This window comes from Bufo gargarizans, chromosome 6 (assembly GCF_014858855.1).
Source record: "Bufo gargarizans isolate SCDJY-AF-19 chromosome 6, ASM1485885v1, whole genome shotgun sequence".
Classification (NCBI taxonomy): Eukaryota; Metazoa; Chordata; class Amphibia; order Anura; family Bufonidae; genus Bufo; species Bufo gargarizans.
Genome location: NC_058085.1, coordinates 12443000 through 12587178, shown reverse-complemented (window position 1 = coordinate 12587178; position 144179 = coordinate 12443000). Strand labels below are relative to the sequence as shown.

At 44.7% G+C, this 144179-nt stretch overlaps 1 protein-coding gene across 1 annotated transcript; it reads left to right on the top strand.

Moving 5' to 3' along the window:
- The first annotated feature begins 52608 nt into the window (after positions 1-52608).
- Positions 52609-115517, top strand: LOC122941761 (cytochrome P450 2A10-like). Its single transcript, XM_044299172.1, has 10 exons — positions 52609-52631; positions 63801-63971; positions 66121-66283; positions 84195-84344; positions 85200-85360; positions 95096-95272; positions 97970-98111; positions 109362-109549; positions 114458-114599; positions 114874-115517. The coding sequence occupies exons 2-10, from the start codon at positions 63804-63806 to the stop codon at positions 115056-115058; spliced, it is 1476 nt and encodes a 491-aa protein (XP_044155107.1). The 5' UTR covers positions 52609-52631; positions 63801-63803; the 3' UTR covers positions 115059-115517.
- Positions 115518-144179: the final 28662 nt, after the last annotated feature.

Here is a 144179-nt window from a genome sequence, read left to right as displayed (position 1 = left end):
TAGGCATTTGTTTCTAGAACGGATTGGCGCCTGTGGCACCGCGCGAACTAGTCGCGCGGGCTTCCCCCAACGGCTCGTTAGCACCCGTCTTGCAAGGGGGCAGAGGGCCGCACTGTGTAACGAAGAACTGCTCGCGGTGAAATGGAGAGACAAGCGTGACGTTTACATGCTCTCCTCCATTCACGCAGACACGACAATACAAATTGAGCAAGCAACCCATGTCATTGAAAAGCCCCTCTCAGTCCACGACTATAACCTTCACATGGGAGGGGTGGACTTCAATGACCAGATGTTGTCTCCGTATTTAGTTTCCCGCAGAACCAGACGCTGGTATAAGAAGGTGTCTGTATATTTAATTCAATTGGCTCTGTATAATAGTTTTGTTCTCTACAGTAAGGCTGGGAGAACTGGATCCTTCCTCAAATTTCAGGAAGAGATCATCGAGAACCCCCTGTACCCAGGAGGTTCCGTGGCCCCATCCACCAGTGTAGTTAGCCGTCTACACAAGCGACATTTCCCCAGTGTCGTTCCTGGTACCTCAACCCAACCGTCACCCCGAAAAAGATGTCGTGTCTGTAGCAGGAGTGGAATAAGGCGTGACACCCGCTATTTCTGTGCTGACCACCCTGCCCTATGCTTTGGAGAGTGTTTCCGGAAGTACAACACACAGGTACACCTAGCATAGGGATCATCTCACCAGGACAGGCACACAGGGCTATTAGGGCCCATTCACTCACCGCTGCTGCAAACCTCTCCTTTCACCTGGGACAAAGTGCATAACGCACTTCGCCACATCTTTGGGCGATTTGCGCTTTGCACATTGACCCATGGGGAAGGAGAGGTTTGTTCTATAAAAGGTAAGAAAAAAAAAAAACACCAGTAAGCAAAAGGTTAATGTTTAGTTCAAAAAGTTAAAGTTTATATGTTCTGTTCCAAAGTTAATAAAATTATTGCATTGCGGCCTGTTTTTTTTTTTTTTACCTTCCAGGCGGACCAACCGATCGACTAGCTGCAGCACTGATGTGCATTCTGACAGAAGCATTGCGCTGCTGTCAGATTACACGCAAGTCGGTGTATGCGGCGCTGCAAGACGAGATTTCTACTCTGCAGTAACAGATAGGTTTGCCAAGGCATACGAGCTGAGGAGGAGGCGGTGTTCCTATGCTTTGGCAAACACTTTGTATATAAAAAAAAATTATAAAAAAATCCCGCCAATGATTTATTCATCCACATCGATTGATGTGAATGGAGAAATCTGGTTTGCCATGGCATACGATCTAAGTGGGTATGGATGTTGGGCGGAGCTTCTATGTCCTGGCAGACGCCTTTCCCCCTCCTTTTTTTTTTTTGGGCAGAGATTTTTTCATCCACATTAATCGATGCGAATGAAGAAATCTGTGCCATTCATTTTTTTTCTTTCAGCCCAGAGGCTGAACGGAAAAAAAAAATCTCATTACCTGTATGCTCAATATAAGGAGAATAGCAGAAACTCCTAATGCTGGCCATACATGTAATGATTGCGGAGACCCTCAAATGCCAGGGCAGTACAAACACCCCACAACTGACCCCATTTTGGAAAGAAGACACCCCAAGGTATTTGCTGAGGGGCATATTAAGTCCATGAAAGATTTAAATTTTTGTCCTAAGTTAGCGGAAAGTGAGACTTTGTGAGAAAAAAAATAAAATAAAAAATCAATTTCCGCTAACTTATGCCCCAAAAATAAATTTCTATGAATTTGCCAGGCCCCTCATTGAATACCTTGGGGTGTCTTCTTTCCAAAGTCGGGTCACATGTGGGGTATTTATACTGACCTGGCTTTTTAGGGGCCCTAAAGCGTGAGAAGAAGTCTGGGATCCAAATGTCTAAAAATGCCCTCCTAAAAGGAATTTGCGCATCTAGGCTACAAAAAAAGTGTCACACATGTGGTATCGCCGTACTCAGGAGAAGTTGATGAATGTGTTTTGGGGTGTCATTTTACATATACCCATGCTGGGTGAGATAAATGTCTTGGTCAAATGCCAACTTTGTATAAAAAAATTGGAAAAGGTGTCTTTTGCCAAGATATTTCTCTCACCCAGCATGGGTATATGTAAAATGACACCCCAAAACACATTCCCCAACTTCTCCTGAGTACGGCGATACCAGATGTGTCACACTTTTTTGCAGCCTAGGTGGCCAAAGGGGCACATTCCAAAGTGCACCTTTCGGGTTTTCACCGGTCATTTTTTACAGATTTTTATTGCAAACTACTTCTCACACATTTGGGCCCCTAAATTGCCAGGGCAGTATAACTACGCCACAAGTGACCCCATTTTGGAAAGAAGACACCCCAAGGTATTCCATGAGGGGCATGGCGAGTTCCTAGAATTTTTTATTTTTTGTCGCAAGTTAGTGGAATATGAGACTTTGTAAGGAAAAAAAATAAAATAAAAAAATCATCATTTTCCGCTAACTTGTGACAAAAAATAAAAAATTCTAGGAACTCGCCTTGCCCCTCACGGAATACCTTGGGGTGTCTTCTTTCCAAAATGGGGTCACTTGTGGGGTAGTTATACTGCCCCGGCAATTTAGGGGCCCAAATGTGTGAGAAGTACTTTGCAATCAAAATGTGTAAAAAATAGCCTGCGAATTCCGAAAGGTGCACTTTGGAATATGTGCCCCTTTGCCCACCTTGGCTGCAGAAAAGTGTCACACATCTGGTATCGCCGTACTCAGGAGAAGTTGGGGAATGTGTTTTGGGGTGTCATTTTACATATACCCATGCTGGGTGAGAAAAATATCTTGGTCAAATGCCAACTTTGTATAAAAAAAAAAATGGGAAAAGTTGTCTTTTGCCAAGCTATTTCTCTCACCCAGCATTCCCAAAACACATTCCCCAACTTCTCCTGAGTACGGCGACACCAGATGTGTGACACTTTTTTGCAGCCTAGGTGGGCAAAGGGACCCACATTCCAAAGTGCACCTTTCGGATTTCACCGGTAATTTTTTACAGATTTTGATTGCAAAGTACTTCTCACACATATGGGCCCCTAAATTGCCAGGGCAGTATAACTACGCCACAAGGGACCCCATTTTGTAAAGAAGACACCCCAAGGTATTCCGTGAGGGGCATGGCAAGTTCCCAGAATTTTTTTTTTTTTGTCGCAAGTTAGTGGAATATGAGACTTTGTAAGAAAAAAAAAAAAAAACATTTTCCGCTAACTTGTGACATAAAATAAAAAGTTCTATGAACTCACTATGCCCATCAGCGAATACCTTAGGGTGTCTACTTTCCGAAATGGGGTCATTTGTGGGGGTTTTCTACTGTCTGGGCATTGTAGAACCTCAGGAAACATGACAGGTGCTCAGAAAGTCAGAGCTGCTTCAAAAAGCGGAAATTCACATTTTTGTACCATAGTTTGTAAACGCTATAACTTTTACCCAAACCATTTTTTTTTTTGCCCAAACATTTTTTTTTTTATCAAAGACATGTAGAACAATAAATTTAGCGAAAAATTTATATATGGATGTCGGTTTTTTTGCAAAATTTTACCGCTGAAAGTGAAAAATTTAATTTTTTTTGCAAAAAAATCGTTAAATTTCGATTAATAACAAAAAAAGTTAAAATGTCAGCAGCAATGAAATACCACCAAATGAAAGCTCTATTAGTGAGAAGAAAAGGAGGTAAAATTCATTTGGGTGGTAAGTTGCATGACCGAGCGATAAACGGTGAAAGTAGTGTAGTGCAGAAGTGTAAAAAGTGGCCTGGTCATTAAGGGGGTTTTAGCTAGCGGGGTTGAAGTGGTTAATGCAAAATATCGGCCTACTACAGCAACTGAGTTTCCACCAGACTGAAGTTGGATGCAATCAGAAAAGATGGTTGGCAACAATTTTTGCAACGTTGAGGAAGAATTTCTGATCACTGTAAGTAATTTGACATTAAAGCGGTGTATTTGATTACATTTCACATGCATGTTATAACAATCGCTGTATATGCAGATCGAGTGTTTAAAAAAAGCGCCATTGCAAAAATCCCTAATTATGCGATAAATTTTTTCGCGGTACACACAACTTCACATTTTATGTCTCATGAGATATTAGTGATTGGTGCACTAAGTATTGTTGTGAGAACTTGCCACCCCAGTACAGGCCCCAAAAATTAGCCAATAGGCATTTACCTGACAGCACACAACTTTGTAGGATTCTGTGGCTGGAGGTACATTAGGCGGTCACAGGATAAATATGTAACTGTCGGCCAGTACAGGCCTCAAAAATTAGGCATTCAACGGACATAAAAGGCCTCTTATGCCGCTGTATTTACTTAAGACAGGGACAATAATTTGTTCTAGGTGGTGGCGGATATTTGTGGGCAGAATTACAATCAAACATGGTTGACTCATCACATGTGTTGAATTCCTCAGAGATCCATGCCTCATTCATTTTTAGAAATGTGAGGTAGTCCAGTGTGCTTATCGGTCACAATCCACCCCGCTGCGCTGAACGTCCTTTCGGACAGGACACTGGACGAGGGGCGAGCCAACAGTTCCATGGCAAATTAGGCCAGCTCTGGCCACAGGTAAAGCCTGAGCACCCAGTAATCCAGGGGTTCCTCACTTCTCAGAGTGTCCACATCGGCCGTTAACCCGATTGTAGTCGGACACCTGTCAGTCTAGGCTTTCCCTGAGGCTGGATCCGAAGGACGGCTGTCGATGGGTTGGCTGCAAGAGTAATCTCATATCCGAAGTGACCAACACATCTTCAAACCGCCCTCTTCTTGCATGCGCTGTTGGATTTGTACCCACAACTGTTTCTCTGTAAGTGGAAATTCCTCTGCCAGTGCCCGCAAAAGCAGAATGCAGCATTTCTTGAAGCAAGGCCTGGAAGTGCTGCATTTTGACAGCCCTTTGTGATGGTGGTAACATTTCTGCCATTTAGTGTTTGTACCGGGGCTCCAAATACATTGCCACCCAGTATTGGTCCTTGCCCTTTATGCTTTTTAAATGGGGGGTCCCTCTTAAAACACTGGAGCATAAGGCCCCCATTTGCACTAAACTGGAAGCGGTGGAGTGGCCTGGCTCCTGCTCATCATCCAGGATAATGTCCTCATTCTCCTCCCCCCATCCACGGACAACACCAGGGATCCCAGAAACGTTTAAAGCATGCTCTTCTTGCTTCTCATCTGCCCTGGCACCATGCTCCTCTGATTCCTCTTCAGACTCCTGTTGTTGACTTGTCTCAGATGGAGTAGCCCCACCGGGAATTCATCCAGCATTGCAACTTCCTCATCTTCCAGCTCCTGCTCCTTGACTGCTTGATCAATGACAACGCAATGCACGCTCCAGAAAGAAGGCGTAAGGTACGATGTCACTGATGGCACCCTGGCTGCGACTGACCAGTTTGGTGATCTCATCAAATGGCCGCAGAAGTCTGCATGTGTCGCGCATGATCAGCCACTGGCGCGGTGAAAAAACCCAAGCTCCCCAGAACCTGTCCTGCTGAGTTCATACAGGTAGTCGTTAACTGCACGTTTCTGCTGGAGCAGCCTATCAAGCATATACAAGGTGGAGTTACATCGCGTTGGGCAGTCACAAATCAGACGTCTGACCGGCAGGTTGTGTCACCGCTGAATGCCAGCAAGGCGATCAATGGCAGTGTAAGATCTTCTGAAATGGCCAGATTTTCATGGCCTGCCACAAGACGTCCTGGATCCCAGGGTATTTGTGTTACCGCCAGCTCTGTGAGAAGATCTGGCAGACGTTCTTCTCTACCTGTTGTATGATGTTCTTTGTTTGGGTTCCACTTTCTCATCTCTCTTTTCCTTCTCCCAGCTGTCACCTCTTTGCACTGATTGTCTCCCTTTTATATTCCCTCCCATACTGTCTCACTTTGCGGTTTATACTTGTTGCTGGATTGTGTTCACTGCTGGAGGCTGCTTCTCCTGATTCCTCGGATAAGTCTGTTTCCTTTATTTGTGTTTCTTTCCTGGCTTGATTGTAGGTGACCATGACTCCGTCCGTATTAAGTGCAGGGAGCCGGTGGTTGTGTCCCCTCACTATTATAGGGTTTTCAGGTGTCACATAGTAAAAGGTACGAGGGCATGCAATCGTCTAGTATTAAGACCTTTGCATGGGCATAGCAGTCAGGGAGAGCTCTAGGGGTTTTATAGGGCTCACCCATATGCTCCTTAGTTTGGGATCAAGCCAGTCGGATGTTTATTTATAAGTTCCAGCTTTCTGCAACACCATCCGGAACATAATAAACCGCCATAACCGTCTTAAGCATGGATCCGGTTTCAGCCTTGATAGACGGCATGCAAGGTCTTACACTGGAGGTAGCAGTGTCTCAGTTTCAGGTGACCAGTTCTGCTTGTGTTCATGGAGTTTGTTCCGAGCCTAAGATCTCGCTTCCGGATACGTTCTCCAGGGGTAGTGAGAATTTTGTTCGCTTTAGAGAGGCTTGCAAACTCCATTTTCACCTACTTCCCCATTCCTCTGGTGATGAGGAGCAGAGGGTGGGGATCATCATCTCGCTGCTCAGGGATAACGCTCAGTCTTGGGCATTTCGCTGCCGGTCAGGGCACGTCCCCTCCGATCGGTGGATTAATTGTTTGTAGCCCTGGGACAGATATATGATGACCCGGATCGTATTGCTCTGGCTGAATCTAAACTGTGTCTTTTATGCCAGGGCAAACAGTCCGCAGAGATATATTGTTCAGAATTTCGGAGATGGGCAGCTGATACTGGTTGGAATGATGCTGCACTCCGAAGTCAATTTTGCCATGGTCTTTTGGAAAGATTGAAAGATGCATTTGCTTTTCATGAGAGACCAGCCTCGTTAGAATCTGCCATGTCTCTAGCTGTTCGTATTGACAGGCGTCTTGGTGAGAGAGAGGAGACCTACTCCTTCCTGTCATATTCAGTCCAAGGACAGTGGGGCTGTCTCATTCAGTGCGCAGGGGTCTCAGTCTGTCTCAATCCCCTCTGAGGAGGAGGCCATGCAGCTGGATTTGCTTGCCTCTGATCCTCTCAGTAGAGGATTCAGCTCTCAGAGTGGGGTTTGTTTCTGTTGTGGGGGTATAAATCATTTGGCTAATGTTTGCCCCTCTAGGAGATTCATGGAGTTTTCTGAGGGTAATAAAAGAAACAAAAAGAATAAAACCCTCTAAAAACTTTCCATTTGCTACTATTGGCAAGGTTGATGCGGAAATTGTAGGTTTGCCATTTACTTGTAGTTCCCGTTTTCTCCTACCTGCCAGGGTGGCACTAGACAGCAAGAACATTGTTTGTGAGATTTTTGTAGATAGTGGAGCAGCTGCCAATCTCATTGATAATCAATTTGCAATAACAAATGGTTTCCAGGTATGCACTTTGGAAAAGGATATGCCTGTTTTTGCTATCGATTCCGCTCCACTTTCTCAAAGACCATTAAAGGGCATAGTTCACAATATCCGTTTGACTGTGGGTGATGCTCATGTTGAGGATATGTCATGTTTCGTCTTAAGCGGATTACCTACTCCTCTAGTGTTGGGGCTACCCTGGCTCACTAAACATAACCCCACCATTGATTGGCAAGCAAGGCAAATAAATGGTTGGAGTGAGTTTTGCTGAGAGAATTGCCTCACGGAATCTTTTAGAGATTTCTACCAAGACTGTGCAATCTTTTCTCTCTGAATTTTCGGATGTGTTTTCCGAGAGTGATGTCCAGGAGTTGCCCCCGCATCGGGAGTACGACTGCCCTATTAATCTCATCCCAGGCGCCAAACTGCCAAAATCACGTTTATACAATCTCTCCTAACCTGAGAGAGTCGCTATGTGTACTTATATCTCTGAGAGCCTGAGAAAGGGACACATCCGACCCTTGAAGTTACCTGTTGCCGCTGTTTTTTTTTTGTTTGTTTTTTTGTTAAGAAAAAAGATGGTTCTTTAACCCCTTAAGGACACAGCCCTATTTCACCTTAAGGACCAGGCCATTTTTAGCAAATCTGACCACTGTCACTTTAAGTGCTGATAACTTTAAAACGCTTTGACTTACCCAGGCCGTTCTGAGATTGTTTTTTCGTCGCATATTGTACTTCATGACACTGCTAAAATTGGGTCAAAAAAGTTAATTTTTTTGCATAAAAAAATACCATATTTACCAAAAATTTTGAAAAATTAGCAAATTTCAAAGTTTCAGTTTCTCTACTTCTGTAATACATAGTAATACCCCCAAAAAGTGTGATGACTTTACATTCCCCATATGTCTACTTCATGTTTGTAGCATTTTGGGAATGATATTTTATTTTTTGGGGATGTTACAAGGCTTAGAAGTTTAGAAGCAAATTTTGAAATTTTCAGAAATCTTCAAAATCCCACTTTTTATGGACCAGTTCAGGTTTGAAGTCACTTTGTGAGGCTTACATAATAGAAACCACCCAAAAATGACCCCATTCTAGAAACTACACCCCTCAAGGTATTCAAAACTGTTTTTACAAACTTTGTTAACCCTTTAGGTCTTCCACAACACTTCATGGCAAATGGACATACATTTTTAGAATTTAGATTTTTTGGAAAATTTTCCAATATAATACATTTTTTCCAGGAAAAAAACAAGGGTTAACTGCCAAACAAAACTCAAAATGGGTTGCCCTGATTCTGTAGTTTGCAGAAACACCCCATATGTGGTCGTAAACTACTGTTTGGCCAAACGGGAGCACGTAGAAAGAGGGGAACGCCATATGGGTTTTGGAAGGCAGATTTTGCAGGACTGGTTTTGTTTATACCATGTCCCATTTGAAGCCCCCTGTTGCACCCCTAGAATAGAAATTTCAAAAAAGTGACTCCATCTAAGAAAGTACACCCCTCAAGGTATTCAAAACTGGGTTTACAAACTTTGTTAACCCTTTAGGTGTTCCACAAGAGTTATTGGCAGATGGAGAAACAATTTAGAAATTTCTATTTTTTGGAAAATTTTCCAATATAATCAATTTTTTCCAGGAGTAAAACAAGGGTTAACTGCCAAACAAAACTCAAAATGGGTTGCCCTGATTCTGTAGTTTGCAAAAACACCCCATATCTGGTCGTAAACTACTGTTTGGCCGAACGGGAGGACATAGAAGGAGGGGAACACCATATGGGTTTTGGAAGGCAGATTTGGCACGACTGGTTTTGTTTATACCATGTCCCATTTGAAGCCCCCTGTTGTACCCCTAGAATAAAAATTTCAAAAAAGTGACTCCATCTAAGAAAGTACACCCCTCAAGGTATTCAAAACTGGGTTTACAAACTTTGTTAAACCTTTAGGTGTTCCACAAGAGTTAATGCCAGATGGAGAAACAATTTCGAAATTTCTATTTTTTGGAAAATTTTCCATTTTAACCCTTACTTTATTACTGAAAAAAATGGGTTAACAGCCAAACAAAACTCAAAATGGGTTGCCCTGATTCTGTAGTTTGCAGAAACACCCCAAATGTGGTCGTAAACTACTATTTGGCTAAACGGCAGGACATAGAAGAAGGGGAACGCCATACGGTTTTTGGAAGGCAGATTTTGCTGGACTGGTTTATTTACACCATGTACCCTTTTCAAGCCCCCTGATGCTCCCCTAGAGTAGAAACTCCATAAAAGTGACCCCATCTAGGAAACTATGGGATAAGGTGGTTGTTGTTTTGGTACTATTTTAGGGGTAAATATGATTTTTGGTTGCTCTATATTACACTTTTTTGAGTCAAGGTAACAAAAAAATAAAATTCTAAAATTTTTCTACATTTGCTATTTAGTTTTGTGGAACACCTAAAGGGTTAACAAAGTTTATAAAGTAACTTTTGAATACCTTGAGGGGTGTAGTTTCTTAGATGGGGTCACTTTTTTGGAGTTTCTAGTCTAGGCTACATCAGGGGGGGCTTCTAATGGGACATGGTGTAAAAAAAAAAAACTGTCCATCAAAATCTGCCTTCCAGAAACCATATGGAGTTCCCTTCGTTCTATGCCCTGCCGCGCGGCTATATAGCCATTTACGACCACATATGGGGTGTTTCTGCAAACTACAGAATCAGGGCCATAAATATTGAGTTTTTTTTGGCTGTTAACCCTTGCTTTATTACTGGAAAAAAAGGATTCAAATGGAAATTTTGCCCAAAAATGGGTGTTTTGGCACCGTTTTTATTTTATATTTTTAACACCGTTCATCCGACGGGTTTGGTCAAATGTTATTTTTATAGCGATGACTTTTACGCACGCGACGATGCCCAATATGTATGGCTCTCAGACTTTGGAGACACTAAGCAGGCATCCTAAAACTGCGGCCCTCCAGATGTTGTAAAACTACAATTCCCACCATGCCCTGCTGATGGCTGTAGGTTGTCTGGGCATGCTGGGAGTTATAGTTTTACAACATCTGGAGGGCCGCAGTTTGAGGAAGCCTGCACTAAAACTAATATTTTTTTGGGGAAAAAAAAATTGTTTGTGTCTCCAAAGTCTGAGAGACAGTGTTTTATGTTCTCTAGGGGACTGTTGGAGATTATAAAAATTTAGTACTCCATGGAAGTGTGATACACCCTGAAGCAATCGATAACGCAGAGGCCCGGATGATCGGGGCAAGTGTCACACTGAGTAGTGGTGTCCTTCCGTATCCCCCTCTTGTGACACACTCTGCATCTTTTTTGGGTTCGTCCCTTCTTTCCAGTATGGGGGACCACACCTGGAAAGTGTTGGCCAGGGACGATCCGGGCGCCTCCAGTTCCCGAGGTACTCCGGCCTGCTCTTTCCCGGTCCGAAAAGATCAGGTCTTTGAGGACTGCCTCATAGAATTGGAGGAATGTCCCTGTGCTGCCAGCGCTTCGGGATAGTACAAAAGAGTTGTACATGGCAACCTGCACCATGTAGACCGCAACTTTTTTGTACCATGCCCGGGTTTTGCGCATGGCATTATATGGCTTGAGGACTTGATCAGAGAGATCAACTCCTCCCATATACCGATTGTAGTCGACGATACAATCGGGCTTGAGGACCGTTGCCGTGGTACCTCGCACAGAGACTGGGGTGGTGCTGTTACCGTGGATTGTGGACAGCATAAGGACATCCCTCTTGTCCTTATACCTGACCAGCAACAGGCTTCCACTGGTAAGGGCACGGGTCTCACCCCTGGGGATAGGTACCTGGAGGGGGTGGGCAGGGAGGCCGCGTTGATTTTTCCGCACCGTCCCACAAGCGAACGTGGATCTGGCGGCAAGGGACCTGAACAAGGGAATGCTGGTATAAAAGTTGTCCACGTACAAGTGGTAACCCTTATCCAGCAGTGGGTACATAAGGTCCCACACGAGTTTCCCGGTAACACCCAGAGTGGGGGGACATTCTGGTGGTTGAATCCGGGAATCTCGCCCCTCGTACACACGAAATTTGTAAGTGTACCCTGAGGTACTCTCACAAATTTTGTATAGCTTCACGCCATACCTCGCCCGCTTTGTGGGAATGTATTGGCGGAAACTGAGTCTCCCCTTGAACGCAACGAGAGACTCATCAACCGCGACCTCCCTTCCAGGTACGTAGGCCTGCTGAAATGTGGCCCCAAAGTGATCGATGACCGGCCGTATCTTGTACAGCCGGTCATAGGCAGGATCACTTCGGGGGGGACATGCTGCATTATCGGAATAATGCAGACATTTCCGGATGGCCTCAAACCGGGAGCGTGTCATGACCATACTGTACAGTGGGGTCTGGTATAGGACGTCCCCACTCCAGTATTGCCTGACACTGGGTTTTTGCACTAGACCCATATGCAGCACGAGGCCCCAAAATGTCCTCATCTCGGCTGCACTGACCGGCGTCCAGCCACCGGGTCTAGCCAAAAATGAGCCCGGGTTTTGAGCGACGAACTGTTGGGCGTACAGATTCGTCTGCTCCACCATCAGATTCACCAGTGGGTTACTGAAAAAAAAACTAAAAAAGTCTATTTCAGTAAACCCCACTGTGGGAATCTGGATTCCAGGATTGCCAGCGAAATCCGGAATCTCAGGCTCAAAGTCCACTGGGGGACACCAGCTAAGTTCATCGGCAGGGGGCTCCGGTGAACTTATTTGGTGGGCCGGGAAACCAGTACGAACCCCAGGGCGGCTCGTACTAGGGTGGGCCACAGGATCCCTAGCATGTGTGGCCCCTGGCTCCGCCTGGCGGCGTCTCCGCTGCCTTGGTGGCTCATCGTCATCCGATGATGATGAGGAGGATGCGGATGACAAAAGGAACGTGGGGTCATCCTCATCCTCACTGGGGCTCTCAGAGTCGGAGGCAATGTGGGCATATGCCTCCTCGGCCGAGAACACCCGGCGGGCCATGGGTGTGTGTGTGTGCGTGTGTGTGTATGTGCGTGCGTGTAAACCTTTATTCTATGTGCGTGTGTGTGGGGGCACGGGTGTTCACGTACTAAAAAGTCCAGGCAAAAAAAATGGGCAAGTGTTAGAAAAAAAAAAAAAAAAAAAAAAGTTCAAACTTGCTGATCAGCGGTTCAACGCTGATCAGCGGTCGGTGGGGTGGTGGGGCGGGCGATGCGCTAACAGTGGACGGACGCTAAAAAGTGCCGGCCAGTCAGCGCACGCAGAAAAAAAAAAAGTGGTGGTGGGGGAAGGGTCTGGTGGGGGGGGGGGCTGGTGGTGGGGGGGATGCGGGGGGGGGGCAAGTGGCAGGGGGGGTCTGGGGTCTGGTAGCTGAAACAAAAAAGTTTGGAATAAATGTGCTTTTTTTTTTTTTTTTCCTTCTAACTTTTCCCTTCTATCCCTGCCTAAAGGTGCCTCTCCCTCACTGACCCTAACCTACCTGGGTGGCGATGGGTGCAGGAGGGTGATGGATGCCGATTAGGGGGACACAGGAGCTGGTGCTGGACGATGCTGCACGGTCAGGGTGCTGGACAGGAAGAGGAGGGGAGAGAGGAGCGCAGGAAGTTTGAATCTCGCGCCTCTCTCCCCTGCACCAATCAGCACCCTGGACAGCGGCATTCAGCACCAGGGCCAGCTCCGCCTCTGCAAATCCTCGGACTGCGATTGGTGGTGTAAAATTACACCACCGATCGCAGTCTTTTTCCGGTTCATCGGGTCACAGGACACCCGAATGGACCGGAAACGCAGAAAACCGCAGGTCTGAATTGACCTGCGGTTTTCTGCGATCGTCGATGCGGGGGGGTCAAATGACCCCCCCCTGCATTGTTACAGGATGCCGGCTGAATGATTTCAGCCGGCATCCCGTTCCGATTAACCCCCGCGGCGCCGGCATCGCTATTTAAAGCCATGACGTACCGGTACGTCATGTGTCCTTAAGGACTCGGGAAACATGCCGTACCGGTACGTCATGTGTCCTTAAGGGGTTAAGACCTTGTCTGGATTTCAGGGAGCTGTACCGTATCACGGTTCGTGACCCATATCCTCTTCCTCTGATCCCGGACCTGTTTAACCAGATTGTTGGGGCTAATTTTTTTCTTAGTTGGATTTAAGAGTGTCATACAACCTAGTCAGGGAAGGGGACGAATGGAAGACTGCCTTCAATACTCCTGAGGGTCATTTCGAGAATTTAGTTATGCCCTTTGGTTTGATGAATGCTCCGGCCGTCTTCCAAAATTTTGTGAACAGCATTTTTCATCATTTAATGGGGAAATTTGTACTGGTGTATCTGGATGACATTTTGATTTTTTTTTCTCCTGATTTTAGGACTCATCGGGACCACCTACTGATTCTGCGGGATAATAAATTGTACGTTAAACTGGAAAAATGTGTTTGCAGCTCCAGAGATTCAACTTCTTGGTTTTATTCTCTCCGCTTCTGGTTATCGCATGGACCCCGAGAAGCTCTGCGCTGTGCTTGATTGGGAGCTTCCTGAGAATCGGAAGGCGCTGATACGGTTTTTGGGTTTTGCCAATTATTACCGAAAGTAAATTTTGAATTATTCCTCTGTTAAGCCACTCACTGATATGACTAAAGGGGGTAGATTTTTTGTGGTCGGTAGATGCACTTAACACCTTAAGGACTCAGCCCTATTTCACCTTAAGGACTTTTTTGCAAATCTGACCAGTGTCACTTTAAGTGCTGATACTTTAAAACGCTTTGACTTACCCAGGCCGTTCTGAGAATGTTTTTTCGTCACATATTGTACTTCATGACACTGCTAAAATTGGGTCAAAAAAGTTTTTTTTTTGCATAATAAAATACCATATTTACCACAAATTTAGAAAAATTAGCAAATTTCAAAGTTTCAGTTTCTCTACTTCTGTAATACATATTAATACCCCCAAAAATTGTGATGACTTTACATTCCCTATATGTCTACTTCATGTTTGTAGCATTATGGGTATGATATTTTATTTTTTGGGGATGTTACAAGGCTTAGAAGTTTAGAAGCAAATTTTTAAATTTTTCAGAAATCTGGACCAGTTCAGGTTTGAAGTCATATTGTGAGGCTTAGATAATAGAAACCTCCCAAAAATGACCCCATTCTAGAAACTACACCCCTCAAGGTATTCAAAACAGTTTTTTCAAACTTTATTAACCCTTTAGGTCTTCCACAAGAGTTAATGGCAGATGGAGAAACAATTTCGAAATTTCTATTTTTATAATAGAATACATTTTTCCCATGAATATAACAAGGGTTAACTGCCAAACAAAACTCAATATGGGTTGCCCTGATTCTGTAGTTTGCAGAAACACCCCATATGTGGTCGTAAACTACTGTTAGGCCAAACGGGAGGACATAGGAGGGGAACACCATATGGGTTTTGCAAGGCAGATTTTGCAGACTGGTTTTGTTTATACCATGTCCCATTTGAAGCCCCCTGTTGCACCCCTAGAATAGAAATTTCAAAAAAGTGACTCCATCTAAGAAAGTACACCCCTCAAGGTATTCAAAACTGGGTTTACAAACTTTGTTAAACCTTTAGGTGTTCCACAAGAGTTAATGCCAGATGGAGAAACAATTTCGAAATTTCTATTTTTTGGAAAATTTTCCATTTTAACCCTTACTTTATTACTGGAAAAAATGGGTTAACAGCCAAACAAAACTCAAAATGGGTTGCCCTGATTCTGTAGTTTGCAGAAACACCCCATATGTGGTCGTAAACTACTATTTGGCTAAACGGCAGGACATACAAGAAGGGGAACGTCATATGGTTTTTGGAAGGCAGATTTTGCTGGACTGGTTTATTTACACCATGTACCCTTTCAAGCCCCCTGATGCACCCCTAGAGTAGAAACTCCATAAAAGTGACCCCATCTAGGAAACTACCGGATAAGGTGGTTGTTTTTTTTTGGGACTATTTTAGGGGTAAAATATGATTTTTGGTTGCTCTATATTACTCTTTTTTGAGGCAAGGTAACACAAAATTTAAATTCTAAAATTGTTTCTACATCCGCTATTTAGTTTTGTGGAACACCTAAAGGGTTAACCTAGTTTGTAAAGTAACTTTTGAATACCTTGAGGGGTGTAGTTTCTTAGATGGGGTCACTTTTTGGGAGTTTCTAGTCTAGGCTACATCAGGGGGGGCTTCTAATGGGACATGGCACCGTTTTTATTTTATATTTTTAACACCGTTCATCCGATGGGTTTGGTCAAAAGTTATTTTTATAGCGACGACTTTTACGCATGCAACGATGCCCAATATGTATGGCTCTCAGACTTTGGAGACACTAAGCAGGCATCCTAAAACTGCGGCCCTCAAGATGTTGTAAAACTACAATTCCCACCATGCCCTGCCGATGGCTGTAGGTTGTCTGGGCATGCTGGGAGTTATAGTTTTACAACATCTGGAGGGCCGCAGTTTGAGGATGCCTGCACTAAAACTAATATTTTTTTGGGGGAAAAAATTGTTTCTGTTTCTCCAAAGTCTGAGAGCCATAGTTTTTTATGTTCTCTAGTGGACTGTTGGGGATTATAAAAATGTAGTACTCCATGGAAGTGTGATACTCCCCTGAAGTAATCAAAAACGCAGAGGCCCGGATGATCGGGGCACGTGTCACATTGATTAGTGGTGTCCTTCCGTATCCCCCTCTTGTGACACACTCTGCACTTTTTTTGGGTTCGTTCCTTCTTTCCAGTATGGGGGACCACACCTGGAAAGTGTTGGCCAGGGATGATCCGGGCGCCTCCAGTTCCCGAGGTACTCTGGCCTGCTCTTTCCCGGTCCGAAAAGATCAGGGCCTTGAGGACTGCCTCATAGAACTGGAGGAATGTCCCTGTGCTGCCAGCGCTTCGGGATAGTACAAAAGAGTTGTACATGGCAACCTGTACCAAGTAGACCGCAACTTTTTTGTGCCATGCCCGGGTTTTGCGCATGGCGTTATATGGCTTAAGGACTTGATCAGAGAGATCAACTCCTCCCATATACCGATTGTAGTCGACGATACAATCGGGCTTGAGGACCGTTGCCGCGGTACCTCGCACAGAGACGGGGGTGATGCTGTTACCGTGGATTGTGGACAGCATAAGGACATCCCTCTTGTCCTTATACCTGACCAGCAACAGATTTCCACTGGTAAGGGCACGAGTCTCACCCCTGGGGATAGGTACCTGGAGGGGGTAGGCAGGGAGGCCGCGTTGATTTTTCCGCATGGTCCCACAAGCGAACGTGGATCTGGCGGCAAGGGACCTGAGCAAGGGGATACTGGTATAAAAGTTATCCACGTACAAGTGGTAACCCTTATCTAGCAGTGGGTACATAAGGTCCCACACGAGTTTCCCGCTAACACCCAGAGTGGGGGACATTCTGGGGGTTAAATACGGGAATCTCACCCCTCGTACACACAAAATTTGTAAGTGTACCCTGAGGTACTCTCACAAGTAGCAGGGGGGGTCTGGGGTCTGAGAGATGGAACACAGAACGTTTTTAGATATTTTTTTTATTTTTTTCCCCTAACTAACTTTCCCCTCCTTTCCCTGCCTAACGGTGCCTCTCCCTCACTGACCCTAACCTACCTGGATGCAATGGGTGCAGGAGGGTGATGGATGCCAATTTAGGGGGACGCAGGAGCTGATGCTGGACGGTGCTGCACGGTGAGGGTGCTGGACAGGAAGAGGAAGGGAGAGAGGAGCGCAGGAAGTTTGAATCTCGCGCCTCTCTCCCCTGCACCAATCAGCACCCTGGACAGCGGCGTTCAGCACCAGGGCCAACACCGCCTCTCCAAATCTTCATACTGCAATTGGTGGTGTATAATCGCGGCACCAATCGCAGTCTTTTTCTGGTTCATCGGGTCACCGGAGACCCGGAAACGCAGAAAACCGCGGGTCTGAATTGACCTGCGGTTTTCTGCAATCGCCGATACGGGGGGTCAAATGACCCCCTGCGTTGTTACAGGATGCCGGCTGAATGATTTCAGCCAGCATACCGTTCCGATTAACCCCCGCGGCGTCGGAATCCCGATTTAAAGTTAGGACGTACCAGTACGCCCTGAGTCCTTAAGGGGTTAAAGCCCTTTCTAGTATCAGAGAATTTTGCTTCCGCTCCCATTTTGGTACAACCTGATGTCTCTACCTTTTTATTGTTGAGGTGGACGCTCCTGAGGTGGGTGTGGGTGCGGTCTTATCTCAGGGTCCATCTCCTGCCAAATGGTGACAGTGTGCCTTTTTCTCAAGAAAACTCTCCTCTGCAGAGAGAAATTACAATGTGGGAGATGGGGAGTTGTTGGCCATCAAATTAGCTTTTGAGGAATGGCACCATTGGTTAGAGGGAGCCAGACACCCTATTACCATGTTTACAGACCATAAGAATCTGGCCTACTTGGAATCGGCCAAGCGTCTGAACTGAGACAGGCCAGATGGTCGTTGTTCTTTTCTAGGTTTAATTTTGTTGTTACGTTCCGCCCTGGGGTTAAAGATGTGAAGGCAGATGCCCTGTCACGTTGTTTTCCAGGAGGGGGGAACTTTGAAGACCCGGGTCCCATTTTGACTGAAGGGGTGGTCGTCTCTGCTCTTTATCCTGATTTGGAGGCAGAGGTTCAGCCAGCCCAGGCAGAGTCTCCTGATCTTTGTCCCCCTGGGAGGTTGTTTGTGCCTCTCGCTTTACGACACAAGGTTTTTAAGGAGCACCACGATACTGTCCTTGCTGGGCACCCGGGGAGCAGAGCCACAGTGGATCTCATTGCTCGGAGTTTCTGGTGGCCGGCTCTTCGTAATTCGGTTGTGCTCGTGCTAAGGTCCCTAATTCACGGCCATCGGGTTCCCTCCTCCCGTTACCCATTCCTTCCCGTCCTTGGACACATCTGTCCATGGACTTCATTACGGACCTGCCTCGTACCTCAGGGAAGACTGTGATTCTAGTAGTAGTGGACCGTTTTAGCAAAATGGCGCATTTCATTCTATTACCTTCACATTGTTAAATTGCATGGCATTCCTTCAGACATAGTTTCTGATAGGGGCACGCAATTTGTTTCCAGATTCTGGAAGGCCTTCTGTTCTCGCTTGGGGGTTCAGTTGTCCTCTTCTGCTTTTCACCCGCAGTCGAATGGTCAGACTGAACGCGTCAATCAAAATCTGGAGACATATCTGCGCTGTTTTGTGGCGGAGAATTATGGGATTTTACTAAAGTATGACGTAAAGTCATGATTTTATTAAAGACACGGAGGCGAGTATTGCTTTAACCTTTCTTTACTTCTACCATAGCAGCAAAGAGAGAAAATGGTATACAAAAAAGAAACCATGGTAACAGACTCCTCCCCCTTATCCCAGTATATCCTTCCTTGTCTGTCTGAGCTCTTCCTCTTTCTTTGTGTCTCAAACAGCGCTGGTCAACCGGAACAACAGACGCCGAAACCCCCGGGTAACGAAAAAAAACCTTGAACTCGTCGGCTTGGACCGCCACAACTGGACCTCCGACCGGAACTGTGTAACTCTAAAACATGAAGCCGTAAGCCTCTCAACCTAGGAAAAAAGGAAATAAGAGAAAAACCTTCTAAGAGCATAATCCAGTGCATTAGAAACATAGGATCCACTAGTTGGAAACACAGTAACAACTTTAAAATTCTGACCATACGGTAAATCAACAAAACATACTTACGTCAAAAACCCCAAGGGGTGGGTCCAGGGAGGGCAATACTCGCCTCCGTGTCTTTAATAAAATCATGACTTTACGTCATACTTTAGTAAAATCCCATAATTTTATAACAAGACACGGAGGCTCCTATTGCTTGTTTAAAGCTGAGCCACTATAGAATCAAAAGCATGCGAAGCCGGTCGGAAATAAAACTCCCGGAAAGTGGAAGATCTGGACCAATCCGCCAATCTCATAACATCCTCCAAACGAGCCCCAGATAACGTCATGGACGTAGCTGTCGCACTGCGGACCGAATGTGCCGTGAAGATAGACGTATCAATCCCGGAAAGGGATAGAATCCACTTGACCCAGCGAGATAACGTAACACTGGTAACCGGAGCAAACGGGCTGCGAAACGAAATGAATAAGTGGGGGAGAGAAAGAGACCGCAGTGGACGGGTTCTGTCCTCATACTCGCGTAAGCACGCTACAGGACATAGCTGTGGAGAAGTCGGAAAACGGGGGTAAGAGACCGACCGGATACTGGTTTTCGTGCGACGGGAAATGTTAAAGTGGACCCCCTCCGGGGTGAAGGATCTGGCGTCCCAATCCAAAGCACGCACATCCGAAACTCTCTTACAGGAGATTAAACAGAATAAAGTGACCAATTTGGCCGATAACTGACGTAACGACAATAGCTCATTTGAGGGCCAACTGACTAGAAATTGCAAGACATCCGACACATCCCAGGTAGACGAAAACCGTGGCCGAGGTGGTCGGGCCAAACGTGAACCCTTGAGTAAACGACAGACCAGGGGGTGTTGACCCGCTGGACGGCCGTCGAAACCGTTGTGTCTGGAGGAAATTGCTGACCTAAAGACATTGATGGTGCGGTAAGCCTTCCCTGCCTCAAAAAGTGAGGATAAAAAGGCTAAGATGGAATTGACAGGGGCCGTAACGGGATCCAGAGTCCGGTCGACGCACCAGCGAGACCAAGAACCCCAGGCGGCTCGATAAGCCCGTCTCGTCCCGGGCGCCCAAGCGCAGTCCAATAAGAACCTAGCTGTTCCTGAAAGTCCAGCGCCTCCTCCTGGACTCCCGATATCTTGCAAGCTAGGAGGCGTAGCGACCCGTTCTGCAGGAGTGGGTGAACTTCTCCTGCAGGCCCTTGGAGTAGTGACACCTGAGTGGGAAGGAGAAACGGAAAGTCCACTAGAAGTTCCAGGATCTGAGGGAACCAGGACTGGGTTCTCCAAAACGGAACAATCAGAACCAGGTTCGCCAACTGCTGACGAACCTGAAGGAGCACTCGTGGAATGAGCGCGAAGGGAGGGAATGCGTACATCAACGCTCCTCCCCAATGTTGAAGCAGAGCGTCCACTGCCTCCGCCAAGGGATCCGGCCTCCAGCTGAAAAACCTGGGCAGTTGGGTATTCAAACGGGAAGCGAAGAGGTCGACTGCAAAGGGACCCCACAGAGAAGAAATAGCAGAAAAAACCGTCTCGTCTAACTTCCAGTCGCTGGAGTCCGATATGTAGCGAGAACTCCAGTCCGCCAGAGTGTTGTGAAGGCCTGGAAGGTACTCGGCCACCACAGAGATGTTCCTGTCGAGACAGAATTCCCAAAAATCCTTCGCCAAATGGGTCAGAACCACCGACCGTGTGCCACCCATACAATTGACGTACCTGACCGCAGATATATTGTCCATGCGGAGCCTGATGGCTGAGCTGACCACACCATTGGCAAAACTGCGAATGGCAAACGACCCTGCTAGGAGTTCCAGGGCGTTGATGTGAAGATGGGATTCTTCTGGAGACCATGGACCGCCCGTGGACACACCACTGCAATGTGCGCCCCATCCGTGCAGGCTCGCATCGGATTCTATGATCAGATCCGGTTGGGGACCCACGATCGCTCTGCCATTCCACACTGACAGGTTGTGGATCCACCATCTCATCTCGTCCGTCGTCTCGGCATCTAATGAGACCAAATCTGCGTAAGAGGCCCCCGACCGAAGGTGAGCAATTTTGAGGCACTGCAACGCACGATAATGGAGGGGGGCTGGGAAAATGGCCTGTATTGAGGAGGCCAGAAGTCCGATTATCCTTGCCAAATGCCGCAACGACATCTGAGGTAGGCGTAGAGCATGCTTCAACTCCTTGCGGATAGCCTTGACTTTCGAGAGTGGAAGACTGAGGGATAATTCTTCCGAGTTCACCTGGAAACCCAAGAACTCTATGGATCTGGAGGGGGTCAAACAGGATTTCTCCTGGTTGACAATGAACCCCAAGTCGGAAACGAGCGTCACCGTCAAGTGGAGGTGTCTCAACAAGAGAGCCCGTGATTGGGCCATGATCAAGATATCGTCCAGGTAGACGATCAGACGAACACCTCTGCTGCGAAGCCAAGCCACCACTGGGCGCATGATCTTGGTAAAGCACCAGGGGGCGGAGGACAGGCCGAACGGAAGGCAGGTGAAGCGCCAGGCCTGACCGTTCCACAGGAACCGCAGCAGGTCTCTTGAAGAGGGGGACACTGGGACCGTGAGATAGGCGTCTTGGAGATCTATCTTGGCCAACCAATCGCCTGGAAGGAGCAGATCCCTCAAAAGATGGATGCCCTCCATCTTGAAATGTCGGTATTGTACAAAATTGTTCAGGGCTTTCAAATTGATCACCGGGCGCATCTGGCCCCCTTTCTTTTGCACCAGGAAAATACTGCTGATGACACCCCCACGATTCTCCGGTGCGCGTTAGATCGCGCCTTTCTGCAGAAGATCCGACAATTCCCTCTGAAATTGGGACCGTGCCGCATAGGACAGTGGTACCGTAGGGGGGGCTGGGATGGAGCTCGGATCGGCAATCAGATCTATTGTGAACCCCTGCACAGTAGAAAGGACCCATTGGTCTGAGGTTATGCCTAACCACACATGAGAAAAGAATCGGAGTCTGCCCCCGACTAAATGGTCTAAAAAAGGAGGGGGACGAGGAACATAACTTACCGAATGGTCGACGGGAGCCTGGATTCCCTCGGAAACCTCGTGACCTGAAGGGAGCGCCTCGTGAGGGAAAAAAGGACGGCTGATGTCTCTGATCCTGGAGGGATGCTCTATAATTAAAGGAGCCTCTGCCGGAACCTCTGGCATGAAAGTTGGAACGGCCGGACAGTCGGCCCCTAGCACTGCCGGCCCTGTTGGAAAAACACCCTTGAAAGACTCGACGCATCGAAGTCTGGGCTTTATCAAGAGCCGTAAAAGCTCCTACATATTTCCCTAGCTCTTTAATAAAAGAGTCGCCAAAGAGCAACCCCTGGGCGTCCTTGCCCGCTTCAGTCAATGCCAAGTTCGAGAGCTTTGGCTCGATCTTAATTAGTATTGCCTTCCGCCTTTCAATGGCGAGCGAGGTATTGGTATTACCCGCTACGCATATGGCTCGCTGGGCCCAACCTCTCAATTCTATAGGGTCTACCTGGCTACCTGCCGCGATAGCGGACTCAGCCAAATCGAAAATCTTTGCTAAAGGACCTGTAATGTCCAGTAGCTTGTCTTGGACAGCCTTCAAGGCCGCGTCTAGCCCTTTACGGGGGTTAAACCCCGTCTTCGCCAGAAACTGGACCATCTTTGGATCCACTGATGGCGTCTCGCACACTTTGTGTGGTATTAAAGGACGAGGGCACTCCGCCCGCAACTTATTACGCGATTCCTTACTAAGCGGATTGCGTATGCGAGCCTCCATATACTGCGCCACATGTGTGGCGGGCATCCATTCCGCGGAGCGGGGATGATGCAGCTCCTCGGGGTTAAACAGCGGTTCCCCAGACGGATCCAATAAGAGATCCTCTGCTGATCCCTGTTGTAGTAACGGGGCTTCCGGGTCTAGATTACGAACCGGATCCACAGCAATATCCGCCAAATCGTCCTCCACCTCATCCGTCAATTCATAGACGTTGTCATGAGTCTCCTCCTCTGACTCCCTATCAGAGTCTGACCTAGGCTCAGGTAGAGACCTGGCAGTCTTCCATGCCCGCGTTTTTTCTGCCTGGCGGGTACAAGCTCGTTTACGCGACTGAAGCGCGTTGTCTTGGGATGGGGATGGCCCATCAATCTGAGGTGTTCTGGAGACAATAGGAGGTGGTCCTGGAGGTGGGACCAAAACCTGGGTAGTAGTAGCAGGGCGCGCCATAAGGGCCTGAGATATAGACTGGGTCAATGCAGATGACATCGAACCCATGGCGGTTATAATGGCATTAGATATGGATCTTTGCAGTGCCACCTCATGGTCGTCCGGGTGGATCACCTCGGACCTCCTATCCTGCGCAGGGGAACCCTGATCTACTTGGGGGGCTTCACTAGGGGCCACAGAGGCAACGGAATTCTTTCTGACAGACATGGTGAAGTAGCAAAAGGCAGGGGTTAGTCACCCCGACCGGAGCAGCAAAAATAGCACTAGAGGAGAAAGAGAGAAAAGGGGATAATGAAGCCAGGAATCATAGCCAGCTAGTGGGTAGACGAAATGGAATAAAACAGAACTTACAAGGCTCAAGAGCAGTGGAAAAAGACCGCCAGGAGATGCGCTGTGCAGAGCGGGATGTCCGGTGTGTGCAGAGCGGGGAAACGCACAGGGACGGCGAAATCTCGCGAGATCTCGCCGTCAGTAGCAGCCGGATGCGAAAAAATGCGAAAAAATGCGAAAATATGCGAAAATACGCGCGCGAAATCTCGAACTCGCGAGACTTCGGGCGAGAAGGAGAGGAAGAAGAAGCAGAAAGCGCGCGCAATGGCGGCGCAGTCTGAGGTAACGAGGGACAAGGATGACAGGGCAGAGAAACGGATCACACGGGGGAAAGCGGGGAAGCCGCAAAAACTGTTATAAGGACAAACCCCTAGGCAGAACGGCCACAGAAGTACCTGAACAAAAAAACATATACATATATATACGTACCCTAGATAAATAAATATATATATACACAGGAGAGAAATATGTATCTACGATAAGAGTCTAATCAGAATCTAATAAAGAAACCGAACGAACCGATAATCCAAGCACATAAAAATACAAATATACCAGACCCTGAGCAATGCCACAGAGCTGGAGAGTACTTATCTGCCTGGTAGCAGCAAAGAAAGAGGAAGAGCTCAGACAGACAAGGAAGGATATACTGGGATAAGGGGGAGGAGTCTGTTACCATGGTTTCTTTTTTGTATACCATTTTCTCTCTTTGCTGCTATGGTAGAAGTAAAGAAAGGTTAAAGCAATAGGAGCCTCCGTGTCTTGTTATAAAATCAGGAGGATTGGTATTCTTTTTTGTCCCTTGCTGAGTTTGCTTTAAATAACAGTTGCCAGGAGTCCACTGATAAGTCACCATTTTTTGGTGCATATGGGTTTCATCCGCAGTTTGGGACATTCTCTGGAGAGGGGTCTTCTAGTTTACCTGATGGAGAGATTTTCCTCGTCTTTGTCATTTATTTGGCAAAAGATTCAGGGTAATCTGAAGAGGATGAGTGAGAGATATAAGCGTGTGGCAGATTAGAAACATGTGCCTGGTCCGGACCTGAATGTGGGGGATCTGGTGTGGTTGTCTACAAAGAATATCAAACTGAAGGTTCCCTCCTGGAAGTTGGGTCCTAGGTTTATCGGGCCTTACAAGATCTTGTCTGTCATCAATCCCGTTGCCTTCCATCTTGATCTTCCTCAGACTTGGAAGATCCATAATGTTTTTCACAGGTCCCTATTAAAACCTTATGTCCAACCCACTGTAACCTCGTCTTTGCCTCCTCCAATTGTTGTTGATGGTAATCTTGAATTTCAGGTCTCTAGGATTGTGGATCCTCACATTTTCTGCGGTTCTCTCCAGTACCTCGTTCATTAGGAGGGTTATGGTCCTGAGGAGAGGATGTGGGTTCCGGTCCACCTGTAGAGTGGTGGGTACTGTCACCTCCAGCTCTGTGAGAAGATATGGCAGACATTCTTCTCTACCTGTTGTATAATGTTCTTTGTTTGGGTTTCACTTTCTCATCTCTTTTCCTTCTTCAAGCTGTCACCTCTTTGCACTGATTGTCTCCCTTTTTATTCCCTCCCATACTGCCTCACTTTGCGGTTTATACTTCTTCCTGGATTGTGTTCACTGCGGGAGGCTGCTTCTCCTGATTCCTCAGATAAGTCTGTTTACTTTATCTGTGTTTCCTTCCTGGCTTGATTGTAGGTGACCCTGACTCCATCCATATTAAGTGCAGGGAGCCGGTGGTCGTGTCCTCTCACTATTATAGGGTTTTCAGGTGTCACATAGTAAAAGGTACGAGGGCATGCAGTCGTCTACCATTAAGACCTTTGCATGGGCATAGCAGTCAGACAGAGCTCTAGGGGTTTTATAGGGCTCACCCATATGCTCCTTAGTTTGGGATCAAGCCAGTCGGATGTTTATTTATAAGTTCCAGCTTTCTGCAACACCATCCGTGACAATTTGGTAACGAATTGCTGCACGACTAAGTTCAGGACATGTGCCATGCATGTGTGTCATTTAGCTCTGTTTCAGCATGATCAGCAGATTCGCACTATTGTCACACACCACTTTACCAACTGTCAAATTGAGCAGAATTAGCCACTGACCTGCCTAGTGACCGCAAAGCTGAAAGGAGTGCAGGACCGGTGTGGCTCTTGGCTTCCAGGCACAACAGACACAGCACAGCAAGGCAACGTCTCACCTGGCACGTTGAATAGGTTCTGGGGATCTTGGGGGGCTCAGCGGAATAGACAGTTGCAGCAGAAAAGGAGGAGTCAGCCGAGGAGGAGAGGGAGGATGGAGTAGGAGCAGGAGAAGATGCAGGCCTGCATGCAATCCATGGCGGTAACACCAAATCTACACGGGTTGCATGCTTGACGGCCATCAGAAGGTTCACCCAGTGGGCAGTAAAAGTTATGTACCTTCCCTGCCCGTGTTTGCTAGACCACGTGTCAGATGTATCTTGGCACTGACACTGTGTGCCAGAGATACATTCACTTGCCGCTGAACGTGGCCATATAGCTCTGTGCCCACACATTTTCTAAAGGCCTCCGAGTCGGCCAGTTTATATGGCAGTAGTTGGCAAGCTAGCAGTTCCGACAAGCCAGCGGTCAGCCGTTATGCAAGAGGGTTATCCAGTGTCATCATCTTTTTACGCTCGAACATTTGGGCCACGGAAGCCTGCCTTTTGCCAGATAAATGCGAGGATGGCGCGGTGGAAGGTGGAGTGGAGGACAATTGGGAGGAGAGAGGAGAAGGAGAAGAGGCAGGATGTGGAACGCAGGGAGTGTGGCTTTGTGGGTTCTGACGGCGCTGCTCCCACTGGGCTTTGTGATGGGAGGCCCAAGGTAAGTTCTGCCTGCTTCTCCTCTCTATCTGCTGCTCCGTCTCTCCCTCTGAACTCCCCTCCTCTTCCTCTCTTGTGGGCACCCAAGTGACAGTTCTAAGTTGTATGGGTGGGTTTTTTATACATAAAATAAAAAAAATCATAAAGTCTCTTAATAGTTTATTAGAAACAATGCAGACAATTAAAAAAATCCAACAATTCCAATACAAATCAAGTACAAAGCTCAGAACTAAATTATTCCAGGATGTCATAATGGTTCGTTAATTCGACAATGGTTAATCAATCCGACACACGTCCCCGGATAGGGGACGTAACAGGGATTGAACTGATAGGAATAGGACTAGTTAAGACACCACTCATATAGGGTGTCACAGCACATTGCTCCGTGCACGCGCAGTGCCCCAACTTGGGAGTAAGGGGACCAACCAAGCTGCTTTTTCCATCTCCCGGTTCCTAAAATCAATTCAGTTTGGTTTGTCACTGTGAAGGCAGTCGAAGATACCCGGCCTAAATTTTTTTTCACAAAAGGCAATCCCACCCTGATATGGGACGTAACAGGGATTAAACTGATGAGAATAGTACTACAGAAAATAGCACTCATATCGGGTGTGAGAGTAAATTGCACGGCGCAGATGCAGTGACCGTGGCGTGGATTCAAACAAAGGGGAGGGAGCCAGCAATTTTTTAACCATCTCCCCGTTCGAAAAATCTATTTAATAAATGGACCCCAGATTGGGGACGTAACAGGGATTAAACTGATGAGAAGAGAGAACTATAGAAATTAGCACTCATATCGGGTGGGACAGTAAATTGCACGGTGCAGACGCAGTGACCGTGGATTCAAACAAAGGGGAGGGAGACAGCGTTTTTTTAACCATCTCCCCATTCGAAAAATCAATTCAATTCACCTTTCCGGGACCCTTGGTGTTGTACGTGGCTATGTGGAGGAAGAAACCTTCAATGACATCAATGGGACATGGATAGCTTGGTATCCAACCTTGTGCAAATGGGAAGTTTGCGGTTGGGCAAATGGACTGTTTGCGGTGCATTAAAAGGGGAGTTTGGTCTGTCTGTGAAGCGGGCGTAACCCTTACACTACCTGATCGATACAACATCATACCTGATCGTATACACACACTGGATGTTTTAAACCACGTTGTTCAAAAGAAAATTGGATTGTTAGGCGATTTATGCCCTTTATGGATTAAAATCCAACTCTGCGTCAACTATGTAATTTTCCATGGGAGTTTTGCCATGGATCCCCCTCTGGGATGCCACAGTCCAGGTGTTAGTCCCCTTGAAACCACTTTTCCATCACTATTGTGGCCAGAAAGAGTCCCTGTGGGTTTTAAAATTCGCCTGCCCATTGAAGTCAATGGCGGTTTGCCCGTTAGCGAAAATTCGCGTTCGCTGTTCGCGAACGGAAAATTTTATGTTCGACATCTCTATTAAGTGAGTGCAGATACAGAGGATGAGGAGGGTGCAGAAGCGGAATGCTGAGTGAGCCACTGAACCAATTCTGGTGCGTACTTCCCACTTAGGCTCTGGCCTAGGGCTCCTGCCCGACCCCTACCACCCCTGCGGAAGGGCCTGCCTCTTCCTCTGCCTGTCATTTTTTAAATGACCCTATGACAAAAGTCTCTATAGAAGAGCAGTATTTGTGGAAGAAGGTATATAACACCCCTCTTCTTCAATCACTTGTTTTGGGGGGGGGGGGGGGGGCGACTGGTATAGCACACCAGTTGTAATTATTTTTTCCAATACCGTTTGTCACTGTGTGTAGCAGAGGCAACGCAGCAAAACAGCAAACAAATGTTGCAGTACCCAAATACGATATAAAGAAAGTATATTGGTATATAACACCCCGCTTCAATCAGTTATTTTGGGGGGCAACTGGTATATCACACCAGTTATGATTATTTTTTGTAATTGCATTTGTCACTCTGTGTAGCTGCAGTATCGCAGCAGAACCACTCACCACCACTGCTGCACAATTCAAATCCAATATAATATGCTTTCTATGTTAGAATGTATATTAAATGTATTACACCCCTCTGTACTGCACACTTATCAATAGCTATACACCTATACCAGTCCTTAAAAGGACTTTTGTGGACCTATTAGCTAGCGATTTGTGTCCCTAACAATCTGTCCCTGCTCCACACAGCAACCTCTCCAAACACTGACAAATGACTGAATGTAAAATGGCGGCCAGATCAGGTCTATTTATAAGGTAGGGGGTATGTCCATGTGCTGAAACCTTTCAATTGGCTGTCCTGTACCACCTGATGGATGTGTCATGGGTCAAAGTTCTTTACAATGTAAAAGAATATGGCGGTCGCGTATATCACCATATGTTTGCCGAATCGCGAACGCACAAAGTTAGCCGCTAACCGAACCGGGCAAACCACGAGGCCATCTCTACATATCAGGATTATAGGGTTTAAGATAATTAAAAACCAAAGCTCTTTTGATTTTACAGTTAAAGCCCCTCACGTTCCATGAGATTATCTTAAGCATTGCCATAATGAAGACTGACATATATACCTTTTTGATGTAGAGTACAACAGCGCCATGGAACCATTCACACATCCATTCATACCATTTCAAACCTATCTTATAACTGCCCCATTCCCCACGCTGCTCACACATCCCCAACCTGTCTGAGCCTCAGATCCCAAACAAAAATAGAGTACGAACGAAAACCTGACTGAAAAAGTTCTCAACAGCGGAAACAGTCGCTGGCTTGGGGAGGTTTCTTCCTCCCTCTTCCTCCCCCTTCTCACTGGGGTAAGGCCCTCAACCACTAGTTTGAGAAGGAGAAAACTATTAGGAAAAGCCCCTCACTGAAAAGTATTCACCCCAACTTCGTCCCTATATAACCTAACTTATTCAAACTGGTATGATTGAGGATAAGAAGCAAAAGGAAATCTCCATTAAACCTTATACTTGTTCCCATCTCGCGGCATGTCTCTCTCCCAACCAAATCACCACCACATTCCCAATAACCTGCATCAATTTAGCATCAGACTGGAACAAGTATGCACATTTGTATATGAAGTATTCTCTGTATAACTATGCTGATAAATAATTTCCCTCTTTCCTGAGGATAACGATTGTCCAGCCAGTCTGACGCTTCCTCTGGCGCTTGAAAGAAACAAGTGGTTCCATCCACCTGGACTCGCAATCTCGTTGGATATAACATTGCATATGTTATGCCAAGTTCCCTCAGTCTGACCCGGACTTGCATGAATTGTCTCTTTTTTTTCTTTTGCACCTCAGCAGTGAAGTAAGGATAAAATGATATTTTGGTGTTCTCATAGGAGATGGTTCCCTTCTTTCTGACTGCTGCAAGGATATTTTCCCGGTCTCTATAATTGAGGACCTTCATTATAAAAGGGTCTAGGCGGGGTTCCACGGGGCTGAGGCCTAGTAGGGATTCCATGCGCCCTGTCAATTACGAAGCATTGAAAGAGCTGCAATGGCGACAGTAACAACTTTATCAAGTTCTCAGCAAATATCTCAGGCTCTGTGCCCTCAGCCCTGTCTGGGAGGCCAAGGATGCGGATATTATTACACCTATTACAGTTTTTCGGCATCCTCTGCTCTGGCTTGAAGAGTTTTTACTTGCTGCTGAAGCGAGTTTGTCAGTTCAGAGGTACCATGTGCTACGTCTTCCATTTCTCCAACTATGCTTTCCACCTCCAGCAGTACGGTTTCTCATTTTCTCAATATCATGACTCAAAAGGTTGACATCACTTTGGTGATCTATTTTTGCAGTTAGGGCAGCCTGGCATGCCGCTATAATTTTATCAGTTTGAGGCATATCATCAGGTTGAATTGTAGCTGTGTCCTCCTCCTCTGTTTGACTCACGTTGTCTATCAGAAGTTTGCCAGCAGCATGGGAAGGCACCAAAGTTGTTTTTCGCCCCATATCAGGCACATGACTTAAACGTTACAAAATAATGGCAAAAGGAGTCTCTAGAGAGTCCTTAGAGCCAGGCAAATAATTAAGACAATGAGTCTCTTACTCTGGCTCTGTAGCTCCAAATGATATAAGAATGTAATCACAGTTGAACTTGAAGGGCTGGAAGTCTCCTCCTCGGCTGCAGTTGTAGGAACTCTCTAACGGGAGGGCGGCTGACCTTTTGTGGTGCTCTGTTCTCTTTGGTGATTTCGTAGATATCAGTCTCAGGACTGGGAATAGCTATGATGACGTAAGGTTCTCCTTCCCATTTACTATCCAGTTTACTAATGCGATTATTATTTTTCAGCCACACATGGTTACCAATTTTTAAGGGTTCTGCTTTTTCAGACTGATCATAGTCTCTGTTGATTTTGGCATACATTCATCATGGGGATCTGGACAATATTTTGGGCATCAGCTAGGCGTTTTTCATGTTCACTGACCCAATCTGTTTGTGGTAAAGGATTTATGGAATCTTGAACTTGTACATCCAAGGTGAGATCTGCAGGTAATCTTCCTTGGGGTTCTGGATTTCTCTGCTGTTGGAAGTTGAGTACTTGTTTAACTTGGACTTTGATGGTGATAACATCTTGTTGAGCAAAATGTTTATAGAAAGCTGGCATCTCTACTTTCTCCCATATGTCTTCCTGTTCAGTAGGGTCTTCTCTATTAGGCAGATGGGATAAGGCATCTGCATTCTGTACTTGACCACGAAGTTGTAGTTGGCAAGACGTGAGGCGCATCATTGTTCTAAGGCTCCTAACTTGGCTGTGTTGAGGTGCGCCAGTGGGTTGTTATCAGTATAGGCCACAAATTGTGTTGCTGCGAGGAAGTCTTTAAATTTTTCAGTGACAGCCCACACAAGTGTGAGGAATTCCAACTTGAAGGAACTGTAGGTTATTTCTCTCAGCATCTCTAAGAGATCTGCTAGCATAAGCAATTACTCTCTCTCTCCTTACCTTCTTGCAGTTGAGACAGGACAGCTCCCAGGCCTTTCTTACTGGCATCAGTGTAGAGATGGAATGGCTGTTGATAATCTGGATAGCCTAAAACAGGTGGTTCTGTCAACTTTTTCTTGAGGAGTTGGAAAGTGATATCTGTCTTCATTCCATTCGATTGGTATCTGGGCATTCTGGTACTTCTTGGGATGTCCTCTCAGGAGTTTGTAAGTGAGGGATAAAACGTCTGTAGTATCCTGCAAAACTAAGAAAACTTCTCACCTCTTTTACTGTGATAGGAGTAGGCCAATTCCGTACTGCGGCTATCTTCTCTGGATCTAGCTTGACACCTTCAGAATTGACAATATGTCCCAGGTACTTGACTTCTGATTTCAGTAGGTAGCACTTAGAGGGTTTGATCTTGAGTCCGTGCTTGATGAGGGTTTGAAAAACTTCTGCAAGATGTTTTAAGTGGTCTTCATAGGATTGATGACATCATCTAAGTATAACAAGACAGTTTTAAAGTTCTTGTGGCCTAAACAGCGTTCCATTAGTCTTTGGAAAGTTCCAGATGCATTGCAGAGTCCAAACGGCATATAGTTAAATTCAATTAGGCCCATAGGGGTAGTAAATGTTTTTTCACGATCTTCAGGAGCCATGGGTACCTGACAGTACCCACTAGTTAAATCCAGAGTAGAAAAGTAAGCTGAGGATCCTAATGTTGTCAAGGACTCCTCGATTCTTGGTAAAGAATAGGCATCCTTGTGGGTAATTTGATTAATCTCCCTGTAGTCTACACAGAACAGAATGTTACCATCTTTCCTTCGGACAAGGACTAGATGTGCAGCCCATGGACTACGGCTGTCTTTGATGATTTTTGAATCTTTCATCTCCTGGATCATCTTTTTCACAGATTGGTACATAGTTGGTGGTATAGGCCAGTACCCTTCTTTAATTGGGGGGTGCAAACCGGTAGGGATGGTGTGCTTGATTACACTGACCTCTCCATAATCTGAAGGATGTTTACTGAAGGCTTGATGATGTTCCTTCACGACTTTTAAGACTCCTTCTATTTGTTCCTCAGATGTAGAAGTATCTCCCACATTAAGTTCTGTCCACCATGATGTACTTGGAGTATGATTATGAATATTTAGCTTAGACTGTTCAGTCGTAGCTGTGGGTACACTGATAACATCTTGAAAAGTGAATTGTAACAACCGAGCAACAGGACAGTGCTTGGTCAAAGTTATACTGCTACTGCTTAAGTTCAGGAGACGAATTGGCACTTTACCTTGAGAAACAGTCACTATGCTTCTTGCAGCTTGGATTAGAGGATGGTCCTGTAGGTTGATAGGTTCAACTAAAGCTTGGTAGTTTTAACCTTGGATTCCAAGAGCGGCTCGGCACCATAGGAGTATTTCAGTACTGGGTTTCAGTATCACTGCTTGGTTGACTTTGATGCGAGCACAGAAAATCTCTCCTTTCTCATTAGCAAATTTCTGTTTTGCACTTAATACACCGATGGTCTGTTGGATCACCTTTTTGGAGGCAAGTGAAGTGGTAGGTATAGACTTGTGCAAAGCTCCAAGGATTTCAGTATAAGCGTTCCTAAGGATGTTCATTCCTAGGACTACTGGTGGGTTGTTATCTTCCCTGACTTGCACAACAATGATACTTTGTTGGGGTAGTGTGGTTCCTCCCACTTGAAGAGTTAGCTCCCAGTATCCATGCACTGGCACAGGTTTGCCGTTGCTGGCTATAATGCTCAGTCAGGATTCTGGTGGCTGTGTCAGCTGGTTTTGGGATAAGTCTATGCCTGGGCGCCGCTCCGTTCGCCCGGTATAGGCTCCAGTGTCTGCACTCCCTCTGACTGATTTTTTTGTAGGAGGCGTGTCCCTTGCTGCACTGCTGGCCAATCGCAGTGCACAGCTCATAGCCAGGCTATGAGTTGTGCGCTGCGATTGGCCAGCAGTGCAGCAAGGGACACGCCACCTACAAAAAATCAGTCAGAGGGAGCGCAGACACTGGAGCCTATACCGGGCGAACGGAGCGGCGCCCAGGCATACTAGTAAGTGCAGGGGGACCCCTGGGCGCCGCTCTGCCCACTGATCTAGTTAGTTTTTAGTTTGTACAGTAGTGAAAGGTCCTCTTTAAGCGTTCGTGTTCATGCGCGGCCCTCCCCCTAGGTCCGTTTGCAAGGCAGGAGGGGCGCCAGTGATTTGCAAGAATTAGCAGCAGCGTTAGTATTGACACAGTGCTAATTGTAAAAGTTATTTTGCATAAGAGGATCGGCTTCTCTTTTCCTTTTTTTGTAGGGGGCATGACCTCAAAGCAATGGCGCAGCACAACTAGTAAACAGACCTCAGGCGCCCATTTTAGGTTCAATGCCAAAGTTCATTCACTGACAGCGAGCAGTGATAGTGACACCGAAATATGTAATTTTTTTTTTTTTCTCAGTTTTAACAGTTATTTGATGGCAGGTGACTTGTAACATATGTCCAAGCAATTTTAAGCAACTTAAACCGTTCTGCAGCCCAATAAAGTGTTTTAAGTTTGCTATTCTCATAAGGCAATGGCACACAGTTATATTGCACGAATCATATTCGCAATGACGCCAATTCTTGTAACACTATCAAACCACAGGGGAAACACGTGAGGCTCACGGTGGACCAATGGGTGTAAAAGTTAATGTACTCAGGGTCAGCAGATAACTCCCTGTGGCTGGCGTACAGTGGATAGGAAGACAGCACGAAATCCTCTGGGACACTCTCGGTTACAGCGAACACAAGCCAGTTGGAAGTTGAGGTGCCCTTGATGGTAATGGGTGTAAGGTGCTTTTGCGGCTCCTGGTTCGTGAAGCCAGTACCGTTAGGTGCAAATGTTTAGAGTAGCAGTAGTAAGAATGAGGAGTAGTTTGTTGTAAACCAGGAGAAAAATGTATAGAGAGTAGGAGAGGGGCACTCAAATATCAAGGAGCCTCGGACAGCAAATGCATGAGAAGTGGAGTATTTATTAAACACCAATAAAACTAAATATGTACCATAAAAAAGAAAAAAAATGCATATAATACATAAAATTAGCAAATAGAGGTAGTATGCAGGTCAGAGGTATATATTCGCACATTAGTAGTAGTAGTAGTAGTAGTATGACAAGTCTATGGCTCCATAGGTAGCTGAGTTAAAAAAAACTGAGACTTGATAGAAGATGTGCTGCCCGTTCAGAAGGCACTGTGAACTATTGTTCCATATGGAGATGGAAAACAACAAGTAGAAGTGTGTCTCCTGTTGATATGTATCTTGTGAAGTCACTCACCGGAGTATGTCCGTATCTCTACTATCAAAAATGCATGTGGAAAACGGCATACGTTAACACCGGACTGTAGGCCAGTTGACAGGTCCCTATTCACGTTGTCGGTTAGGGTCTTGCCGCCAGGAGGTAGATGGTTATCGGATGTCTTCTCTCTTTCACTGCCGGACTCGCTACCGGCGTCCCGTGTAGTCTCGCGATATCAACGTGGCGTCCCACGTGGCTGAGTAGGTGCACGTGATCAGGTGGGTCGTATGCTCCGGGATATGCGTCTGTTTGTTCTGTATCTCCACATGAAAAGTTCAATGAGGAGTTGGTCTGTGCTCCTGGATATATAATGAATGGCTGTAGTGCACCATTAAAGGAAGCCGCTTGCGGCAAAATCCATATGAATCATTGCATGCTAGTTTCGTGTTTCGGGGTACCTCCCCTTCATGAGTGGCAGCATCTGGCAAGCAGAAAGTGCAACGTTTATATACTCAAATATTTGAATGGGATGATGGGAAAATGGTCCATCTTAAGTTCTGGCACGGAGTTTCACAGTAGAAACTAATCAAAACTTGTAAATCTGGACTATAAGAACATGTGATTACACATAAACATTCCATATGGAAATTAATCATACTAATAAATAGCTGAATGCATAGTCATTATCAAATGGTCTGCTGCTCTGCCGCTCCAGGAGGTGGAAATGTTGGATTGGGGAGGGCAGTCTGATAGGGAGCGGGGATCCAAGTGCTGATAAACAGCCAGACTTGGATTCCGCATCTCCACCAGACATCCTCTCCTATTAATGAAATCCAAACAGTTCCATCTCTGCATTGTGTCCCTTGGGTATAAAATTCATAAATCGGGCTGGATTCTTGACTGGACATATTCATGATGTGGTTCCCTCCCCTCCATGACCGTCTGAACTTTTCAATGTCCACGAAGGTGAGGGTAGAGGGATCACAGTCCTGAATATCTTTAAAATGTTTAGAAAGGGAATGACGTTCATATCCCCTACGAATGTTAGAGATATGTTCCCTCGCTCTCTTCTTGAGGGTCCTCTTAGTTCGACCTAAGTACTGTCTGTGACAACTGCATTCTAGTAAATAATGTCTTTTGAATCACAAGTTAAGGTTTCCTGGATATCAATGAAGAAAGCATTCTGTGTCGATTCCACTCTTGTGGTTTTTTTTAGGGAAGGAGGTTGCCCTGCAATTAAGGCATTTTCCAAACCTAAAAAGCCCCTTCATTTTTAACCAGTCAGAACCTGTACTTTTGTCACAACGGTTGGTGCCACTTTGGAGGCAAGGTTAGCAGCTTTGGTATAGGTAATTCGCAGGGTTGCTGTCAGTAACGGTCCCTTGATCTTATGCCGCAAAAAGTGGCGATTAATAATTGTTTCGACTTGTCGGTGTTGGGAATGGAATGGTAATATTAAACGTATGATCTCGTCTGGTAGCATTGATTTACTGGGCCTGAAAAAAATCTGCTCTATTCATATCCCGGACCCTATGTAGCACACCTTCTATGGTTGTAGTAGGATATTCTCTGTCTAAGTAGTTGGCTAAGTTTCTGAGCTTCACCTTCAAATTGCTCATTGGTTGTGCAACTACTTTTGAGTCTTCTAAATTGGCTCACCGGTATATTCATAAGCCACCTGGTTAGGTGGCAACTCGAATAACATATAAAGCTATTTCTTGCCACTTTTTTGGTATACGTACTACATAACAACTTTGATGCTTCTATTTTAATATTGAGGTCTAAAAAAGCTACTTCCTCTGAATCTATTATTGGGTGAATATCAAGTTCCTAGTATTTTGGTTAATATCAACCATAAACTGATCTAAGTTTGCTCTACTGTAAATCTAGTGCCCATGGCTGTACCAGTCAACTGTAGGTAAAATTGATCCTTGAACATAAAATAATTATGGGAAAAGTATATCTTACTGTCTATTTGTATTACTGTATATAGAGAACTAACATCCAAGGTTCCTATAATGTACTGGTCCTCCCATTTTAGCTGTTGTAAGATCTTAACTATCTCAGTCGTGTCTTTGATATAAGACAGGGTTTCTTTGACCAGTGGTTGTAACCATTGGTCAATGTATTTTGACAGATTAGAGGAAATACTGTCTATGCCCGAGACTATTGGTCTCCCTGGTGGGGGATCTTACATTTTTATGTATCTTTGGGACGCAGTAGAAGGCGGGTATTTTTCTCTGCGTACCCAAGATAAATCTAGTCTCTTTTTCAATCATAAATCCTTCCCTCAACCCTCTGTTGCATATTTGTGTTAATTTTTTTTATAGTACTCATCTGTAGGGTCTGATGTTAGTCGTTTGTAGGTAATTTCATCAGTTAGCTGTCTCAGGCACTCCTCTCTGTTCGAATCGGTGTCTAGTATCATTCGGTGTCAGGAAGCAGATCAAGGGTCAAATCCAAAAGGTACGCTTAATAACAATAATAATACACAGCCTAAGGGACCAAAATCACAGGCAACCTGTAGCCAGCAGGTTGCCTGTATTTATAGTGGGGAGTGAGGGTCATGTGACGTGGCCAGCGTCACATGACAGACAGACAAGTCAAGCACCGAGTGATCAGCTCGGCGCTCAAGGCAGACCTAGGAGCAGGGAGCCTCCCAGCTAGCAAAAGAAGCCCTGGGAACAAGGCCGAATGCAGATCCTCGCTCCCGAAGCTAAGCTGCAGTTCTGCGGCTGATGGGAGACAGAGTGCGCCTTCGGCGCCCCGTTACAATTTCTTTACGACTGAGATTGTTGAGGGTTCTACTGTTATTTAGTTGTCTAAGTTCTCTTTCTACATTCTTCTTAAATATCGCTATATGTTCACCAGTCTCGTGGTTAGGATATTTTTTAGATTTTTCTCTGAGAGTGGTATGTGCATATATATCTTGTTCTTCCTGGTGATTGGAGAGGATAGGGTTTTTTTTATAAAATATTTCTTGAGACATAGTCTCCTTACAAATTTCTCCACTCCAATGTACGTGGAGAATTTGTCCAATTTTTTTTTGTAGGAGCAAATTTAAGCTCTTTATTTAAGAGTCATTTGTGAGTCAGTGAGTTGCGATTTACTAATATTTATCACATGCATGCATGAGTTCGGTAAGTCTCCCTGAGCCTCTAACACCTTCACCTCAAGGTGTTAGACAGTACGAGACTCAGGTTTTCAAAATCATCACCTCCAGGGTAACTACGTGACAAGGCATCCGCCTTGACATTCTTAAGGTTGATAGGTGACAGTGAAATTGAATTTGGTGAAAAACAGGGCCCATCTGGCTTGTCTCGGATTCAGTCGTTTCACCCATTTCAGATAAGCCAGATTTTTGTGATCAGTGAATACCGTGATAGGATGAATCGCCCCTTACAACCAATGATGCCATTCCTCAAAAGCCAATTTAATGGCCAGCAACTCTCCGTTACCCACATCATAATTTTTCTCAGCGGAGGATAGTTTTTTCAAGGAAAATGCACATGGTCGCCATTTACCAGGTGATGGGCCCTGTGACAAAACTGCTCCTACCCCCACCTCAGATGCGTCCACTTCCACAATAAACAGTTGTGACACATCTGGCTGCACCAATATGGGAGCAGAAGAGAAGCATTCCTTAATTGCATTAAAGGCTTGCAACGCCGAATCAGACCATACAGAGACGTCCATCCATTTCTTAGTCATGTCCGTTAAGGGTTTTCCTATTGTCGAATAATTCTTAATACATTTTCGGTAATAGTTGGTGAATCCTAAAAACCGCATAAGAGCCTTAAGATTTTCAGGCAATCCCAGTCCAATACAGCGCAGACTCTCTCAGGATCCATTAGAAAACCCGAAGATGACAGCAGGTAGCCCAAGAACTGCACCTCGTATACTGCAAATCACATTTATCTAATTTAGCTAATAATTTATTATCCCTTAGAATCTGTAACACCTGTCTCACATGATTCTGATGTGTTTCCATGTCAGATGAATAAATAAGAATGTCATCCAAATACACGATCACAAACCTCCCAATCAGGTGATGAAAAATGTCATTCACAAAATGTTGGAAGACCGCTGGGCCATTGGTCAACCCGAAAGGCATAACCAGGTTCTCAAAGTGCCCCTAAGGAGTATTAACCCCCTTAAGGACCGGGCCAATTTTTCACCTTAAGAACCAGACAGATTTTAGCAAATCTGACATGTGTCACTTTATGTGGTGACAACGATTTTCTTTATCCACGCAATTTTGAGATTGTTTTCTCGACACATATTATACTTCATGACAGTGGTAAATTTAAATCAAAATGTTTCATTTTTATTTATAAAAAAAAATATGAATTTACCCAAAATTTGGAAAAATGCGCAACTTTCAAAATGTCAATTTCTCAGCCTTTAAAACAGATAGTGATACCTCCTAAAATTGTTATTACTTTACATTCCCCAGATGTCTACTTCATGTTTGGATCATTTTGTAAATTCCATTAAAAAAATTGGGGACGTTAGAAGGCTTATAAGTTTAAAAGCAATTCTTGAAATTTTTCAGAACATTTCCCAAACCCCCTTTTTAAAGACCAGTTCAGGTCTGAAGTCACTTTGTGAGTTTTACATAATATAAACCACTCAAAAATGACCCCATTTTAGAAACTACACCCCTCAAGGTATTAAAAACTGATTTTACAAACTTTGTTAACCCTTTAGGTATTCCACAAGAATTTATGGAAAATGGAGATGAAATTTCAATTTTTTTTTTGCAGATTTTCCATTTTAATCATTTTTTCCCGCTAACAAAGCCAGGATTAACAGCCAAACTAAACTCAATATTTATTGCCCTGATTCTGTAGTTTCAACCCATATGTGGTTGAAAACTTCTGTATGGCCACACGGCAGGGCGCAGAAGGAAAGGAACGCCATATGGTTTTTGGAGGACAGATTTCAATGGGATAATTTTAACTTGTCATGTCACATTTGAAGACACCCTGATGCACCCCTAGAGTAGAAACTACAAAAAAAAGTAACCCCATTTTTGAAACTACGGGATAAGGTGGCAGTTTTGTTGGTACTATTTTTGTGAGGCAAGGTAACAAAAAAATAGCTGTTTTGACACTTTTTTTTTTAACGGTTTTCACCTGAGGGGCTAAATCATGTGATATTTTTATAGATAAGGTTGATACAGCGATACCTAATATGTATACTAATATGTATACTTTTTATTTATTTAAGTTTTATACACTAATAACATTTTTGAAACAAAAAAATCATGTTTTAGTGTCACCATAGTCTGAGAGACAGGTGTTTTTTTTTTTACTTTTTGGTCGATTCTCTTAGGTAGGGTATCATTTTTGTGGGAGGAGATGATGGTTTGATTGGTACAATTTGCAGTGCATATGACTTTTTGATTACTTGCTATCATACTTTTTGTGATGTAAGGTGGCAAAAAAAATTGCTTTTTTGACACTTTATCTTTTTTCTTTATGGTGTTCACGTGAGGGGTTAGGTCATATGGTATTTTTATAGAGCAGGTTTTTATGGACGCGGCGATACCTAATATGTATACTTTTTTACATTTATTACAATGAAAGCATTTTTGGGGGGAAAAAAAAAAATCATGTTTTAGTGTCTCCATAGTCTAAGAGCCATATTTTTTTTTTTACTTTTTAGGCGATTGTCCTATGTAGGGGTAAAATTTTTGTGGGATGAGGTAACTGTTAGATTGGTAATATTTTTGGGGGCATACGCCTTTTGATCGCTTGGTGTTGCACTTTTAGTGATGCAAGGTGACAAAAATGGCGCTTTTAACATTTTTTATTTTTTATGGTGTCTATTGGACAGGGTGGATCATGTGATATATTTATAGAGCCGGTCGTTACAGACGCAGAGATACCTAATATGTGCGGTTTTTCTTTAAAAAATGTTATTATAAAATCAGGGGAAAGGGGTGTTTTTTTTAATTTTTTTTACTTTATTTCTGTGCCACTCTGGGACTTCAACTTTAGGGGTCTGATTCCCCTCTGCAATGCTTTGGGCAGCCTCTGTACGGCATCGGGCTGCCTTGTCATGCATCGGGTCCCCGCGGGGACTCGATGCGCTGCTTCATCCGCCGCAAACCACTTCTATGTCGCGGTCAGAGCGGACCGCGGCATAGAAGGGGTTAATCCACCGGCATCACTGTAAACAGAGATGCCGGCGGATACAACAGGGGCCCGGCTATCAGGGACTGCCGGACCCCTGCAGTGATCGGGTGCGCACCGCTCTGGTGCCCGTCTGATCATCCAGTCGTGTATGTACGGCGAAATGCATTCTGGCAATGCATCCCCACCGTACATGCAAGGTGTTCTGCATTAAGGGGTTTAAAGCCGTCTTCCATTCATCCCCTTCCTTGATCCTAACCAGATTATATGCCCCCCCTTAAGTCCAACTTGGAGAACACCTTGGCACCAACAATCTTTCTAAACAAATCGGGAATCAAAGGAAGAGGGTAACGATCACGGAATGTAATCTGATTGAGTTCATGAAAATCCAGACTTGGTCTAGACCTCTATTTTTTATTTATTTTTTACAAAAAAGAACCCTGCAGCCACTGGAGACTTGGAAGGTCTTATGTGCCCTTTCTTCCAACTCTCTGCAATATATTCTCTCATGGCCTGCTTTTCAGGTTCAGAAAGATTATACAACCTAGATTTAGACAATTTAGCCCCGGGAATAAATCCTGAAATCCACTCTCAGAAAACACATCGGCAAACTCAGATATAAAAGAGGGTACAGCCTTAGTAGTAACCACAGAAAAGGATGTATTGAGACAATCAATGCAATAGTTCCCCCAATCCAGAATCTGCCTAGCTTGCCAATCGATAGTAGGAATATGCTTGTTAAAGGGAACCTGTCACCGGGATTTTGGGTATAGAGCTGAGGACATGGGCTGCTAGATGGCCGCTAGCACATCCGCAATACCCAGTCCCCATAGCTCTGTGTGCTTTTATTGTGTAAAAAAAATATTGATACATATGCAAATTAACCTGAGATGAGTCCTGTACGTGAGAGGAGTCAGGGACAGGACTCATCTCAGGTTAATTTGCATATGTATCAAATAGGTTTTTTTTACACAAAAAAAGCACACAGAGCTATGGGGACTGGGTATTGCGGATGTGCTAGTGGCCATCTAGCAACCTATGTCCTCAGCTCAAATCCTGGTGACAGGTTCCCTTTAAGGCACCGTAAACCCAGAACCATAGGTGCAGGGAGACCTTTCAAGACAAAACACGAGAAAACTTATTGATGAAAGTCACACACTCTTAATCTGATATCATGCAAAACTTGCGACAAGCACCTCTGAGTTAGGGCCGCTTCACACGAGCGGATGCCGTGCGTGGCATCCGCTCCGTGAAAGAGTGCCAAGACCCGCTGCAGACTGCAGAGGCACGGAGCGGTAACATGACTGTTAATGCTCCGTGCCTCTCTGTGATCTCTTTACTACGAAATCACAGTTGTCACTGTGATTTCGTAGTAAAGAGATCACAGAGAGGCACGGAGCATTAACAGTCATGTTACCGCTCCGTGCCTCTGCAGTCTGCAGCGGGTCTTGGCACTCTTTCACGGAGCGGATGCCACGCACGGCATCCGCTCGTGTGAAGCGGCCCTAAGAGGGGCAGAATCTATAGCAAATACAGGAATGTATTTTTTTTTATATACTGGGTGATAACCCGTGCATGCGCACAAACTAAGCATCAATCAGGTTCACCCCGGCTTCACTGTCGATAAATCCTAAAATTCCCACTGTTTTTTGCCCTAGCGCGACCTTGGCAGTCAGGATAAATCAGGTACTACCAGCAAAGGACAAATGCACATTCTCGGACTCTCCACTCACACCTCTGATAGTCAGAAGGGATTTAGACGCCCCTTTTTGTTTCTCTTTTTGCCGCTGAATGCTTAGACATTATAAAAAAAAAAGGTCCCCTTTGACCCCAGAAAAAAAAAAAAAAAAAAAAAAAAAAACAACATACTCCCTTCTTGTGATTCCTACTTTTGCAAGCAGATCCCGGAGTCGCTCCCTCTAATTGCATGGGTTCATCCCCAGGTATAAGCTGAGGAGTCTCTTCACCCAAAGAATCAAAGGAATACGGTACGTTATGTAATAGAACGTCCTGAGAGAGAGGGCCCTTAGATCTCTCACTCAGGTGTCTAACAATACGTACAGCCAAAGACATAGTGGCTTCCAAAGACTGGATTCTCATCAAAGGCCAAAGCGTCCTTCAGCCTCTCAGATGATCTCTGACAAAACTGGCTATGGAGAGCTGGATTGTTCCACTTAGTATCCGTAGCCCACCTCCTATATTCGGAACAATAGATCCCTGCCGAACACTCTCCCTGATGCAGGCTGCGTAATTTAGTCTCAGGGAGGTTCGGTCCGGGTCATCATAGATGAGACCTAAAGCTCCGAAAAATGCATCTACTGATCGGAGAGTATGTGATCCGGTCGGCAGATAAAAAGCCCAAGACTGGGCGTCTCCTTTAAGCAACAAAATAATCACACCTACTCTCTGACTCTCGTCCCCAGATGAGTGTGGACAAAACTTAAAGTACCATTTGCACACTTCCCTGAGAATCTATCCGGGAGAGTAACTTTAGGTTCAGGACAGGTCAGGTAACCACTACTAGGATCAGCCAACAGTGGTCTCTGCATCTGTGAGACCGTCGTGTGGAGGTCATCCACCTCCAGACACCCCCTGTAGCTGTCCGGTCAGTGCAGCGATAACATCCATGGCTGAACTGATACAGACAACAAAATGACGGTTAGGCCTCATGCACACGACAGTTTATTTTCACGGTCCGCAAAAACTGGGTCCGTAGGTTTTTCCTTGATTTTTGGAGGATCCACGGACATGAAAAAAAAAGGTCGTTTTGGTGTCCGCCTGGCCGTGCGGAGCCAAACGGATCCGTCCTGAATTACAATGCAAGTCAATGGGGACGGATCCGTTTGACATTGACACAATATGGTGCAATTGCAAACGGATCCGTCCCCATTGACTTTCAATGTAAAGTCAGGAGTCCCTTTACTTTCACACTTGCGTTCATATAATGCAGACGGTGAAAGTAGCCTCAGACGGATCCGTCCAGACTTTACATTGAAAGTCAATCAAGGACGGATCCGTTTGAAAATTGAGCCACAGTGTGTCATCTTCAAACGGATCCGTCCCCATTGACTTACGTTGCAAGTCTGCCTTCGCACGGCCAGGCGGACACCCGAACATAACTTGAAGCGTCCCCATCACCATGGGAACGCCTCTATGTTAGAATATACTGTCGGATACGAGCTACATCGTGAAACTCAGATCCGACAGTATATTCTAACACAGAGGCGTTCCCATGGTGATGGGGACGCTTCAGGTTAGAATATACTGAAAAACTGTGTACATGACTGGCCCACCCGATCTCTTACAGGGGGCCATGATCAGCACAATTAACTCCTCAGGTGCCGCACCTGAAGGGGTTAATTGTACTATCATATCCCCCTGTAAGAGATCAGGGCTGCCAGGCAGCAGGGGGCAGACCCCCCCCCTCCCCAGTTTGAATATCATTGGTGGCCAGTGCGGCCCCCCCCATCCTCCCTCTATTGTAATAAATCGTTGGCGGCACAGTGTGCGCCCCCATCGGCCCCCCCCTCCCTCTATAGCAGTAACAACATTGGTGGCAGTGTGCGGCCTCCCATCTCCCCCCCCCCCCCCCGATCATTGGTGGCAGCGTAGTTCCGATCGGAGTCCCAGTTTAATCGCTGGGGCTCCGATCGGTAACCATGGCAACCAGGAAGCTACTGCAGCCCTGGTTGCCATGGTTACTTAGCAATAGTACAATAGTAGAAGATTCATACTTACCTGCTTGCTGCTGTGAGGTCTGTGACCAGCCGGGAGCTCCTCCTACTGGTAAGTGACAGTTCTTTAGCAATGTGCCGCACAGACCTGTCACTTACCAGTAGGTGGAGCTCCCGGCCGGACACGAACATCGCAGCAGCAAGCAGGTAACTATGAATCTTCTACTATTGTACTATTGCTAAGTAACCATGGCAACCAGAACTGCAGTAGCGTCCTGGTTGCCATGGTTACCGATCGAGTCCAGCTTCTTGGACGTGTTTATCTTATGCTCTTCCCAAGTGTTATGTCACCGATGGGTCATGTGCCATTTGAGATGACTTCAACGCTGAGGCCAGTCATTGGCTGCAACTGAGCAGGTGACCCCGTCTGTTTGGAAGTTTACAGGACGGCGAACGGAAGACCACTGAGGGTAGTCATAACAGAGCGGACTCCGATCGGAACTCCGCTGCCACCAATGATCGGGGGGGGGGGGATGTGAGGCCGCACACTGGCCACCTATGTTGTTAGTGCTATAGAGGGAGGGGGGGGCGATGGGGGGGCGCACACTGTGCCACCAACGATTTATTACGCCACAGATCACGGACACGGATGCCAATCTTGTGTGCATCAGTGTTCTTTGACGGACCCATTGACTTGAATGGGTCCGTGAACGGTTGTCCGTCAAAAAGATAGGACAGGTCATATTTTTTTGACGGACAGGATACACGGATCACGGCCTCGGCTGCAAAACGGTGCATTTTCCGATTTTTCCACGGACCCATTGAAAGTCAATGGGTCCGCGAAAAAAAGGAAAACGGCACAACGGCCACGGATGCACACAACGGTCGTGTGCATGAGGCCTTATTCAGCGGTTTATGGGTACTTTCACACCAGCGTTTTTTTTTTTCCCGGCATAGAGTTCCGTCAAAAGGGCTCAATGCCGGAAAAGAACTGATCAGGTATATATCCATGCATTCTGAATGGAAAGTAATCCATTCAGGATGCATCAGGATGTCTTCAGTTCAGTCATTTTGAATGATCAGGAAAAAGATAAAACAGCAGCATGCCGGCCCAAAAAAACTGAAGACTTGCCTGAATGCCGGATCCAGCATTTTTTTCCATAGGAACATAATAGTGCCGAATCCGGCATTCAAAATACCGGACTGCTGGATCCGTCCTTCCGGTCTGTGCATGGGCAGACTGAAAAAAAAGGTGAAAAAAATGTAATGCCGGATCCAGTTTTGCCGGATGACACCGCAAAGACGGATACAGCATTTCAATGCATTTTTCTGACTGATCAGGCATTTTTAAGACTGATCAGGATCCTGATCAGTCTTGCAAATGCCATCAGTTGGCATACGTTTTGCCGGGTCAGGCAGGCAGTTCCGGTGACGGAACTGCTTGCCGGATCACTCTGCCGCAATTGTGAAAGTAGCCTATGATGTCACGATCTGTGTGGGGGGAAAAACTCCCCACTAAACACAGGAGGGAAGGGGAACAGTAACTGGGCCTGGAAACTAGGGAAGAAACAGGTCACCTCCTAAACAACCCTAATCCGGGCCCTAACTACCTATCAATATGATTAGACCTTGAAGGTAGGAATATTCATAAGCTGTATACCTAGGCCCGTATATCCCTATAAGGCCTGGAATTAGGCTAGGACCAGAGACAACCCATTCCTCCCCAGATGTACGAATAGAAGTCTCTGTCTCAGGCCCAGATACAAATAACCAGGGAATATAACAAACACAAAACAAAAAGAAAAGACTTATCTGAAAGTAGAAAACTGGTGACTCCAGAAGCACCACAGAGTACAACCAAGCAGCTAGTTGCAAAACAGGAAGAAAATCTATAAACCGCACCTCCAAGAGTGATAAGCGGCTACTTATGGGAAAAGTAATTTACCACCTGAAGCAAGGGGTGTGGCATTAACCAAAACACAGACACAATAATATCCACAGTGAACTTGTCAATTTAACCCACGAGTTTTCAGTCTCTCCGATCTCCTGGTACCTGCCACAGGAACGTCCATGACAGATATAAGGGCCTAGGTATCCAGCTTATGAATATTCCTACCTTCAAGGTCTATTCATATTGATAGGTAGTTAGGGCCCAGATTAGGGTTGTTTAGGAGGTGAAATAACTGAAATAAAGTGGCCATAGGAGGAAATGCTTAACCACCTCCCGACCGCTGTACGCGGATATGCGTCCGGGAGGTGGTTGCTTTATTCCTCCTGGACGCATATACGCGTCTTCCCGCGAGACGCGAGATTTCCTGTGAACGCGCGCGCAGGAACGGAAGGTAAGCGAGTGGATCTCCAGCCTGCCAGCGGCGATCGCTCGCTGGCAGGCTGGAGATCCGAATTTTTTAACCCCTAACAGGTATATTAGACGCTGTTTTCATAACAGCGTCTAATATACCTCCTACCTGGTCCTCTGGTGGTCCCTTTTGTTAGGATCGACCACCAGAGGACTCAGGTAGGTCAGTACAGTAGCACCAAACACCACACTACACTACACTACACCCCCCCGTCACTTATTAACCCCCTATAAACCCCTGATCACCCATGATCACCCCATATAAACTCCCTGATCACCCCCCTGTCATTGATCACCGCCCTGTCATTGATCACCCCCCTGTCAGGCTCCGTTCAGACGTCCGTATGATTTTTACGGATCCACGGATACATGGATCGGATCCGCAAAAAGCATACAGACGTCTGAATGGAGCCTTACAGGGGGGTGATCAATGACAGGCGGGTGATCACCCATATACACTCCCTGATCACCCCCTGTCATTGATCACCCCCCTGTCATTGATCACCCCCCTGTAAGGCTCCATTCAGACGTCCGCATGATTTTTACGGATCCATGGATACATGGATCGGATCCACAAAACACATGCGGACGTCTGAATGGAGCCTTACAGGGGGGGTGATCAGTGACAGGGGGGTGATCACCCTGATCACCCCCTGTCATTGATAACCCCCCTGTAAGGCTCCATTCAGACGTCCGCATGCGTTTTGTGGATCCGATCCATGTATCCATGGATCCGTAAAAAATCATGCGGATGTCTGAATGGAGCCTTACAGGAGGGGTGATCAGTGACAGGGGGGTGATCACCCTGATCACCCCCTGTCATTGATAACCCCCCTGTAAGGCTCCATTCAGACGTCCGCATGCGTTTTGTGGATCCGATCCATGTATCCGTAAAAAATCATGCGGATGTCTGAATGGAACCTTACAGGGGGGGTGATCATTGACAGGGGGTTGATCACCCTGATCACCCTGATCACCCCCTGTCATTGATAACCCCCCTGTAAGGCTCCATTCAGACGTCCGCATGCGTTTTGTGGATCCGATCCATGGATCCGTAAAAAATCATGCGGATGTCTGAATGGAGCCTTACAGGAGGGGTGATCAGTGACAGGGGGGTGATCACCCTGATCACCCCCTGTCATTGATAACCCCCCTGTAAGGCTCCATTCAGACGTCCGCATGCGTTTTGTGGATCCGATCCATGTATCCATGGATCCGTAAAAAATCATGCGGATGTCTGAATGGAACCTTACAGGGGGGGTGATCATTGACAGGGGGGTGATCACCCTGATCACCCTGATCACCCCCTGTCATTGATAACCCCCCTGTAAGGCTCCATTCAGACGTCCGCATGTGTTTTGTGGATCCGATCCATGTATCCATGGATCCGTAAAAATCATGCGGATGTCTGAATGGAGCCTTACAGGGGGATGATCAATGACGGGGGTGATCAGGGAGTCTATATGGGTGATCACCCCCCTGTCATTGATCACCCCCCCGGTAAGGCTCCATTCAGACATTTATTTGGGCACAAGTTAGCGGAAATTTTTTGTTTGTTTTTGTTTTTGTTTTTCCTTACAAAGACTCATATTCTACTAACTTGTGTCAAAAAATAAAATCTCACATGGACGCACCATACCCCTCACGGAATCCAAATGCGTAAACATTTTTAGACATTTATATTCCAGACTTCTTCTCACGCTTTAGGGCCCCTAAAAAGCCAGGGCAGTATAAATACCCCACATGTGACCCCATTTCGGAAAGAAGACACCCCAAGGTATTCCGTGAGGGGCATATTGAGTCCATGAAAGATTGAAATTTTTGTCCTAAGTTAGCGGAAAGTGAGACTTTGTGAGAAAAAAACAAAAAAAAAATCAATATCCGCTAACTTATGCAAAAAAAAAAAAATTCTAGGAACTCGCCATGCCCCTCATTGAATACCTTGGGGTGTCTTCTTTCCAAAGTGGGGTCACATGTGGGGTATTTATACTGCCCTGGCTTTTTAGGGGCCCGAAAGTGTGAGAAGAAGTCTGGGATCCAAATGTCTAAAAATGCCCTCCTAAAAGGAATTTGGGCCCCTTTGCGCATCTAGGCTGCAAAAAAGTGTCACACATGTGGTATCGCCGTACTCAGGAGAAGTTGGGGAATGTGTTTTGGGGTGTCATTTTACATATACCCATGCTGGGTGAGAAAAATATCTTGGTCAAATGCCAACTTTGTATAAAAAAAATTGGGAAAAGTTGTCTTTTGCCAAGATATTTCTCTCACCCAGCATGGGTATATGTAAAATGACCCCCCAAAACACATTGCCCAACTTCTCCTGAGTACGGCGATACCAGATGTGTGACACTTTTTTGCAGCCAAGGTGGGCAAAGGGGCACCTTTCGGATTTCGCAGGCCATTTTTTACACATTTTGATTGCAAGGTACTTCTTACACATTTGGGCCCCTAAATTGCCAGGGCAGTATAACTATGCCACAAGTGACCCCATTTTGGAAAGAAGACACCCCAAGGTATTCCGTGGGGGGCACGGCGAGTTCCTAGAATTTTTTATTTTTTGTCACAATTTAGCGGAAAATGATGATTTTTCTTTTTTTTTCTTTTTTCCTTACAAAGTCTCATATTCCACTAACTTGCGACAAAAAATAAAAAATTCTAGGAACTCGCCATGCCCCTCACGGAATACCTTGGGGTGTCTTCTTTCCAAAATGGGGTCACTTGTGGCGTAGTTATACTGCCCTGGCAATTTAGGGGCCCATATGTGTGAGAAGTACTTTGCAATCAAAATCTGTAAAAAATGACCGGTGAAATCCGAAAGGTGCACTTTGGAATATGTGCCCCTTTGCCCACCTTGGCATCAAAAAAGTGTGACACATCTGGTATCGCCGTACTCAGGAGAAGTTGGGGAATGTGATTTGGGGTGTCATTTTACATATACCCATGCTGGGTGAGAAAAATATCTTGGTCAAATGCCAACTTTGTATAAAAAAAATGGGAAAAGTTGTCTTTTGCCAAGATATTTCTCTCATCCAGCATGGGTATATGTAAAATGACAACCCAAAACACATTCCCCAACTTCTCTTGAGTACGGCGATACCAGATGTGTCACACTTTTTTGCAGCCAAGGTGGGCAAAGGGGCACATATTCCAAAGTGCACCTTTCAGATTTTGCAGGCCATTTTTTACACATTTTGATTGCAAGGTACTTCTCACACATTTGGGCCCCTAAATTGCCAGGGCAGTATAACTACGCCACAAGTGACCCCATTTTGGAAAGAAGACACCCCAAGGTATTCCGTGAGGGGCATGGCGAGTTCCTAGAATTTTTTATTTTTTGTCGCAAGTTAGTGGAAAAAAGAGAAAAAAAAAAAAATCATAATTTTCCGCTAACTTGTGACAAAAAATAAAAAATTCTAGGAACTCGCCGTGCCCCTCACGGAATACCTTGGGGTGTCTTCTTTCCAAAATGGGGTCACTTGTGGCGTAGTTATACTGCCCTGGCAATTTAGGGGCCCAAATGTGTGAGAAGTACCTTGCAATCAAAATGTGTAAAAAATGGCCTGCAAAATCTGAAAGGTGCACTTTGGAATATGTGCCCCTTTGCCCACCTTGGCTGCAAAAAAGTGTGACACATCTGGTATCGCCGTACTCAAGAGAAGTTGGGGAATGTGTTTTGGGTTGTCATTTTACATATACCCATGCTGGATGAGAGAAATATCTTGGCAAAAGACAACTTTTCCCATTTTTTTTATACAAAGTTGGCATTTGACCAAGATATTTTTCTCACCCAGCATGGGTATATGTAAAATGACACCCCAAATCACATTCCCCAACTTCTCCTGAGTACGGCGATACCAGATGTGTCACACTTTTTTGATGCCAAGGTGGGCAAAGGGGCACATATTCCAAAGTGCACCTTTCGGATTTCACCGGTCATTTTTTACAGATTTTGATTGCAAAGTACTTCTCACACATATGGGCCCCTAAATTGCCAGGGCAGTATAACTACGCCACAAGTGACCCCATTTTGGAAAGAAGACACCCCAAGGTATTCCGTGAGGGGCATGGCGAGTTCCTAGAATTTTTTATTTTTTGTCGCAAGTTAGTGGAAAAAAGAGAAAAAAAAAAAAATCATAATTTTCCGCTAACTTGTGACAAAAAATAAAAAATTCTAGGAACTCGCCGTGCCCCTCACGGAATACCTTGGGGTGTCTTCTTTCCAAAATGGGGTCACTTGTGGCGTAGTTATACTGCCCTGGCAATTTAGGGGCCCAAATGTGTGAGAAGTACCTTGCAATCAAAATGTGTAAAAAATGGCCTGCAAAATCTGAAAGGTGCACTTTGGAATATGTGCCCCTTTGCCCACCTTGGCTGCAAAAAAGTGTGACACATCTGGTATCGCCGTACTCAAGAGAAGTTGGGGAATGTGTTTTGGGTTGTCATTTTACATATACCCATGCTGGATGAGAGAAATATCTTGGCAAAAGACAACTTTTCCCATTTTTTTTATACAAAGTTGGCATTTGACCAAGATATTTTTCTCACCCAGCATGGGTATATGTAAAATGACACCCCAAATCACATTCCCCAACTTCTCCTGAGTACGGCGATACCAGATGTGTGACACTTTTTTGATGCCAAGGTGGGCAAAGAGGCGCATATTCCAAAGTGCACCTTTTGGATTTCACCGGTCATTTTTTACACATTTTGATTGCAAAGTTCTTCTCACACATTTGGGCTCCTAAATTGCCAGGGCAGTATAACTACCCCACAAGTGACCCCATTTTGGAAAGAAGACACCCCAAGGTATTCTGTGAGGGGCATGGTGAGTTTCTAGAATTTTTTATTTTTTGTCGCAAGTTAGTGGAATATGAGACTTTGTAAGAAAAAAAATAAAAATAAAAATCATCATCATTTTCCGCTAACTTGTGACAAAAAATAAAAAGTTCTATGAACTCACTATGCCCATCAGCGAGTACCTTAGGGTGTCTACTTTCCGAAATGGGGTCATTTGTGGGGGTTTTCTACTGTTTGGGCATTGTAGAACCTCAGGAAACATGACAGGTGCTCAGAAAGTCAGAGCTGTTTCAAAAAGCGGAAATTCACATTTTTGTACCATAGTTTGTAAAAACTTTTACCCAAACCATTTTTTTTTTTTGCCCAAACATTTTTTTTTTATCAAAGACATGTAGAACAATAAATTTGGCGAAAAATTTATATATGGATGTCGTTTTTTTTGCAAAATTTTACAGCTGAAAGTGAAAAATGTCATTTTTTTTTGCAAAAAAATCGTTACATTTTGATTAATAACAAAAAAAGTAAAAATGCCAGCAGCAATGAAATACCACCAAATGAAAGCTCTATTAGTGAGAAGAAAAGGAGGTAAAATTCATTTGTATGGTAAGTTGCATGACCGAGCGATAAACGGTGAAAGTAGTGTAGTGCCGAAGTGTAAAAAGTGCTCTGGTCATGAAGGGGGTTTCACCTAGCGGGGCTGAAGTGGTTAAAAACCCCAAACACTGTAGCGTGTTTATAACCGGGGGAGCAAATCCTCTTTGAATCCAGAGGGGAGACAAACCAGGCTGGTGTAGTGAGCTGCATCTATATTTATTTATATAAGGAGATATATTACGCGAGTTTGACCGCGACGCGTGGTTGATTAAGTGTGTGGTTGCGTAAGTGTGTGATTTAAGATTAAGTGAGGGAGTATCTGAGAGCTAAATTATTTGTGGATATTGAGTGGCTGTATTTGACTGTATTGTATGCTGTGATAACACTTATTTTTTTTTTCTCCTTCTCCAGGGGTTGCACAGGTGAGTAATTCGGGTGTAGCTGTCTAATTCAGGTGTGGTTGTCTAATTAGGAGACTATAAAAACTCAGCAGTGTGAGCAGCACAGCCTCTTTGAATCCAGAGGGGAGACAAACCAGGCTGGTGTAGTGAGCTGCATCTATATTTATTTATATAAGGAGATATATAACGTGAGTTTGAACGGGACGTGTGGTTGATTAAGTCTGTTGTTGCGTAAGTGTGTGACTTTAGATTCAGGGACTTCAGTGGGGGACTGTAATTAGCCAGTTTCTTAGTACTACATTATATTGTATTTTTTACTTTGCTGGTGTAATCCCCATTTAGTATGTTTTGCACAATTGACAACGCAGCCCAGTGCACATCTTGCATGATGTATGCAGTCCTGGAGCAGGAGTTCAAGGGTGCATATCTTTGTTCAAGATGCGAGCAAATTACCCGTTTGGAATCGCTAATCGAGTCTCTAAATGGGCAAGTTGCAACACTGAGAGGCATTGACAATTTGCAAAAGAGTTTGCTTCTCACCGAGCAAGCACTCTTTGGGGTAGATGAGGGGGAGGGTGGCAGAGAGGAGGCTGAGGAAAGTGAGGTAGCTAGCTGGGTAACAGTGAGAAAGCGGGGTAGAGGGAAGAGTGCCAGGGAGGCTAGCTCTGATCTGACACACCCCAACAAGCTTGCACGTTTGGCAGATGAGGGGGATGTCAGTCCAGGGATGAAACTGCCGCAGCAGGACACTTCCTCTGCCAGTCAGGGGAATGCCAGCTCCGGTAAGCAGGGGACCAGGAGAGCAGGGCAGGCCAGACAGGTGCTGGTAATTCCGTTTGTATCCATTTTTGGGGGTGACAGTGGCAACATAGCCACCATCCTACGACAGGATTGGCAGATCCTACAGAAAGGATTACCTGCAGTCACGGAGTTCTCTGTCCCCCCAATGATGGCATACAAACGTAGCCCCAATCTACGTGATTGGTAAAAGCGGATATAGGGGGTAAGGATATTGACAGACAGAAAAGGCTAGCACCACTTAAGAATGGTAATTTCCCTTGCCTTTCCTGCTGCAACTGCAGTTGCATCATGAAAGGTGACGGTTTTACTCATCCATACAGTGGTGAACGGTTCAAGATCAAGGGACACTACACATGTAAATCCACAGACGTGGTTTACATGATACAGTGTCCATGTAGCTTGATCTATGTGGGAGAGACCACGATGGAACTGAGGGAAAGAATCAACAAACACAAAAGCACAATAAGAACAGGAGCACTTGACAAACCGGTTGCAAAACACTTCATTGACTGTAAACATTCCATCAATCAACTAAGATTTCGAGTAATCGATAGCGTAGGGTATCTGAGAAGGGGTGGGGACAGGAAGGGAATACTTAGGAAAAAGGAACTCAAGTGGATCCATACCCTTAGATCCCTTCAACCTTTTGGTTTAAATTTAGAGTTCAATGTCGCATCCATCGATTGATATTGGTGACTGTATTGTCCTCTCAAGTATAGGGACATCATGTTTTTAATATGTGTTACACATCCCTGTTGAAATGGTTCCTGAATTGATATGTCAAAATGCCTTTGATAGTGTTTGACGTGTGATATATATGGGGGATACATTATGTATATGATGATTCTATATGATTGCTATGCACTACGACATGTATTGTTTCCATCTCTTTATATATGCGAATGTGCATACCCCGATTGTCCTTTGACAATAGGGCGATCATTATTGTGGTTTGTGACCTTATACAATGTCGATCTGCCCATTTTTCTACACGGATTATGCACATTCTTCCATAGCAAGTAGCACTGACCGTGGCGTCACCGTTGCCATGGCGCCGATATCTGCGCTATGTCTCCATTGGCTGTGCCTCTCATGTGACCCACGAGATTGACGCACGGTTGTGCGCACCGTACTGGGTGTCACGTGATAGTCGCACAGGCCATGACGTCAATGATTGCTTCCAGCAGCCCATTGGTTGGAGACGTGGGCGCCGCCCGGCGTCATGGCGACGGGTGATACTTCTGGTATGCTAGTATGGTGAGACGCGATTGCGCATTAGAGATGATGGTACGCTGAGGCGCACATTACGAATATGGCGGACATGTCAATAGTAGTAAGTAGCAACTTAAACAGATGTACTCCATTATATATTGATTGGCTATGATGATGTAATGTGGGGTGTGTATTTTAACTGGGGGGGTATATATATGCCTACCAGCATTGTTGTCATTAAGCTTGATAAAGACTGGTGAACAGTCGAAACGTTGCCAATTGTGTCTGGAGGTACGAATAAAAGAATTTTTTGATACTGCGACATGCTGCCGAAGCCATCTTCTTTTCCATATATGTACTTCAAGGCCTGATGGATCAAGGGCCTACGGCTAGGCTGCTGCATTGACAAACGCATTATCCTGAGACCGCACGGTGCTGCTTCTACACTACAATAGGTGCTGGTAGTGGGAGACTCAATTATTAGGGAAATCTGTCACAAAGACCGTGATCGCCGAACAGTGTGCTGTCTTCCTGGCGCTAGAGTTCGACACATCACGGATCGGGTTGACAGATTACTGGGAGGGGCTGGAGAAGATCCAGCAGTCATGGTCCATATCGGAACCAATGACAAAGTTAGGGGTAGGTGGAGAGTCCTTAAAAATGATTTCAGGGATTTAGGTCAAAAGCTGAGGGCAAGGACCTCAAAGGTAGTATTTTCCGAAATACTACCTGTACCACGGGCCACACAAGAAGAGAGGCAGCGGGAGATTAGGGAAATTAACAAGTGGCTCAAGAACTGGTGTAGGAAGGAGGGGTTTGGGTTCCTGGAGAACTGGGCTGACTTCTCTATCGGCTACAGGCTCTATCGTAGGGACAGGCTGCACCTCAATGGGGAAGGGACAGCTGTGTTGGGGAAGAAGATGACTAGAAGGTTGGAGTAGTGTTTAAACTAGGGGGGAGGGTAATCATGTTATAAAATGGGAAGATAGTGCAGATAGAGACCGGGGGCAAGGTAGTGAGACTGGGGGAGGAACGGAAGGAGGGACTAGAACAGTTCAGAAGGAAAGGTGTAGAGTAAAAAAATATACATAAACCTCTCAAATGTATGTTTACTAATGTACTAATGCCAGAAGCCTGACTAATAAAACTGGAATTAGTGATGTGTGAGGAGCAGTGCAGTTTCTAGGTAAAATTTCTCTCAGGGCGAGTGCGAGGACTATGACATAGTGGGAATAACTGAGACATGGCTGGATGATAGCTATGACTGGGCAGTTAATGTACAGGGTTACAGCCTGTTTAGAAAGGATCGTCAAAACCGGAGAGGGGGAGGGGTCTGCCTTTATGTAGAGTCCTGTCTAAAGCCCACACTCCGGGAAGATATAAGTGAGGGACATGAACATGTGGAGTCACTGTGGCGCTAAAAACAATAATAAATTACTAATAAGAGTTTACTATAAACCACCTAATATACCAGAGTCCACAGAACAGAAAATCTACTACTAAACAAGATAGACGAAGCAGCAAATCATAATGAGGTGGTTATTATGGGGGACTTCAACTACCCACATATAGACTGGGAAACTGAAACTTGCATATCTCACAAAGGAAACAGGTTCTTGGCAATAACCAAAGACAATTACCTCTCCCAACTGGTTCAGGGTCTAGAGGGAAAATAAACTGTCAGATGACATACCCAATGTTGAAATAAATTCCCCATTAAGTGCAGCAGCGACTTAAAAAGATTAAAATAGACAAATCGCCAGGACCGGATGGCATACACCCCCGTATCCTAAGGGAATTAAAGGGAACCTGTCACCCAAAAATCGCCTATTAAGCTGTTTACAGTACCTTATAGTGCTGTATAGTCGTTTCCTGATGCACTTTTTGTTAGTTTTGCAGCATGTATGCTCAGTCAGAAATCGATGTTATATTCAGCTGCTGCCCCGTGCTTCAAGTCAGGCTTGAAGTCACGGGGGCAGCGGCCTCGGCGTCTTACATGGCCCTCTCCCCGCCCCCTGCCTCTGTGACTGACAGCCGAAATCCGATTCCGGGACCGCGCTCAACGGCCGCATGCGCAGTAAAGGGCGGCAGGAGCGCGGTCCCGGCTGCCGCGCGTACTACGCGCCGTCTTACTTTCGCCGCACTGCGCATGCGCCCGACATCCTGTATCAAACGCGCCCGCGCCCGGCATCTGGGCACGGGCGCGTTTGATACAGGATGTCGGGCGCATGCGCAGTGCGGCGAAAGTAAGACGGCGCGTAGTACGCGCGGCAGCCGGGACCGCGCTCCTGCCGCCCTTTACTGCGCATGCGGCCGTTGAGCGCGGTCCCGGAATCGGATTTCGGCTGTCAGTCACAGAGGCAGGGGGCGGGGAGAGGGCCATGTAAGACGCCGAGGCCGCTGCCCCCGTGACTTCAAGCCTGACTTGAAGCACGGGGCAGCAGCTGAATATAACATCGATTTCTGACTGAGCATACATGCTGCAAAACTAACAAAAAGTGCATCAGGAAACGACTATACAGCACTATAAGGTACTGTAAACAGCTTAATAGGCGATTTTTGGGTGACAGGTTCCCTTTAAGTAATGTCATAGCCAGACCCTTATTTCTGATATTTGCAGATTCTATATTGACAGGGAATGTCCCACAGGATTGGCACATGGCAAATGTGGTGCCAATATTCAAAAAGGGTCCAAAAACAGAGCCTGGAAACTATAGGCTGGTAAGTTTAATATCTGTTGTGGGTAAACTGTTTGAAGGTTTTCTGAGGGATGCTATGTTAGAGCATCTTAACGGAAATAAGCAAATAACGCCATATCAGAATGGCTTTGTGAGGGATCGATCATGTCAAACAAATTTAATCAGTTTGAGGAGGTAAGTTGTAGACTTGACAGCGGCGAATCAATGGATGTCGTGTATCTGGACTTCTCCAAAGCATTTGACACTGTACCACATAAAAGGTTAGTATATAAAATGAGAATGCTCGGACTGGGAGAAAACGTCTGTATGTGGGTAAGTAACTGGCTCAATGATAGAAAACAGAGGGTGGTTATTAATGGTACATACTCAGATTGGGTCACTGTCACTAGTGGAGTACCTCAAGGGTCAGTATTGGGCCCTATTCTCTTCAATATATTTATTAATGATCTTGTAGAAGGCTTGCACAGTAAAATATAAATTTTTGCAGATGACACTAAACTGTGTAAAGTAATTAACACTGAAGAGGACAGTATACTACTACAGAGCGATCTGGATAGATTGGAAGCTTGGGCAGATAAGTGGCAGATGAGGTTTAACACTAAAAAAATGTAAAGTTTTGCACATAGGAAGGAATAATGCAAGTCACCCGTACTTATTAAATGGTAAAACACTCGGTAACACTGACATGGAAAAAGATCTAGGAATTTTAATAAACAGCAAACTAAGCTGCAAAAAACAGTGTCAGGCAGCTGCTGCCAAGGCCAATAAGATAATGGGTTGCATCAAAAGGGGCATAGATGCCCGTGATGAGAACATAGTGCTACCACTTTACAAATCATTAGTCAGACCACGCATGGAGTACTGTGTACAGTTCTGGGCTCCAGTGAACAAAGCAGACATAGCAGAGCTGGAGAGGGTCCAGAGGAGGGCAACTAAAGTAATAACTGGAATGGGGCAACTACAGTACCCTGAAAGATTATCAAAATTAGGGTTATTCACTTTAGAAAAAAGACGACTGGGAGGAGATCTAATTAATATGTATAAATATATCAGGGGTCAGTACAGAGATCTATCCCATCTATTCATTCCCAGGACGGTGACTGTGACGAGGGGACATCCTCTGCGTCTGGAGGAAAGAAGGTTTGTACACTAACATAGAAGAGGATTCTTTATGGTAAGAGCAGTGAGACTATGGAACTCTCTGCCTGAGGAGGTGGTGATGGTGAGTACAATAAAGGAATTCAAGAGGGACCTGGATGTATTTCTGGAGCGTAATAATATTACAGGCTATAGCTACTAGAGAGCGATCGTTGATCCAGGGATTTATTCGGATTGCCTGATTGGAGTTGGGAAGGAATTTTTTATTCCCCTAAAGTGAGGAAAATTGGCTTCTACCTCACAGGTTTTATTTTGCCTTCCTCTGGATCAACTTGCAGGATGACAGGCCGAACTGGATGGACAAATGTCTTCTTTCGGCCTTATGTACTATGTTACAATGGCATCCTACACAAGATGGGATAATGTGTGGACGTAAATATAAATACATAAATCACTGTGAAAGGTGCACCACAATGATATGCAACTGACAACACTGGCTAATCCCTCAAGCTGATGTTAAAGGGATTCTGTCACCTCCCCTCAGCCAAAAAACGATTTAAAAGCAGCCATGCAGCACAGCTTACCTGGATTAAGCTGTGCTGTTTAATCTTGAAATCCGTCCAGCAGTTACTTTAAAAAACGACTTTGATCAATAAGGAAATGCGTCCTGAAGGTGCCCAGAGGGGCGTTTTTTTCTTCCTAGTGAGCCCAGTACCGCCCCTCTTTCAGTGCCCAGCCCGCCTTCCTTGTATTTTCTAACTGCCGCCCCCAGCCTGCCACAGCCTCTCCTGCCTCTCCTCCCCCTCCCTCACGCCGAACGAAGTCTCGCACAGGCGCAGTACCCACTGAGGGCTGCGCCTGTGCGATCATCAGGAGACTGAGGGCGGCAGCTTCATCTTCGTCACTGGGCATGCGCCGAGCCCAGTGACGTCCGATGCTCTCTCTTCCCTGCTGACTGAGGGAAGAGCGAGCATCGGACGTCACTGGGCTCGGCGCATGCCCAGTGACTAAGATGAAGCTGCCGCCCTCAGTCTCCTGATGATCGCACAGGCGCAGCCCTCAGTGGGTACTGCGCCTGTGCGAGACTTCGTTCGGCGTGAGGGAGGGGGAGGAGAGGCAGGAGAGGCTGTGGCAGGCTGGGGGCGGCAGTTAGAAAATACAAGGAAGGCGGGCTGGGCACTGAAAGAGGGGCGGTACTGGGCTCACTAGGAAGAAAAAAACGCCCCTCTGGGCACCTTCAGGACGCATTTCCTTATTGATCAAAGTCGTTTTTTAAAGTAACTGCTGGACGGATTTCAAGATTAAACAGCACAGCTTAATCCAGGTAAGCTGTGCTGCATGGCTGCTTTTAAATCGTTTTTTGGCTGAGGGGAGGTGACAGAATCCCTTTAAGAACTGAGACTTTAGCCAATGCATTACAGTCAGGAAGCCCTTTTGTACAACCGTCAAGGTATCTCAGCGTGGCATGGGTTCCTACCACTAAGCTACCTACAGAGTGTGAACAACGGTCTGAGAGGTGCTAAAATACAACTTACAGCCAAGCTCCCACATACCTCCATAGTGAGATCACTCAGGCAGTGGGAGAGATAAGGCTGTAAGCCCCAGCTATAATAGGCCATGTGACACAGGCACCAGGTGCAACAGAATGCTACCAGCAGTACGCAATGGCACATTCTAAACATATTTTAAAAAAATAACTGAAATAAAGTGGCCATGGGGGGAAACTCTCAAAACCCCCAAACACTGTTACATGTTTATAACTGGGGGAGCAATTCCTCTGCATGTGATCCTTTGCTAACGGCAATCTCCAGCAAAAATGCATACAATAGAGCAGTGTTTCCCAACCAGCGTGCCTCCAGCTGTTGCAAAACTACAACTCCCAGCATGCCCAGACAGCCTTTGGCTGTGCGAGCATGCTGGGAGTTGTAGTTTTGTAACAGCTGGAGGCACACTGGTTGGGAAACACTGCAATAGAGGATGTTCGCAGCGGACCACATGCACCACAAAGGCATCCTACACAAGATGGGATAATGTGTGGACGCAAATATAAAAATACATAAATCACTGTGAAAGGTGCACCACAATGATATGCAACTGACAACACTGGCTAATCCCTCAAGCTGATGTTAAGAACTGAGACTTTAGCCAATGTATGTGGTGCATGCGGTCTGCTGCCGTCATCCTCCATTGTATGCATTTTTGCTGGGGATTGCCATTAGCAACGGATCACATGTGGAGGAATTGCTCCCCCCGTTATAAACACACTACCAGTGTTTGGGGTTTTTGAGCATTTTCTCCCATGGCCACTTTATTTCAGTTATTTTTCTTGATATGTTTAGAATGTGCCATTGTGTACTGCTGGTAGCATTCTGTTGCACCTGGTAGCCTGTGTCACATATGCTGCTATAGGTGGGGCTTACAGCCTTATCATCTCACTATGGAGATATGTGGGAGCTTGGCTGTAAGTTGTATCTTAGCACCTCTCAGACCTTTGTTCACACTCCATAGGTAGCTTAGTGGTAGGAACCCATGCCACGCTGAGATACCTTGACGTTGGTGCAAAAGGGCTCCAATGTGTTCCTGACTGGAATACATTGGCTAAAGTCTCAGTTCTTAAAGGGATTCTGTCACCTCTTTTTACCCTATAGAGATGCGGACATGCACGGCTAGATCGCCGCTAGCATGTCCGCAATATACTTGTCCCATATCTGTGTGGTTTTATTTAGGGGAAAAAATGGTTTCATATATAGATACATGAACCTGGTAAGGAGCCCAAGGGGCTGTACTAACCGTTCTGGAGCCCAGCCACGCCCCACGTTTTTTAAATAAATGGGTCCCCACGCATTCTGCAAAATTGCGGAAAGAATGCGGACTCATTCATACAGTCATGTGAATGAGTCCTCCAGTTGTGGTAAAACTACAACTCCCAAGATGTACACTTGCTTGGCTGTTCTCAGAAATCTATAAAAATGAATGGAGCATGCTGGGAGTCGTAGTTTCACCATAGCTGGAGTGCCGGAGGTTAGCCATCACTGTCTTAGGATGACAGTTACCAGAGAGTAGCTAAAGTAAGGTAAATGTAGAGGTTAATAAGACCCGACGACCAGTGATTTCCGTACATATGAATTCAATCTGCTTCCAATAAGGCTGAATAAGTGGACACAACCACCAGATAAGGGAAAAAGATCCTGGAGACATACTGCATCTCCAACAAACATTCGGAACATTTAGGAAGATCTTATGAAGGAACTCTGGGTTCCTGCACCACCTAGTTAGCATCTTATAAGAGTTTTCCTGTATTTGCCAGAAAAAACAAGTGAATAATGATTTAAGACCATCATTGTCTCTTTAGTAAAAATAGAATCAAGTTCCCTTTCCCAACCTAAAAGAAAACTAGGTTTGGCTGGTGCTTTGTAAGACTCTAACCCTGGTTTCACACCTAGGCGTTTCTATGCGCGTTTTTGTCGCGCGTTTTTATGCACGTTTTTTTTATAGTGAACGCGCGTTTGGGTGAGTCTATGGACAAAACGCGCGTCAAACGCGCCAAAAAAAGCTCCTGTACTTGTTTGAGCGTCGGGCGTTTTACAGCGCGATCGTACGTGCTGTAAAACGCCCAGGTGAGAACCATTCCCATAGGGAATCATTGGTTTCTCTGTGTTGAGCGTTTTACAGCGCGTAGGAACGCGCTGTAAAACGCTCAGGTCTGAACTTAGGGTTAGCCTCCGTAAATTTATGAGAGGAGACCTTTCGGAAGGTGCGGCAGTAAGGGGTATTGTTCAAGCCATGATGACTCCATGGCAGTCAAATGTATAGTTAGAAATTCTTTGCATACGTGGCGGAAATGTGAGATGTGTAGGAAACAAAGTCTGTTGTACTCCTTTTCATCTAATAATGTGCAAAGGTCCAGGATCTGTTGTTGCTAAAAACTTCAGCTATCGTATGATTGGGTAATTTATCCTAAAATGATGGTAATGGGTTGCCACTGTTTACTGGATATAGAAGTTTACGTGTGCTACCAGAGTAGGTACGCGGTTTGGAAAAGAGGTAAAAAAAATGAAAGACTGTTATGGTTCTTCTAACAGTTGAGCATAATTTAGGCATTGTTGGAGGGAAGGAGCGCAGGCACCAAAGCAAAGTTATTTGCTCACATATGAGAGAGCCGCGTTAAGCTTCACTGTATGGGGAAGAAGTACCTATACCAGTTGGAGTCCCCCATTTACTCAGGGGGTTTGCCCTGTAGTACAACAGAAGGTCAGGAAAGGCCATGCCCCCAAGGTAGGGTTTTAAAATCAATTGTCTATGTGAAAGGTGTAGAAGGCCTATTCTTCCAAAGAAACCTAGTGAGCAAACAGCGAAAGGTGTCAAAGAATGCTTTAGGAAGAAAATCTGAACTGTTTGAAGGACGTATAGAAGCTGGGGAAGAATATAGGTCTTTAGGTCCTTTTTTCTGCCTATCCAAGAAACACAGGGTAATTTGAGTGATTCCAGATGGGTCTGTACTTTGCAAATCAAGGGTACATAGCAGAGAATAATTTGGTAGGATCTTTAGTTAGGAATACTCCAAGATATTTAATCTGGTGGTCTGGCAAATTGTTGTATTGTTATTTAATGCATTGTACAACCCACATAGCTTTGAATGGATATGACAGGGTTAACATTCTGGAGTCTGCATCTGTAGGAAGCTAAGAGATGGACTTAAGTCGGCCCCTAACTCAGTTGGTGAAGAGTTAGCCCCATCCTAAATCTGTACCCCTCAAGTGGGAATTAAAGACAAGAACCTTATTGTCAGCCTAAGATTCCCAGAGAAATTTTGGAGATAGAGATCGAAATACTGCAACCTCTATTCTTGCTTATAGCCCATACGTCTCTATCTAGGAAGATTTTCACTGTGAATTGTTTGGAACTGAGTTTGATACCATTGGATATATTACAGCTGTCATTCTTCACTTCAGTAAAGTGAGACTTGTCTACGTTCTAAAACTGTCCCAGTTACTGACTCCAGCACCATTCACCGACCACAGCACCTACATCTCCTGCTATACAATACTTATAACACCAAGGGCACCCCAACTGCCATCAGGCAGGAGCCCCAATGACAGGATGTGCCCTAAAGGAAGAAAAGGGGCACCCTCCTATCACTGCCCTGGACCTAGGGAGCATTGTTCCAGCCAGAGCCACTATCACTTCCACCCTCCATCTTGCTTCTCTGGGGCTTGCAGCAGATCCCTTTGACATGTAAAATCCATGATAAACCCCTAGGCCAAATGTGCCATTGAAGACGTGGATGTGTTTGACCATACATATAAAACTTGTTTGGCTCACAGCTGTCTACCCTGATCACCACTGCAAACATGGGGAAGCATCACACTTGTATCATTGAAATGTCTCATGGCAGGTCAAGCTGATAACTTAGGCCAAAAGTTATGTAAATGGTCTTTTTTTTCATTAGTTAAAATTTAACAACTGAGCAACTTTTATAGGACGTTATTAATTGTTAGACTCCAAGAACTTAGTAAAAAAACATTATTTCTGTACATTGTGTTACAGAACATGGAGGCACCCGCATTGTATCTGTGTCTCTTCGTTCTCATCTTTCTTCTAATTTTTACATGGAGGATGCACAGAAGACGTCTCTCTTTGCCTCCTGGACCGATCCCTCTGCCATTTGTGGGGAACCTGTTTCAAGGAAGTTTTTTACTTTATGAGTCTTACCTCGAGGTAACCCGACTTGCATCTTATTATATTTTTATATTCTCATCTTGGTAGAATATAAAACAAGTAGATGTAATTTTGTATGGAGGGTATTATTAAGTTCTGTGGTGGCCCTGAGCCATACCATGCACAGAGCCTCAAATCTGTCACCATCACAACAAAATACTCTGCATATAACTGAAGATAAGGTGATGTATGCCGCTATATGGTTGGGGGCACTTGGGACAATTGTAACCTTTATTTGCCTAATAAAGTGAACTTTAGAGGCTAACATTGTAATCATTCACTAGGGAGCCTTTACATTAGTACTGATGAGTACTGTCTACACTAATTAGGCAATGCAAAAAATATAAGTGACCATGGTCTTGGCTACACTCTTCCAATCGTATAAATCGGAAGGCACTACTGTGCGGTATAGTATCTCAGCCCCCTTTCCCTTTAATACCAGAGACAAGCTATGAGCAGGTATAGTATTCTTAGGGGTCAGTCCATGCTAAAAGGGGTCATTTGGCCATGTCTGGTCCGAATTGTGATGGTGGAAGAAATCAGGAATACACAGGTGAAACTGGAGCAAAAAGGATTTAACTGTTCACAAATGAAGCAGCTCACAGTTTTTCCATTGTGTTCAACTGTATCTGTGTTCTGATGATGCAAGTGCAGTGCAGATAGGGATATGCGGCATCTTTAACAACTCAAATTTATCTCACTAGTTGTCCACTGTTAGGTCAATTGTCCATGCCTGCCACTACCCTCCTACTTACTATGCTGCCCAGCATCCTCTGCAAGCTGGTGTCTCCATTGCACCAGTCTCTATTCCTGCAGGCATGCTCATCTGTGACTTCTTAAAGGACCAGAGCACAAATCCTTCCCCAGCCAATGGATGAGTGCCCCTGAGTATGTAGGACATCCTCTCTAGGCAGAGGGTGCCTGAGCCTAAGGTTCTCTGTGACCAAAAAAGGTGCTTCAGCGATTTCTCTTGCATCTTACCTGCATTATCCAGTCTGTGTTCGCTTCCCACCTGTGCACTCCTGGCCTCACAGTTCAGCTTTCAGTTCAAGGTTTGCCAAAACCCCCATAATCCGTATGTGACTGTACCTGTGGTTTTTGGTAAGTTTTTTTGAGTGTTTTCTGAACCTAGAGCCCTTGATGCTTGCAGTAGTTTTCCTGATCTCAGTCAATCAGCTGCACACTCTACTGGGACTATCCCAGGAGGTAGCGCTCTGGTTGCGAACCTGCATAAAAGTCCAGATCCCTGTATAGGGATTAAAGAGTAAATACCAGGGGAGCGCCATAATAACACACTTAAGGCTTAATCCAAAACCAATACAATTAGTTGGCACAATGCAATTCACATTCACTGATCTGTAACACCCTCAATGCTATTTACAACAAAACGTATCTTCTGCGGCTACAGTATATTAGGTTGGTGACTGTGACTGACATATTGCGCGAAAGTAGTACCTAATTTTGGATGGTGTATCATAAAGGGGTGTGGTTTCACTTACAGGGAGTAGCTTAGGGTACTTTCACACTTGCGTTTTTTCTTTTCCAGCATAGAGTTCCATCCTCCATGCATTCTGAATGGAGAGCATTCCATACAGGATGCATCAGGATGTCTTCAGTTCAGTCTTTTTGACTGATCAGGAAAAAGATAAAACCGCAGCATGCTACGGTTTTATCTCCGGCCAAAAAAACGGAAGAGTTGCCTGAATGCCGGAGCCGGCATTTTTTCCATAGTGTCAGATCCGGAATTCAAAATACCGGAATGCCGGATCCGTCCTTCTAGTCTGTGCATACCAAAATGCCGGATCCACGTACAGACTGAAAAAAAGGTGAAAAAAATAAATGCCGTATCTGTTTTTCCGGATGACACCAGAAAGACATATCCGGCATTTCAATGCATTTTTCTGACTGATCAGGCATTTTTCAGACTGATCAGGATCCTGATCAGTCTTACAAATGCCATCAGTTGGCATACGTTTTGCCGGATCCGGCAGGCAGTTCCGGTGACTGAACTGCTTGCCAGATCACTCTGCCGCAAGTGTGAAAGTAGCCTTAGTTTTGCTTTGCATGTATTGTGTTACATGTTGCATATATTGTGTTGTCTGCCTTTTTGACATCCAATGCAACCTTACATATTGCTTTTCTCTTCCAGCTCTGCAAGCAATATGGTCCAGTCTTCACTGTTTGGCTCGGCAATACACCTGTGGTTGTACTCTGTGGATATTCAGTGGTTAAAGATGCCCTCATAAATTATTCCCATAGATTCAGTGATCGTGGACCTTTGCCAATAACAGCCAGGTTGGCAGAAAGATACGGTGAGAGCTATGAAAGTGGAAGTTTCAGGAAACAATTCTGGTATAAAATGGCATATGTTCTATTTGGATGAGAGGTTGTCCTATAGACAAAGTGAAAATGGTGCCAAACCACTATAATGCCACATTATGGTAAAGGGCATACAGATCTAGTCAGCAAACTCTACTTGGTTGCTTGAAGCCATCCATACAATTTAGATATTTGTTAATAGATTCCATCTATTTTCGGGAAATTAGTCAATAAGTGTATCCCATAGTTTTACTGGTCATTTTTTAACCATTATGATCTATCTTCAGGTGATAATTTCCACCAAATCCAAAGTGCACTACACATTTATATATTTAATTCCATTTGCATACACTACATCTATCAAATTTAACCATTGGACAGGAAGGTAGGATGAAGAAACAGAACAATCCAAGTTTACTGTGTTCCTATGAAAGAAGTATAAACTCTATAGGGTATGCACCAATCTACCAATTAAAAACCACCATCCCTCTTCATTGAATTTATCAGTCATGTTTCTTGATTGAGAGTGTTGTGAATTCTTACATGTGCCCCAACAGCTCGGCCATTATCGTCCTCCTCGCATTCCTGTGTCTGGCTGTAAGCCAACAGGCTGCAGAAACACATAAAAGAGATCAGAGGGAAACTGAGACCTGTGTTCTCTGCAAGAACGATTGCTCTAAGAACATGCAGAAAACATTTCAGACAGAGAAATTCTGTGGGCAAGTGTATTTCCTAGTAAGATGGTCAGTTTTTACTGTGTAGCCCTTTACCTTATCTTGATTCCCCTCTCAAGGCTAGCATAGTAATCAAGTTATACACAGTATTATTTAAAGGTACAGCATTGTACTGCAGCTACAGCATAATAGTTACATATAAAGGCACTGAGCTGGCAGTTACAGTCTCAATTAGGCACACATCTTGGAAGTTAGAAGCATTGGCACACATTACTTAAGAACTCACAGAGCAACTCACGGTATTTAGTATTCAAATGGCCACCATGACTTTACACTGTCTCTGGTTGTACTTTCAAGCAGGGATGACATGACTTTGACCTGCCTTCAGTATACACAATGCCTTCTCTGGTGAAAAATTATCCCTGGCTGATCACAGTGATACAGCAGTCTGGTCCGAGATTATAGAGGATCTGTCCTTGAAAAGCTGCCGGGAGCCTGAATCTCTCACTAGGGCTCCGGTTAGCACAGCAGCTCCTTGAAATATCAGATCGTAGGGGATACCAGGACTTGTACCCCCACTGATGTGTAAGATCATGTACCAGGTAGGGCTCCCCAGGATACAGCGAAGTCACAGACAGGAAAAGCGACACAGACACCAGCATTTGTGCAAAAACTGAAATTTTACTAACAGTAGTAATAAACACAGCAATACCAGTAGTAACAAACACAGCAATATAGAAGTATACAAGATACCCTATACTCCAGGCTCAGAGTCACTGTTCAACCCTAACATGGCGGCGCACACAGCAGATCCTGCAAGTTGATACTGAGCCGCAGGGGAACAGACCTGACCAATGGCACACACGACAATTGGCCTACAAGTCAATAGCGTGCCACTGAGTCACTGACCTGAGTATATACTGTATCCGCTGGTTGCTCCAAACCGAACAGCAAGCCCATGCCACAACATGTGATCCTGCAGGACCTGTAACTTTGACCCTCTGTTCTGATCAGCTTCCTGACGCCGATGCTCCTCCCTAGGAACAGAATCTGGATCCACACAGTCCTCTCAGACAGCTCACAAAATGACGGACTGCTTCTTCTCCAAGCTAAGTAACTTCACCTCTTATGGCAGCCCCGACCGTTGCATGGCTCTTTCAGCCTTCTGGGAACCAGTCCTCTCTCTCTCCTGGATGCCATCTGGATCGCTGACAGCCATCAGTCACTTCCAACAGTGACCCTGGCCACTCCAAGTCCCACTGACGCGAGGAGGGCACACAATGCTGTCTTCCAGTCTCTGCCCAGACATGACTGCTCAGCTCACCATTTCCTGCTTCTTCACAGCAGTAGCATGAGTCATCATCTCCACCATCATCTCCACCTCTTTATGCATATTCAAATACTTAGCAAAACTTAACTGTGTGGGGAAACAGCAGCCTCTTGTGGCAAAACTGCTCAATGACAACTCTAACAAGTAAAAACTCACATCAACAGAATTAGAAACCATATTTAAGCAATGGTGGCCATTTTACCCTCTTACAGATGTGATAATGATGACCTATCCTCTGGATGTCATTATTATTATTTCCAGGACAACCCCTTTAAGATGTTGGAAGTGGTCTGCAATCACTCCACAGGGTTCTTAATGACTGCAGGCAGGGCCCAACGCCTCAGATGTTAGTGCTAGTTCAATACACTATTTATCTTTCCCCTGATGGGTCCCTTGTACTCCATAATTTCACAGACTCTACTCCCCGAGACATGCCAAAGCACTTAATTTTTTTATTCCCCTCCCCCACTATACCACCTACCTACAACCCCCCCACCCCCCTCCTACCCTTGCAATGCCTCTCGAATCCCTCTATCACTTACAGAAAAAAGGAGAGGAAAAGAAAAAAAACTTTAGAAGAAAGGATGACGAGGTAAAGTAAAAAAAAGTCAGACACAGAAATGAAGGGGGGAGGTTTAACACCTCCAAGCCTCCCATATCTTCGTCCACTTCTCATGAGTGTTTCTTTGCTTGTAAAGAATATTTTCATAACTTTTTTACCTTATTAACCAAGTTTATCCATGTATTCAGCTCTGAAACATATCGTGGAAACCAGGCCCGTGCAATCAGAAATCTAGCCAGAAACAGTATTCTGCCCAATAGAATCTTCTTATATTTATGGGTACTTAACTTAGAAACATCACTCAGTATCCAACATTCTTCCGTCCAAGGAATCTGCAATCTCAATTTATACGTAAGAAAATTATTAATAGCACTCCAGTATTCTTTTAGTTTTGGACAAGACCAAGGCATATATAGAAAATCTGCACCAGATAGATCACACCGTGGACACTTAGAACTATCCCTTAACCCATATTTATTAAGCCATAAAGGTGTAACATATAATCTATGCAAAATATTAAATTGTACCGAAATGTGATTAAAATTGTGAGATATAAAACTTAAATTCAAAAAAATATTTCCCCATCCCTCTTATTGAACAGTTGTATACTCAAATCGCCAAGCCCTTTGTCCTGGTGATTGTATTTTAATAAATATTGCCTTAAGTAATAATTTATAAATATCTGCAATCTTAACTCTCTGTTCTAAATTCACTATTAAATCATTCACAAAAGTGGAAGTATCTATCTTAAAACATGATTTATCCTTTACACTAGAAAGTGCCGATCGCAACTGAAAATTTCTAAACCACAACAAATATTCCAAAGTCTCCCTTCATGCTAACTCTGAAAATGATAATATCTCTCTATTCTTCACCACCTATGTAACATATAAAATTTTTATTGCTAAAACTGATCTTCGGCAATTTCATCTAAAGACTGTAGATTGGAATTATACCAAAGAGGGGTGCATTGAAGCGATCCTTTGATGGGTCCCTTGTACTCCATAATTTCACACACTCTACTTCCCGAGACATGCCAAATAGTCTGACTCCACATTAGTATGGAACCTGTGCAGCCTGATCAAGACCAGTGACCTGAACAGCCCATTGTGCCCCCTGTTTGCAATACAAGCCAACTTTTAAAGGTGCAGTATCTGTGGCAGGCACAGCACTATAAAGTGCATTTTACGCTGTGGCATTAGAAGAATTTTGGTATCTCTGAATTTTAGTCTAACTATACCGTCTATTACTCTGTAATTCCTCTAGCGCTGTTCTATGGAAACAGTAGGTTTAAAGAGCACACCAAATGCTTCAAATAACTTCTTTATTAACTTCAACTTTTCTTCATATATAACACTGCTGCTTCCACAGCAGATAGTCCACGTACATAACACGTGTTGAAAAGATATCACAAAATGGCGGTATGCATAAGATGGTGGTTCAACTGTTCAATCTTGTCATTTAACATAAAATGGTGGATATACTTCTCTCTTGAGTGTCTGTACTCTCACTTTAAGTTATTTAAGCATTTTATGATCTCTCTGAGAGGTATATCTGAGGTCTTACTAATAGTTCACTTGAAGTATGCAGTTAACAGTGCCTATTTGCAGATTGGTTGAGTATGATCTGGTATGGTTGTAATTGTAGTTTGGATTGCAATATGGAATTTGAATTTGTATGTGAACTTTGTAGTTTGCATTTGGTGGAACTGTAAGTAAACACATATATATCTACTTCAGTATACAGTTCTAAACACAATACTAACAATATGAACATTATATAACTTGTTTTAAATACCTATATTGGCCTCTTGTTCCCATAAAACTCAGTGGAGTGAATGTCTCTTCAGCGCCTGTCTCTGGTGAATAATATTTATAGCAGCAGGAGCTAGGGGAATTTCCAGACAGGCTGTGTGTGAGGCTGGCTGTGATTGGTGAAAACTCTTGCTCTGTGAGAAGCTGGCTGTGATTGGTCTAGACTTCTGCCAAGTAACAACAGATTAACACAATGCTTTCTGTTGTTTCTGCTGTGTCACTGCTTACCTTACATTACAAAATGAATCTTAAAGGCATATTATCTTTTTCTGCTTCTGTAAACACAAACTATAACAGTAATATGACATCCAAAACATGGTGTCACAGTAAATAACTCTGCTTTTGTCTTTAACACATAAACATAGGAACTGTATTAAGGCTATTGGCAGGTTTAGCTGTATATAATTATAAGCTATACTTGCAACCTAGGACAGGTCTTAGCTGGCCAGCTACACTCCCATGAAAATTACCTATAATTCTATGTTCTTAGTGGTAGGACTTGAACATGAATTTGAGGAATTTTCCATCAGGTTCTCAACTTCCAAGTGTCTTTTATCACTCTCAGGTAGAACAACTAACTTCTGTATAGGACGTTCCAACTTGAGTGGAGTAGTGAGACGTTTTCCTATTTGTAACAACACTCTTCTTACTAGTTTGTCTTCATCCTTTTGAACTTCTAGAAATGTGGCCAATTTACATTGACTTCTAGCTAAATCTTCTTTTTTCACTAACACTATGTCACCAACTTGGACATTTCTTCTGGGTGTTTGCCATTTACTTCTTAGCACTAAATTGGCTAAGTACTCTTTCCTCATCTATTCCAAACTGTTCTGATAGATATTGAACTCTTTCCCATCTCCTTCTGGCATATAAATCCTCTTTGGTGATCTTGCCAGGCGGTGGCTGTATGTAATCAGACTTAAGGTGAAGTAGATGGTTGGGAGTTAAAAGGTCCAAACTTCAAATCCAAAGGTTGGATTGTTGATGTTATCAACTGTAAGTAGACATCTGTTAACAATAGACATTACTTCATAGAATAGGATCCTAAGTGAAGCATCATCTATTCTTCCGGTGTTCTTTTTCAACACTGAACTTAACGCATTTCTCACAGTTCTGATTTGTCTTTTCCAAACTCCTGTATGGCTTGCACGTGGAGCATTCATATGAAAATTACACTGTTTTTTTAACAAATACTCAGTTACTTTTTTTTCATCGATCTCTTTTAGAGCTTTCTTTGCTCCGAAAAAATTAGATCCTTGGTCAGATCTAATCTCTCTGACGGTACCTCTAATGCCTATGAAACATCTCAAGAATTGATAAATGCGTCAGTTGACATATCTTCTAACATTTCCAGGTGAATCGCTCTGGAACTCAGACATATAAATATTAGTCCATATCTCTTGTACTCCTTGCGGTTTTGCTTGGTGATGAATAGGCCAAAGCAATCCATTCCGCTATAAAGAAATGGGGGTGATGGGTTTACATGATCTGCCGGTAAAGCTGCCATTCTTTGTACTTCGGTAGGTCTACGCACCTTTCTGCAGACTACACATTTCTTTATATACTTTGCTATAACTTTGCTTCCTTTCACATCTCTCAAACAGCTTTGGGTAAAGCTTCTTCCTTGATGCAAGAATATGTTGTGTTAGTGATCAATAATCAATCTTGTAAAGGTAGAGTTTTGGGGTAGAATTGCTGGATGCTTCACTCTGCCAGGTGACAATGCATTTTCCAGTCTCCCTCCGACCTTCAGTATACCATCCTGCAGAACAAGATTAATGTAATGACCGGCAACACGCACAGGGAGGAAAAAGGGAAAGTCCTGCCCAAGGGAGAGGGAAAGGTGGTGACCCCTAACTCTCCTTGCGGCTGGCACCTGACTGCCCTGACGTCCCTAGACGGGTTCCTCACCCGTGCGGCGATCACGTGCCTAAACCCTGGCTTTCCCTGAAATGAGCCCTAGATAGTGAACGGGCCGGTGGGATCGCTAGTCCGCACCACTGCACTAAGAGGGAAAAACCAGGGAGAGGACAGACAAACACAGACAAACACAAACACCCAGGTGGACGACAACAACTGTCCACAAAGGTCCAACAGGGATCCGGAGGGTAGCGTTCTGGATCAACTACCAGAGAACGCAGCAACACAGCTCCAGTGGGTCAGAATAGATGTCCAGGCAGGAAGCTCTATATCTGGCAACCAGAGAAGTGTGAGGGAGGAATATAAGGAGGATTGGGAGTGCTGGACAAGGAACAGCTGAGAGAAGGAGCTACGGATCCCTGAGTGAGCCAAAAGGGTTTGCAAAGCAAACCCAGAAAGCTACAATAAGGAAACATCCCTATCTTACATAGAGCGTGCAGCCAACCGCTGCGACCTCCTGACCCCGGGTACAACGGAGTCAGGCGTGGCTCTTGGCACCCTCGTGACAATTAAGCTTGTACAACGGGTGGTTGTTTGGAAGCCTTTTAGGTTCTTGACTAAGTATCTTCAACTCTTCACTGTAGAATCTCTGTTTAATGAGTCTTATGACTGTTTCTTCAGCTTTCATTCTTTCTTCTACATTCAACAATTCCTTCTTTCTGATTCCCGTTGCCAAACGTTGAATTCCAGCTACTACGTTTATGACTGCATTCCATTTTGAACAACTGGCTAGTCTTTCAAGTATGGCATCTTGACACTTGGCAGCAGTGCTCAATGTTTGTACAACTTTTACTTCTGGATAACCCATAGATAATTCTGTGTAACCTTTACTGGACGTGATTTCCTTTTCCCAAAGGAACTCTGGGCCTGTGAACCAATTAGAATTTTTCAATTCTGTTACATTCAGGCCTCTTGAAGCATGATCTGCTGGGTTATGCTTTGTGTCAATGTGATGCCAATGTTCCGGATTTGTTAATTCCCGAATTTTCTCAACTCTGTTGGTGACAAAGATATGGAATCTTCGAGCTTCGTTGTTTATGTATCCTAGGACAACTTGTGAGTCTGTCTAAAAATATTCTTCATATATTTTCAATTCCAATTCTTCTCTCAGAAACGTGCTTACTGATGATGAAACTACGGCTGCTGTCAGTTCAAGTCTTGGTATTGTCTGAATACTGGTAGGTGCAACTCTGGTCTTCCCCATAACCATGGCACAGTGTATCTTTTATTTTCCTATTACTCTGATGTAGGAGCACTGACCATAACTACTGGTATCTGAAAAATGATGACGTTCTATTTTCTTGTACTTTCCGAAATCATGAGGTACAAAACATCTGGGTATCCGAACTTCTCTCAAGTTTTGCAAGTCTCTCATCCAACTCTCCCACCTTGGCCTCAAATTTTCAGGTATGGGCTCATCCCATCCCAACTTCTGTCTGCATAATTCTTACAGTATTTCTTTTGCTCTGAGGGTTACTGGGGCCAAGAATCCCAATGGATCAAATATAGAAGCCACTGCGGAAAGAATGGTTCGTCTAGTTGCAACTTTCTCTTCAATAGATACTTCAAAGAAGAACTTGTCGTTCTCTACATTCCATCCCAATCCAAGTATGTTCTGAACTGGAAGATGATCATAATTAAAGGGCTTCAGCTGGAGGATGAGAGCGCTCACTGGCCCTGTCAATCAAGTGGAGGAGGGGGCGTTTTTTCAGACAGAGGATGTGGCGGCTACTAGCAAGTCTGCCCAACTTGCTGGTAGTGAAGAAATTTACATATCACAAAAGTATGTTTTTTTACTGAAATTACTGCACAGCCCGAGGAAAGAGAGGTATATATGGAATCTGCTTACATTAGCAAATATATTTAGGTCAAAAACTGAAAATTGGTGTTTGGGGGGTGACAGAAGCCCTTTAAGATCTACATTCTTCGTTGTAGCTGCACGTTTAGAGTCACTGATGGATTCCACTACCTCTCTGTTGTTTGAGTTGAATTTGTGAAGGCAAAGGTTTCCTCTTGCGCATAATTCTTGGCTTTCTTTCACTAGTTTGATTCCAGATTCTGTAGACTCTAGACTTATGAGACCATCATCTACATAAAAGTTTTTCTTCAGAAAATTTGCTGCTGATGGGCAATCCTTTTCATTCTGATTAGCCAGGTACTTCATACCATAATTGGTGCAACCTGGTGATGATGCTGCTCCAAACAAGTATACTTTCATTCTGTATTCTGCTGGCTCTGTATCTGTATCTTAGTCCTCCCACCATAGAAACCTCAAGAAGTCTCTATCTTCATTTTTCACATGAAACTGGTGGAACATCTTTTCAACGTCACATATGACCGATATGGGATACTTTCTGAATCTACAAAGTACTCCAGGCAGAGTGTTTGTAAGATCTGGTCCTTTTAGTAGATGCAACACCATTTACTTTGCTGAGCAATCAAATACTACTCTAATCTTATCTGTTTTTTTTTTGAGTGGTAAACACCTTGATGTGGGATGTACCACACTTCTCCTTTAGGTTTGTTATTAACTTTCTCTGCATGTCCTTCTTCAAGGATGCCTTCCATATATTTCAAATAATCCTGCTTGAATTTGGGATCTGCTAGGGCAAGATTTCTGTTATTTGGCAGACGAGGTCGTTCTCTAAAAGGTAAGGGCATTTCAAGATGACCTTCTTGATTCTGCTGAATACTTTCTTCTAGAGTATGTACGAAGTTTATGTCTTCTTGAGATACACTCTTTTCTTTAGAACTTATGTCTGCAAAGTCGGATTCAAGGATCTTGATTACTTTTGCTGGACTTACAGTTGGTAAGTCTTGGACAGATATTCGATGACACAATCCTGTCACCTGTCTTGAGTTTGCGATCTACTATTTTCCTCCAACACCCCATCCTAGATCAGTTTGAACAGCATAGGGTTCACCCTTTCCTCCTGTGATTACCTTTCGTGGTACCAAGGCTTCGGGACAATCATAGCCTATCAACAGCCCAACACCAAACTCCTTCAGCGGGAACATTTCATGAGATATGACAGATGGGTGCTCCCATTCATTGGTTGTTTCACAGGTAGGTATGCGATCTCGATCTAAAGGTATATCTTCTTTTGTATAAACTGGAGGTAGATCTAATGTGCAGTTTGAGTGAAGTCCTCTAACTCTCAGTCCTTTCACCCTTTGACTGTTCACTAATGTGTATCTCCCCGTCATTGTGGTGAGTTTGAGCTTCACTGGTTCTGTAGCCACTTGTAATTTCTTGCAGATTTCTTGATCAAAGAAGGTGACGTCACTCTGGGCATCCAGTAGCGCATAGGCGTATATCTTCTTGTTCCTCCTTTTAGGATTTGAAATGCACAGTGGTACAACCATTGATGTGCCATTGCTCTCTCCCTCCCTCACTCTGCAAGAGAATATCCATACTTTCTTTCCTTACTCAGTATCTTTAGATATTGAGGATTTATCTTTCTTTGGACATTCTTCATGTAGTGGTGTAGGATGGCGTCCTTTGCAAACGATGCATGTGGCCTTTTTTTTACACTCCTTAGTAACATGGCCTTTTCTTTGGCATCCGAAACACAGTTGGTTATCCAGCACACTTATGTATGGAGTGGCTCTCTCCGCAGAACATACACTTGAAGGTAGTCTGAAGATTTGTCAGTTCTGTCTCTCTACTGATCCCAGTAGTGGCTTTAAACTTGCTCTCATAGATATCTGGACCTTTTAGCTGCTGTGTTGGTTGCAAAGCTAGATGCTCTTGCACATCTTAGATCTCTTGCAGGCCTTTCTTCTAAGGATTTTAAGACGTAAGATGATGTTACTGGATTACATGCTATCCGTGCTTACTCATTGACGAACTCAGAGAACTTTTTAAAACTTGGGAAGTTCTTGCCTAGATCTAACTGTTCAGTCACATAGCGATTCCATCTAGAAGCTACTTCTTCAGGTAGCTTATTTAGAATCCTCTGGTTTTCTAGATAATCGTTCAGTACTTTTAGTCCTCATACATGTAGGATGGCATTGCTGCATGCTTGCAGGAAGTCACCATACTTTTGGAGTTTGAAGTGTTCTTTAGGACCTATTTTAGGCCAGTTTTTCAGTTTCTCTCTAAAAGCTCTTTGTACTAAGAAAGGATGACCATATCTTGCATGCAACTTTTCCCAAGCTTGTTTGTAGGCTTCTTCGTCTTTTCTATAGAATTTACCTTCAAGAACTTCCTTTGCTTCACCACCAAGATATCTCTGAAGGCAGAATAACTCATCTATTGGACTGAAGCAATGATGCTCAATGATCATTTCAAAACTTTCCTTTCACTCTATGAACGTCAGTATATTTCCTGAAAATACAGTGGGTTCCAGCACGGGAAGTCTAGCAAGGACTGTTTTCTGTTGTCCTGTTGGGACAATAGTTGTAACACTCTCGTAAGCATTGCCACTAGGAATAGAATCATCCGGTTCTATTTTCTCACTTACTTCTGAATTAGGTGAGTCCTTTTCTTTATCTTTTCTGGCAGAGAGAGGGAGAATTAACACACCTGTTTCCTAACACTGGACTAGGCCTCTCTTTGTTTTTTTGATCAGGGATGGAAGGATAATAACTTATTTCTTCACTACATGCTGGAGATTTACTTCCATTCTCCTGGGCATATGAAGGAAAGTAGGAGTCTGTTTCTTCAGATTTGAACCTATGACTACTCTGACTCATATCCTCCTCATGTAGTCTGAGTCTGGCTTCTATGATCTTAACTTCTTTCTGCCTTTTAAGACTTTTCATCTGTTGGCGCTGTGCCTCGATTTCAGCTTCCATTTGATGGCACTGTGCCTCAATTTCAGCTTCCATCTGATGGCATTGTGCATCCCTTTCAGCTATCCGTTGGCGCTGCCCCTCGATGGCAGCTTCCATCTCAATTTCTGCTTTTTTGACAGCAAGTTGTTCAGCTAATTCCTTTCTTTTGGCTGAAGTATTTGAGGACTGATATATGGTGGCACTTCTGCTAGCGAAGGAAGTCACACTTAAGATTGTGGTTCCCCCTAAGGACCTAGCATAGTCTCTCATAAAAAGCGCATTCATTCTACTTCTTGCTTTAACTTCATCATAGTTTTCTGCAAATGATAGTTCTCTCATGAGCTTTACTAAATCTTTAGTGACCGCAGTACATGTTTACATGTTCCTTCCAATGTCCTGGGAAGGCGTCGTTAGCGATCGCAGGTTGACATATGTTGCCATAAGCTCTGATTCAGATTCTTCTATCGTCTCTACCATCTCACTCAAGTTCCCTTTTATACTTTCCTGTTTTAACTTTTTTTTTCCACGAATGCTTTTAATTTATAATTTCCACTTCTCATACATTCTGGTGATTTTTTTCCTTCTAATGTTGCTTCTTGCTCCAATTTTTCCAGTATCTTTGGGGTCGGTTTTCTGGCATGTGATGAACGTCTTAGTTCATCTGTTTGGGCTATATTTGTTTGAGGCAAGACTAATGCTGCATCAGACTCTTCTACCTCAGACAGGTTCCCTTGCTCTTCCCTCTCTACTCTATCTATCTTTGTATGCTCTAACAGTGGCATGGTAATATTAGGTTCAGACATTTGAATTTAAATGCTATAACAATCAATATGAATGTTACGATCCCCTCGGCTGGAGAGAGTAAAACCACAGTTTAGAAGAACTCCCCTCCCCCCACACAAAAAATGAGACCAAGCTCTGTGTTGAGGGTAAAACAGTGGACAGCCAGAGCTGTGTGTTTATTGTTCTTATATACACATTCTTACACATTAGTACCACCCACAGGGTTTTGTAAGACAACCAGTAACGACGTGCAATACATTCAGACACTCCCACACAAAATCCTTCCCTCTGTCTGTGATACAATTACCTTACACAATGGGTTAATGTAATTATCACAGGCTGGAGGATACACAGTTTTACACAATGTCTTTTGTCCTGGAGACAATTGGGAAGTAATCCAATTTATCTCCAAGGGCAGAGGCAAAACTCCATTAGCCACATGGTAGCAAAAGACAATCAAAGACATAAGAATATTTAACTGTGCAGCTATTGCATAAAACATAGACATTTAACATATCCCCAGATAGCTCCGGTCTGAGTGCATATTATTAGGTGAATGGCACTCAGACTACACGAATACAGTTCAATTGCCATGGAGCCAAATTCTTTCACATAATCTTTCAAGGGGAAAATCAAGGGTTTTAACATGGTGCCATTGTCTAAAGGAAGCAGGCGGGCAACCAGGCTTCTCCAATGCAATGTAGTGAGATTGGTCTCGTCACAACGAATATTAAGAGTCATTTCACTTTAAATGCAATACTGACAAATGCAGAAATAAGTGACTTTCACTCTAAATACAACAGCGATAAATTCAGGCAATAAATGACTTTCACTTTAAATGCTTTAGAGTCCGTGTAAAGTCTCTTATTTCTGAACACAAAAAAAATGTCTCTTTTTATGCCAAAGCCTATATGCAATGATAAGTAATAAAAGGAAAGCTCTGACCTTATTCTGAAGAGCAGAATACTGCGATCTAAAGGTTGCTGGAACAAATGTCTGTCTTAAAGGAGACTTGCCTTTTCTTGATGTGATGCGATGCTCTGCGCTGACTTGCGATGCTCTGTGAAGACTTGCGATGCTCTGCACTGAGTTGCGATGCTCTGTGCAGATTTGCAATGCTTTGTGATGACTTGCGATGATCTGTGATGACTTGCGATGCGCTGGCTTGGATACTCTGCTGCGGGCTTTTGGCCTAGTGGCGGAAAACTAGCTGACTGCAGTACATGGTCTCTCCGTGGATAGTGGTGCAGTCACTCTAGCTCTGGACTTTGGCCTCCCACCATGCGTCTCTTTCTCTCTCTGGGGATCGAAGGAGGGTTGGCGCTCTTTCTCTGACTATCTTGCCTTTGCCGTTCTGCCACTTTAAGATTTGGCTGCAGTTTGACTAATTCACATGTTCTATGGCTTTTATGGTAGCTCCGCTGAGGTGCCTTTGCTTGCTCACTCAGGGAACAGTTGCTGCACATCGGTATATGCTGGGGCTCCACTGCTCTAACATGCTCTTTTCTGTGCAAGTTGAGGAGCGCTATTGCTTCGTCCTCTGAGGGTTACAGTTCCACTGTGGCAGGCACAGCACTATAAAGTGCCTTCTGCGCTGTGGCATTAGAAGAATTTTGGTGTCTCTGACTTTTAGTCTAACCAGACTGTCTATTACTCTGTAATTCCTCTAGCGCTGTTCTATGGAAACAGTAGGTTTACTGAGCACACCAAATGCTTCAAATAACTTCTTTATTAACTTCAACTTTTCTTCATATATAACACTGCCGCCTCCACAGCAGATAGTCCACGTACATAACACGTGTTGAAAAACGTAATGATGGATATACTTCTCTCTTGAGTATCTGTACTCTCACTTTAAGTTAATTAAGCACTTTATGATCTCTCTGAGAGGTATATCTGAGGGCTAACTAATAGTTCACTTGCACTATGCAGTTCGCAGTGACTATTTGCAGATTGGTTGAGTATGATCTGGTATGGTTGCAATTGTAGTTTGGATTGCAATATGGAATTTGAATTTGTATGTGAACTTTGTAGTTTGCAATTGGTGGAACTGTAAGTAAATACATATATATCTAGTTCAGTATACAGTTCTAAACACAATACTAACAATATGAACATTTTATAACTTATGTTTTAAATACCTATATTGGCCTCTTGTTCCCATAAAACTCAGCTCTCAGTGGAATGAATGTCTCTTCAGCTCCTGTCTCTGGTGAATAATATTTCTAGCAGCAGGAGCTGGGGGATTTCCTAGACAGGCTGTGTGTGAGGCTAACTGTGATTTGTGAAAACATTTGCTTTGTGAGAAGCTGGCTGTGATTGGTCTAGACTTCTGCCCAGTAACACCAGATTAACACTATGCTTTCTGTTGTTTCTGCTGTGTCACTGCTTACCTTACATTACAAAATGAATCTTAAAGGCATATTATCTTTTTCTGCTTCTGTGAACACAAAATATAACAGTAATATGACATCCAAAACATGATGTCACAGTAAATAACTCTGCATTTGTTTTTAACACATAAACATAGGAACTGTATTAAGGCTATTGGCAGGTTTAGCTGTATACACATATAAGCTATACTATCAACCTAGGATAGGTCTTAGCTGGCCAGCTACAGTATCTGCAAACAAGAAGTGTGTTTACAACACATATGCATCGCAAATAATTACAACATGAATGTCCAGTTAACTGGTGCCTCCACAAAACATTTCCTCTTCCTTTGATGGCAACAATTTTAGCCTGTCATTGCAACCATGTCCTCTCTGTACACTTGCAGCATAGTACTGTTCTACTTAAAGCACCAGCTGCCAGTGCAGCTCGCTGTGAGGAGTGGGAGCAGAGTATGGGGGTGGTAGTGGTTCTGGCTTTTACAGTAAATCAGTGGCTTCTTTCACACTTTTGCTCCCTAGAGCTCTGCAGTGAAGGGACGGCGCACTCATCCTTCCCCTAGGGCACACCTGATGTTGCTGCTCCTAACTAATGTTAGTCGGGTCAATCTAGATGAGTGTTTGCATGGGTGCAAGGCAGGTTGGGTAGTGTCCAATGGCTGGCGTAACCAGGCCACATGTAGCAGAATAAACTTCTCTTTACTGAAGTGCAAAATAGCAGTTGTAGTACATCCAACAATAACAAAACACATTTCCAGCTGTACACAGTGCAATTCTTCCCAGATAGCAATCTATGGATTTAGGCAAGGATGGGAGTTATGACCCTCTTTCGTCTCTATCTGTCTCAAGTCTCATGCTGCAGAATCAATGGCGGGCAATCGTACTCCTGTAATGGTGGCTGTAATACCCACTGCGGGATACAGGGTTTTAGCGATACAACTGTTCAGGTCATGTCCAGGTTAGAAGGATATCTTAACATCATCCCTCACTACAGTAAAGTCTTAACAGCTTTTTGTAGCAGGATACCTTCCTGACACCAATGCTCAGCTAAGCAGACTCTAGGTTCTCTAGTTCACTCTTTGTCTTACACCTTCTCTGCATCTTTAGATCTTGCAGAGATCGGTAAGTCTCTGTAGCATTTTGGGCCTACAAAGAGGGAGCACAAGTCATACATTCCTCTCTCTTCCAAACACTCCCTATAAATGACTAGAGCTAGGGATGGAGCCAGTCCACACCTAACCTCCTACAAGTGCTAAGCCAGGATTGTTAACCCTGGCATTGCCATCTGAACATGGTTATCCTGGGTGCAACACACAGCATGACATAACAGTACATTACATGGCATAAAGAAATGAACAATTTGCAGACACCCCCTTGCTCCGGGGTACTGCAATTGCAAATAGCTGCTAAACGGTGATTCATTTACTACTCTTCTATCCTTCTTTATCTACTTACCAAACCCCCATCTTTCTGCCTTTGTCCAGAGCTCTTACTTATGATAAAACTTGTTTTGTTAGAATCAATTTACTCATCCCTAGTAGGAAGACAACTGGAAGTCACTTAGAGCCCATTTACATAGGCTGATGATCAGGATGACCGTTCATACAAACGCTCATTCCTGGTAATTGTAAAGGTTGATCTGGTGGTTGCATCTTTTATGTGACACCTAAAATCATAATTTGAGGGTAACACATCACCCTTTCTAAACAGATTTTCTGCTAAAAAAAAAAAAATCTGCATCAGGGGCAAGCAATATGAGTGGTGGTCATTCATTCCAATACAAAGTGGATGATTTTGTATGTAAATGGAGCTGAATGAGCTGGCAATCATGGGGAATTCATACCATTGACCTGAGTGTCAGCCCATTTAAGTTAGCATTTTTTTTAGATTGCTGTCAGCTGAAACGTTGATCTGCAGACAGCAGTCCTTCCTAGCTCCTCAACAGACATGCATATCTGGCTTGACTAAACATATATTCTTAATGGGGAGAGAAAAAATAATCTGCAGCCAGGCTATGGCTAAGTTTCCTTTCACAAAAGCCGACAGAGTGGGCACCGATATAGTGAGACAGTTCATTCCCCGCTCTTGGCTACATCTACATGCAGCAATCATTTACTCTGTGTGGGGATGAACAATTGCTACTGCAGTGACCCAGTGGTTCACTGCTAAAGGATTAATAATGTGATTTAGTATTAAAAGGGTTAATGTTTAAGTTCAACACTTCAAAATGTTTACTGTGATGATGAATTGTGCACTAAGAGTACCAAAAAGTGATGTATAGGTAGGATATGGTTAAAACTGTAAGTCTTTAATTGGGTTGCCAGGAGACAATCTGGTCCATGTTTGCTGCTACCATTATTGTTGATCCCCATACAGATTAATTATTTTTTCGGTAACAGATTAAACAAATAGTTTAGGTGCTGCCTAAAAGACAAGATCACCCGACACCTTTGCTTATTTGTCAAGTAATTGGCAACACTTTTTTTCGGAGCGAGCGATCAAAGAAAAACTTGTTTCCAAGAATTGGCCAGATCTTCAAGCTCTGTAAAAGGGTATTTATCTTACATGAAAACAAAAATAAAGGGCATGTTAAAGCTCAGTTGCCTGATCCCCATGTTCCCCAACATCTGCCTCTGTGGAACGTCGGGAGGCACATGAAATTGTCGACCAAGCAATGTGCACACAGCCATCCAGCCAACCGAAATCAAAGGTATGGATATAGGCTTGTACCGCTATCTGATGTTCTCTAAACTTGATTTTGACCTGACATGTAGTGACCGGTTTCCCTGACTGCCTCTTGGAGTTAAGAATATAAACTCCAGTTTTTTCGATTAGATCAGTTGTATTTAATAGGAAATGCGGCAAATCATATATGCGTGACGTTTCGGCCACAATCCAGCCTTCATCAGACTGGAACCGCTTTGGGAGCTGTTCAGATCACGGGTGCAAGTTTAGTAGATGCAGACTACGTGCTGCTGGTAGTAATAATAGCGGCTGCATCTACTATAGTAGTCTGCATCTACTAAACTTGCGCCCGCCATCTGAATAGCTCCCAAAGCGGTACCAGTCTGATGAAGGCCGGATTGTGGCCGAAACGTCATGCATATATGATTTACCGCATTTCCTATTAAATACAACTTATCTAATCGCAAAAACTGGAGTTTATATTCTTCTTGACACTACGGGGTCAGAAACCCAACTTCCAGTAGCGTATCTACATAAGAGTGCCACAAAGTTTTCTCTTCAATACCGCTTGGAATTGTCACACAGCACTGTGCTCCGCCTGAACATTGTTACATGATCCTTGGCTTGTTTCATTATGCTCCTGTCTACTCCACATTGCTCTTTTCTTTATCAGTACTACTAACCTGTCCAGGTGTTTTCTGGCTCTATCTTTCACGGATCAGTGGTTTGCAGACAGCAAAAAGACAATGCCCGTGTGCTTAAGGCATTAGCCTGAAATTATCCAGGGGAACATTGGACTAGCTTAGTTCTGAAATTCTGGCGCCAGGTGAGGGTCCAATCAGTGAATTGTCATTTTTTTGCTCAAAGTCTGCACAGATGGGTCGGAGTTACCTAGATGTTCCATTATGTCATTGAATATTTATCTGCAGTGTCTTAATGTCTGTTTAATTTTGTTTTATTGATTTAGGCATCATAGGTACCAATGGGGAGCACTGGAGACACACAAGACGATTTGCTATCACCACATTAAGAAATTTTGGAATGGGAAAAAGATCAATGGAGCAAAGAGTGCAAGAAGAAGCTGAGCACCTTATCAAGGCTATAGAAGCTACACGTGGTAAGATCACCATAGGTATCTGGTCAAGGTGTTTCTCTTTCCATTACAATCAGCTTACCTGGCCCAATGGCAACTTCTCTCTATATCTAGTCACCATTGACACTCGTCCATAGATTTTTCATGTGGTGAAACATTTGTAAATTAGGAAGGGGTATAAGCAAATTTTTATATGTATCAGGGCGGGTATACTAAGAGATGGGGAACAGAAGCATGGTAAGACGGTCCACAAGTTGGCAAAAAGACAGATATATTGGAGCTAGGTTAAACTGAAGAGTAGTCAGTAGAGCTAAGGGTCTGGTATGGTGCCTCAGTAGTTAGTTCTGGTGCCTTGCAGCAATAGGGTTCTTCATTCAATCTGACCAAGGACAACATCTGCATGGCATTCTCCAAATGTTTGCGTAGGTTTCCTCTGGATACTACAGTTTCCTCCAACACTCCAAAGACATACAGAAAGGGGACTTACTGTATATTGTGAGCCCCATTGAGAACGGCAAGTGATGACAGTATCTGACAATCACTGCTAAGTATGTCAGCGCTATAGACATGAGCAAAATAAATAAGTAAGGAGGTGGAGCAGGGTAGAGTATGTGGGACCATAGGTGGACATTCAGGGGAGCAGTGGGTTGAGACAACCGTGATCTAGCAGAACGAAATAGACAGTGATGAAGAAGTAAATAAAATTATAATAAAAAAGCGATCTATATATGAAGGTTTTGAGATATTGTATTACATTATGGCTGATAAAGATAACTAAATAGTGCTTGAAAATTATTTGTCTATGGACATTCACAATATAAGCCTTGCCATTTCCGTCAGAATGCTAGATGATTTATAAAATGTTTGCTTTGTTTTCAGGTGAAGCATTTAACCCTCAAGCAGTTCTTGGACGTGCGGTGAACAATGTTATCAATCTAGTTGTGTTTGGCAAAAGATGGGACTATGAGGACGAGACATTCCTGAAGCTCCTAGACATCACAAATAATCTGTTTAACTTTGTCCGGGCTCCTCTAGGAGTGGTCAGTGCCATTGTTTCTTTTTACCGAAAGACAAACTGAGCCTTCCAGCTTTGGCTTATAATCAAGTATAGTATGTGTTCTTATTAATGGCCATGATGGGGTCCATTGGTAATACACAAACTGGTTTAGATGTGAGTGTATCCCACCTGGCTTGAATGCTACCTATAGGCACTAGTTCATTGCCAGGTTAGGTTATATCCAGAGGCGGTGACCTCGTGGGCACTTGGGAATCACTTGGGGAACCAACTCGATTTATGCACTGAACTTCTTCTTTCACTCTTTTGAATACACTTACCCCTTTAGCTTGTTCTTTTAATTATATGCTGCCAGCCATACTGTACTTGCCAGTTGAGTTTCTAAGATTGTGATGTCATTATAGGCATCCATGCAGGGGGATATGTCTAGGGGGATATGAGGTTCTTCACTACCCTGAAATTTAACTCCTCCTTTAGGTAACCAAACCTTGAATGAGCTCTTTGAAATCCTTAGACACCAGTGGGAAAACACTTGTCCCTGACCCTTGTTGCAAGGCATTAAGATTGAGAAGTTTGGGGAATAATTTAGGACCCTTCCCCTTTTGGAAAGGGATTATGATAGACCACATCTGAGTCAGCAACTTTTTAGTTCCACTTGAGTGAAAAAGGCACAATTTCAAAGAGAAGAATTGATTAAGGGTCTGCGAATGGGTCTGCATCCGTTCCGCAACACCGGGAACGGGTGCGGACTCATTTATTCTCTATGGGGTCGGAAGAGATGCGGACAGCAGATTTCTGAGAACCTCAAAAGAAGAGTTGCTGATGCTTATCAGGCTGGAAAAGGTTACAAAACCATCCCTAGACATGGTACAGGCTCTCCTTAAAAAGACCAGCTGTGTATAGAGACTTAGTGGCAATGCTCCATGGGAAAGTAATATGTAAAATGAAAGTGGCTCCCTATGAGTCAAAATCTGAATTTTTAACAAGCCTTGGGACTTGACAAGCGAAAATGGCCAAGCCAAATATTAGTTTGCAGACAGCCATTTCAGTGTAAAACCATCTCTAAAAAGTTTGGATATGACCAGCCCACAGATTCAAAGATCACACCAAGAGCAAAGTGTGTAATAGTCTGTGGGGTCACAAAGAAACCCAAGGTAGTGTTTTGGATCTGGTCAAGATGCCAGGTAGATTTATGTACTGCTGCAAATAAGTAGAAAATCGTCTTGCACAGAGAAATCAAACTCTCACCCAATTGGAGTCAAAGCAAATCTCTACTTTATTGTAAGTGTTCACACAGAATATACCCCCCCCCCCCCCCTCCCGGTGGGAGGTGACTAAATGCGGCTCATTTTTATTGGTTTCTAGGAAGCAATAGCAAGCATTCAATGGAATCTTACACTTATTTTTCATCAGGCTGACTTAAGAAATCATCTAACAGCGCAGCTCCGCAGCCCCCTCATGACATGTACCTTGGGCTTTGGAATGTGCTCCTTCCCCCCTCCCATCTTCAAGATAGTGGGAAAGCTGAGTGCGCCTGGTGATACGTCCAGGAAGCAGTATTTTTCTACTAAGCAGTGGCTGAGCAGTGTATATAGAACAAGCAAGTATCTATACTGTTTCAGTAGTCCATAACAGTTCCCCCTTGGAAACTTGATTGTTGGCTAGCCCTAAAGTCTAACGAATCCACTGGGCATACCCTTCGTATCCTCTTCACCTGCAGTGGTGACAACTTATCTCTAATAGTTAAGGTCCTGGTTTCAGGGCTTATGGTAGTACCCCAGTATTCATCTTACCCTATCTCTGCACAGCATTTTAGCTGGGAGGGGGAACCGTATTGAATGGCGTTTCCTTTTGTTCTTCCTCATCGTAAAGAAGCATGATAGGTTGCTCATCAGTTTTCTTCATTCTTTTTGAAAGGCGGGTCACACAAGTAAGAACAAGCTTAATTACCATATATATCACCAATAGTATTAGGGCTACCTGTAATATTCCTTGGACAATTCCCATGAGCCAACCCCCAATACCTTTAGACCAGTTGGCGGGGTTAAGAAAGGAGAAGGTATCAGACCACCATGTATCTTTATCAGCTTTATGTGCGTCCAGCTATTTATCCATTTGGTCCGCCATTTTCTCTAGACCCACCTTAACGTGCAAATTACCCTGCGGGTCTATGTAATTGCAACAACCTGGCACATACCTCCATCTTTAGCTGTAACATAGTCTAGAACTAATTTGTGTTAATCAACTAGTTCTGCACAATGTTCGAGGTATTCATAAGTCTCATCACTTCCCATATTTGATCATCTATATCAGTGTTTCCCAACCAGTGTGCCTCCAGCTGTTGCAAAACTACAACTCCCAGCATGCCCAGACAGCCTTTGGCTGTGCGAGCATGCTGGGAATTGTAGTTTTGCAACAGCTGGAGGCACACTGGTTGGGAAACACTGATCTATATAATCAGCTGTTACCATCAAATGATCCCACATCTGCACTACCATGGGATATATGAAAAGGGTACTGAGAACTTTATTGGGAATGCTCATTTCTACAACATGTGGCTTTTCTTTTGGTCTGGGTGTGTTATCTTTGGCCCTACGGTACAATGTGTGTTCAGGAATAGCATGTATGTCAATTTAAGAGTGTGGTACTATAAAGGTGGCAGGAGTAAGCCTCGCAATTGTGCACAGTCCTATTACATTCTTGGATAACCATTTGTACGCTTTGTGTCCACAAACTAAGTATATGTTCTCTGGAACTGCCACTGCTGTGCTATTGAAAAATTGGGTAATTAATTTGGCTAATTGTATCCCTTTCACCAGCTCATATCCTTTTAACTGACCTTCAGTGTTGTTAGCTATTGAAACCCTTGGCACATTGGCATCTGGATGTGGTAGAGGGCTCTGTAAAGGCAATTGGTGTGCGTGGGTTCAGTCCTGCCTGGGTTGCATTCGGCACAAATGAGGCAAGACTGGGTATGTCTTACCAGGACTGGGGTGTGTCCAGAGTCCAGATTCTTCTTCGAGGGCTGACTCCTTCAACCAGGTTTCCTTTTCCATGGGAGTGGCCTGTTTCTGCATTTGTTTCAGTAGGTCTCGTGTGACTTTTTTGTTTCAGGTCTTCTTGTGCTACCATAATCTGGTCTGACTGGACTCTTTCCTCTTCCACTGCTACTTTCTTGGCTGCTTGATCAGCTAGGGCGTTTCTTCTGGCTTCAGACGTGTCAGCTCTAGTATGTGCCTTTACCTTAATCACTGCCACTTGGGTGGGCAGGAGTACTGCTGCCATTAGAGCCGCTACTGCTGAAGCATTCTTGATTGGGGTTCCTGTGGGTGTGATGTAATCCCGGGCTTTCCATATTACTCCAAAGTCATGAACCACTCCAAAGACATATCTAGAGTTTGTGTAGATATTGGCTGCAGAGTCTTTTGCCATGAGTCAGGCTTCAGTGAGGGCAATGAGTTCAGCCACCTGTGCTGACTGGTCTGGGCTCAATTGTCTTGCACACAGCACCTCATGCACACTAGTGACGGCCATGCCTCTATGGAACTTCCTTTGTCATTGGCATACCATGAGTCGTCCACAAAGAGTCCAATGCGGGTTTGTCAGAGGAGTGTCTTGGACTGATGGTGTGTCCCCACTTCAGCTTCCATCATTGTGATGCAATCATGATCTTGTTCCTTGTAAAGAGAGTCGGTTGAGGCCCATAGTTCATCTTCCTGAAGATCCTCTTCAGAATGTAGATCAATAAAATCTTCAGAATCTCCAGTATACTCCCCCCTTGGAAGAGGAAGGAGTGCAGCAGGGTTGAGGATGTGGCTTCTCTGAATGGTGACATTATCTGGCAGGAGCAGACTACACTGGAGCCGGAGGCAAAATGCAATGACGTGTTTAGGTTCAGTCTGCTGGAGGATAGAAGAAATGTCATGGGGAGCCAGAATAGTGAGAGGGTGACCAAGCACAACATCAGATGTGACGTCCAGAAGAGAGCTGGCAGCATGGACGGCTCTGACACAGGAAGGGGCGCCTCTGGCTATGAGGTCAAGGCGCTTAGAATAGTAACCCAGGGGTCTATTGTGGCCACCATGAGTTTGAGTAAGGACTCCAGTTGCGTGGCCCTGGCATTCCATGATATACAGTCTGAAAGGAAGGTTGTAGTTGGGGATGCCAAGAGCAGGAACAGATGCAATGCGGCTTTCAATGACTGAAATGCTTCTCTGGCCTCCATTGTCATCTGGAAAGGAGTAGTAGCATTGCGGGGTATACACTCATATAGGGGCTGCATTAGGACTGAAGCATTAGGGATCCAGGGTCTGCAGTAGGAGATGAGTTTGAAACTGATGAGGGGTATCCGGGAGTTGGATGTCAGAGATGGCCTTTTTCCTGGCTTCAGTGAGGTGCTTGCTACCTTGAGAGATACAATGACCTAGGAAGACAACCTTGGGGAGACACAGCAGCAATTTGGCTTGTGAGACTTGAAAGCCAGCAAAAGCCAAGAACTGGAGAAGTGAAACAGACATGGATTGGCAGATTTGCGGAGAAACAGCACAGAGGAGTAGGTCATCCACATATTGCAGGAGTTCCACTTCCAGGTGGTCGGACTGCCAGGACTGCAGAACAGAGGACATAGCCTTTCTGAAGCAGGAAGGGCTGTTTTGGGCCCCTTGAGGCATAACAGTCCAGGTGTACTGTTTGCCAGCAAGAGTAAAAGCAAAAAGGAATTGACAGTCCTCATGTAAGGGAATAGAAAGGAATGCATTGGCCAGCGAGGAGGGTGTGTGGGTTGGGGACAATAGGTGTCTCAAGGGCAGTGGCAACTGAACCATGCGATAAATAGGAGATTGTCACTTCTACCTCTTCTTCCGGACTGGGTAAAGGGGCGAGTTACAGGGACTGGTAGTGATTTTTATTGCCCCATTCTGTAGGAGGGCCTGCACTTGGAGTGTAATAGCATCTTGTTGTGAGACAAAGTGGATATTACGCTTTATATGGCAGAACCTCTGGGTCCTTCAGGGTCACAGTGACTGGTGAGACATTGAGGCGTCCGATATCCTGAGGTCCATTGGGCCAGAGGGTATCGGGGATGAGGTGCAAAATGGTTTGCGCGAATCCCCTTGCTCATATATATCAGTGACCTGAAGTGTTGTTAATGTCATGAGGAGGCAAGTTTCTTCCCGGTATAGGGCTGTACCAAGGGTGACTGCCCCATCCTCTCTGAACTGTATGTTAGCTTGGATTTTCTGAAGATCAGAGCTTAAAGGGATTCTGTCACCAGTTTTTGACCCCCACATTCAAAAATATGGTTATGTTAATGGTGCCCTTGTGATTCCTAATGTGGTCTTATAAGCTAAATCTGTGTGCTCATTTAGTGTTAAAAACGTTTTATCTAACCTGTCATTCATCAGATTAAGGTGCCCAGGAGGATGCTCATGTCTCCAAGATGCCGCCCGCCGCCGCCGCCATTCGTGCCTAGCTCCTCCTTTGCTTTCATCAGCGATGTGCCCAGCTCCTCCTTTGCTTTCATCAGCAATGTGCCCAGCTCCTCCTTTGCTGTCATCAGCGATGTGCCCAGCTCCTCCTTTGCACTCATCAGTGCCGCCTTTGAATCCTTTTCAACGCCTCCGGCTCTCCCTCACTCCCCCCTCCTTCTTCTCTAAGATCTCGGGCGTGCGCACAGGCCTGTGCGCACAGGTGGGGGGTGACTAAATGTGTTGCATTTTTATTGGTTACTGGGAAGCAATAGCAAGCATTCAATGGGTTAATCTTACACTTCTTTTTCATCAGGCTGACTTAAGAAATCATCTAACAGTGCAGCCCCCTTATGACATGTACCTTGGGCTTTGGAATGCGCTTCTTCCCCCCTTCCATCTTTAAGATAGTGGTAAAGCTGTGTGCACCTGGTGATATATACGTCCAGGAAGCAGGATTTTTCTACTAAGTGGTGGCTGCGCAGTGTATATAGAACAAGCAAGTATTCATACTGTTTCAGTAGTCCATAACAGTAGCCTCTAAGGAACTAAGTTCCTTTCTCACATGAGCTAATATTAATGTTCATGAGTCCACTATCAGGAGGACACTGAACAAAATTGGTAGGCATGGCTAGATAGCAAAAAAAAAAAAAAAGCCACTTCTCTCTAAAAAGAACATTGTTGACCTTCTGCAGTTTACTAAAGATCTCCTGGACAATCCAGAAGGCAACTGGAATAACGTTTTGGGGAAACTTTTGATTTAAGTGAGAAGCGTTATGTTTAGAGAAGGGAAAACTGCATTCCAGCATAAACAAATCATCCCATATGTGAAAGATGGTGGTGGTAGTATCATGGCTTAGGCCTGATTTGCTGCATCTGGGCCAGGATGGCTTGAAATCATTGGTGGAACAATGAATTCTAAACTCTAATTACCAGCAAATTCTAAAGGAAAATATTAGGACATCATTCCATGGGCTGAAACTCTACTAAAGAAGTACAAAGTTAAAGTTCTGGAATGGCCAAGTCAAAGTTCTGACCTTAATCTAATAGAAATGTTATGGTAGGTCCTGAAGTGAGCAGTTCATGGAGGAAACAACCAACATAGCAGAGCTGACACCTGGCACTCCTGCTAATCAGCTGGTTGATGAGAAGACCGCAATCTGTGCAAGAGCAGCTTTTACTTCATTGTTTACCTGCTCGCTGTCAACAGTCCTAGTATAGGAAAGACCCGTCCCATTCAAGTGAATGGTATGACTTGTAATTACACTTGCTCACCACTGCGATGTTGATGGTGAGCAGGTAAACAACGAAGGGACAGCTGCGCCATTACGGAGCGCGGCCTTCTCTTAAACCAGCTGATTAGTGGGGGAGCTGGGTTTCGGACCCCTGCCAATCTGATATTAATTACCTATTTTGAGGATAGTCCAACCGATAAAAAAAGAGATGGTGGAGAAAGCACGTCCTGTTCTTAATGCTTTTATTCCAGATGCAAAGTTTTGGCTAAAGAGCCTTATACTTAAGAAAGGTTCTTTAGCCAAAACATTGCATCTGGAATAAAAACACCAAGAACAGGACGTGCTGTCTCCATCTCTTTTTTATCGTTTGGATTATCCATGTACTACGGGAAAGCTTATGACTTTCTCAGGAGATTTGCACCCACCACTCGCTACTAGGTGTGCTGTTCAACCCTTCCTTTTTCTTGGCTATTCTGAGAATAGGTCATCAATATTAAAACCCCTTTAATTAGTCCAGTACATCGGCTTGGAGGAATTTTAGAATTTCCTCCATTCAAAACAACTTCAGCCCTGCTATGTTGGTGGTTTTCTCCATGAACTGCTCTGATTAAGGTCAGGACTTTAACTTGGCCATTCCAGAAATGTTCTTCTGCTTCAGCCTTCCCTTCATTGTTTAACTGCTCACCATCAACCAGCTGATTGGGGAAGGAGGGGGGGGGGGGGTTGCCAGGAGTGAGAGTCCATTTTTTTACCATGGATGCATGCTCTATTATTTCCGTGTTCACGTATCCATCACGCCCATTATAGTCTATGCAAACCACGGATGCTATCCGTGTTGCATCCTTGTTTCACAGATCATTAACTAGAGATTCTTTGAAAATTATTTTTTAGCTGTTGAGTGTTAGTGAAACACGGATGCAACACGAACAGCAAAAAACGGACCCACGGACCCAACACGGATCTGTCACAGGAGAAAACACGTATTGAACACGGTCCGTGTTACCACTGATCCAAAACTGACATGGACGTCTGCATGAGGCATTACAGGGATCTTTCCCACTGCAGTCCATTGGGTGCATATACTATTGTAGCTCATCACTAATTATTTCAATAGAGCTGAGCAACAGTACCAGACGCAGCCCATGGAAGCAGTGGTGCTGTTTATAGAAGAAAGTATTTGTGTCCTTGAAACCCAGCTCCTAAGCTAATTATTCAGAACCTTATGCTATATGTAGTCCAAGGAAGTCAAATATTTGGGAAGACCTAAGCCAGGAAATGACTAGGAGTGCCATGGCAATGCATCAGGACACTCAAGGAGTAGAAATATATTAGGGAACATAATAACATTTAGACAGAAAAGACAGGACATTTGCAAAGGGAGCCTGTCTGTGTCAAAATGGAAGAGTTGTCTTTAACAATGCAGACCTTAATTTATTGAAATCAAAGAGGAGGACACTCGCCAAATAAAGAAAAGGTTAATTCTCCCTAGGTGATGAGGCTTCTTTACCATAAAAGCAGTAAATACAGGCATAAAGAAAGCATGCACAAATGTTAGAATCCTCTACGTCTTGAGGAAAGAAGGTTTCATCATAATCAGGGATTCTTTACTCTAACAGACAGTAGTGAGACTGTGGGACTCTGTGTCAAAGAACGAGAGCAGGAGTACTTAACTAGGAGACCATGGTCCAAATCCAGACCACGGTAGCCAGTTGTTCGGGCCCCAACATGCCCTGCTCCCAACAGTTGAATATAACGGTGAAGCAGGGAGTAGTTGGCTCATTGCTTGACCGTTCCTCTGCTGCTGGCGGTTCAGCTCTGGCAGGTGAGATGGGATGATGTCACCAAGCCTGACACAAATATGTGACAATAATCACCACTTGGCACCAAGAAAGAATTTTATACATTTTATTTTAATTCTAAGGGTAGACTGACACTTTCCTAATGGTCATTTTACATAGGACGATACAACATGCAATTATCGGAAGCAAACCAAAAGTTCTGATAATTGTTTGATGGTCAGCAGATGTGAGAGCTGCATGTACAGTACATGCAGCAATCATCTCCTCTGTATGAGGATAAGTGATCACTACTGTGATTGCTCATCCCTATAGAGAATCATTGTTTGCTGCCAGCACAATTCTGATGATATGATGCTCAGAATTAATGATTTGCTGCATAAAGGATGTGAGCCCCAGATGAATGAGCCCATGTTCGTTCATTGGGTGATCAGTGGTAAATTAACGAGAGCAATTATCAGGAACAAGCATTTATAGGGCAGCTTACACTGATAACTGTTCAGATCTTCAGCCAATGTTAAAGGGTCTTTTCTCTCTTTTTCCATTTACAACAAGTGCATGCTTGGTTAAAGGGGTTGTGTCATGCAAGTGGCATTTGTGATGTAGAGGAAGTTATTACAAGGCACTTACTAATGTATTGTGATTGACCATATTGCTTCCTTTGCTGGCTTGATTGATTTTTCCATCACATTATACACTGCTCATTTCCCTGGTTACGACCACCCTGCAATCAATCGGTGGGGGTTGTGTTTGCACACTATAGGAAAAAGCGCCGGCCTGTCTGGTGATTGGGACTGTGGAAGCGCACATAGGCTGCTACTTTTTCCTGTAGTGTGCAAGCATGGCCACTGCTGATAAATTGCAGGGTGGCCATAACCATTGAAACAAGCAGTGTATAATGTGATGGGAAAATGAATCTAGCCAGCAAAGGAAGCAGTATAGATAATAACAATACATTAGTAAGTGGCTTATTTTAACATTCTCTACATAATAAATGCTATTTGCTGAAGCGAGACAGCACCTTTAAGCCACACATGCATGTGCATAAGAGAATTGGGATAGATAGCCATATCCAGCAGAGCAGGAGCCACTTTACCACTGCCTCTCTATGTTATAGCTCATAACGGGTTTCTAGAGCTGGGGACCCCCCTCTAGGCGGTCTTAATATGACATATGAACAGGGGTTGTCTTCATGAGAGCTATTGATTAGAGAACCATAAACCCAATGTGTCATGATAAATCTTTACACATCTCCATTCCCCAGGCCTATGTAGCATTTGAAAGGATAATGAAGCATCTGCCTGGCAGTCATCAGAAGATCTTTCAAGACTGCGAAGGCATGAAATCTTTCATCAGGGAGCAAATAGAATCTCACAAGAAGACACTGAATCCGGATGCGCCCCAGGATTTCATAGACTGCTTCCTCATAAAGGCAAACAAGGTAACAGAATATGTGAAATACATAGGAAAAAACGCCACCCATTTGTAGTGTTAGAGGAGTTGTCCACAATTCAAATAAAGGGTCTATCGCTTTTCCAGACTTGTCTTTTATGGCTTTGAATAGGGATTAGTTGCAATTCTAGCCAACAGTATACAGGTGAAACTCGAAAAATTAGAATATCGTGCAAAGTTCATTTATTTCAGTAATACAACTTAAAACGTGAAACTAACATATGAGACTCATTACATGCAAAGCGAGATATTTCAAGCCTTTATTTGTTATAATTTGGATGATTATGGCTTACAGTTTATGAAACCCCAAAGTCACAATTTTGAGGTCCCCTTTGCTCAGGGGGTATGGATTAATTAGCTGACTAGAGTGTGACACTTTGAGCCCAGAATATTGAACCTTTTCACAAAATTCTAATTTTAAGCTGCATTAATGTAATTCCTTTTCATTTGCATTACTGAAATAAATGGATTTTTGCACGATATTCAAATTTTTCAAGTTTCACCTGTATGTACGATGCTGCACGGTTTCTGGGGAGAAAAAGTAAATATTTTTTCTAATCCTGGACAACACCCTTAAACTGGTTTTGCGCACAGATTTATGACCAATCAGAGCGAGCTTACCATTCTTGATAACAGGCCCATGTAAAGGTGCAACCGATCACCTGACAATTAAGTAGAATACGTGTTTGTCTGATGATTGCACCTCTCGTGTGCCACCTAAAATTGCCGTTTGTTTTCAGCACATAGTCCCGTGTCTCACTAACAATATACAAGGTGAATGGGGCAAACAATAGTAATAGCAATTATTTTTCCCGTATTTATTTTGAAAGGCCCATTAAACAAGCATATAACAGTCTTCGTTATCATCAGTGCAGGCATGACGTGTATCAACTATCACTGTCAGATATTGCTAACTAGTCTAATTGACCCCTTAAACGCGTAGGGTGAGTTTAGTGTAGTCAGGCAATGTACAAATGGTGAGATAGCAGGAACAGTAGACTTCAGCAGCAGTCCCTCCTCACCTGAGAGGCTCGGGTCACTGGATATATGGCAGGATGTTTTAGTGCAGTGTTTGCTACACTGTGTGTACTTTGTATCAATCCTGTCCCAGTGTTTTTATACACAGTTAAAGTACAAAGTATCAGTCTTTTAAAAGTTTTTATCTAAAGATTTTAAAGATGACCTTTCGCCACTCCTGATATGTAGTGTTGGGCGCAAATTTTAATTGCGAATATCGCCATTTCAAGAATTCGCAAAGATTTAGAATATAGTGCTATATATTCGTATTTGCAAACATTCTAGATTTTTTTTCATCTGAACCCATGATCCCTGCCTGCTTCTTGCTTGTGGGCCAATGATAAGGCTGCAATGTCTTTGTCTGAGCTTAGCAACATCCCTAACAACCAATAAGAAAGTTGCCTACCCCTTACTATATAAGAACCTCCCCAGCAGCCATTTTATGCAGTCTTTTGCCGTAGAGAGAGAGAGAGAGAGAGAGAGAGCAGTGTCATTGCTGTGCTCTGTGCTTTACTGTGTCATTACATTAGATAGTTAGTTAGCTTATATATATGATGTTTACCATCATCACAACCTTTGTTGTAGATATCAGTTTCTGATCAGAAATGCTAATTAGCCTTCCAAGTGTCCAGCAGGGTTGATTAATGGTTGCAGGAGCCCAAGCCCGCCTCTTGCAAGTGTACAAGCCCACCTCCATGAAGAGCTCAAGCCTGCCTGTACTCAAGTTCCCAGTGCTGCCCCTTCATGTTCGTGACATTATGACCTGCACAAAACTCCGTCCACATGGTCATCGTTAGGTCTCCCCAAAATCTTGCGCATGAGCAGAACAGTTGAGTTTTGTGCAGATCGTGACGTCGCAGAGGAGCGGCCGGACATGAAAGTGCACGGGGCGGCACTGGGAACTTGGGTAGAGGAGTGCTTGGGCTCTTCATGAAGACAGGCTTGGACACTTGCAAGAGGTGGGCTTGGGCTCCTGAAACTGCGATGTCTGCAACAAAAGTATAGTTGTCAGATGATAAACTGAACTAGAATTCATTGCCATTTGTTACATACACTGGAAAGAGGGGAGATGTCATAACATTAGATAAGTGTTGGTCGAACAATCTGTACATTAAATGTGTTTTGGGTCCTTATGACTCTCCAAATTGCATTTCAACATGGCTGATACTTTTGATTCCAGATAAATAAGTTGCTGCTAGAGGTGTTTGCCGGTGCCTTTCTCACTGTCCGTGACACATGCATGATTGGTTGAGCTGAGGATGCATGTATATGGGGAGGTCAATAGGAATAGCTGTCTATTTCATGTGTATGGCTGGCCTAAATGCACCCTTATATCTCTCCACCAATATTTCTCCTGGCCAATTCCCATACAGAAATGCTGCAGCTATCCGCCCTACTGCAGGAGTTATATGATCTTTACATCTCTATTGCTACTGCCATTAATAATGTAGCAATAAATTAAAGCTGGGTCCATCATTGGATGGCTCTTAGACCCCTGCCAGACCCCACTGACAAGAATAGTGCTGCATGCTGTGTTGTTCTTGCTGTTAATACTCATCAAACTGCTTACCAAGTCTCAGTGTCAGTGTGAACTATGCCTATTTTTTTGAATACCCAGGCTACAAAGGGTTTAATAAAGGACAATGTGTATTCTATCCTTAAATTCCAGGACAATGAAACAAATGGTGAAGAGTTTAACCAAGAAAATTTGGTTGTCGTAGTCTTTGAGCTTTTCACAGCTGGGACAGAGACCACATCAAATACTCTCCAGTTCAGTCTTCTGCTGATGATGCAATATCCACATGTCCAAGGTGAGAGATAGATTCTGATGAATAGGCTTTTATTAAAAAGGAGCTGTCACCTCCCCTGACATTGTCTCTATTTAGTAACTACTTGTATTCCCCATGTGATAGCAATTAGGGAGCATCTATTCTTATGACTCTCAATGTTGTGCCATTCCTTTATTATTCCTCCTAGAAGTTATGAATAAATTGCCAACAGTTTGCAATGAAGGTTCAGATGGTCGTTACCAGTTAGGGGTGTGTCCCTGCACATTCTGATACTGGAAGTCCTAATTGGTTAGTGTCAGACTGTGCAGGGACACACCCCTAACTGGTAACACCCATCTATAACTTCTAACGGGAATAATAAAGGAATGGCACAGCGTAGAGTCATTAGAATAGGTGATCCAGAATTGTTATTACATGAGGAGTGCAGTAGTTCTAAAACAGACATTTCAGGGGAGATTCCAGGTCCTTTTTAAGCATGATATATTTCTGTAGCCAAAACTAATGGTCAAATAGCCAGTCAGATTGGGTCTTATGATGGCTGGTGCTTTGACGGTTCCTATTGTCGTTTCCTGCCACCAAATTGTTTATTTTCACATAGTATAAAGTTAGTAAGCTAGTAGCAGAGACCCTGAATGAAGGGCCATTTATCTTTTTCATCTATTTGATTTAATAAAAAAACATCTTGATCAGCTCCAGCACAAGCCAAGGGCTGGAATCCTCATATTCATGGGCTGCGGCTCTGGCTCTGCTGCATCAGTCCAGATCTGCTATTCCAGTTTTGCTACATCTCTTACACGTCCTCTACTCTAACTCTACAACTGCTTCCGCTCTGACATTCTACCCAATGCACAACTTCTTCAGCTACACTATACTATAGACTCTACTTCATCTACTTTTGCATCTACTGTCCAGCTTTATGATCAGCTCAACTGAATCTCCAGTTCTGCTACATCTGCAGCACTGCTACATCTGTGCTTCCTCTCTGCTGCATCAGGCCACATGCCAATTCTGTGTAAGACCTGCTCATCTTTACCAAGGACCTAGGGAATCCACCTCCCCAGGTAATAATAATAAAGCCTTATTTTTGTAATAATTGTATTACCTCCATACTTGTTACTGAACAGCACACTATAGAAACACCAATATTACCATTAGATGGTTAATCCATAAAATGCAAATTCCAGGGAGGTACACAAACAAGGGTTAGACAATGCTGTCCCTACAGCCAGGCCCTGTGAAAACTGTACCCTTACTAGCATAAGTGCCACCCCAAAAAGAACTCCTCCCCTCTCCCTGGTCTGGCCGTCCACAATCTCCTGTCTTAAACTTCATGGGAGTAGACAGAGACATTTTTGGACCTTCTTGACCTTCTTGATATGTACTTTTCAATACTCATCTATCACAAAAACTTCTCGCTGTGCTCCCTTTCATTCCATAGATTGCCTCCTCATCCATTAGGACTCCTCCCAACAGTCATCACGCTCAAAGTTCCCTCTCACTACTTTTCATCCCCTTGTATTTATTATAAGTAGGACAGTTGGTGTCTGAATCGTTGTTCCTCTGTTGACAACTTAACAGCTACCTCTTGCCAATAGCAACCACCAACCACTTCCGTCAGACACCAGATCAGGTGGACACCTAAGTTGTAGGGTTTGCCAAGTACCTTGACCGAAATAAGAAATGTTGGAAAGGGTGAAATGAAAGTATGTTTGGTTTGTTCTAAATTCCCAACTCTGCAGCTGATTATCTTCAAGGCAAGTCTTGGAAATTCAAACTGACCAATTCATATTTTTTCTAACAGTAGACAACTGGATGTAATCAGGTTTCCCTATACACATATAGTAGCTGTTGAGCTGTCCGGGCTGTGCTGGGAGGGTTGTCATTTTGAAATCCCATGTGGTCAACCTGTGAGTGTGACTGAAAGCCAAGCCAATCAGGTTGCTGACTGTATCCAATCTCAGAGTTGACCTTGGCCTGCATCTGGATGTTATCTTTATTTTACCCCTGCTTGCTAACTCTACTTGTATGTCCCTGCTCATTTTGGAAGGTTTGCCACTACTGTGCCTTTCGGACAATTTCTGTTATCTACTCTGCAGACATAACCTGTAACCCTAGAAGCTAAGTGCATCTGGCCTTGCAGCAGGCTCTGGTGAACCTAGGGGTAGCCTTAGCTTTCTACCACCTTGAGTTGTCTTGGAAGGCAGGTAGCAGGTTTTGGGGTTCACTGGCTGTGGTCTGGACAATGACCTTAGTAATCCCTAACAAAAAGACCTACACATTTAACAATTCTAGCCTCCTTGCCACTTTGGGGTTAATGATATATGCTTAGGTGATGTTCCTTATGGGTTCCAGAAATGTCCTTTTTTCCCCATGAATCCAATTTCTTCTCAAACCGTTATGTTGAAGTCGTGAATATCAGCATTAGCTGAGACTAAACAGGTCTATAATTCTTGGATGTTCTTCAGTGAATTTTATAATATGTAATTTCTCAATCCTTGAAGTGACCTTGAAGCTCCTACTTCTGGTATGAATATCTACTGTTCTAAGCCAATATGCTGATAATTGCCACCAAGGGGGAAGTTGTTCTTTTATATTGCTTTTGCAATTGGATAACTTTGTTCCTTGCCCCAGCCAATTATGACAGCATGAGTACCTGTGCGTACCCTCCTCTATCTTCTTCCTAGACATTGTGCAGTGGCTGGGTTTGGGGTGGCCCCAATGCTGCGCTGGGTCCCCCAGACACCATCAAGGTGTCACCACATATTGCTGCTCTCCAGAAGGGATGTTAAGGTGTGGTGCACCCCAATGGGAAATAAGTCCAGAGATTCCGGGTCTGCAATTAACCAGTGTGTTTCTTTACTGGAGGAATTCAGGGGCAAAGCATTACAGGCGAGTCATAGGGCTGGCTTCTCCGGTCTCCTTCCTGGCAGAAGAAGGTTTGATGCTGAGGAAAGCCCTCTCTCTCTAAGAAGGCTAGTACTCTGGCCAAAAGCAGGAGACCCACGTTCTGTAGCTCAGTAGTTAAGGTGGATCCTTGGTCACAGGCCTGGTGACCCATGGTCTGTGGCTCAGTGTTCCCATCTCAACGTCTTCTTCTGGTAACTCATGCAGACTGGTATGAGTCTCCCCCTCCAAGTACTGGTCTCTGACTGCAGAATACTAGGGGCTCAGTCTACTCTCCTTATATATCATTTTTAGCTACACTGGAACCTTCTAGTGGGAGGGGTGGAAACTCGGCACAAACAATTACAAAGTTACCACACCTGTCTGTCATTGACTTGCATTAAAGCTTCAATGATACTCAAAGGCAATGACACAGCAGTTTTTCCAGACAAAAACAAGTTTCCAGACATAAAAACAGAGCTAAATCAGACATTCAAATTATCAGTCTGGTTTTGCTGGTAAACAGGGCAGTGGAAAATTATCAGCTTCTCATTCAAAGTCCCAAACTTCTCTCAGCATTCATTAACCCTTTCCACAGAGCCTCTCAAATACAGTGCAAGTGAACAAGATATAGATATCACAACATACTGTCGGAATATTTATGCTGTCTCCGATTGACAGTCTATATGATTTATGTGAATAAATTAAAATCGGTAATAAAGGAGATTCTAACTTATTATCATAAATATCAAGCTAAAACAAGCTCGTGATCTGCGTTGAATTGAAGACAAAACCCAGTTACAGACAAAATATATATGTAATTTATTAATACAATTTATAGTGCAAAATAATATATATATAACAAAATTGGCGGTAATAAAATTCAATCAATGATATGCAAAATAGTGGTAAAGACCCAAATAATTGAGAACCTATATCTATATATACACAATTATGCCTTCTTATAATAATACCCCTCACTTATATTAAAAGTCAATTTAATACTTGATTTCTCTCAGCCGACAAATGTCCGATTAAACCCAAATCTGGTTTATCTTTTATCTATATAAATATATATATATTATCAACCATACTGGTCTAGAACTGAATTCAGTTACTTGGAGATAATACCGTGTTTTCACTAGTATATTTTTAATCTCCCTGTATTGGATTAATTTTCAGGATGATGCTGCAGGTACACCCCAATCTTATTCCAAAACAGATACTATACACAAAGTATGGTTAATTGAATATATCTATAGATATGTATTATATTAATTAATTATCCTATAAAATATAGGTAAGGTTATACTATACCAAAATGTCAGCTAGCAGAAATCAGTTTCAATGGTTCTAAGATGGCTGCCTCCAATGACTGGCAAGATGGTCAAGATGATGTTCAGAGAGAGAGTCAGATCGATCCCTTCTGTCAGCCCATACCATCTTTTTATCCTATCTTAGAAAGGGCTTGGCCAAGTTTTATCATTAACTAGTGACCTCACTTTATAATTAATAGAACCATTCTCTAGGGAAAAATATACCCTAGATCTTTGTTACCCTAACACTAGATGGCACTAGTATTTCATACAAAAAAATCGAAGCATTCATTTATTTCTCTTATTCATATAATAGCACTAACATGTAATCTAAGGTTTCAGACAAACCTTGAGAAGATCTTAAAGAGACAATGAGTTTTATACTTGGTCAACTAACTTGTGTATCCTTAAGTCTTTTGACCAGACTTGATTAAATCAAAATAAATATGGCTATCTCAATTCATTGTTCTTGGATGAGACAGGGTTTGTTCATGATCACCTGTGTCCACATTTTCCCATTCCAGGAAAGAAATAATTAATTTGTGTGTTCCACTGAGACAGATTCTAAACATGACAGAGGAGTTTATACCTCATTTCTAATCTTACAATTGAATATATCTATGAGGACTATACTCTTATATATATATATATATACTATATATTAGCACACCTATTAAAATTGATTATATAAAATCAATCTACTCCTATATTGATTAATATAAAAACCACAAAGAAAGATTAGAGTCTTTCTATTCACTAAAATCATCAGAATCCAAATACATTGTCTTATCTAGGCCTTGGGACATCTCCTTCTCACAAAACAGACCTAGGTAAACACTTTGGTATATATCGTAAACCTTAGGTTAGCAATTTCAGAGTAAAGGAAAAAAAATCCCTCTGTCTTTTAAAATAAGACAAAAATGGTTGTCCCTTAGGCTCATGTCCATACTATTATATAGGCCTCATAATTATGGACTTTATTCATACCCAATAGTTCTGACAATACATATAAAATGCAGTTACACAGTATTAGGCCTCTTGCACACGACTGTATGGCTTTTTTTTTTATCAAATCATTTTTATTGATCACTTATAATAAGCATTTTCTGTATTCTGATCAACATTTCACTATAGTGCAAAACACAATAATGAAAAATAACATAGTACATCTACAGGCGACAGACCATTGCATCAATGGACAATGCACATAATCCAGAATAACTGCAATGGTATACAAATTACAGTTCCAAAACCCGACATGGTAAAATTTTTAAAAGACACAAAACAAATCAAGTCAAAGCCTAGCCCCCCCCTCCCCCCCAATGGATAAGAATAAGACAACCTCTATCTTATTTATAACACAATATGAGTATGAGACAACCACTCATTCCATAGTTTCTCAAATTTCTGAGGACAGCCTCTCTTAACAAACACACTTTTTTCCATGACCAACATATCATTCACCCTTCTCACAAACTCCTCTATCATTGGCGGACTCCCCTGGATCCACCTCTGCGCCACCAGTTTCCTGGCCACATATAACAGCCTTCCCACCGCCACCTTAAGCAATTCACTCCCTCCAATCTCTGACACATACCCCAACACACAAACCTTAGGGTCCATTTGCAGACTCGGCGCCAATTTGTGATTAATCATGATCCGCACCTCATCCCAATATCGACCTATCACTGGACACGACCAGAGCATGTGTACCAGATCCGCTCCTTCCTCCGTGCACTTCGGACACTTATCATCATTCCTAACCCCAATTTTTTTAAATAATGCCGGTGTTTTTTATACCCTGTAAATTATGAAAAGCTGTGACAACTTAGCCTGCTCAAAGACACTCTGGGAACCGCCTCCAAAATATCTTCCCACCGATCCTTAGACACGGCGCCCAAATCACCCTCCCATTTCATCATCCGCGTCAGAGGGAACCCATCAAGAAACTTGTCCAGCAATAGAGTATATACCTGCGATATCAAACCTCTCTCCCCCCCCTTCGGGAGAATAAGTTTCTGTACCACATCCATTTTAGCTATATTACACCCTTTCCTCACCGTGACATCATAGGCATGCCTCAGTTGCAGAAACTGATAAAACCACACCTTGGGGACGTTAAATTCTTGCTGGATACCCTGAAAAGATTTGAATACACTACCCTCTGTCAGTTGACCTATCCTCATTACCTCATGAGATTCCTAAGTCCTGACAAAGACAAGAATTCTGGCAATAGATTATTATTCCATATTGGGAAAAGCTCTCCGACTCCTCCCACACCTCTAAGCTGCTTCACCTTTGACCATACCTTCTTCATAAGTTCAACAAGTAGGACCTTCTCTCTCCCCGCATGCATTCCTGCCCCCTCCAGTATACACATAAGGTCACGACTGCCCAACCAGTGCTGCAATATCCTGCCTGTCACATCCAAAGACTGAAACTCAATCCAGCCCTTAAAGTGCTGATACTGAGAAGCCAAGAAGTAAATCCAGGCATTCGGGACCGCCAAACCACCTTCTGCCTTGGGATATTGCAGCATCTCCAGTTTGATCCTCGCTTGGCCATATTTCCAAATGAGGTCTCTGAATATGAATAGGTTTCCTGAACCTATCTAGAGGGATCCACACAGGAGCATTATTAAGTACATATAGCAGTTGAGGCATCATTGCCATTTTTAAAAGGTTCACTCTACCCACTACAGATAGGAAGAGCCTACACATAGTCCTTACCTTAAGTCTGAAAGTAACAAGCAAGGGGGTCAGATTTAGTTCTTCAAAATCCAGCAATCTAGGCGTTATGTACAACCCTAAATACTTAAACTTTACCACCCAGGGAATCCTACTATCAACTCGCTCAGCTGACAAGGCCTGCCCATCCACCGGCATCAGAGCAGACTTCTCCCAATTAATCTTAAGTCCAGAGAAGTACCCAAATCTATCTATCAGTGACATGGCTGCATCCAGAGATGTCCCAGTGTCGCCCAAAAGCAGGGTATCAGCGTACATAGCCACCATGTTCTGTACCGCACTATATCTAAACCCCACAATATGAGGTGACAGGCGTATTAGAGCTGCAAGTGGCTCGATGGCCAGAGCAAATAATAAAGGCGACAATGGGCATCCCTGCCTGGTGCCCCTAGCCAAAGTAAAGTTGTCTGACAGCCCCCCATTGGCTCTAATGCAGGCCCTAGGACTCGAATACAACACCTGCACCCACTGTATAAATCGAGCACCAAAACCCCCACAAATAATTCCACTCTACACTATCAAATGCCTTAGCGGCATCAAGGGCAAGTAAGGCCCTGTCTCCACAATTATCTGCCGGGATATTCAAACTAGCATATAGTCTGCGGATGTTTATAGCAGTCGACTTCCCAGGCATAAAGCCTGTCTGATCTGAGTGTACAATAGTCAGAATCACCCTGGACAACCTGTTCGCCAGCACCTTAGCTAGGAGCTTTAAATCAGCTGTTAGAAGTGAAATCGGCCTATATGAGTCTGGTAATTTGGGATCCTTCCCAGGTTTGGGAATAACTACAATTAAAGCCTCCTGCATAGAGTGTGGTAGCGAACCCATCTCCACTGAGTGTTCCAGCACCTTAAGCAATTCAGGGAGAAGCACCCCCTGCAATTTCTTGTAAACCTCCACAGGTAAGCCATCTGCCCCCGGAGCCTTACCACTCGCCATACCACCAAGTGCAGCCTCCAGTTCCTCGAGTGATATCAGTTCTTCCAGTCTCTCCCTATCCTCATCTGACAACACCGACAACTGCGCCCCCTCTAAAAAATCAGTCAGGGCATCCCCAGAACAAGGGACAGTGGACTCATATAGTGACACATAAAAACCCTTAAGTATGTCCAATATTCCTTTTGTGTCTTGCCTACTGTTCCCAGTTCTATCCCTCCGTTCCTGTATACAAGAGGATCCCCGTTGAGCCTGAGAGACGACAGACAACAGATGACCTACCTTCTCACCCTCCTCAAACGATCTTTGGCGGTAGAAACTACACTTCCGCTCTGCAGCCTGCATTAAGTGACACTTCAACTGTTCCTGAGCAACCGCCAACGCCTCACTATTAACCAGGGAAGGCAACCTGCCAAACACCCGTTCGGCCTCCGCCACTTGTAGATGCGCCTTAACATCCGCTTCTCTAGACTTGGATTTGTGCTTACTAATTTCTTTTATCAATACTCCCCTCAAAAATGCTTTTATAGCATCCCAGACCCCGTGAATTGAAGCCATCCCGATATTAATAGTAAAGTATTCCCTGACCGCCATTGAGATCTCAGATAGATCACCCAGAACATTAAGCCAATGCGGGTTGCATTTCCACAACCTCGGTCCCTGCCTGAGCACCCCCAAGCACAAGTCAATGTCACCTCTTAGGGTTGCGTACTCTCCACACATCAAACAGGCCAGTTTCAGTCATAATATTCCTCAAAGCAGCACTTCCTGGCTATCCACCCGATCCTTCCACCCGACATCTATCCAAAGAGTCATCCGGCGTGCAGTTGAATTCCTCCACTAGTAGCCATGGTAACCCAGGGAAGTCCGCCACAAAGGACATAATTGCACGCACCAAAGGAGAAGCAAACGGCGGGGGTACATACACTGACACTAACACCACCTGGATCCCATCAATCTTACATACAATACATACATACCTGCCCTCAGCATCCACACACTGCTGCACATGTTCAAATCTAATACTCTTATGCACTAACACACATACACCCCTGGAATGTGAGGAATGTGTCGCATGTACCACGTGTCCCACCCAGTTCTTGCTCAGCCATTGTACATTATCACTAGTCAAATGCGTTTCTAGCAGGCAACAGATGGCAGGCTGAAAACGCCTCAAGTAGTGAAAAATACTCTGTCTTTTTCGTGCGTCAGCCATACCCCTCACATTTCAGCTCAAAACTTTAATCACCTGTGTCATGGTAAAATATATTGACATACCTGCATCTCACTCCCGACTCAAACCTTATCCATATAGAGTTCTCTCCCCTAACCCAACTCCTACCTAGCCCTATTCCCTCGCCCCCATTATCAGAATACCACGAATGAGAACAGCTGTCCCCACCTCTTCAACTCTAAACCCACAAACCGGGCACTTGCCACTAATGAACAAAAACTATCACTGATGCTATCAATACACTCTCTCAGGCAGAGAATCCTCTCAACACTTGGGAAACACATTATTGTCCCCTAACCGCCTACTCCCAACTCAGAATCTAACATGTGGTAGCATTGTAAAGTACACTTCTTAACTGGTGCAACATTATAGTGACATCAAAGTGCAAACCTATATTGATATTAAGCCAAACTACATATCTGCCTCCTTCAAGTGTCCAGGGCCCCATTTCTCAATTGTCGTTCGTGGACGTCCAGCCACTGAGCCGCCTCCTCTGGATCTTCAAAGAATCTAGTGGATCCCAATGCCACCACACGTAATTTAGCTGGGATCAACATGGCATATGGAACCTGCAGCCCTCTAAGCCTCTTCTTGACACCCATAAAACGGCTCCTCCGCCGCTGCACCTCATTCGAGCAATCCGGAAAAATGGACACTTTGACCCCGTTCAGGACCATTTCTTCATTATCTCTGAACTGGCGTAAAATAGTGTCCCGATCCTTAAAATGCAATATCTTCGCAAGAATAGGGTGCGGAGGTCTGCCTGGTGGCAGCGGCCGCATGGGCACTCTGTGCACCCGCTCCACCACGTACAGGGAAGAGTAACCTTTCTCATGAAACAACTGGTACAACCATTTCTCCACAAATTCAGTGGCATTAGCCCCCTCTGTCTTTTCCGGCATTCCTACAATACGCAGATTGTTCCTTCTCGATCTGTTCTCTAAATCATCCGTCTTGGCATATAAGGCAGTAATATCCCTCAAAGACGTCTTTGACGCCATTTTCAAAGGCTGAACTGCATCCTCCAATGATGACACCCTCTTCTCCAACTCAGAGGTACGTTCAGATATCTTGTGCAGATCGTGTCTTATTATGGAGACATCAGACCGCAGACTGCCGACTTGTACTGTGAGCACTTTAAGTGTGCTATTACAACTTGCCACCGCCACCATTATGTCCTTCAGAGTGGGCTCCTCTGTAGACACGGCCCGATGGCCCCCAGTCTCATTTGCAGGGATTACAGGAGCTAGCAGAGGCTGATCAGCCACATCCAGGCCGTCGCCATCTATCGAACCGAACCCAGAAGAGGTAAGTATATCAGTCCCTTTATCAGCGGCCCAGTCACCCACTCCGCTATCTATACGGGCAAACTTGCTGAGCTTTGCAGCCGCACTCTGGCTCACCACCTCCTGCAGCGCAGTCACCTCACCGTCATCGGCGCCATATTGGCCCGCCTCCATCCTGTCTTGTTTAGTGGCTTTGCTCGATTTCCTCGGCATGGTCAGGCTTCCAGATTCAACACAGCAGCCACCGGACACTTTCCTCCCACCAGGTAAGGTTATTTCAAGAAACCGGAGTGTGCTACCGACAGTTTAGAACAGGATACCAGCAGGAGCAGTGTACGGTGCGTCTCACTCCATGCGCTTTTTTAGTATTTGCGGTCGCCCGGATGATGTCCGTGTACATCCCATTTTTTGCAGAACGGAACAGCTGGCCCCTGATAGAACAGTACTATCCTTGTCCGTTATGCGGACAATAATAGGACATGTTCTATCTTTGAACCGAACGGAAAAAGTAAATACGGAAACAGAAGGTATACAGAGTAACTTCCGTTTTTTTTATGCGTATCCATTGAAATAAATAGTTCCGTATACGGAACGCAAAAAACTGAATGTAAACGGGGAAAAAAACGTTTGTTTGCAAGAGGCCTTAAACAGTGCACGTTAATCCTTTCAAGTGAAATAAATTAAGAAGTGTATAACTTTGCATTGGAGAAACAGGCAAATGTCCACAAATGTCCAGACTTCAGAGTGTCCCTGCTCCAAGGCACTACAATTGTCCATAAGAACACACACATATAATATTTGCCATGATATGAGCTGGGAAAAGATTATAAGCAAGGTCCAATTTGTTGCAATTTTATTCGACTTTCAGAAAAGGTGCAGAAGGAGATCGATACAATCATTGGTTCAAGCAGGATGCCTGGAATGGCTGACCAGTCCCAGATGCATTACACAAATGCTGTGGTACATGAAATAATGAGATATGTAGATATTGTTCCAATGGCTCTTGCTCATCAGGTGTCAGAGGACACATTCTTCAGAGGTTTTATGATCCCTAAGGTAAGAGACTTTACTCGTTTCAGGAAAAGTTTATACTTTCTGGCTGGGTCTACTTTTACTGCAGAGATTTCCATCTGAGATATACATCTTAATAACGATATTCCGACAAACAGGTGAAACTCGAAAAATTCGAATATCGTGCAAAAGTCCATTTATTTCAGTAATGCAATTTAAAAGAAATTGCATTAATGCAGCTTAAAATTTGAATTTTGTGAAAAGGTTCAATATTCTGGGCTCAAATTGTCGCACTCTAGTCAGCTGATTAATCCATACCCCCTGAGCAAAGGGTACCTCAAAATTGTGACTTTGGGGTTTCATAAGCTGTAAGCCATAATCATACAAATTATACAAACCGGATTCCAAAAAAGTTGGGACACTATACAAATTGTGAATAAAAACTGAATGCAATGATGTGGAGGTGCCAACTTCTAATATTTTATTCAGAATAGAACATAAATCACGGAACAAAAGTTTAAACTGAGAAAATGTACCATTTTAAGGGAAAAATATGTTGAATCAGAATTTCATGGTGTCAACAAATCCCCAAAAAGTTGGGACAAGGCCATTTTCACCACTGTGCGGCATCTCCCGTTCTTCTTACAACACTCAACAGACGTCTGGGGACCGAGGAGACCAGTTTCTCAAGTTTAGAAATAGGAATGCTCTCCCATTCTTGCCTAATACAGGCCTCTAACTGCTCAATCGTCTTGGGCCTTTTTTGTTGCACCTTCCTCTTTATGATGCGCCAAATGTTCTCTATAGGTGAAAGATCTGGACTGCAGACTGGCCATTTCAGTACCCGGATCCTTCTCCTACGCAGCCATGATGTTGTGATTGATGCAGAATGTGGTCTGGCATTATCTTGTTGAAAAATGCAGGGTCTTTCCTGAAAGAGATGACGTCTGGATGGGAGCATACAAATGCCAACTTTGTATAAAAAAATGTGAAAAGTTGTCTTTTGACGAGATATTTCTCTCACCCAGCATGGGTATATGTAAAATGACACCCCAAAACACATTGCCCAACTTCTCCTGAGTACGGCGATACCAGATGTGTGACACTTTTTTGCAGCTTAGATGCGCAAATGGGCCCACATTCCAAAGAGCACCTTTAGGATTTCACCGGCCATTTTTTACAGATTTTGATTTCAAACTACTTACCACACATTTGGGCCCCTAGAATGCCAGGGCAGTATAACTACCCCACAAGTGACCCCATTTTGAAAAGAAGACACCCTAAGGTATTTCGTGAGGGGTATGGTGAGTTTATGGGTTTTTTTTTTTTGTCACAAGTTAGTGGAATATGAGACTTTGTAAGAAAAAAATAAATAAATAATCAGTTTCCGCTAACTTGGGACAAAAAATTTACATTTCTATGAACTCAACATACCCCTCACGGAATATCTTGGGGTGTCTTCTTTACAAAATGGGGTCACTTGTGGGGTAGTTATACTGCCCTGGCATTCTAGGGGCCCAAATGTGTGGTAAGTAGTTTGAAATCAAAATCTGTAAAAAATGGCCGGTGAAATCCGAAAGGTGCTCTTTGGAATGTGTGCCCCTTTGCCCACCTAGGCTGCAAAAAAGTGTCACACATGTAGTGTCGCCGTACTCAGGAGAAGTTGGGCAATGTGTTTTGGGGTGTCATTTTACATATACCCATGCTGGGTGAGAGAAATATCTCTGTAAAAGACAGCTTTTCCCATTTTTTTTTTATACAAAGTTGGCATTTGACCAAGATATTTATCTCACCTAGCATGGGTATATGTAAAATGACACCCCAAAACACATTCCCCAACTTCTCCTGAGTACGGCGATACCAGATGTGTGACACTTTTTTGCAGCCTAGATGCGCAAAGCGGCCCAAATTCCTTTTAGGAGGGCATTTTTTGACATTTGGATCCCAGACTTCTTCTCACGCTTTCGGGCCCCTAAAAAGCCAGGGCAGTATAAATACCCCACATGTGACCCCATTTTGGAAAGAAGACACCCCAAGGTATTCAATGAGGGGCATGGCGAGTTCATAGAAAAAAAATTTGGGGGCACAAGTTAGCGGAAATTTTTTTTTTTTTCTCACAAAGTCTCCCTTTCTGCTAACTTGGGACAAAAATGTCAATCTTTCATGGACTCAATATGCCCCTCACGGAATACCTTGGGGTGTCTTCTTTCCTAAATGGAGTCACATGTGGGGTATTTATACTGCCCTGGCATTTTAGGGGCCCTAATGCATGAGAAGAAGTCTGGAATATAAATGTCTAAAAAAAAAATCGCATTTGGATTCCATGAGGGGTATGGTGAGTTCATGTGAGATTTTATTTTTTGACACAAGTTAGTGGAATATGAGACTTAGTAAGAAAAAAATAAATAAAAAATATTTCCGCTAACTTGGGCCCAAAAAAATGTCTGAATGGAGCCTTACAGGGGGGTGATCAATGACAGGGGGGTGATCAGGGAATGTATATGGGGTGATCACCCCCCTGTCACTGATCACCCCTCTGTCATTGATCACCCCTCTGAAAGGCTCCATTCATATTTTTTTTACGGATCCATGGATCGGATCCGCAAAACGCATACGGACGTCTGAATGGAGCCTTACAGGGGGGTGATCAGGGAGTCTATATGGGATGATCACCCCCTGTAAGGCTCCATTCAGACGTCTGTATGTGTTTTACGGATCCACGCATCTATGGATCGGATCCGCAAAACACATACAGACGTCTGAATGGAGCCTTACAGGGGGGTGTTCAGTGACAGGGGGGTGATCACCCCATATACACTCCCTGATCACCCCCTGTCATTGATCACCCCCCTGTCATTGATCACCCCCCTGTAAGGCTCCATTCAGACATCCGTATGTGTTTTGCGGATCCGATCCATGTATCCGTGGATCCGTAAAAAAAATGGACGTCTGAATGGAGCCTTTCAGAGGGGTGATCAATGACAGGGGGGTGATCAGGGAGTGTATATGGGGTGATCACCCCCCTGTCACTGATCACCCCTCTGTCATTGATCACCCCTCTGAAAGGCTCCATTCAGACGTCCATATTTTTTTTACGGATCCACGAATACATGGATCGGATCCGCAAAACACATACGGATGTCTGAATGGAGCCTTACAGGGGGGTGATCAATGACAGGGGGTGATCAGGGAGTGTATATGGGGTGATCACCCCCCTGTCACTGAACACCCCCCTGTAAGGCTCCATTCAGATGTCCGTATGTGTTTTGCGGATCCGATCCATAGATGCGTGGATCCGTAAAACACATACAGACGTCTGAATGGAGCCTTACAGGGGGTGATCATCCCATATAGACTCCCTGATCACCCCCCTGTAAGGCTCCATTCAGACGTCCGTATGCGTTTTGCGGATCCGATCCATGGATGCATGGATCCGTAAAACACATACGGGCGTCTGAATGGAGCCTTACAGGGGGGTGATCAGGGAGTCTATATGGACTGATCAAGGGTTCATAAGGGGTTAATAAGTGACAGGGGGGGGTGTAGTGTAGTGGTGTTTGGTGCTACTTTACACAGCTACCTGTGTCCTCTGGTGGTCGATCCAAACAAAAGGGACCACCAGAGGACCAGGTAGCAGGTATATTAGACGCTGTTATCAAAACAGCGTCTAATATACCTGTTAGGGGTTAAAAAAATCACATCTCCAGCCTGCCAGCCAACGATCGCCGCTAGCAGGCTGGAGATCCACTCGCTTACCTTCCGTTCCTGTGAACGCGTGCGCCTGTGTGCGCGCGTTCACAGGAAATCTCGGCTCATGCGAGATGACGACAATCGCCGTTAGTGTAGCCTGGGAGAGCCGCCGCAATGACGCCTTTCGGCGTTAGCGTGGCGGCAAGCAAGCGGTTAAGTTGCATTACTGAAATAAATGAACTTTGCACAATATTCTAATTTTTAGAGTTTCACCTGTATACTATGATGGGTACATTCCATTTAATGTGTCAAATGAGGTTCAAAGGATTCATCTTTGGCCTCCTTTTGACCTGTTTTCCATTTGTTGTCAGTGTTTTTGCTGGGCAGAATAGCGATGTCTACCACACCAAACAGTCTGGAAACAAAAGCCAGAAACAAACAAAAATGGAGTCCAAAGATGAATACTTTGAACTCAGTTTCACATATTAAAATGAATATATCTGTCATGGTGTATGTTTAAATACCGTATTTAGACATATAACCCCAATGGAAATCACTGCAAGCATGTCCTGACAGCCAGAGCTGGAGAGCCACATTTAATAAGAGCGATCACTACTCGCTTTGTTTCTATGAATATATTTTTATTGCATATGAATGTATGACACTTCTACCAGCCGATAGTTCCTCTTTGTTCAGAAACCAAGACAGTCACTGAATAATCGGCTCAGAGTAAAGACTAACAGGGAGAGGGGGGATGCAGCTGCAGTTTCTCTTTCAGTGATCTGTTGAAACAGCATAAGGCCTCTTTCACACAGGCATGTGTGCCCCGTGGTTGTGCTGCGGCCCGCAATGCACGAGCACAGTCCGTGGGGCAGTCGCAGCGTATCACGGACCCATTCACTTGAATGGGTCTGTGATCCGGCCTTTCCGCAAAAACATAGGACATTTTCTATCTTTTAGCGGAATGGAAGTACAGGACGAAACCCCACGGAAGCACTCCGTTCCATGCTTCCATTCCACACCATTCCGCATCTCCGTTGAATGGGTCCGCATCCGTGATGCAGAATGCCCACGGAACGGCACCCGTGTATTGTGGATCCGCAAATTCAGTCCGCAATACGGCAACGGGGAGCACACGCCCGTGTGAAAGAGGCCTAAAAGGGAGAAGGAGAAGTTGCAAGTCTAAAACTGTCTTTAGCTCATTACTTCTCCTCTGACTGTTATGTCGCGTTTGTTGTATATAATTTCATAATGTCTCAACAGGGAACCACCGTATTTCCTCTCCTTGGCTCAGTTTTAGCAGATCCAGACTGCTGGAAGACTCCTTATGATTTTAATCCAGAAAACTTCTTGGACCAGAATGGATTGTTCTGCACAAATGGCGCTTGGATGCCTTTCTCAGCAGGTACAGTTCTTGATAGGTGGTCTATTCATATTTCGGTCCATTTTGCACTTTTAAAGAGGCTCTCTCATGACAAACATTTCTTGGAGTGACCACAGTGATCAGACAGCACTCAAGCATTGTGGCTGGTACAGGGTGTACTGTGGCTTTTATGGGGGTATTGTAGCTGATATGGAGGCTAATGTAGATTTTGTGGTGTCATTGTGTCTGTCTTTAGTGGCACATTGTAGCCTTCATGAATAGACGACATCCTCATGGGTAAAATATTTTCTTGCAGGAAAAAGGATCTGCCCCGGTGAAGGACTGGCCCGTATGGAAATCTTCCTCTTCTTCACTGCTCTGCTTCAGACGTTCACAATCAAACCAGCAAATCCGTCTGACACATATGACCTGTGGACCCTTAGAAGAGCCTTCAGAAAAAAAGGACTTTCTTATTGTTTGAGTGCCTATCCCCGCACATAACAAAGGAAGCGCACCAGTAGTAAAAAGTCAGAGCATCTCGACTTCTATTTTTTCCAGTCCAGTTGCTCTGCATTTCTACTACTAATATACCGTGACCTCGATGAATGAGAATCTTCATAGATGTATGAAAGGAACATTCATACTTTCTACACAAATATGGCAGCTACAGAAATTGATATTTAGATTCACTGATGCTTTTTCTCTCATTTCTCACTTTTTTAATTACATGACTTTTTTGTTTTTGTTGATTTCATTATAGAACAAAATGTCGCATGACAAGTCGACTATAAATTCTACAAATTCAGATTCTTATTTATGGCTTTAATGAAGGGTATAGTAAACTTAATAAACTGGATATCTTAAAGGGGTTATCTAGAATAGAGCTCTGTTTAAGGGTTCTTGCACACGACCGTATGCCCTCCGAGACATACGGTCCTAGAGCGGCGAATATGTCCCGGAGCGGCATACATTGTGAGCACGGGAGTACACTGCATTATAGATTACAATGATGCTGTGCACATTGGGCCACCCGTGGGGCTATTGTCCCGCACTCATATGATCTTATTAGTGCTGGGACAATAGTTCTGCGGGCAGCTCAACGTGCACAGCATCATTGTAACCTATGATGCAGTGTACTTCCGTGCGCACAATGTATGCTGCTCCCTGACATATGGCTCACTCACTGACCATATATCTAGGAGGGCATACGGTCGTGCGCATGAGCCCTAAGAGAACCTTTCCTTTCTCCTGAGAATTTTCTGTGAGAAAGTAATTGGTTAGCCCAGTAACTCAGTGGTTAGCACTGGTACTTTCCAGCATTGGGGTCCTAGGTTTGAGGGCCTGGGCTTCCTCCGGGTACTCTGGTGTCCTCCCACACTCCAAAGACATACTAATAGGGAGCTTAGATTGTGAGCGCCATTGAAGACAGCAAGTAATGTCTGTAAAGAGCTGCACAATATGTCAGAAATATGCAAGACAGCTCTGCCACGGATTTGTCACATATTTTGTTGTAGATTTGCAACACACTTCATCTTGCAAACCATCAAAAGCCACAGCGAACATTGACACATGTTTAAAAATTCAGCACCACAGGTTAATTTACTCTGCAGATTTTATTCTTGCAGGATATGGATAAACTTTCTTAACTCTTAGGATACTTGAGGTTTTTTGCGTTTTCATTTTTCTTCCCTATCTTCCTTGACCTATAACTTTTTTATTTTTCCGTTTACATAGCTGTATGGGGCTTATGTTTTGCGAGACAAGTTGTGCTTTCTGATGCCACCATTGAATATGTCATACAGTGTAGTGCGAAGCTGGAAAAAAAATCCAAATGGGGTGGAATTGGAAAAAAAAACATGCAATTCTTCCACCAATTTAATTTTTTTTTTCCTGCGGTGTTCCATTTGCGTCAAAACTGACCAAAAACTGCTCTTTATTCTCTTGATCAGTACGATTACAACGATACCACATATGCATAGGTTTTTATGTCTAAATAGTGTACAAATTGATTTAAACTTAAAGAAAAAATAACTTTTTTTTATAGTTACATCAACTGAGCTGTGTGGGGGCTTATTTTTTGCGGGACAATCTGTAGTTTTTATTGATACAGTACCATTTGGAGTGTGTTTGACTTATTCATCACATTTCAATACATTTTTGGGGGTAAGAGAAGCGATGAAAAATGGCTAATTGTCCATTTTGACCCTTTTTTCTGTTTAAACCATTCGCCGTAACGGAAAAAGATTTTAGTATTTTAATAGTACAGGCATTTTCGGTCACGGTGATACCCATGATGTTTATATTTTTTTGTTATTTATATATTTATTTTTTTATTCTATTGAAAGAGGGGCATTTATTTTTTTATTCTGAACAATCATGGACTTTTTATATCCATTAATTGTTCAGAATTGCTCATTTCTTATGTTGTCCGGTTTGCCAAAATAAGAATTGTAGATTTAAGGCCCTGCATCTCTTCAGCGAGACCCAAAAATCAATTACTGGAATCCTCATTTGCCGCAGAGAATGTCGGTAAAAAGCTCGGAAGCCCAAGCTTCTGGGTTTTTCCCCCTTTAGATTCTGTGATCTCACTTGATCATGGTATCTAAAGGCTTTAATGACCGGGATCGGCATCATTGCTGGTCACTGACATTAGATACGGGTCTCTGCTGTTTAAAACCGCTGAGACCCGCAGGCCGGGACGCCCATTGCACATGGGAGCGGGCGCCATGTTTGCCCATTGCTCCGGCGCTGTGCTGGTAACGAAGAGGTTAAAGGCCATCTGTCAGCAGATTTGTACCTATGAAACTGGCTGACCTGTTGCATGTGCGCTTAGCAGCTGAAGGCATCTGTGTTGGTCCCATGTTCATATGTGCCCGCATTGCTGAGAAAAATTGTGTTTTAAAATATGCAAATATGCCTCTAGGAGCAACGGGGGCATTGCCATTAAACCTAGAGGCTCTGCTCTCTCTGCAACCGCTGTACTGTCTGCACTTTGACTGACAGGGCCAGACAGTGTAAATGTGATCATATTTACACTGTAATGAGTACAACCAGCACCAGCAGTATTGTATACACTCCTCCCAGGTCCTAGGTCATTCCCCCCCCCCCCCCCCCACACACACACACACACACACACACTTATCAGAAAAAAGAGCAAAAAATACAGTATATATGCATTTTCCCCGCATAAAGGGCAGTAGCTAGCTGGGGCTATGTGTCTCTCCGCATAGTGAGGAGCTAGATCAGAGCAGTGAGTGCTGACAGAGGCAGCTAGAACACAGTCCTGTAGTGTGAACCAGCTGGAGAAGCAAAAATGTAGAGAAAATTGAAGAACAGAGCAAAAGAAAACTTTACAAAGCATGCCAGTGTTGATGAGGGGAAAGAAGACAATCTGTGTAGAAAAGCTGTCTGAACATGACATTTGGAGTCTCCATAGCTAAATGTTCAGGAGATTTAAGTCTTATGGTAGCTGGACATACTTTACAAGCACACTGTAGAAGTTGCTAAAGATTTACATCCTGCCGAGGACATGGAATCATTTCTTGTGAGTATAGTGTAACGGATCTCCTGGCACCCCGACCGGGTACCTCCGTTGATGCATGCTCCTAGTGCTTCCCGAGGACTCCAAGTACTCAGCTCTTGTAATGACCGGCGTCACGCAAAGGGAGGGAAAAGGGAAGGCCCTGCCCAAGGGAGAGGGAAAGGTGGTGACCCCTGACTCACCTTGCGGCTGGCACCTGACTGCCCTAACGTCCCTAGACGGGTTCCTCACCCATACGCCGATCACGTGCCTAAACCCTGGCTTTCCCTAAGATGAGCCCTAGGTAGTGAACGGGGCGGTGGGATCACTAGTCCGCACCACTGACACTAAGAAGAAAACACCAAGGAGAGGACAGACAATACAGACAAACATATATAATCCCAGGTGGGCGACAACAGCAGACAACAAAGGCCCAACAGGGATCCGGAGGGTAACGTTCTGGAACAACAACCAGGGAACGCAGCAACACAGCTCCAGTGGGTCAGTATGGAAGTCCAGGCAGGAAGCTCTATATCTGGCAACCAGAGAAGTGGGAGAGGGGAATATAAGGAGGTTGGGAGTGCTGGACAAGGAACAGCTGAGGAGAAGGCGCTACGGATCCCTGAGTGAGCCAAAAAGGGTTGCAAAGCAAACCCATAAAGCTACCATAAAGAAGCAGCCCTATCTTTCTACATAGAGCGCGCAGCCAACCACTGCGACTTCCTGACCCCGGGTATAACGGAGTCAGGCGTGGTTCTTGACACCCTTGTGACAGCTCTACACCAAAACCACCACAGGAACCAGGAACAGGAACAGCTCTTATAAGAGCTAATAGTATAGCCAGGGGAATATAGCAAATCTTCAGTGTATAGCAATCCCCAGTGTTGATCAGTTACCCAAACACCAGCCTCAACATGATGAAAGGTAAAACAGGAACTCTTTAACCACTTCAGCCCCGCTAGGTGAAACCCCCTTCATGACCAGGCCACTTTTTACACTTCGGCACTACACTCCTTTCACCGTTTATCGCTCGGTCATGCAACTTACCACCCAAATGAATTTTACCTCCTTTTCTTCTCACTAATAGAGCTTTCATTTGGTGGTATTTTATTGCTGCTGACATTTTTACTTTTTTTGTTATTAATCAAAATGTAACGATTTTTTGGCAAAAAAATGACATTTTTTTGCAAAAAAACGACATCCATATATAAATTTTTCGCTAAATTTATAGTTCTACATGTCTTTGATAAAAAAAAAAATGTTTGGGCAAAAAAAAAAAAATGGTTTGGGTAAAAGTTATAGCGTTTACAAACTATGGTACAAAAATGTGAATTTCCGCTTTTTGAAACGGCTCTGATTTTCTGAGCACCTGTCATGTTTCCTGAGGTTCTACAATGCCCAAACAGTAGAAAAACCCCACAAATGACCCCATTTCGGAAAGTAGACACCCTAAGGTATTCGCTGATGGGCATAGTGAGTTCATAGAACTTTTTATTTTTTGTCACAAGTTAGCGGAAAATGATGATGATTATTTTTCTCACCCAGCATGGGTATATGTAAAATGACACCCCAAAACACATTCCCCAACTTCTCCTGAGTACGGCGATACCAGATGTGTCACACTTTTTTGCTGCCAAGGTGGGCAAAGGGGCACATATTCCAAAGTGCACCTTTCGGATTTTGCAGGCCATTTTTTACACATTTTGATTGCAAAGTTCTTCTCACACATTTGGGCCCCTAAATTGCCAGGGCAGTATAACTACGCCACAAGTGACCCCATTTTGATAAGAAGACACCCTAAGGTATTCCGTGAGGGGCACTGCGAGTTCCTAGAATTTTTATTTTTTTGTCACAAGTTAGCGGAAAATGATGATGTTTTTTTTGTTTTTTTTTTCTTACAAAGTCTCATATTGCACTAACTTGCGACAAAAAATAAAAAATTCTAGGAACTCACCATGCCCCTCACAGAATACCTTGGGGTGTCTTCTTTCCAAAATGGGGTCACTTGTGGCGTATACTGCCCTGGCAATTTAGGGGCCCATATGTGTGAGAAGTACTTTGCAATCAAAATGTTTAAAAAATGGCCTGCAAAATCCGAAAGGTGCACTTTGGAATATGTGCCCCTTTGCCCACCTTGGCATCAAAAAAGTGTCACATATCTGGTATCACCGTACTCAGGAGAAGTTGGGGAATGTGTTTTGGGGTGCCATTTTACATATACCCATGCTGGGTGAGAGAAATATGTTGGCAAAAGACAACTTTTCACATTTTTTTATACAAAGTTGGCATTTGACCAAGATATTTATCTCACCCAGCATGGGTATATGTAAAATGACACCCCAAAACACATTCCCCAACTCAGAGGCGTACATAGGAATCACTGGGCCCCATAGCAAAAATCTGAATTGGGCCCCTTAACCCCGCCCACTACCCACCATGGCCCCTCCCACTTCCTGACTTTGCTCCTCCCATGCCACACCCCCATTAAATAAATTTATACATGACCTACAGAAACTGTTAGGGGTTTCCTGGGGGTGACCTGTCACATGGGATATCTGCTGCAGCCTGCAGGTCTCCTTATTTGGGGTGCCATGTTAGGCTACTTTCACACTTGCGTTCGGGTCTCCGCTTGTGAGTTCTGTTTGAAGGCTCTCACAAGCGGCACCGAACGGATCCGTCCAGCCCTAATGCATTCTGAGTGGATGCGGATCCGCTCAGAATGCATCAGTATGGCTCCGTCTGTCCTCCGCTCAGCAGGCGGACACTTGAACGCTGCTTGCAGCCTGGCCGTGCGGAGGCAAACGGATCCGTCCAGACTTACAATGTAAGTCAATGGGGACGGATCCGTTTGAAGTTGACACAATATGGCTCAATTTTCAAACGGATCCGTCCCCCATTGACTTTCAATGTAAAGTCAAAACGGATCCGTTTGCACTATCATGAACAAAAAAAAAAATGTTGTTTTTTTTTTTTGTTCATGTTAATGCAAACGGATCCGTTCTGAACGGATCTAAGCGTTTGCATTATAGGTGCGGATCCGTCTGTGCAGACACCAGACGGATCCGCTCTGAACGCAAGTGTGAAAGTAGCCTTAAAGGGAATCTGTCACTAGCAATTTACCCCCAATTTTTTTTTCATGAATCCATGTTTAACAGAGTACCTGTTTTCCATCTGTCTTGTTCTTTTGATTGTGAGTCTTGTCATTTCTTCAAAAAAATCGATTCTTATGATATGTAAATGAAGCTGTAAGGAGCCCAGAGGGGCGTTATTCTTTCTCCACGGTGCCCAGGAACGCCCCTCTGAAGTGCCGTGCCCGGCTAAGTTTGAAAACTAATAACGCCTCCAAGTTCATCTAAATCGCCTCCCAGAGGCACGGCTAAGTGCCGCTCTGCGGCAAACACCCCGATCCTCCTCTCGCCGGCATCCCAAATCCCTGCGCAGGCGCAGTGCCGTCAGTCATCTTATCATAGCGCAGGCAATCGCCGGCACTGCGCCTGCGCGGGATTTGGGATGCCAGCGAGAGGAGGATCGGATTTGGGAGGCGATTTAGATGAACTTGGAGGCGTTATTAGTTTTCAAATTTAGCCGGGCACGGCACTTCAGAGGGGCGTTCCTGGGCACAGTGGAGAAAGAATAACGCCCCTCTGGGCTCCTTACAGCGTCATTTACATATCATAAGAATCGATTTTTTGAAGAAATGACAAGACTCACAATCAAAGGAACAAGACAGATGGAAAAAAGGTACTCATGGATCCATGTTTAATAAAGTACCTTTTTTCCATCTGTGTTCTTCTTTTCCATGTCAGTCTTGTCCTTTCTTCTAAAAATCGATTCTTGCTGTAAGCCGGACTGGAGCCCAGAGGGGCGGTTTTCTTTCTCCACGGTGCCCCTCTGATTAGTGCCGTGCCCGCCTAAATATGAAAACTCTAACGCCTCCATCATTTAGCTGAATCGCCTCCCAGAGGCGCGGCTAAGTCCTAGACACCCGCCCCCCTCCTCAGCGCTGCGCTCTGAAACACCCGATCCTCCTCTCGTCGGCGTCCCAAATCCCGCGCAGGCGCAGTGCCGGCGATTGCCTGCGCCTGCGCTCTGATAATACGGCTGAGGGCAACAGCTTCAACATCGTCACTGGGCTCGGCGCATGCCCAGTGACGATGTTGAAGCTGTTGCCCTCAGCCGTATTATCAGAGCGCAGGCGCAGGTAATCGCCGGTACTGCGCCTGCGCGGGATTTGGGACGCCGACGAGAGGAGGATCGGGTGTTTCAGAGCGCAGCGCTGAGGAGGGGGGCGGGTGTCTAGGACTTAGCCGCGCCTCTGGGAGGCGATTCAGCTAAACATGGGGGGGGGGCCCTGGGGAGAAAAGCAGCCGCATAGCCGGCTGCTGGTCATCAGTGGGCGGGGCCTTATCTGCGCTACGGGCCCCCCAGTGCCGCGGGCCCCATAGCAGTGGCGTGGTCTGCCTCTATGGGCGGTACGCCACTGCCCCAACTTCTTCCTGAGTACGGCGATACCAGATGTGTGACACTTTTTTGCAGCCTAGATGCGACAAAAGGTGCCAATTCCTTTTAGGAGGGCATTTTTAGACATTTGGATCCCAGACTTCTTCTCACGCTTTAGGGCCCCTAAAAAGCCAGGGCAGTATAAATACCCCACATGTGACCCCACTTTGGAAAGAAGACACCCCAAGGTATCCAATGAGGGGCCTGGCAAGTTCATAGAATTTATTTTTTTTTCGCATAAGTTAGAGGAAATTGATTTTTTTTTTGTTTTTTCTCACAAAGTCTCATTTTCCGCTAACTTAGGACAAAAATTTCAATCTTTCATGGACTCAATATGCCCCTCAGCAAATACCTTGGGGTGTCTTCTTTCCAAAATGGGGTCAGTTGTGGGGTGTTTGTACTGCCCTGGCATTTGAGGGTCTCCGCAATCATTACATGTATGGCCAGCATTAGGAGTTTCTGCTATTCTCCTTATATTGAGCATACAGGTAATGAGATTTTTTTTTCCGTTCAGCCTCTGGGCTGAAAGAAAAAAATGAACGGCACAGATTTCTTCATTCGCATCGATCAATGTGGATGAAAAAATCTCTGCCAAAAAAAAAAAATGGAGGGGAAAGGCGTCTGCCAGGACATAGGAGCTCCGCCCTACATCCATACCCACTTAACTCGTATGCCCTGGCAAACCAGATTTCTCCATTCGCATCAATCGATGTGGATGAATAAATCATTGCCGGGATTTTTTTTAAATATATATATACAAAGTGTTTGCCAAAGCATAGGAACGCCGCCTCCTCCTCAGCTCGTATGCCTTGGCAAACGTATCTGTCACTGCAGAGGAGAAAATCCCGTCTTGCAGCGCCGCATACACCGACTTGCGTGTAATCTGACAGCAGCGCAATGCTTCTGTCAGAATGCACATCGGTGCTGCAGCTAGTAGATCGGTTGGTCCACCTGGAAGGTAAAAAAACAAAAAAAAAAAGAAAAAACCAGGCCACAACGCAATAATTTTATTAACTTTGGAACAGAACATGTAACTTTAACTTTTGGAACTAAACATTAACCTGTTTGCTTACTGGTGTTTTTTTTTTTTTTTTTTTTTGTTTTTTTATCTTTATAGAACAAACCTCTCCTTCCCCATGGGTCAATGTGCAAAGCGCAAATCGCCCAAAGATGTGGCGAAGTGCGTTATGCACTTTGTTCCATGTGAAAGGATACGTTTGCAGCAGCTGTGAGTGAATGGGCCCTAATAGCCCTGTGTGCCTATCCTGGTGAGATGATCCCTATGCTAGGTGTACCTGTGTGTGGTACTTTCGGAAACACTCCCCTAAGCATAGGGCAGGGTGGTCCGGACAGTCAGGACAGAAATAGCGGGTGTCACGCCTTATTCCACTCCTGCTACAGACACGACATCTTTTTCGGGGTGACGGTTGGGTTGAGGTACCAGCAACGACACTGGGGAAGTGTCGCTCGTGTAGACGGCTAACTACACTGGTGGATGGGGCCACGGAACCTCCTGGATACAGGAGGTTCGCGAGGATCTCTTCCTGAAATTTGAGGAAGGATCCAATTCTCCCAGCCTTACTGTAGAGAACAAAACTATTGTACAGAGCCAATTGAATTAAATATACAGACACCTTCTTATACCAGCGTCTGGTGCGTCGGGAAACTAAATACGGAGACAACATCTGGTCATTGAAGTCGACCCCTCCCATGTGGAGGTTATAGTCGTGGACTGAGAGGGGCTTTTCAATGACACGGGTTGCTCACTCAATTTGTATTGTCGTGTCTGCGTGAATGGAGGAGAGCATGTAAACGTCACGCTTGTCTCTCCATTTCACCGCGAGCAGTTCTTCGTTACACAGTGCGGCCCTCTGCCCCCTTGCAAGACGGGTGCTAACGAGCCGTTGGGGGAAGCCCGCGCGACTAGTTCGCGCGGTACCACAGGCGCCAATCCGTTCTAGAAACAAATGCCTAAAGAGGGCCACACTTGTGTAGAAATTGTCCACATAAAGATGGTACCCCTTGCCGAATAAGGGTGACACCAAGTCCCAAACTGTCTTCCCACTGCTCCCCAGGTAGTCAGGGCAACCGACCGGCTCCAGGGTCTGATCTTTTCCCTCATAGATCCGAAATTTGTGGGTATAGCCTGTGGCCCTTTCACAGAGCTTATACAATTTGACCCCATACCGGGCGCGCTTGCTTGGGATGTATTGTTTGAAGCCAAGGCACCCGGTAAAATGTATCAGGGACTCGTCTATGCAGATGTTTTGCTCAGGGGTATACAAATCTGCAAATTTCAGGTTGAAATGGTCTATGAGGGGCCGAATTTTGTGGAGCCGGTCAAAAGCAGGGTGGCCTCTGGGACGGGAGGCGGTGTTGTCACTAAAGTGCAGGAAACGCAGGATGGTCTCAAATCGTGTCCTGGACATAGCAGCAGAGAACATGGGCATGTGATGAATCGGGTTCGTGGACCAATATGACCGCAATTCATGCTTTTTTGTCAGGCCCATGTTGAGGAGGAGGCCCAGAAAAGTTTTAAGTTCGGAAACTTGGACTGGTTTCCACCGGAAAGGCTGGGCATAAAAGCTTCCCGGGTTAGCGGTGATAAATTGTGTGGCATACCGGTTTGTCTCTGCCACGACTAAGTCTAAAAGCTCCACAGTCAAGAACAGCACAAAAAATCCCAGGGCCGAATCTATCTGAGCTGTCTCAACCCGAACTCCAGACTGGGCGGTGAAAGGGAAAACTACAGGTGCGGCTGAAGTTGGGGACTGCCAATCAGGGTTTGCCAGCACCTCAGGGACTCTAGGGGCTCTACGGGCACGTCTTTGCGGTGGCTGCGACGGGGTCACTACTGCACGTGCCACCGTACCAGCTTCAACTGCCCTTCTGGTGCTCGCTACTTCACCAGGTTGTACGGCAGTGCTGGTACTAGGTCCAGGAAGGGCTGGGCTGCTGGTGTATGCCTCACCACGTAATCCGACAGCACCAGCCCCACTCTGCTGCTCTTGAAGCGGATCCTGCGCAACCTGCGGTCTAGCGACACGGGGCCGGGTACGCCTGGTGGTATCAGGGACCTCAGCCTCCTCGTCCGAACTTTGGGTCAGAGAGCCACTGCTTTCTACAGGTTCGTATTCTGACCCGCTGGATTCATCAGATGAGGGTTCCCACTCCTCATCCGACTGGGTCAGAAGCCTGTAGGCCTCTTCAGAAGAATACCCCCTGTTAGACATGTGGGCAACTAAATTTAGGGGTATTCCCTGAGACTACCCAAGAAAAAAAAAGCAAGCCTGTCTTACAAATGGGAGGCTAGCGAAGTACCAGAGGCTGCTGCGGTTGATAAAAAATATCAAAACTGATTTTTTTATCGCCGCAGTGCGTGTAAAGTGAATGTGCAGCGATAAAAAAAAAATATATTTTTTTGTCACTGCGGTGGGGCGGGCGTGGGTGTACGCACGTGTGGGCGACCGATCAGGCCTGATCGGGCAAACACTGCGTTTTGGGTGGAGGGAGAACTAAAGTGACACTAGTACTATTATAGATCTGACCGTGATCAGTTTTGATCACTTCCAGATACTATAAAAGTACAAATGCTGATTAGCGATACGCTAATCAGCAAATAACGGACTGCGGTGCGGTGGGCTGGGCGCTAACCGATCCCTAAACTACCTAACCAAGGGGCCTAAACTATACTGAAACCTAACGGTCAATACCAGTGAAAAAAAAAAGTGACAGTTTGCACTGATCACTTTTTTCCTTTCACTAGTGATTGACAGGGGCGATCAAAGGGGTGATCAAAGGGTTAATTGGGGTGATCTGGGGGCTAAGTGTGGTGTAGTGGGTACTCACAGTGATGTGTGCTCCTCTGCTGGAACCAACCGACCAAAAGAAGGAGCAGAGGAGCACAGCAGCCATATAACCCCATCATATTTACTAATATGTGGGGTTAAATGGCTGCTGATTGGATTTTTTAAAAATCAGCAGCCTGCCAGCCAATGATCGTGGCCGGCAGGCTGCTGAAGAAATACTGTGCTGCGAAATGCCGGCCCGCGATGCGCATGCGCGGGCCGGCTGTGACGTAATCTCGCGTCCCGCGAGATGACGCGCCGATGCGTCCAGGAGGAACAAATCAACCACCTCCCGGACGCATCGGTGCGTACAGCGGTCGGGAGGTGGTTAATGGGATTTTTTTCAGCCTTTTATGCAGGTCTCCTAGCAAGGGACACTCCCCCTGGGGCCCTTGTAGAAGACTGTGACAGTTTATATTTTAGCCAATCACATGCATTTACAGTATTGAAACCTTCCCAGCAATTGTACACAAAACCCCCTTCCCTCTGTCTGTAACGCAATCAACAAAATACAATGGGCATTGTCTTTGACACAATCAACAAAATACAATTACCAAAACCAAATATGTTCTGCCTGTGATACAATTACCAAACATAATGGGCTAACTTAATCACTCACAGACAGAAAACACACATTTTTACCAAAACATAGAAAACACCTCAAAACCCCACATATCCCCATAATTTAACATTTAAACATCAGTGGATAGCTCTGATCTGGGTGAACAACATATCCAAAAATCACCCAGATCCAAGCAGGGGTTCCCGAATTCCATGGAAGTCACATTTGGCCGACCGCAAGCATGGCTTTCCTGCCCAAAACAGTTCCACAGATTTAAGCTGTGCGGCCGGTCTGTCTTCTCCTTCAAAGTTAGTATATGGGCCATAATCCTGAGGCAAGAGGCTGGCAAACAGGCCCCCCCCAAAACCCAGTGGCGAGGTTATTTTCGCCACATATAGCAACCAGTAAAAAAAGGTGCAGACTTTAGTCTGATGCTGAGGTCCGCTCTGTAGTTGCACAGTGAGAAGTGTTGCACCCCTATTTCTTGATGCTTAGGCTTGAGAAAAAAGTGCAGTGTGAGGCAACCCTAACCAGCCAAATTCTCAACCTAACCTACTTTTAGCACTACAAAACATAAAGGGTAAGGCAACTTTCACACCTGTGGCACTAAGGTACGGCCCCCTAATCCGGCAGAGAATGCATAGAATTCCGGCAGGCTGTTCTCCGCTGGAAGAGCCTGCCAGAATCACTAATTCAGCTGTGAAGGTAGCCTAATACAGGTCCACATACCTCTTGCATCCAGTGATGTCTTCTTTGATGTAGATGTTTTCTGTCCTCACCTTCACCATTCCGATCAGACCGGCATGATGATTTCTTTCAGCCATCTCTTCTCTCTGCACAGTTTGACAGACATTTTATTTTCCTAGTTTTCCATCATCCTCCCACCTTCTGAACACCCCATCCTGGACATGGAATCATTTATTGTGAGTATAGTGTAACGGATCTCCTGGCACCCCGACTGGGTACCTCCGTTGATGCATGCTCTTAGTGCTTCCCGAGGACTCCAAGTACTCAGCTCTTGTAATTACCGGCATCACGCAAAGGGAGGGAAAAGGGAAGGCCCTGCCCAAGGGAGAGGGAAAGGTGGTGACCCCTGACTCACCTTGCGGCTGGCACCTGACTGCCCTAACGTCCCTAGACGGGTTCCTCACCCGTACGCCGATCACGTGCCTAAACCCTCGCTTTCCCTAAGATGAGCCTTAGGTAGTGAACGGGGCGGTGGGATCACTAGTCCGCACCACTGACACTAAGAGGAAAACACCAAGGAGAGGACAGACAATACAGACAAACATATAATCCCAGGTGGGCGACAACAGTGGACAACAAAGGCCCAACAGGGATCCGAAGGGTAACGTTCTGGAACAACAACCAGGGAACGCAGCAACACAGCTCCAGTGGGTCAGTATAGAAGTCCAGGCAGGAAGCTCTATACCTGGCAACCAGAGAAGTGGGAGAGGGGAATATAAGGAGGTTGGGAGTGCTGGACAAGGAACAGCTGAGGAGAAGGAGCTACAGATCCCTGAGTGAGCCAAAAAGGGTTGCAAAGCAAACCCATAAAGCTACCATAAAGAAGCAGCCCTATCTTTCTACATAGAGCACGCAGCCAACCACTGCGACTTCCTGACCCAGGGTATAACGGAGTCAGGCGTGGTTCTTGACACCCTTGTGACAGCTCTACACCAAAACCACCACAGGAACCAGGAACAGGAACAGCTCTTACAAGAGCTAATAGTATAGCCAGGGGAATATAGCAAATCTTCAGTGTATAGCAATCCCCAGTGTTGATCAGTTACCCAAACACCAGCCTCAACATGATGAAAGGTAAAACAGGAACTCTTTAATGGGATTTTTTTCAGCCTTTTATGCAGGTCTCCTAGCAAGGGACACTCCCCCTGGGGCCCTTGTAGAAGACTGTGACAGTTTTTATTTTAGCCAATCACATGCACTTACAGTATTGAAACCTTCCCAGCAATTGTACACAAAACCCCCTTCCCTCTGTCTGTAACGCAATCAACAAAATACAATGGGCATTGTCTTTGACACAATCAACAAAATACAATTACCAAAACCAAATATGTTCTGCCTGTGATACAATTACCAAACATAATGGGCTAACTTAATCACTCACAGACAGAAAACACACATTTTTACCAAAACATAGAAAACACCTCAAAACCCCACATATCCCCATAATTTAAACATCCGTGGATAGCTCTGATCTGGGTGAACAACATATCCAAAAATCACCCAGATCCAAGCAGGGGTTCCCGAATTCCATGGAAGTCACATTTGGCCGACCGCAAGCATGGCTTTCCTGCCCAAAACAGTTCCACAGATTTAAGCTGTGCGGCCGGTCTGTCTTCTCCTTCAAAGTTAGTATATGGGCCATAATCCTGAGGCAAGAGGCTGGCAAACAGGCCCCCCCAAAACCCAGTGGCGAGGTTATTTTCGCCACATATAGCAACCAGTAAAAAAAGGTGCAGACTTTAGTCTGATGCTGAGGTCCGCTCTGTAGTTGCACAGTGAGAAGTGTTGCACCCCTATTTCTTGAGGCTTAGGCTTGAGAAAAAAGTGCAGTGTGAGGCACCCCTAACCAGCCAAATTCTCAACGTAACCTACTTTTAGCACTACAAAACATAAAGGGTAAGGCAACTTTCACACCTGTGGCACTAAGGTACGGCCCCCTAATCCGGCAGAGAATGCATAGAATTCCGGCAGGCTGTTCTCCGCTGGAAGAGCCTGCCAGAATCACTAATTCAGCTGTGAAGGTAGCCTAATACAGGTCCACATACCTCTTGCATCCAGTGATGTCTTCTTTGATGTAGATGTTTTCTGTCCTCACCTTCCCCATTCAGATCAGACCGGCATGATGATTTCTTTCAGCCATCTCTTCTCTCTGCACAGTTTGACAGACATTTTATTTTCCTAGTTTTCCATCATCCTCCCACCTTCTGAACACCCCATCCTGCCACCCCCAATACTGTGCCGCTGTGCTCCCTATACTAGTTACACACAGATAGTTCCCCTTCAGTAATTATTGGCACACAGTGTCCTAAAAAATTACTGCGCCCAGGAAACAGTGTCCCTGACACTAACATAATGTTCCCCAAAAATAATTGTGCTAAGCTGATACTGTGCCAGGGTGCCCACCAAAGTAACAGTGCTCCCCAAAGTCCCACTAATTGAAATAATTATCTACAAGACAACACGTAGTATTAATAGTGCCCCTACAGTAATAATGTCCCGACTGTGTCCCAGAAGTAATAGAAAATACTGCCTTTTAGTGCCCCCTGTAGAGCCAATGTCCCCATAGAACCTTTATAATGTGTGCCAATGCCCCCTATTGTGTGCCCAAAAACCCCTCTTAGTGCCTCAGTTGACCCAAAGTCCCCATAGTGCCCTATAATTTGCGCCAGTATAAAATAGTCTTATATTGTGCGCTTCCACTTGTCCCCATGGTGCCTGACAATGTGCCATTATAAAATGCCCCCATAATGTGTGCTAGTATATAAGATAGGGTCACCAGCAGATGCCCCCATAGTGCTCCTCCCCCTCCATAGTGCCCCCAATGTCTTCCAATATATAAGATAGAGCCCAAGAAGATGCCCCCAAAGTGCTCCTCACCCCCCCTTCTCCATAGTGCCCCCCCATGTGTGCCAGTATATAAGATAGGGTCCCCATAGTGCTCCTCCCCCTCCATAGTCCCCCCCATGTGTGTCAGTATATAAATTAGGGCCCCAATAGTACTCCCCCCTCCTTAGTGCCCTCCATGTGTGTCAGTATTTAAAATAGGGCCTCCATAGTGCTCCTCCTCCTTCATAGTGCCCCCCATGTTTGCCAGTACATAAAATAGGGCCCCCAGTAGGGGCCCCTAGTAAAGTGTAAATAAAATAAAAATAAACTCACAAACTTACCTCCTTGCCGCTTTCAGCGATGTGATGCAGGCCTCTTCCGGCCTGCGTCCCACGCTGTACGGCTCAGGTGGCGTGATGACGTTATTGCTCCGCTCCTAAGGATGGCGATACAGATAAATATAGAGAGATGAATGCTTCCACAATGGAAGCGCTCATCTCCCCCTGCCACCGGTAAGAAGGGGCCCCCTCCTGCACTGGGCCCCTGTGCAGCCGAACCGGCTGCACAGGCGGTATGTCCGCCCCTGGAAATTGCTTCAGAGAAAGACCTGGAACTACAATTGCAGCCATGTAACATGTGAGATCTGTGGAAATTGCACTTATATAAGAACTGAAAGTTCATTCATGCTAAGAACTGCGACTAATGTATCTGAACTCGATTCTTCAGTAAAGAACTGTTCTGCAGTCAACTTGGAGTCATTATTTTCTGCACCACAACACTGACATCTTCAGCTGCCAGGGGACCCTTCCTTACACCTCACAATTCATCAGCATCAAGGGCAACCTGAATCACCATCGGCCAAGAGAACCCCAGAACTAGGTTGTGCCCCAAAAGGAGTAAAAGATGTGCCCTCGCTATAACTGAAGGGCCCCGGGAGCCTCTGAACTGTGTGTAACCCTAACCCTACCACCTCTTTCCTCTACACTGGCGCTGCAGACCGCCGCATTAATATCCATCCGCATTCATGAAACTGGTTCTGCAATTTCTGTATAATGCTTCCAACATAATATATAATGCATGCATCACCAAAAATCTCATCAGATTTTAGTCGTTTAACAAGTCTGTCTAGTTTTTGACTTGGCACCAGCACTCCACTCAAATGGACAGGAAAAGACTGAAAAGAGCTTTCTAGCAGCATTGCCTTCAGGCCTCTTGCACACGAACATTTTTTTTCCGATTTTTGCATTCCGTATACGGATCGTATATGGAATCATTGATTTCAATGGATCTGCAAAAAAAACCTGAAGGTACTCTGTATGCCTTCCGTCTCCGTATTTCAGTTTTTCCATTCTGTTCAAAGATGGAACATGTCCTATTATTATCCGCATAGCTAATTCTTGCCACTAATGTAGAAGGTTGTAAGTTCAAATCCCAGCAGAAACTTTTCAGAAATAGAGCTTAAATTAGATTGAAATACACTGGGTGTCCCCAAGCACTGACTCCATATATGGACATAGCAATATATGGAGTCAGAGCAGGGACTCCTAAGCGTGGATTACCCCACTGTACAGTGATCTTCTGCATAAATCTCAGTGGCACCCGGCACCCTCCCCATCCGGCACCCCTTGACTTCCATTGTGCTCGGGTGCTCTGTAGAGCACCCAAGCATCCCAAAGTGTTCTACTTCAGCACCCGAGCACTTTGGTGCTCGATTAACACTAGTAGTTATGTACAGGCCAGCATCTCTACATAAATTTGCCGGATCCACCACCAGCTAAAAGGCTTTTTAAGACCAGCGTCTAAAACGCCGGTCTTAATAAAAGATCCCGAAGTATCTACTGCCCGTTTGACACAGGCCTAAGTTTAGAGTCATGCAATGTAGCTGAGCTTGCACCAAGCAGCTCTGCAAACTGTTTACTGATTGCATTACTGATTGTTTTTCACTGTTCGTGGATAAAGGCTGTGCAATTTTGCATGGTAACGATGATATTGTTAATGATTTCTCAGCAAGGTGATGTTCAGCTTCAAACAGGGGTGTAACTACCATAGCAGCAGACCATGCGACTGCTATGGGGCCCAGGGCAGTTGAGATCATCTCCTCTTCTACTGGGGGTGAAAACTTGGTCAGGACTCTACCCTCTAAAGAAACAACTTTAGGCAAATGAGGCAGTACAAAAAATTGCCCACGGGTCATTGAAAGGGGTTTAGGTGGAAACCCTTCTGTCCTGTGGGGGGCCTGGTTTGATCCTTGCTATGGGGCCCTTACTTCTCTATGTACGCCACTGGTTGCAAAACTACACATCCATTACTAATCAAACTGGTAAAAGGGAATGGGAAAAGTGAAACTACAATCAGATAACATGTCACCTGGGCATCACTGGATATAACTGTACCGTAATCACTTATACAGTCTGCAAAGCGATTGGATCTGATATCTCACACTATATGGCTACTGTATGGTGGCATATTTAGCCCAAGATGAACTTTGCTTTTGAGTTCATGAGCTTCTAGCTACACCTCTGAAAAGAGCCAGGGTACATGACAAGGAAAAGACAACACAATCCAGAGGAGAAATGCACTTATTGGCCACAAGGGGCAGCAAATCTCAAGATGTTCTCAGTAAAGAATGATCCTCAGGGGGGGGTGTGGCCACGGTGTCAGCTTCCCTTTTCAAGATTCAAGCCTCTCCACTAGAGTCTTCCTAGCTATGCCTTTTAAAGGCATTGACCAGTTTCCTATATTGATGACCTGCCATCAGTATAGGTCATCAATATGAGATCTTCAAGGGTCCACCTGCCGATCAGCTGTTTAAAGATATCCCATTTGTAGCTGGGGTGTCTGAGAAACTCTAAAGGATTTTTAATAAACATCACATCCCTGTCTGCTTTAAACCCAGCAACACACTGAGGCAACAACTAGTTCACCCAAAAGACCCAACGCCTAAACACAAGATGGACAACATTGTGTACACAGTCCAGTGCAATGAGAAATGCTCAAAACTGTATATCGGTGAAACAAAACAACAACTACATCAGCATAGAAGAGCCAAAACCTCTGGTCAAGATTCAGCCGTGTACTTACATATAAAAGAAACAGGTCACACCTTTGAAGACAGTCTAGTATGTGTTTTGGATAAGGAGGCCGATTGGTACAAACGAGGTGTGAAGGAGGCCATCTATGTAAAAATGGAGAAGCCAAGCTTGAATAGAGGCGGGGGGGGGGGGGGTTAGACATCTATTGTCTGCCACATACAATGCTGTCTTGACACCTTTTTCTGGGAAGTCTTTATCACCTACTGACTCCAATTAGGATAATTACCAGATGTGGATTCAGTTACATATTTATTCCCAGAATCTTTGTACAGTCACTCAGAATTGAGAAAGCTCGTTGGAAGAACGAGTAAAACGTTTTCAAGAAATCTACAGTAAGTCCAGTTGCCTTGATTTATTCTTTACAGATATACCATGACCTGGATAAATGAGAACCTTCAGAGACAGCTGTTTAAAGAGAATGCAGTGCTACTGAGAGCGCTGTATTCTGTTCCCTGTTTACCTGCTCTCTGTCAGTCGACACTGCAGCAGTGAGCAGTGTAATTTCAGTTCATCTGTCCTATTCACTTCAATGGAAAGGAGCAGTTACACTCCATCTATCTCCTTCCCACTGAAGTGAATAGGACTGAGGAGCTGTAATTACACTGCTTGCTGCTGCAGTGTCGATAGACAGCAGGTAAACAGGAAAGAGAAGACAGTGCTTGCACAAATCCTGTGTTCTCTTCAAACAGCTGATCGGAGTGTGTGCATCAGACCCCACCAATCTCATATTGATGACCTATGCTGAGGTATATCTATGTAGGAAACTGGCCAACCCCTTTAAATAACAAAATGAGGAGGCAACCTAGGCTGTCTTATCTGCCCCCAGCAGACAGACTAATTAATAAGGGCATAGCAGAGAATGTCTCCAGCATCTAAACAGTAAGATGTGTAGAGGGCAGCAAGTGTAAAGGACACAACACGCTAGTTTGACTAACGAAAGAACACTTATAATCAAAACCTAATTCTTTTTTAGACGTGATATCGTTATATTTTAAACCTCATTCTAATAAATTACCCATTTTAACCTTTATTAATAAATATATTTTGTGTGGTAACCATATACAGAGTGCCTGCATATCTATTATTCACATATTATCTGTTTCTCAGTGGCTGGGGGAGTCACCTAAGACAGAGCACCAACCCAAAGCGTTAAATTGGGAGAACCGCTATCAGCACTTTCGTCTGGTCTCAGGGGTTGTCCATCAGGAGGGCTCCAGCATTAATTAAATGGGCATTAGACATATATCCAAAGAGAATCAGTCATCCACTCTCCTGTGTTAATATCCAGGCTGTAGACATAGACCAATGGCAACAGCACACGTCTAGGTAAGGCTTAGTTCACAATTCAGTTATTTGGTCAGTTATTTCCATCAGTTATTGTGAGCCAAAACCAGATGCGAGTCAAAAACACAGAACAGGAGGACATCTCCCATTACACCTTATCTCTGTGGAGGCTTAACACTGGTTTGGGCCAACAATAAATAACTAAAGTGTGAACCTAGCCAAAGGTTGCTTTTGGAGGGTGAATGGTAGAACATGTAGTTGATGGCACCTTGCTTCACCATTGCCGTCATCTGTCTCAGACAGTAGAAAGCAAGACATAGCTGATTCAACCTGGGACTGTCCTCCGGGGACAGTTGGGAGGTATGATGAAATGTCTCCTGTCTGGTCAAGTTGATTTTCAGGCCAAAAGTTATGTAAATAATTACTTTAAATTCCATTAGATAAATATGACACAGAGAACTTTTTCAGGACGTTAATAATTGCTAGGTGTCCAAGATCTTAGTAAACTAACATTATTTCTGTACATTGTGTTACAGAACATGGAGGAGTCAGCATTTTATCTGGGTATTTTCGCTCTCATCTTTCTTCTAATTTTTACACGGAGGATGCACAGTAAATGGCTCTCTTTGCCTCCTGGACCATTTGTCGAGAACCTGTATCAAGGAAGCTTTGTGTTTTATGAGTCTTACCGCAAGGTAACCCAACTTGCATTTTAGTATATATTTATACGTGGATTATTATATATTCACCTCTTGGTAGAGCATAAAACAAGTAGATGTCATTTCATATGGAGGACCTTATGAAGTCCTGTGGTGGCCCCTGTCACCATCACAACAATGTACTCTGCATATTACCTAGGAAGAGGTGGTAGATTTCACTATGGTGGGGGCACTTGGGGCAATTTTTACATTTCTCAGCCTAATAAAGTCACATTTAGAGGACAACATTGTAATCATTCACTGGGTAGTCTATACATGGGTATTCCTAAGTTTTGTCCACACACAGGTTGAGTGTGGTATAACATCTCAGCCCCATTCACTTTTAAATGAGATACAAACTATCCACAGATGTGGTGCTGTAAGGTAGTTAGAGTTCTCATGAGAGGCAACAAACATAATGAGTCAAGTCTCATGGAGCTACAAGCATTTGGTACAGTCTCTCATTGAGGGAACAGTCTTAGTAAGAAGCCACAGATTATATATGGAAGCTGTCTCTTTAAGTGTCAACAGTCAACTGTACACAATCCCTTTAAGTACTTTCCCTTGAAGTACATTCTCCCTTGCATAAATCGCAAACAATTCCATTGGGCATTGACACTCTGTCAAGAAAGGTGAGCAGAAATCAAGATGGAGATGCCACTGCTCTTAATTCATGGTTATGCACAGAGCAAGACCAGCTGCACGATTGCCTCCCATGCAGTATTTCTGTGCTTTGTAGTGGGCACTTTTGTGGCTAGTGCAACTCGCCTCCACTGCTAGCAAGCTACATGCAGGAATCTGCCGCACTTCCTATCTCCATTGCCATGTCTCATTCTTCTATCTCTCCTGCATCTCAACACCAGGCCTTCCTATACATCTATTTGTCCCCTAGGCTAGGGAAATGCTAAGTTACCGAGGCAGTTTTTTACTGCACACTAGACAGTTAACCATTTCCACTGCTACCAGTGTGTCTTCATATACAGTGCATAAAACAAACAACACTGTGCAGATCAACACCCAAACAGTGCGTTTCACATGCGATACCTATCAACATCCTTTTACTAGGAATACAACCCCAAAGTGTCAGAAAGCCACCACAGATGAGTGGCATCATTCATGAACACATCTCAGTGTATCACCCACATTAGTGCATATTACCTGCTGGTATCTCAGATTAAAGGCACATGGTCAATGTCAGACTGAGGTGCCTAGGGCCCACCAGTAAAATTTATTTTTGGGAGCCCTCTGTACAGATACATTCAAATATTACCTGCTCACACAGCAGCAAGATGCTACCAGATGATTGAATAAGGGGGTCCCCGCAGAAACTTTGAGAAGGTAGGTCCTGGGGAAAAAGGATACTGGCTAGCTTTCCTCTATACCTAGAAGTCATCTTGGCTATCTGATTGTGTCTATAATAATAAACTGGGAAGTTTCTTTAATAATCTATCAAGTTTTTTATATGAACATAGGCTGGTTGAGGTGCTGTACATTGAATATATGTATGTAGTTGTCATGGAACCATGAACCAGACGTACAACAAGAGATAAGTGGAAAATAAGAAGGTTTTATTGAAGAGCAAGCCGTAAGCAAAGTCCGAACGGATGGCTAAACCGAAGCCGGGTCTTGCGGAGACAGAGGTCAGGAACCAGAAGGGTAGTCAGACGAAGCCAGGAAGGGAACCAACGGGGTAGTCAGACGAAGCCGGAATCAGGAACCAACGGGGTAGTCAGACGAAGCCAGAATCAGGAACCAACGGGGTAGTCAGACGAGGCCAGGATCAGGAACCAGAAGCAGCAGCAGTCTTGGAAGCATGTGAACACAGGAGGACCAAGCAAGGAACTGAAGCCACAGACCTCCTATATATATGAGCTGGGCATCCAGCTCCTCCCAGTGGGAAGGAGGAGCCGCAGGGTGGGAGGCTACAAGAAAACCCAGAAACCAAGATGGCCGCCAGCACATGTCAAACGAAGGGAACAGCAAGGAGGTAAGACCATGACAGTACCTCCCCCTCAAGGGCCCCTCCTCCGCGGAGTAAGGAACGGTTTCTGAGGGAAGCGTGCGTGGAAGGCTCGGAGCAAAGCAGGAGCATGGACATCTGCGGAGGGAACCCAGGAACGCTCCTCTGGACCATAACCACGCCAATGGACCAAAAACTGCACCCGGCCGCGGACCAGGCGTGAGTCCAGGATATTGCTCACCTCATACTCCTCACGATTGCCCACTTGGACCGGACGAGGCCGAGGAATCAAGGAAGTGAAACGATTACACACCAGTGGCTTCAACAGGGAGACATGAAACACGTTGGAGATCCGCATGCCAGGAGGAAGCGCAAGGGCATAGGCTACCGGGTTTACCCTGCGAAGCACTCGGAAGGGACCAACAAAGCGAGGCGCCAGCTTGGGAGTGGGCACTCGAAGGTTGAGGTTGCGGGTGGACAACCATACGCGGTCTCCGACCTGGTAGGAAGGAGCGGGCGCTCGTCTGCGATCAGCCTGGAGTTTCTGGCGCTGCGCAGAGACCTCAAGGGACCTCTGGATCTGTACCCAAGAAGCACGTAGGACGGAAAGGTGATCCTCCACAGCCGGAATATCCTGGGGAGAGAATACCTCCGGTAACACGGCAGGTTGGAACCCATAATTGGCCATGAAGGGAGACGTCCCAGAGGAAGAGTTCACCGCCGTGTTCCTGGCAAACTCAGCCCAAGGCAGGAGGTCAACCCAATTGTCTTGGTGATCGGAGACATAGCAACGAAGGAATTGCTCCAAGGCCTGATTGGATCGTTCTGCGGCCCCATTGGACTGAGGGTGGTAGGCCGAGGAGAAAGAGAGATGAATCCCCAACTGGGAGCAAAAGGCGCGCCAGAACCTGGACACAAACTGACTCCCCCGATCCGACACAATCTCCTTGGGCAAACCGTGCAACCGGAAGACCTCCCTGGCAAAAATCGAGGCCAACTCTTGTGCAGAGGGTAACTTCTTGAGAGGAACACAGTGGCACATTTTGGAAAACCGATCCACAATCATGAGAATGACCGTATGGCCTCGGGATGCAGGGAGGTCCACAATGAAATCCATCCCCAGGTGTGACCATGGACGCTCCCCGGTGGCTATGGGTTGCAAAAGGCCCAACGGAAGGTGCCGAGGGGACTTACTCTGGGCACAAACGGAGCATGCCGCTACATATGCGGCGATGTCGGAACGTAGAGAAGGCCACCAGAACAGACGTGAAACCGCCCAGGACAGCTGATTCTTTCCAGGGTGCCCCGCGGCCTTGGAGTTATGGTAGGTTCGCAACAACCGAGTGCGCAACTCCTCAGGCACAAAACATCTGCCGTTGGGTCTCCCAGAGGGAGCACCAGATTGAGCCGCCAAAATCTGCTCACCCAGAGGAGAAGTCAGGCTGGTGCGAATAGCGGCCAGGATCTGATTCGGGGGTATGACCGTAGTCGGAATCGACTCCTCCCCGGACAGCTCGGAGTACTGCCGTGATAAGGCATCCGCTCTGATGTTCTTGGAGCCGGGTAGGTAGGAGACCACGTAATTAAAACGTGACAAGAACAGAGCCCATCTGGCCTGACGTGGTGTCAATCTCTTGGCCTCAGAGAGGTAGGTCAGATTCTTGTGGTCCGTCAGGATGAGAACCGGAACCACCGAGCCCTCGAGCAAGTGCCTCCATTCTTTAAGGGCCTGCACGATGGCCAATAACTCCCTGTCACCAATCTGATAGTTGCACTCCGCGGAAGACAGTTTCCGGGAGTAAAACCCACAAGGAAGCAGAGGACCCTCTGGTGTTCTACGCTGAGACAGGAGGGCGCCTACTCCCGTCTCAGACGCGTCCACCTCGAGGACAAAAGGCAACCCAGGGTTGGGATGCGACAGAATCGGAGCCGACACAAAGGCGGACTTTAGAGCCTCAAAAGCTCGGATGGCCTCGAGCGGCCAGACCTGAGGATTACTGCCCTTCCTGGTCAGATCCGTGAGAGGCTTGGCTAGCATGGAAAAGTCCCTGATGAACTTCCGATAATAATTGGCGAAGCCCAAAAAGCGCTGCAGGGCACGAAGCCCACTGGGCTGGGGCCACTGTAAGACAGCCGAAACCTTCTCAGGATCCATGGAGAACCCCTCAGCGGAAATGATGTAACCTAAGAAGGTTACCTGGGATCGGTGAAATTCGCATTTCTCAAGCTTACCGAACAGCTTGTTCTCTCGTAAGCGTTGCAACACTCGTCTGACATCCAGAATGTGGGCCTCCATGGATGCAGAATATACCAAGATGTCATCCAAATAGACCACCACACACTGCTGCAACAGGTCACGGAAAACATCGTTGATGAATTCCTGGAAGACTGCGGGCGCATTGCACAACCCAAAGGGCATAACCAAGGATTCATAATGACCGGTCCTGGTGTTAAACGCGGTCTTCCACTCATCGCCCGCCTTGATCCTTACCAGGTTATATGCCGCCCTCAGGTCGAGTTTGGTAAAGACCGTGGCCCCTTTGAGGTGATCGAACAGCTCGGAAATCAAGGGTATCGGGTAAGCGTTCTTGATCGTGATGCGATTGAGACCCCTATAATCGATGCAAGGCCTCAACTCGCCGCCCTTCTTTTTCACAAAGAAAAATCCAGCCCCTGCCGGGGACGAGGATTTGCGAATGTGTCCGCGTGAAAGCGCCTCCCTCACGTACTCCTCCATGGCCTCATTCTCCGCTACCGACAGTGGATAGACTTTGCCACGAGGAGGAACGGCACCGGATTGTAACTCTATGGCACAATCGTATGGGCGGTGCGGAGGTAGGGCAACCGCGCGCACCTTATCGAATACATCCCGGTACTCTTCGTATTCAGGAGGCAACAGAGAGTCCGAGGAAGTACACAGCAACTTGACAGGCCCATGGATGCAACTAGCCCCACACTGCGGTGACCACGAGAGGATCTCGACCGATCTCCAATCGAAAGTCGGATTATGCTTCTGGAGCCAGGGGTACCCCAAGACCACCGAGTAGTGTGGAGACGAAATAACCTGGAGACAGACCGACTCTCTGTGAACGGCACCAATGGCTATCCCCACTGGAAGGGTCTCATGAGTCACGTGTGGCGGCAGAAGGGGTCTGCCGTCTATCGCCTCAAGAGCCAGTGGGGAACCTCGAGGCTGCAGAGGAATGGAATTGGCGGCAACGAACACTCTATCAATGAACAAACCACCAGCACCAGAGTCCACCAACGCCTGGGTCGTCACCGAGCCCCCGACCCAGGAGAGGACAACCGTGATCAGTGGTTTGTCAACACGGGAAACCGGGGACGAGGAGACTCCACCCAAGATCTGCCCCCGACAGGACCTCAGGTGCGAGCGTTCTCCCGGACGGTTCGGACATGCCAACCGAAAATGCCCACCGAGACCACAGTACATGCATCGGCCCTCGCGTCTCCGGAGTACCCTCTCCCCCTCAGACAGGCGAGCAAACCCCCGCTGCATGGGTTCACCCCCAGACAAGTCATCCCCAGGAGGCGTGGGAGGAGAGGGAGGCACGGGTGGGACAGCAAACGTAGGCGCCAATCTGTTAGGAGACCTCCGCAGGCTCTCCTTAAAGGAAGGTCTCTCCCTGAGTCTGGTGTCAATCAAAATCAGGAAAGAAATAAGAGACTCGAGCTCCACTGGTAGGTCCTTAGCTGCAACCTCATCCTTCAAGGCATCCGAGAGACCATGAGAGAAAGCAGCGACCAGAGCCTCATTATTCCAGCCCACCTCTGCTGCCAGGGTACGAAACTCAATGGCGTATTCAGCTACGGATCGTGAACCCTGTCTGATGGACATAAGGAGCTTCGCAGCAGAGGCAGCACGAGCCGGCACATCGAATACCTTCCGAAGAGAAGCAACAAAACCGGAAAACTCGGCAACCACCGGATTGTTGTTCTCCCATAAAGGGCTGGCCCAGGCCAAGGCCTTGTCCGAGAGCAGCGAGATCAAGAAGCCCACCCTTGATCTCTCAGTAGGAAAGGCATGTGGCAGCAACTCGAAGTAAATGCCCACCTGGTTAAGGAAACCTCGGCACTGAGTTGGCTCTCCCCCAAAGCGCTGTGGAAGGGGGGCAGAACCGGTCCTGGTGTTAAGCCAGGAACAGGAACCAACGGGGTAGTCAGACGAGGCCAGGATCAGGAACCAGAAGCAGCAGCAGTCTTGGAAGCATGTGAACACAGGAGGACCAAGCAAGGAACTGAAGCCACAGACCTCCTATATATATGAGCTGGGCATCCAGCTCCTCCCAGTGGGAAGGAGGAGCCGCAGGGTGGGAGGCTACAAGAAAACCCAGAAACCAAGATGGCCGCCAGCACATGTCAAACGAAGGGAACAGCAAGGAGGTAAGACCATGACAGTAGTGCAGTAAGTCTACTGTGTTATGTGCCACTTGTTCCAGGCGTGGTGGGGGGGGGGGGGGACGACTCAGAGCCCACCTTGCTCAGGTGCCCACTGGGGGATTTACCTGTACCCCTGTGGGCCAGTCTGAGCCGGCACATGGTATAATACATAGCACATCACACATGGCATATCTTGAGTGTGTCCAAACTTGCAAGCTACACGGCACACTTAAGAGTATACAGATATAATAACATGCATGAACACAGCAGGTGGTATTGCCACTGCAACATTGTCAATGGTAACTCATGCAACAGAACTCAGTGAAGGATACAGTTGTAAGAGGGGCATGGGTGTTTCAAGTCCTCTTATTACAGTAGAAGTTATCAGCAATGTTTTTCTAATCCTAGACAACAGCTTTAACAGCTATGTACACCTTCAGGGGCATTTATTTATGATTGTATTTTACTCATTTTGGGCTAAAAACCTATTCTTTAATAGGTCTTTATTAAACATGTTTAGCCGTTTCTGATATGCAGGGTTAAGAATCAGTCTGCAGGCTCTCAGTTTCTGTTTTCTTTGTAACTGTAGCTCTTATATCTAATCTCCTGAACCCTTAAACACTTATTTTAACCATAGTCTTATCAGTTTAAAAGTATTGAGCTATAATGTGTGCTCAGGAGTTCAGGAGATCAGAGATAAAAGCTACACATGAGTTGTCAGATGCTAACAGACAAATTTTTAACCCTGTATCTCAGAAACGACAGAACATTTTTAATAAAGACTTATTGAAAAAATTATTTTAACCCAACATTAGATCACAAAACAAGAATTGCCCCAAAGGTATCCATAGCCTTTAATCATTGAGTGATGAAGAGGTCACAACATATGCTAGACAATTCTAATCAAGAAGTTCATTGCATAGTCTTTGCGGTGTTTGGACTGAGCTGCCACTGGGTCCACCCAGCCAAATGAAATCTGATGAGTTCACAAACTATATCAACGTGTAGTTGGACTGGAATACATTGATCATAAGGTTTATGGCTTTTATCTCGGTCAGTTAAAAAATAAAAATAAATCCATATAGTGTTTCTTTACAATACAAGGATGTACTTTATAAGTATTCTAACACTATGGGTTTATTACATATCTTAGGGTAAATCATTACTAGCGTTCTGGCAAACTTTAGACCCTGGTTTCTCATACCATCTGTCTTGAAAAGGTAGGGAACAGTGCAGCCCTGTTCTCCACCCCCACCACTGTCCCTTCCTACTTGCACAACTGGACGACACCACTGCTCACAACTGGACAACAATCCCTTCTTAGCTAAATGCAGGGGCTTAAACCAAACTGGGAAAAGAGTAGTAAGAAATTTGAAAACCAGACAGGCAAAACCAGGACCAGATCAGGATCCAAAATATGATATAAAAGCAAAGTGAAACCAGGAGAAAACTTCAGAGACAAAGTCAGCAGGCAAAGGTGAGGTCACAAGTAGAGTCAAATACCGGGAGGTCATGTTAGAGGCAAAATCTGTAATCCAAAGCAATGTTGAAGTCAGCAGGCAAAGGTCAGTGATCCAGGGTAGCACACAGTTAGCTAGTGAGGCTTATACAACCAATCACAGGCAGTCCACCACAGAATGCAGTTTAAACTTCGCATCCTCACCAACAAAACCTTCCACAATGCCTCACCTCCATGCATCTCCTTCCTCATTTAATTCTACCACCCTACTTGTGCTCTGCTTTCTGCTAATGATATAAGATTCAAAGATTAAATAAACTTAGCCACTCCTTAATAATTGCTTGAAGTATCGTGTTCTGCCAATGATCTAAGATTCAAAGATAAAATATACTTAGGCACTTCTTAACTCTTTAAGGACACAGCCTTATTTCACCTTAAGGACCAGGCAATTTTTTTGCAAATCTGACCAGTGTCACTTTAAGTGGTGATAACTTTAAAACACTTTGACTTATCCAGACCATTCTGAGATTGTTTTTTTTGTCACATATTGTACTTCATGACACTGGTAAACTGAAGTAAAAAAAAAAAATCATTTTTATTTATTAAAAAATACCAAATTTACAAAATAATTGTAAAAAATTGCAAATTTCCAAGTTTCAATTTCTCTACTTCTATAATACATAGTAATACCTACAAAAAAAGTTATTACTTTACATTCCCCATATGTT

Coding starts and splice junctions, on each gene's coding strand:
- LOC122941761 (XM_044299172.1), top strand. CDS start 63,804: ATGGAGGCACCCGCATTGTATCTGTGTCTCTTCGTTCTCATCTTTCTT. Junction 84,345..85,199: donor GGCTATAGAAGCTACACGTG/GTAAGATCACCA, acceptor CTTTGTTTTCAG/GTGAAGCATTTAACCCTCAA. Junction 114,600..114,873: donor TTGGATGCCTTTCTCAGCAG/GTACAGTTCTTG, acceptor ATTTTCTTGCAG/GAAAAAGGATCTGCCCCGGT.